At 40.3% G+C, this 144,179-nt stretch overlaps 2 protein-coding genes across 5 annotated transcripts; both read left to right on the top strand.

The window, feature by feature from the left end:
- Positions 1-17,319: 17,319 nt before the first annotated feature.
- ZNF169 (zinc finger protein 169) lies at positions 17,320-108,278 on the top strand. 4 transcript variants are annotated; one of them, XM_044266068.1, is made up of 5 exons: positions 17,320-17,337; positions 72,217-72,303; positions 85,639-85,765; positions 86,190-86,285; positions 104,809-108,278. In XM_044266068.1, exons 2-5 carry the CDS (start codon positions 72,271-72,273, stop codon positions 106,302-106,304), a joined length of 1,752 nt encoding a protein of 583 aa, XP_044122003.1. In that variant the 5' UTR covers positions 17,320-17,337; positions 72,217-72,270; the 3' UTR covers positions 106,305-108,278. The 4 variants fall into 4 exon arrangements, with proteins under 4 accessions (XP_044122003.1, XP_044122002.1, XP_044122004.1 ...); XM_044266067.1 differs by lacking the exon at positions 17,320-17,337 and adding an exon at positions 68,674-68,704; XM_044266069.1 differs by lacking the exon at positions 17,320-17,337 and adding an exon at positions 68,674-68,704 and having other exon boundaries at positions 104,812-108,278.
- On the top strand, positions 63,301-64,563 carry LOC122917788 (BRISC and BRCA1-A complex member 2-like). Its single transcript, XM_044266072.1, is given in 2 exon segments — positions 63,301-64,365; positions 64,368-64,563. Coding segments are annotated over 2 exon segments (1,149 nt in total). The 5' UTR covers positions 63,301-63,356; the 3' UTR covers positions 64,508-64,563.
- Positions 108,279-144,179: the final 35,901 nt, after the last annotated feature.

A 144,179-nucleotide genomic window follows, 5' to 3' on the forward strand; every position in this document is an offset into this window, starting at 1 on the left:
AGACTGTGAATAACAACCAAAGCAATCTTGAGAAAGAAGAACAAAGCTAGAGGTATCACAATCCCAGGTTTCAAGATCTACTACAAAGATGTAGTATTCAAAAGAATATGGTACCAGCACAAAAGGGCACATAGCTCAATGGAACAGAATAGAGAGCCCAGCAATAAACCCATACTTACGCAGTCAATTAATCCATGACAAAGGAGGTAAAAATATACAATTGGGAAAAGGCAGTCTCTTCAGCAAATTGTTCTGGGAAAACCGAACAGCTACAGGCAAAAGAATGAAACTGGACCATTTTCTTACACCACGCACAAAAATAAACTCAAAATGGATTAAAGACCTAAATGTCCTTTCGTCTGTTGAAGGGCATCTTGGCTCTTTCCACAGTATGACAATCGTGGACATTGCTGCTATGAACGTTGGGATGCCTGTGGCCCTTCTTTTCACTCCATCTGTATCTTTGGGGTAAATAAATACCCAGTAGTGCAATTGACTCTGAGAAACAAACTGAGGGTTTTAGAGATTAGCCCAGTGATGGATATTTAGAAGGGCACATATTGCATGGAGCACTGGGGTGTTAAAACCAAACAGTGATCATGGAGCACTACTTCAAAAACTAATAATGTACTGTATGGTGACTAATGTAACATAATTTAAAAAAAAAAAAAAACAACCCTAAATGTGATACCTGAAACCATGAAACTCCTAAAAGAAAACTATAGGCAGTAACTTCTTTTTTTTTTTCCAATTTATTTATTTTCAGAAAAACAGTATTCATTATTTTTTCACCACACCCAGTGCTCCATGCAAGCTGTGCCCTCTATAATACCCACCACCTGGTACCCCAACCTCCCACCCCCTCACCACTTCAAACCCCTCAGATTGTTTTTCAGAGTCCATAGTCTCTCATGGTTCATCTCCCCTTCCAATTTACCCCAAAGCACATACCCTCCCCAATGTCCATAACCCTACCCCCCTTCTCCCAACCCCCCTCCCCCCAGCAACCCACAGTTTGTTTCGTGAGATTAAGAGTCACTTATGGTTTGTCTCCCTCCCTATCCCATCTTGGGGGCTTAAGTGGGTAGGAGAAGAATCCATGAAACAAGATGGGATAGGCAGTAACTTCTTAGACATCAGCTATAACAACGTTTTTCTAGATAGATTTCCTGAGGCAAGGGAAACAAAAGCAAAAATAAATGTGGGACTAAATCAAAATCAAAATAAATAAAAAGGGTTTGCTCAGGAAACAAAGAACAAAAAGGGAACCTACTGAATGGGCAAAGATATTTGCAAATGATATACCTTGTAAGGGGTTGATATAAAAATATATAAATATATTTCTATATATTATTTATATTTATATTTTATATATATTTATATATATAAATAATTTACATGACTGAACACCAAAAACAACAAATAATGTAGTTAAAATGGGCAGAAGACCTAAACACACATTTTTCCAAAGAAGACATACAGATGGCCACAAACACATGAAAAGATGCTCAACATTACTGATCATCATCAGGGAAATATAAAAACTGCAATGAGATATGATCTCACACCTGTCAGAAAGACTAAAGTAAAAAAGACAAGAAAAAAGAATTGGCGAGGATATAGAGAAAAGGAGCCCTTGTGAACTACTGATGGGAATGTAAATTGGTGCATCCACTGTGGGAGACAGTATCGATTTTTTTCCAAAAAATTGAAATTAGAACAACCATATGACCCAGTAATTCCACTACTGGGTATTTACCCAAGGAAAACAAAAGCACTATTTTGAAAAGATATACGCACGTCTGTGTTTATTGCAGCATTATTAACAATAGATAAGACATGGAAGTAACCCATGTGTCCATGGACAAATGAATAGATAAAGAAGATGTGGTATATATCCACAATGGGATATATGCAGCCATAAAAAATGATGAATTTTGCTGTTTGTGACAATGTGGATGCAAGTAAATAAGTCAGACTGAGTAAGATAAATACTATATGATTTTACTTGTGTGAAGAACCTGAGAAACAAATGAATAAACAAAGATCAGAAACAGATCCATAAATACAGAGCAAACTGGTGGTTTGCTCTGGGGAGGAGGGTGGAGGGCAAAATGGGTAAATGGGTAAATGGGAGTAGGAGGATCAGGTTTCCGGTTGCAGAATGAGTAATTGCAGGGATGAAAGGTACAGTGTAGGGAATATAGTCCGTGGCACTGTACTAGTGTATGGTGACAGAGGGCATCTATACTTGAGGTGAGCATACTGTAACGTTTGGAGTTGTCGGATCACTATGTTGTACACTAAAACTAGCATAACGTTGTGTGTCAACAATGGTAAAAATAAAATGACTCTTGTCAATGATCCCTCTATTTGCTCTAAGAGTTTCACGGGGACAGGTCTAGTGTCCTTTCATTTCAACTTGAAGAACTTTGAGCATTTCTTGTGGGCAGATCTAGTAGTAATGACTTCTCAGGTTGCTTGGGAATTCTGAATTTCATTCTTAGTTTTAAAGAACGGTTTTGCCAGATATAAAATTCTCGGTTGACATTTTTTCTCCTTCTCCTTCTCCTCCTCCTCCCTCTCCTCCTCCTTCCTCTTTTCTTCTTTTAAAAATATATATAATCACATTGCCTTCTGTCCTGCAGTTTCTTCTGAGAAATCTGCTAATAATCCTACTTGTGATTCCTTGTACGTGCTGAATAGCTCTGCTGTTGCAGCTTTGGAGATTCTCTTTTTGTGTTTGGCTCTTCACAATACAGCTATAATGTGTCTTGGTGTGTGTCTCTGGATTTATCCTACTCGAGCTTGCTGAACTCCTTGAATTTGTAGAGCTTTGGTTTTTTCCTCAAATTTCAGAAATTTTCTTCAAATAATCTCTCTGCCCCTTTCTCTCTCTCTCTTCTGGGATTCCTGTGGTGTATACATTGATCTTCTTGATGGTGTCTGCTAAGTCCCTCATATTCTAGTCATTTTTCTCCTTCTTCTGCTGCTGCTGCTTCCTTTTCTTTTTGCTCCTCAGCGTCAGTAATTTCAAATGACTGCCTTCAGCTTTACTGATTCTTCTGTCTGCTCAGGTCTGCAGATGAACCTGTCCAGTAAATTTTTCACTTCATTGTATTTTTCATCTCCAGAATTACTTTTTGGCTCCCTTCTACTATTCATCCCTTTGTTTAGTAGTATTTTGTTCCTATGTTATTTTCCTGATTTCCTTTAGTCTTTATCCAAGTTTCCCTTTATTCCTGAGCATATTTAAGACACTTGTTTTAAAGACATTGTCTAGTAAGTCCAGAACCTGTGTTTCTTCAAGGACAGTTTTTTGAGATTTATTTTGCAGTTTTGAATATGCCCTTAGTTTCTGTGTATGTTTTGTGATCTTTTGTTGAAAATTGGGCGTAGGGGAAAACAGCCACCTTTCCTCATCTTTGGCAGATAAACATGAAGGACCTTTGGCAATTAGCAGGGCATGTCCTTAGCCTTGAGATCTGTCTAGCACTAACTAGCACCTTCTCAGTTCTTTTTGGACATGCATCTTGCTTCAGCCATATGTATGCAATTTTTCCTTCTAGCTTTTCCAGAATAAATATTAACTTTCCAAAGAATCTCACCAAAGCTTCCTAGGGCCCTAGATGTTCTCTTGTGTTCCTTTGCCTGTAATTCTTGCTCCAGGTGCCCATGGGTCTGCATTTTTCATGTGCTGTTGTATCCTCCACTGCCTTCAGTGACTTGTGCCAATCTGAGTTCTGAGCTATGCTGTACCCTCTCTGAGCTTTGGGCAAGACAGAAACCAGTCCTTCAGGTAGCCCACAGATTAGTCCTTCCAACCTGAGGGAGGGAATGGGGAATTGGGTTACCTCCTGTCAACCATACTGTGCACCTGGGAGAAGGTGGGGTGAAGATGAATTTAAAATGCCACATTTCCTACCATTTCAATGTGGCCTTTTCTTCATTGGGCAATTGCTTGGTTGCTATAGAGTTTGGTTTCCAGAACTCCTATAAAATTACATTACTCAGTCTCTAATTGTATTTTTAATGTTTCCTTGGGAGAATGAGGGCCTCGAGCTTCCTGGTCTGCCATCTTGCTAAAACTTCTTTATTTTAGTGATTCTAACTGGTGTATAGTTATATTTTCTTGTGATTTTAATTTGCATTTCTGTAAAGATTAAAATAATGTTGAACATGTTTTCATGTGCTTATGTGCCATAATTATTTCCTGTTGGATGAAATGTCTATTCATATATTTTGCCCATTTTCTGGTTGGCTTGTTTTTCTAATGTTGAGCTTTCAGGATTTTAAATATATTGTAGATAGGAATCTTTTATTGAGTAAATCGTTAGCAAATATATTCTCCCAGCCTGTAGCTTGTCTTCTCTTCCCTTAACAGGGTCTTCCACTAATGTAGATTTTTTTATTTTGATAAATTCCAATTTATCATTTTTATTCTATTTATTTTTAGCAATGTATCTAAGAATTCTTTGCCTAGTTAGTCCTAGATCCCCAAAATTTTATCCTATATTTTTGGTAATGTTTCATAGTTCTATATTTTACATTTCAATCCATGATCCACTTTGAGTTAATTTTTGTGGAAAGTTTGAGGTTTGGGTTGATTTTTTTTTTTTTTTGTACTTATGAATATCCAGTTAGTCCAGCACCATTTGATGAAAAGACCATCTTTTCTCCATTGAATTGCTTTTTCACCTTTGCGAAATGTCAGGTTTATATGTATGGGTCTATTTATGGATTTATTATTCTGTCTCATTGAACTATGTGTGTATCTCTCTGCTAGTGCTGTCCTGTGTTAATTATGTTAGCTATATAGAAAATTTTTGTTTTATTGTATTATGGTTGTCAGCACACAGTACCATTAGTTTTCGATGTAGTGTTCCATGATTCATTGTTTGCTTATAATTTTTTAATTATAGAGAGTGGTTTCTAACTGTTCTTTTTTTGTTTCAAAATTATTTTAGCTATTATCATCCCTTTGCCTTTCTACATAGTCAATAAGAAGTTTATCTATGTCTTCAAAATATGTAGCTGGGATTTTAATAGGAATTGTGTAGATCATTCTGGAGAGAACTGATACTTCACTATGTTGGGCAACCAGAACATTAAAAAAAATCTTAATTTATTTCATGAGCACTTTGTAATTAAAAGGATATAGGTGCTTCATGTATTTTGTTACATTTATAACTAAGTATACATTTTAAATTGTATTGTGTTTTAACATTCAATTACAGTTTATTGCTAGGTGGTAGAAATGCAATTGCTTTTCATGTGTTGATCTTATATCCTGTGACATTACTGAATTCATACTAGTTTTAGGAGATTTGGGGCTGGGTGTTGGATGTGTGTGTGTGTGTGTGTGTCTTTTCAGATTCTTTGTAATTTTCTACATAGGGAATCATCTTCAAATAAAGATACTTTTATTCTTTTGAAATATCAATGTCTTTTATTGACTTTTTAACTGAGATGAAATTCACATAATGTATAATTAGCAATTTTAAAGTTAATTCTGTGGCATTTAGTACATTCATAATTGTTTTTAACTTCCTGAGGAACCTCCGTACTATTTCCCAGAGTGGCTGTATCAGCTGGCATTCCCACCAACAGTGTAAGAGTGCTCCCTTTTCTCCACATCCTCACCAACATTTGCTGTTTCCTGACTTGTTAATTTCAGCCATTCTGACTGATGTAAGGTGGTATCTCACTGTAGTTTTGTTTGTATTTCCCTCATGCCAACGGATGTGGAACATTTTTTCATGTGTCTGTTGGCCATTTGGATGTATCCTTTGCAGAAATGTCTCGTTATGTCTTCTGCCCATTTCTTGACTGGGTTGTTTTTTGGGTATTGAGTTTAATAGGTTCTTTATAGATCTTGGATACTAGCCCTTTATCTGAGGGACCTTCTGTCCCTCTCTCTCTTTCTCCTTCTGCTGCGACCCCATTAATTCTAATATTGTTTGGTTTTATGGTATCACTGATTCCTTGAAGCCTCCCCTCATGATCCATTAGCTGTTTTCCTCTCTTGTTCTCAGCTTCCTTGCTTTCCATCATTTTGTCTTCTATATTGCTCACTCTCTCTTCTGCCTCATTTACGCTAGCCTTTAGAGGATCAATTTTAGACTTCATCCCAGTTAAAGCATTTTTAATTTCAGCCTGATTAGATTTTAGTTTATTTCTTTTTTCTTTTTCGTTAAGATTTTATTTATTTATTTATTTGAGAGAGAGAGAGATCACAAGTAGGCAGAGAGGTAGCCAGTGGTGGGGTGGGGAAGCAGGCTCCCTGCTAAGCAGAGAGCCTGATGCGGGGCTCGATCCCAGGACCCTGAGATCGTGACCTGAGCCAAAGGCAGAGCCTCAACCCACTGAGCCACCCAGGCGCCCCTAGTTCTTTTATTTCTGCACTAAGGGATTTTCTAGTGTCTTTTATGCTTACAAGCCTTGCTAGTGTCTTTATAATCATTTTTCTGAAATCTAGGCCTGACATTTTGCTTATATCCATATTGATTAAATCTATGGTAATGAGTATTACCTCCAGTCCGTCCTTCGTTCCTTCCTCTCCTCCCTCTAGTCATTTTGTCCAGAGAAGAATAGATAAACAAGAGAACAAAATTAAAAATATCAACCATGACCCCAGCAAAATACACACTAGACAAATCCAAAAGACCCAAAACCAAAAAAGAAAAGAAAAAAAAAAAAAGGAAAAAAAGAATATAATCTCACCAGTGAACAAAACAGTGTGATACACTTGGTCCTGGGTGTATTTTGGTCTGTCTGTTAGAAAACACTCAATCCCAAAATTGTAAAGAAAGAAAAACTTGTATATATACAAAAATAAAATTGAACACAGTGAAAGGAAACCAAAAATGAAGAATATATCTATAGAATCTAAATGTAAAAATGAAAATTAAATAAGACTTAAAGAGTTGATAAAGTAAGACACTAGTTGAGAAGGAAAAAAAAAAAAAGAAAATTTTGAACTGAAAGACTCACGACTAATGAGAAAGAAACCCTCAAATTCTATATTCTGTTTTCTGCAGGAGTTTTTCAGTTCTGTGTGATCCATACACTTGGTATTAGCCTGATGTTCCTGCTGGTCTTCTTGGGGAGGGGTCTGTTGCACTGATTCTCAGGTATCTGTACCTGGGCGGAGTTGCGCTGCCACTTGCCAGGGGGCTGAGCTGAATGTAAGCTGTTTGGGGTTGCTCTATGTGGCTTCTTTTCTTTGAAGGCTTTCCACGTGGCTTTAGAGGATGGGAAAAAAGAACTAAAATGGCCTTGCCCCGATTTCCAGCTCGGGAGCTGAACGATCATAGCCCTGACTCCTCAGTTCACCCTCAGGGAAAAGCAGTCAGTCACATTCGTATGTGCCAAACTGTGCAAAACCTTGCAGTGTGCAACCCTGCCCATCTTCCCCGGGGAAGGAGGAGGGTTGCTACAGTTCTGCTGCTTGTTGGGCGCCTGCTTGGAGAGTGGTCGCCCAATCCTGAGACTGGGCGACCACTCCCAGGCTTGCTGATTATAACTTGCTTCCCTGCTCCAGTGCTGGGGGGCTCTGCTGCACTCAGACACCCTAGTTCTTTCTGTGACCCCAGGGATCCTGAGACCACACTGTCCCATCTGAGGTTGTGCCCTGCTTTACCACCTGAGCACCTTTCAGGCAGGACACCCTCCCTTGAGCAGACTTGTAAAAGCTCCGATTTTGCACTCTGCTGCTGTATCATTATTCGGTAGCCAGCTGACAGAGGCTCCCTCCCCCCCCATGGTTTATCTTCCTCTGTGTCTTCTCAGAGTCACGTTTCTGCACCTCCTACCTTGCAAAAAGTGGTCATTTTTCTATTTGTAGAATTACAGTAACTATTTTCTTAGATCTCAGGTTGAATTCACAGGCGTTCAGGATGATTTGATAGGTATCTCGCTGAATTCAAGGGACCAGATGAAGCAGGGTCCCTTATTCTTCCTCCATCTTCCCTCTCACAAAGCATCTAATGCCTTTTTTTTTTTTTTTAAGTACAGACGTTTTAGAGAATGTGAAGTGGTACCTCATTGTAGATTTGATTTGCATTTCCCTTAATGACTTGTGATGTTGAGGATCTTTTCATACATTTGTTGCCCATTAATAGACCTTTAGAGAAATATCTCTATAAGTCCTTTGGCATTTAAAAATTTTGTTTGTCTTTTGTTGTAAGAGTTCTTTAAATATTCTGGATATTAGTTCCTGATTAGAGATACACATTGCAAGTATTTTCTCCCATTCTGTAGGTTATCTTTTTACTTTCCAGAAAATGTTATTTGATACACAAAAGTTTTAGGTTTTGATAAAATTTAAAATTTAGCTCATGCAAGAATCCATTGCCAAATCCAAAGTGAAGAAGGTTTACCAATACATTTTAAGAGTTGTATAATTTTAGATCTTATACTTCATACTTTAATTATGTGGCTATCCAGTTGTCCCATCATGTGTTAAAGAGACTATTTTTCCTTCCATTGAATGGTTTTGGTCCCTTATCACAAATCAATTGGCCATAGATGTGTTGTTTTATTTCTAGATTTTCAGTTGTATATCACTGGTCTAAATATCTATTCTTTGCCAGTACCATGGTATTTTGACTACTCTAACTTTACAGTAGGTTTTGAAATAGGGAATGTAAGTCCTCTAAGTTTGACCAATCTTTCTACCTCCCCCCGCTCAACCTCAAGGCTCTTGGAATTTCATAAGAATTTGAGAATTGGCTTTTCCATTTCTGTGAAAGAGGGCATTCAAAACATTTTTAGGTTTTTATTTAGTTCCAGTTAACATACAGTGTAATATTCCAAATGTACTGTATAGTGGTTCAATACTTCCATAGAACACCCAGTGCTTATCACAACACCTGTCCTCCTTAATCCCCATCACCTATTTAACCCAATCTCCCACCCACCTCCCCTCTGGTAACCATCAGTGTGTTCTTTATAGTTAAGAGCCTGTTTCCTTGTTTGTGTCTCGTCCCCCCTACTTGGCTCATTTGCTTTGTTTCTTAAATTCCACATATAAGTGAAATCAAATGGTATTTGTCTTTCTCTGACTTATTTCACTTAGCATAATATTCTCTAGTGCCATCCATGTCATTGCACATGGCAAGATTTCATTCTTTTCCATTGTGTATATATACCACATCTTCTTTATCCATTCATCAGTCAGTGGACACTTGGGCTGTTTCCATAATTTGGCTACTATAGATAATGTTGCTATGAACATTAATGTGCATGTATCCCTTTGAGTTAGTATTTTTGTATCATTTGGATAAATACCTAATAGTGCAGTTACAGGATTTTGGGGTAGTTCTATTTTAATTTTTGAGGAACTCCTCCATACTATTTTCCAGAGTGGTTGCACCAGTTTGCATTCCCACCAGCACTGCAAGAGGTTTCCTTTTTCTCCTCATCTTTGCCAACACGTATTGCTTCTTGTATTGTTGACTTTAGCCATTCTGACATTCTACATTTCATTGTTGTTTTGATTTGTATTTCCCTGATGATGAGTGATATTGAGTGTCTTTTCATGTGTCTGTTGGCATCTGGATATCTTTTTTTTTTTTAAGATTTTATTTTATTGAGAGAGAGAGAGTAGGGAGGTGCAGAGGGAGAGAGAGAATGCTAAGCAGGCTCCACACTCAGCACAGAGTCTGATGCAGGGTTCAATCTCATGACCGTGCGATCATGACCTGAGCCAAAATCAAGTATCAGACACTTAACTGATTGAGCCACCCAGGCATCCCCATCTGGATGTCTTCTTTGGAGAAATATCTGTTCATGACTTCTGCCCATTTTTAATTAGATTATTTGTTTTTTAGGTATTGAATTTTATAAGCTCCTTACATATTTTGGATACTAAACCTTTATTGCATATGTCACTTGCTTATATATATTCCCATTCAGTAGGTTGCCTTTTAGTTTTGTTGATGGTTTCCTTCACTGTGCAGAAGATTTTTATTTTGATGAAGTCCCAGTAGTTTATTTTTGCTTTTATTTCCCTTGCCTTAGGAGACCTGTATAAAGAAGTTGCTACAGCTGGTGTCAAAGAAGTTACTGCCTGTGCTCTATTCTAGGATTTTTATGGTTTCAGGCTTCACATTTTGGTCTTTAATCCATTTTGAGTTTCTTTTTGTATATGGTATAAGAAGTGGTCCAGTTTAGTTCTTTTGCATGTTGCTGTCCAGTTTTGCCAACACCATTTGTTGAAGAGACTATCTTTTTTCCATTGGATGTATTGGATGTTCTTTCCTGCTTTGTCAAAGATTAGTTGACCATATAGTGTGGGTCCATTTCCGGGTTTTCTCTTATGTTCTGTTGATCTATGTGTCTATTTTTGTGCCATTACTGTCTTTAAAAAAAAAAAAAAGATTTATTTATTTATTTATTCATTCATTCATTCTAGAGTGGGATAGAGAGAGTGTGAGTTGGGGGAAGGACAGAGGGAGAGAAAGACTCCCTAAGCAGATTCCACACTGAATGCAGAGCCTGCCATGGGGCTTGAGCCCATGACCTGAGATTATGACCTGAGCTGAAATCAGGAGTCAAATGCTTGGGGCACCTCGGTGGCTCAGAGGGTTAAGCCTCTGCCTTCAGCTAAGGTCATGGTCTCGGGGTTCTAGGTTCGAGCCCCGCATAGTGCTCTCTGCTCAGCAGCGAGCATGCTTCCTGCTCTTTCTCTCTGCCTGCCTCTTTGCCTACTTGTGATCTCTCTATGTGTTAAATAAATAAAATCTTAAAAAGAAAAGAAAAGAAGAGTCAGATGCTTAACAGACTGAGGTACTCAGGCACCTCAGTATCATACTGTGTTGATCATTACCGCTTTGTAATATAACTTGAAATGCAGAATTGTGATACCTCCAAGTTTGCTTTTCTTTTTCAAGGTTGCTTTGGCTATTTGGGGTCTTTTGTGATTCCATACAAAATATGGGATTATTTGTTTTAGTTCTGTGAAAAAGGCTTTTGGTTTTTGGTAGGGATTGCATTAAATCTGTAGATTGCTTTGGGTAGTATAGACATTTTAACAATTTTTTACTTTCAATCTATGAGCATGGAATTTTTTTTTAAGGATTTGTTTATTTACTGTAGATATAGAAAGATCATGTGAGTGGGGGATGGAGGGATGGAAGGAGAGGAAGAGAGAGAATCTCAGGAAGACTCCCTGCCTGAGCCTGACAAGGGGCTCCATCTCACAGCCCTGGATCATTACCTGAGCCAAAATCCAGAGTTGGATGCTTAACTGACTGGGTCACCCAGGCACCTCTGGAATGGCTTTCCGTTTCTTTGCGTCTTTTTCAATTTCTTTCATCAGCATTTTATAGTTTTCAAAGCTCAGGTCTTTCATTTATTTGGATAGGTGTATTTCCAGATATCTTTTGTGTGTGTGTGTGTGTGTGTGTGTACGCACACACACACATCTGCAATTATAAATGGGGTTGATTCTTTGATTTCTCTTTCTGCTGCTTCATTATTGGTATTTAGAAATGCAACAGATTTCTATACATTGATTTTGTATTCTGCAACTTTACTGAATATGTGTATCAGTTCCAGCAGTTTTTGGGTGGACTTTTTGGGGTTTTCTTTTCTTTTTTTTTTTTTTAAGATTATTTATTTATTTGTTTGTTTATTTATTTATTTGCTAGAGAGAGACACAGCGAGAGAGGGAACACAAGCAGGGGCAGAGGGAGAGGGAGAAGCAGGCTTCCCACGGAGCAGGGAGCCAGAAGCGGGACTTGATCCCAGGATGCCAGGATCGTGACCTGAGCCGAAGGCAGCTGCCCAATGGCTGAGCCACCCCAGGCACCCCTGGGTTTTCTATATATAATGTCATGTCATCTGCAGATAGTTAAAGTTTTATTTTTTTCCATGTTGATTTTTATGCCTTTTATTTCTTTTTATTGTCTGATTGCTGTGGCTAGGGCTTCCAGCACTATGATGAATAACAATGGTGAAAGTGGACATCCTTATCTTGTTCCTTATCACAGAGGAAAAGCTCTCAGTTATTCTCCATTGAGAATATTAGCTGTGGGTTTTTCATATATGGTCTCTATTATGTGAGGTATGTCTTCTCTAAACCTACTTTACTGAAGGTTTTTTTAATCATGAATGGATGTTATACTTTGTCAGATGCCATTTCTTTATCTAATGAAAGGATCATGGTTCTTATCCTACCTGTTACTAATCTATTTACTAATTTACTAATGTACACAATTTACTAAATTTACTAATTTACACCTTTATGGTTTTGAGAATATTGAACCACCCTTGCAACCCAGAAATAAGTCCCCCTTGATTGTGGTGAATGATTTTTTTCAAGATTTTATTTGTTTATTTGACAGACAGATACCACAAGTAGGCAGAGAGGCAGGCAGAGAGAGAGAACAGGGGAAGCAGGCTCCCTGTGAAGCAGAGAGCCCGATGCGGGACTTGATCCCAGGACCCTGAGACCATGACCTGAGCCGAAGGCAGAGGCTCAACCCATTTAGCCACCCAGGTGCTCCTGAATGATTTTTTTAAAATATGTTGTTGGATTTGGTTTCCATCTAAAACTTTTGGATAAATTTTGCATCTGTGTTCATTAGGGATATTGGCCTGAAGTTCCTTCTCTCTCTCTCACTCTCTCTCTCTTTGTTTTTAAATACAGTTTTTGAAAGATTTCATTTGTTTCTTTGTCAGAGAGATAGAGAGAGCACAAGCAGGGGGAGAGGCAGGCAGAGGGAGAAGCGGGATCTCCCCTGAGCAAGGGGCCTGATGAGGGACTCAGTCCCAGGACCGTGAGATCATGACCTGAGCCACAGGCAGCTGCTTAACGGAATGAGCCACTCAGGCATCACGCCCTCCACCCCCCGCCTTTTTTTTTGGTTAGTGTCTTTGGATAGTTTTGGTATCAGGATAATGTTAGCCTCATAGAATGAATTTGGAAGCTTTCCTTCCTTTTCTATGTTTTGGAATAATTGGCAAATAGGTATTAACTCTTCTCTTTTAAAAAAACATTTTATTTATTTATTTGACAGAGATCACAAGTAGGCAGAGAGGCAGGGGCAGAGAGAGAGGAGGAAGCAGGCTCCCCTCAGAGCAGAGAGCCCAATTCGGGGCTCGATCCCAGACCCCTGGGATCATGACCTGAGCCTAAGGCAGAGGCTTTAACCCACTGAGCCACCCAGAAGTCCCTGTATCAACTCTTCTTTAAATGCTTGGTAGAATTCACCTATGCAGCCATCTGGTATTGGACTTTTGTTTGCTGGGAGTTTTTTGAGTACTGATTCAATTTCTTTGCTAGTTATTGATCTGTACAAGTTTTCTATTTCTTCCTGTTTCAGTGCTGGTAGTTTATATGTTTCTAGGAATTTATCCATTTTTTCCAGGTTGCCCAATTTTTTGACATACAGTTTTTCATAATATTCTGTCATAATTGTTTGTATTTTTGTGGTGGTGTTTGTTATTTCTCCTCTCTCATTTGTGATTTTGTTTATTGGATCCTTTCTTTTTTTGATAGGTCTGGCTAAAGGGTTATTAATTTTATTACTTTTTTCGAAGAACAAGCTCTTGGTTTTACTGATCTGTTCTTTTGTTTCTGTATCATTTATTTCTGCTCAGATCATTTATTATTTCCAACTTTCTGCTGGCTTTAGCAATGTTCATTCTTTTTCTAGCTCCTTTACATGTAAAGTTGTTTGTTTATTTGAGATGTTTCTTGCTTCTTGAGGAAGGCCTATATTGCTGTATACTTCCATCTTAGGACCGCTTTTGCTGCATCCCAGAGGTTTTGGATCATCGTGTTTCATTTTCATGTATTTCCCTGTCTTCTTTGATTTCTTGGTTGACCTCTTCACTGTTCAGTAGCATGCTGTTTAACCTCCTAGTAGTTGTGGTCTTTCCAGATTTTTTTCTTGTGGTTGACTTCTAGTTTTGTAACATTGTGGTCAGAACAGATGCATGGCATGACTTAGATCTTTTTGTTTCTGTTGAGGCTTGTTTTGTGTCCTAGTATGTGATCTGTTCTGGAGAATATCCCATGTACATTTTAAAATAATATGTATTCTGGGGGCACCTGCGTGGCTCAGTCAGTTAAGCATCTGCCTTCAGCTCAGGTCATGATCCCAGAGTCCCAGGACTGAGTCCCACATCGGGCTCCCTGCTCAGCAGGGAGTCTGCTTCTCCCTCTGGCCCTCCTTCATCTCATGCTCTCTCTCTCTCACTCTCTCCCTCTCAAATAAAAAAAAAATCTTTTAAAAAAGAGTGAATCAAAGGATAGCTCTACATACTCTGAAGCCACCAAAAGAATATCCATCCATAAATCTCACAACGTAGATGAAATGAACAGCTCAGTTGCCTTTTAATATTCAAACATCTAAAGTGATGGCACAAATGATGAGGAGACCGGTTTGTATGAACATTTTTTACATCACCATGTAATATTATCACCTGTCCTCATTCCTTTAGAATAATTCTGACCTCAGTCTTTAACTTTGCTTTCTTAAACAAAATCACATGCGGCGCCTGGGTGGCTCAGTGGGTTAAGTCTCTGCCTTCGGCTCAGGTCATGATCTCAGGGTCCTGGGATCGAGCCCCGTGTTGGGCTCCCTGCTCAGCGGGGAGCCTGCTTCCTCCTCTCTCTCTGCCTGCCTCTCTGCCTACTTGTGATCTCTCTCTCTCTGTCAAATAAATAAATAAAATCTTTAAAAAAGCAACAACAACAGAGTCACAGACTTCAAATCCACCTGGAAAATAAATCAAATATACATAGCAAAAAGTAGGATTGAGCTTCAATTAATGGAGCTTTAACAGAAACCTGGTCAGAGGAATCGCTGCCTATCAAAGAACAAACAAGTCATGACAACTACTTACCGAACCCAACTATCAGATCGGTCCCTTTCCCTATTTCACAAAGTATAAATATCAAATACAAAACACAGCCTTCTTCAGTCTTGCTGGTAAAATTTTCATTTCAATTATTGTAATTTTTCATCTCAGAATTTCCACTGTGTTTTTTAAAAATAATTTTTTCTTAATGATATTCTCTACTTGAATACTGTCATTATTTATTCCTTTAATAATTTAGTTGTTGTTTCCTTTATTTCTTTGAAATATATATATTTAAAATAGTTTTCTTAAAAAAATAAAATAGTTTTCTTGTATATCTTTGCCAATTCCGTTGTCTGAGATTAGTCAGAAATAGTTCAATTGACTGCTTTATTTCCTAAGTATGAGTCACACTATTTCTTTACATGTCTCATAATTTTTTTTGCCCGAAAGTTTACCTTTTAGACAACTGCAGGAACTCTGAATTTTTGTTCTTTCCCCCGAGGATTATTGTCATTGCTGGTTTTTTGTTTTGTTTTGTTTTGTTTTTAGTAAACTAGTCTGGACTAATTCTGTGATATTTGTCTTCCTGACAATGTATGGCTACTGGTGTCTAACCCCCACCCCCACTTTTTTTTTTTTTTTTGTAAGCCTGGATTTCTAGAAGTTGCTTCTGCTTCAGCATATCTTAGTTGTGAGCCAAAGATTAGTCAGAGGTTCTGTTCAAACACCTTGAACCATTAAGGTTCCCACTCATTGGGGATATATCTGTGCATAGTTTGGGGGAATGTATTCAGATTTGCAAGTTGCAAGTCTCCTTTAACTTTTATTTCTCTTGGGCCATCTCATGTCTCCACATGGATGGACACTCTTACGGTCATCCAAGAATGTACAGATGGCTTGAATCCCCTCTGGTCTCCCCGGCACATGTTGCAGGCTTCCAGTAAGCCTCAGACATGTGGAGAGCTTATTAAAGTTCTCCTTTTGTTTCCTTGTTCAATTTCTGGCTAGTCTTCTGGTCCTTTGCTTTTCTTGGCCAGGACTGAAACTCTCGAGTAGTTGGTTCACTGGTATTCCTCTCCTTCCCCACCTTTTTTTGCTACCTAGGTGCTCGATGCTCCTCTTCCTGATAACGTTGTTGGTTGTAGGGGTGTTTGTTCTTGCATTCTGCTCCAAAGAAGGGAAGTCTCCCCTCACAGTGAATCTTTCGGTTTTCAGGGTTTGGCCCATTATAAAACTGAAACTGACCCAGCTGGGTGGGGGAGTGGGAGCAGTCCCAGTAATAATGCCGCATATTTTTCATTCAGTAGTTTTTCATGACTAAATTATTTTTTAAACAATTTTACTTATTTATTTGACAGAAAGAGTGAGAGTGAGCACAAGGAGGCAGAACAGTAGAGTGAGAGGACTCGGTCCCAGGACACTGGGATCATGACCTAAGTCGAAGGCAGTTGCTTAACCCACTGAGCCACCCAGGTTCCCCCTCATGGTTAAATTATAAGTTTGTTGGGGCGCCTGGGTGGCTCAGTGGGTTGAGCCGCTGCCTTCGGCTCAGGTCGTGATCTCAGGGTCCTGGGATCGAGCCCCGCATCGGGCTCTCTGCTCAGCGGGGAGCCTGCTTCCTCCTCTCTCTCTGCCTGCCTCTCTGCCTACTTGTGATCTCTGTCTGTCAAATAAATAAATAAAAAATCTTTAAAAAAATTATAAGTTTGTTGTCTTTTTGTCAATTTTCAGAGTCCTGAAATCATTCTTTTTGACAGTTTTTATCCAGCTTTATTGTTTTATTTTTGGAGAAGAAAATTTACTGAGCTCCTAACTTTCCCATGTTGAAATCCCCATATTCTTAAGAACCTCAGTTCTTATTTTTTTAAAATCATTTTTATTTATTTATTTGACATAGAGAGAGAGATCACAAGTAGGCAGAGAGAGGGGGGGAAGCAGGCTCCCTGCCAAGCAGAGAGCCTGATGTGGGGCTCCATCCCAGGACCCTGAGACTATGACTCCAGCCGAAGGCAGAGGCTTAACCTACACTGAGCCACCCAGGTGCCCCAAGAACCTCAATTCTTAGCACTGTAAAAGATGTTCTTTTGGAGAAAAAATGTTTTAATTCAAACTAGCATTGTACCAGTCAGTTCTGGAAACATGCTCAAGGGTGGCTCTATGTCGGCTCCAAATAGCTGTCTTGATTAACTGAACACTTTTGTCTTGAAAATGCCAGTTTCCTTTTACATGGATCTGCTGGAATACGCCAGGCCTTTCTCTCATCAACATAGTAAATAAGTCCTTTCCCTTCTCAACACTGTTGAGATGTTACTTTCACTTGTCCAACATTTTACTAGTCACAAAGTCATTCCCTCACTTCCCTCCTTTTACATGCAGCACCTTAGCCCTAGCAAGGCCATTATTAACACTGCTCCTCTGTTTTAGATGCAGAAGATACAGCTCAAACCTCAGGCCTTGGAACAGCCTGGATGGAGTTCAGTTTAAATTCAGAGCCAGCGACTAAGAACTTTGTGATCTCAGGTGAGCTACTTTGCCTTCCTAACATTGAGCATCATGATGACAATATGCCCCTCAAATGCGGTCATGTAGATGATGGAAAATTATGCATGTAACACTCTTAGCATTTTGTTCAATAAGTGGTAGGCATCATTACAGATGAAGAATCAGTCCCAGAGGGATGAGATGATTTATATGAGGTCATATAACAGTTAGAGGCAGAGATTTGTGTGCTTTACACACAAATATTTTGGGCTGGGCAGGTAACCCATTTTACAGAAGAGGTAAAGTGAGGCGGAAGAAGCCACTTGTTCTTTCTGTCCTGTAATTCTGGAATGTACCATAACCTCTTGAGACTGAAACTCTGCTGTTTTGCATCCATGTGCACATTTGCAGAATGGTGCCCAAGGAAAAAGCAATGATACGGAAGTGATTTTTTTTTTAAGATTTTATTTATTTATTTGACAGACAGAGATCACAAGTAGGCAGAGAGGCAGGCAGAGAGAGAGGAGGAAGCAGGATCCCCACTGAGCAGAGAACCAGATTCAGGGCTCGAACCCAGGCCCCTGGGATCAGGATCTGAACCGAAGGCAGAGAATTTAACCCACTGAGCCACCCAGGCACCCCAATATGGAAGTGATCTTACAAATAAAGAGTGCATTTTGACCTTGTCACAGATTAGGTGAATTCCCAAGAAAGCCAACTCTGAGGTGGAGACTAGTTTGCAGAACACTTATTATACTATGTTCTCAAGATCAACATTTTAGAAGAGGGGAAGGAAGCAGGCAGGACTGGGCAGAGACATTCAGTAGGAAGCTTAACAGTAACTACAGCCAGCCACATACATTAGGGTCTGTGGAACTCAGATGGCCTTTCAGAGTTGTCCTGACTTGGGATAAGAGAGTCTGGTTCTAGACGCATATGCTGATAAGTTATTGGACACTGGTGATACACCTTGTGTGCACCGACTCTCTGCAGCCAAGGCAATCTCCAGAGTGGTCTGGGACTGAGGGTTGCCTGCCAGTTGTGCCTCCAGCAGCTGGGATAATGATTCTTCATTTCTGAAGAGGGATCTAGGTGGCACATTCTCGCATCCACCCCAGACCTGAAGTCAAGAAGAGCAGAGGAAGGTTATGTGTGGGTAGAGACCATGTGCACAGGGTGATCATCCGGTGGCTGTTAAGGTGGCCAGCAGGGCGTCAGAGATGGAATGGCAGCTTTGACTTGATCTCAGGAGATTCACGTGTACCCTGGCCTTTCATTGTATGAGTTGTTCATGAACTGTGGCTAGGAAAGATGATGAATTGGAAGTACCAAGCACCATGGGAGATGGGCGAGCAATGAGGAAGGATTGTTTAAATCTGAACACAGTGTAGTCCAGTCCAGGGTTTCTTTATTCCAGCCACGCAGACAGGTGAAATTTCCAGGGGTGTCTTCTATGGAGAAATTGAACCAGAGAAGTCTGGCTTCCAGGTATGAGGTAGGAGTAATATGCTGGAGTGTTGGGTGAGAACTTGAACATTGAACATGAGATCCTTTATTTTCATGGAACTCCTGTTGCTGGCGAATTCTCAACTCATTCCTATTCCTTAGAGGCAGGGGATTGTAGAAAACACCTGTCCCAGAGAAAAAGATCTCCAAATACTGGCATTTGGGAGAACCATAACTAAGAAGATGGCACATTACCTGATCACTTGACAAACAGCAGTTTTCAAAGCACGGTCCATGGACCTCCTAGGGGGCCCCCAAATTCTTTAGAGGATCCAAAGATTAAGTGATTTTTATATTTTACTATTTTTATAGCATATTTCAGACGCTGTTTGCCTTTATAAATGTGTTAACCTTCACATAGATGGTACAAAGCAATAAATAAAACTGTTGGTCCTTTTAGCATGAATTAAGGTAATGGCACTAAACTATACTAGTAGTCATTCTTCACTGCCACACACTGAAAGGTTTTTTTCTAAAAACCTAAGATTTTCCTCAATGAAGTAAACTTATTAATTTTATTAAAATCTTTTTTTCTAAATGAATTATATTCAAATATTCTTTTTTTCTAAATTCTATTCAAATCGTTTCCCCCTAAAAACCTAAGATTTCCCTCAATAAAGTAAATTTATTAATTCTATTCAAATCTTGACCCTTGAACACATGACTTTTTAATACTCTATGTGACAAAATGGGAAGTAGCAGAAAGCATTTTTGAGCAGTTATTTCTGTTTGTGACTGATTTTTTTTCCCATGGGAAAACTATTTCTTCCTTGAAAGAACTACTGACAGATAAAATATGAATATGCAGATATGGGTATTTGGCAGACATTTTCTCAAAAATGAATAAGATGAGCCTGTCATTTCTTTTTTTTTTTTTAAAGATTTTATTTATTTGTTTGACAGAGAAAGATCACAAGTAGGCAGAGAGACAGGCTGAGAGAGAGAGAGAGAGAGGGAAGCAGGCTCCCTGCTGAGCAGAGAGCCCGATGCGGGACTGAGATCATGACCTGAGCCGAAGGCAGTGGCTTAATCCACTGAGCCACCCAGGCAGCCCGAGCCTGTCATTTCTGATGCTATCTGTTGCTAATGATAAAATTTGAGCTTTCAAGTGAAATTTAGAATTACAGAAATTAAAAAAGAGAATTGTGGAAGTTTGTAAAAGTGTGAGAGTTTAGCACTTTCCCAATATTTAGATATGTTTCTTACTAGATCATTAGGATATTAATGATATTTTTGATATTATATAATGAAATGTGTTAACATTTGAAAGTCTTGCAAATCTCAGTAAATCAGTATTTTCCAAATAACCAATGAGTGATGTAACAAAATCATGTATGAGTAAAATATCTATTCAGTGTGCAAAAAAACGCTAATGGATTTTATTGAAGTATAATTGACAAACAGTATTGTATTAGTTTCAGGTGTAAAACATACTGACTTGACAATTTATATGTTACTCAATCCTTACCACGATTGATGTAGTCACCATTGGTCACCTTACAAGGTTATTACAGTATTATTGTCTATGTTCTCTTTGGTGTACTTTTCATCTCTGTGACTTTTCATCTCTGTATTTTATAATTAGAAGTATTATCTCTCAATCCCCTTCATCTACTTGACTTTCCCTGCCCTCCTCTCTTGCAAACACCAGTTTCTTCTCTGCATTTAAAAGTTTGTGTATTTGTTCATTTGTTTTGGTTTTTAGATTTCATGTATTAGTGAAATCCTATGGTATTTGTCTTTTTCTGTCTGATTTATTTCACTTAGCATAATACCCTCTAGGTCCATCCATGTTATTGAAAATGGCAACATCTCATTCTTTTTTATGGCTGGGTAATAATCCATTGTACATATGTCACATTTTCTTTACCAATTCACCTACCAATGGACACTGGGGTTGCTTCTTTTTCTTGGCTATTGTAAATGAGGTTGCAATAAACATACAGATGCATATATTTTTCAGATCAGTCTCTTCATTTTCTTCAGTAAATACACAGTGGTGGAATTACTAGGTTGTATGACATTTCTATTTTTAATTTTTTGAGGAATTTACATACTGTTTTCCACAGTGGCTGCCTCAGTTTGCATTCCCATCAACAGTGCATGTAAGTTCCTTTTCCTCCACATCCTTACCAAAGGAAAGGTTCTCTTTCCTCCACATTCTTGCTGTTTTTTGTCTTTTTTTTATTTTAGCCATTATGACAAGTGTGAGGTGACAGCTCATTGCAGTTTTCGTTTGCATTTCCCTGATGGTGAGTGATGTTGAGCATCTTATCCTGTGTCTGTTGGCCTTCTGTATGTCTTCTACAGGAGAAATGTCACTTTAGATCTTCTGCCCATTTTAAGATTGGATTATTTATGGGTTTTGTTTGTTTGTTTTTTGTTGTTGAGTTATATGAACTTCAAAATACATTTTAGGTATTAACCCCTTTTAGATATATCATTTGAAAATATCTTCTCCTGTTTAGTAGATTGTCTTTTTGATTTGTTGATAGTTTCCTTTTCTGTGCAAAAATGTTTTATTTTGGTGTATTCTCAATAGTTAATTTTGGTTTTGTTTCCCTTGCCTGAGGAGACATATCCATAAATACGTTGCTAAGGCTGATGTTCAAGATATTACCATCTATATATCTATGTCTTGAGTTTCTCCCTGGTATCCTTTCTTTTTTACCCTAAAGGACTTTTCACATTTTGTATAGGTCTGGTGTACTAGAAGCAAAATCTTTAAGCCTTTGCCTGATAGCATCTAGTTTTGCCTTCATTTTTATCTTTATTTCTATTTTTTTAATATTTTATTTATTCATTTGAGAGAGAGACAGAGAGAGGCAAGCAGGCAGTGGGGGGCAAAGGGAGAGGGAGAAGCAGGCTCTCTGATGAGCTGGGAGCCCAACATGGGGCCCAGTCCCAGGACCTGGAGATCGTGACCTGAGCTGAAGGCAGGTACTTAACCAACTGAGCTACCCAGGAGCCCCTTGCCTTCATTTTTAAAAGAATATTTTCACTGGATATGGAATCGTAAGCTGACAAACTCTGTCTTCCACTTTTTTAAAGGTGTGCTTCCATTGTCTTCTGGCTGTCATTGGTTCTGATGAGATGTCAGTCATCTTTCTTCTCACTGTTCCTATACATGCATTGTCTTCCCCCACCAACCACCCCCCACCTCTGGCTGCTTTCACAATTTTGTTACCTTTTATTTTAGGAGTTTTTTTGTTTTCAGGTCTCATGTCTATGTCTTTAATCCATTTTGAGTTCATTTTTGTGTGTGATGTAAGAAAGTAGTCCAGTTTCATTCTTTGGTGTGCAGCTGTCCAGTTTTCCCAGCACCATTTGTTGAAGAGACTTTTTTCCTATTGCATATTCTAACCTCTTTTGTCTAGACTAATTGACCATGTACGTGTGAGTTTATTTCTGGGTTTTCTATTCTATTCCATTGGTTTATGTGTCCATTTTTGTGCCAGTAGCACACTGTTTTGATTACTATTAGGTTAATGGATTTTAACGTAAACAATATGAGAATTTATTTGTAGGTATTCAGATTCCACATTGCGTTCCTTTAAGAAACTACCAGTTGTTGAATTTCAGCATATTATCAAAGTAGAATACCCATAATTATCTTTAAAAACTATTAAAACAACTCCCACATTCCAACTATATATTGGTATGAGGCTAGATTTTGATCATATTGTTCAACAAAAAAAGTGCTAGTACCACCAACTGAAGAAGTAGATATGAGAATGAACTTGCCTTCTATTAAGTCAGACATTAAAGAGAGATTTGCAAATGTAAAATAATGCCAGTCTTTCACCATTTTTTTGGTTTTGAAAAATAGTTATTTTCCATAAAATTTAATTTAACATGTAATGTGCTTATTACTTTACATAAGTATTTTAAAATTTTCTTAGTCTTAATTTTTAATGTGTAAATACTGATAAACTTAACCCATTTAAACAGAAATTCTTTCATGTCTTTGATAATTTTTAAGTGTCTAAAGGAGGGGGCGCCTGGGTGGCTCAGTGGGTTAAGCCGCTGCCTTCGGCTCAGGTCATGATCTCAGGGTCCTGGGATCGAGTCCCGCATCGGGCTCTCTGCTCAGCAGGGAGCCTGCTTCTCTCTCTCTCTCTGCCTGCCTCTCCATCTGTGATTTCTCTCTGTCAAATAAATAAATAAAATCTTTAAAAAAAAAAAGTGTCTAAAGGAGTCCTGAAACAAAAAAATTTGGACCCATTGCTCTGAAGATTACCATATACATATGTAACTTGTCACTGTCTACCTTTAAAATATAATATGTTGCTTCATGGGTGATATAAGAGCTTTATACAGGGTATGTCCAATTGTCACCTTCGCATATGCTGTGCTTTTGTTGTCATATATGTTACTTCACTATAGACTAAAATTCCCATGTTATGCTGCTATTTTCACTTGACACAGTTTAGGAATCCATAGACTAGGTGTGCTGCTCAGATCTGCCTTTAAGAAAACACTCCCTGTTCAGCTGTGAGAAGTGCAGTTACTTGAGAGCCTCCGATTACAGATCCTCCAGGACCTGCCTCAGCTTTAGAACTGAGGTCATGGTTCATTAGACAGCCTGCAGCTAATGAATAAGCATGGGGGGCTGGCCAGGAATTCACCATTCCTGCACAGTACATAGCTTCTTCAGTGCATTTGCTTTGCTGTGGCGCTCCCTATGATAGTGGCTAAAGTTTCAAGAGATCCTCCTGCCAAATCCTGCTCTCTCTCCTTTCCTTTCTCAGGTGTTGAATTTACATTGTGGTCTGAAGGCTTTCCCTGCCACATTCTGACCCCTCTTCTTATCTTTCAAAGACATCACCCTCAATAAAACTCCTGCATTCCAAACTCTATCTTGTCATTTGCTTTCTGGAAGATCCAACTGACACAATGGTATGTCTTTCAAAAAGGTATTACTCTGTCTGGTGTTTTATTTCTCTCTGAAGAATTGGATTTCTCCCTGGTATCCATTCTCTTTAACCCTAAAGGACTTTTCACATTTTTTATAGGTCTGGTGTACTAGAGACAAAATCTTTCAGTCTTTGTCTGATAGTATCTTTATTTTGCCTTCATTTTAGAAGACTATTTTCACTGGATATGGAATTGTAAACTGAAGTCTTTGTCTTTCATCTCTTTAAAGATGTATTTCCATTGTCTTCTGACTGCCATTGCTTCTGATGAGGTGTGTTAGTCATTCTTTTTCTTACTGGTCCTCTATATGTATTGTCTTTTTTTTTTTCTGACTGCTTTCACAATTTTGTTATCATTTGTTTTTAGCAGTTTGACCTAAATGTGACCATAAGTGGACTTATTTGCATTCATCTTCTTGTGGTTCATAGATCATGTTGGACTTGTGGGTGGCTATATTTTATTAATTTTGTTACATCTTGGCCATGGTATCTTCAAATACTTCATCTGTCCCATTCTTTTTGTTGTACTCCAATAAAATATAGGTTAGAATGATATTGTGTCACATGCTTCAAAGGCTTTATTCCATTTTTAAAAAACAGCTTTATTGAAAAATAATTGACATGTACTAAATGACACATATTTTAAATTTTTATTTAAATTCAATTTAATTAACATATAATGTATTATTAGTTTCAGAGGTAGAATTTAGTGATTCAGCAGTGGATTACAACACCCAGTGCTCATTACATCAAATGTCTTTCTTTCTTTCTTTTTTTTTTTTCAAAGATTTCACCCATTTATTTGACAGAGAAAGATCACAAGTAGGCACAGAGGCAGGCAGAGAGAGAGAGAGAGAGAGGAGGAAGCAGGCTCCCTGCTGAGCAGAGTGCCCGATGCGGGACTCGATCCCAGGACCCTGAGATCACGACCTGAGCCGAAGGCAGTGGCTTAACCCACTGAGCCACCCAGGTGCCCCATCAAGTGTCTTTCTTAATGCCCATCACCCAGTTGCTCCATCACCCCCCACCCCCCGCAGCCACAACCCTTCCAGCAACCTTCAGTTTGTTTCCTAGAGTTAAGAATCTCTTATGGTTGTCTCCCTATCTGTTTTCATCTTATTTTTCCTTCCCTTCCCCATGTTCATCTGTTTTGTTTCTTGAATTCCCCATGAGTGAAATCATATGATATTTGTCTTTCTCTGACTGACTTTTTTCACTTAGCATAAATGACACATATTTAAAATGTACATTTAACATTTGATAAAGTATACATTAAAATTTGATATAAAATTTAAAATTTAGTAAGTTTTGACATATATATGCATAAAACCATCACTCCATCATCTCCAAACATTTCCTCAGCCCCTTTAATTTTAGCCATTCCAGTAGGTGTTTGGTGGTATTTTATTATGGTTTTCATTTGTATTTCCCTAATGACTAACGATGTTGAGCTTCTGATTCATGTACTTATTTGCTATCTGTATATCTTTAGTGGAATTTCTGTTCACACTTTTGAGCATTTCAAGAAATGAGTCATGTGAGACTTTGTTAATTGAGTTTTGAGTGCTCTTTATACATTTGGATATGAGTTCTTTTTCAGATATTTGATTTGAAAGTACATTTTTTTCCAAGCCCGTGATTTCTTTCCCATTCTTCTTAACAAGTTCTTTCAAAGATCAGGCATTTTTAATTTTGATGAAGATCAGTTTATTAATTGGTTTTCTTATGGACATGCTTTTGATGTTGTATCTAAGAAATCTTTGCCTAACCTAAATAACCTTTGTTGAACCTAAAGTCATAAAGATTTTCTCTTGTGTTTTATTTATAAGGTGTTGTTGTTGTTGTTCCTTAACGTTTTGTTTTGAGATAATTATAGTTGCACATGCAACTAAAAAAATAATACAGAGGAGGGGTGCCTGGGTGGCTCAGTGGGTTAAAGCCTCTGCCTTCAGCTCAGGTCATGATCCCAGGGTCCTGGGATCCAGCCCCACATTGGGCTCTCTGTTTGGCAGGGAGCCTGCTTCCCCCTCTCTCTCTTCTACTTGCCTCTCTGCCTACTTGTGATCTCTGTCTTTCAAATAAATAACTAAAAAATCTTTAAAAAAAAAAAGAAATAATACAGATTAATACAGAGGAATGACATATACTCTTTACCCATTTCCCCCCATGGTAACATCTTACATAATTGCATTACAATGTCACAGCCAAGAAATTGACCTCAGTACAATCCATCAGCCTTGTTTAGATTTCATGGTTATTGGGCCCTCATTTGTGTGTGTGTTTGTGCATGTATGTGTAGTTTTATGTGATTTTATCACAGGTATAGATTCATGTGACTAGCACCACAATCAAAATACAAAACAGGGACACCTGGGTAGCTCAGTGGGTTAAGCCTCTGCCTTCAGCTCAGGTCATGATCTCAGGGTCCAGGGATCGAGCCCCGCATTGGGCTCTCTGCTCAGCAGGGAGCCTGCTTCCCACCCCGCCACCTGCCTCTCTGCCTACTTATAATCTGTCAAATAAATAAATATAATCTTTAAAAAAAACACAAAGCAGATTCATCATAAGGATCACTGTCCTTTTATAGTCACAGCTACCTTTCTTCTTCCTCCTTCCTCATCCCTGATAACCATTAATGTGATCTCCATTTCTCTAATTTTAACATTTCCATAGTGTTATGGAAGTGAAATTTTTATAATATTAAAATAAAATAAAATATTTAATTAGTTCAGAGAGAGAGAGAGAGAGAGAGAAAGCACAAGTAGAGGAAGGGGAAAAGGGAGAGAGAGGGGGGAAGCACAGTCCCCACTGAATGTGGAGCCCATCACAGGGCTCAATCTCATTGAGACTGAGCTGAAACTGAGAGTTGGATGCTCAACTGACTGAGCTACATTGGTGCCCCTAAGTGAAATTATTTGTATGTTACGATTTGAGGTTGGCTTTTTTTCACTTAGCATAATTCCCTTGAATCCATTCAAGCTGCTGTGCTCCTGTTGATGGCTGAGCAACATTCACTCATTGTTCCTAGTTTTTGGCCATTAGGAATAAAGCTGCTATGAACATTTATGCACATGTTTTTGTGTGAGTGCAAGTTTTTGTTTCTCTGTGATAAATTCTACTGAGCATAATTTCTGGGACATATGGTAGAGACATACTTACCTTTATAAGAAACTGCCATATTCTTTTCCAGAGTAATTGTATCATTTTACATTCCCAATAGCAATGTGTGAGCAATCCAGTTTTTTCACATCTTCACCAGCATTTGGTATTAACACTGCTTTTATTTTGCTCATTTTGATAAGTGTGTAGTCATACCTCATTTTAGTTTGAATTTGTATTTCCCTAATGGCTAATGATATTGATCATCTTTTCATGTGCTTATATAATGTCATCTGTATATATTCTCCAGTGAAAATTTCTTTTTCTTTTTTTTTTGACCTTTCAAAAATTGGGTTAATTTTTCTACTTTTGAGTTTTGAGATATTCTAGATACAAGTCTTTTGTTGGATTTGTGGTTTGAAATTATTTTCTCCCACCTGATAGTTTGCCTTTTTGTTCTCTTTTACAGAGTGAAAGTTTAAAATTTCGATTGTGTTCAATTTATTAATGTTCCTTTTTATGAATCATGCTTTTTATGTCAAGGATAAGAATTCTCAGCCTAATTCTACTTGTCTTAGGTCTCAAAACCTTTTCTCCTTTTTTTTTTGTTTCAAATGTAGAATTTAGTGACTCATCACCTACATACAACACCCAGCGCTCTCACAAGTGCCCTCCTCAATACCTGTCACTCACCTAGCCCATCCCCCACCCAGCTTCCTCCATCAACCCCCTGTTTGTTCTCCACAGTCAAGAGTTTCCTATGGTTTGCCTACCCCCCACCTTTCTCTCTCTCTCTCTCTCTCTCCCTCTTTTGGTAGAAGTTTTTTGTATTACATCTAAGAATGTGATCCATTTTGAGTTAGTTTTTATATAAGGTGGGGGGTTAGTTTGAGATTCATTCCCTTCTCCCCCCTGGAATGTCCAATTGCTCCAGCACTATTTGCCAAAAAAGCTAATCTTCTAGCACAATACTTTTGCATCTTTCTCAAAAATCATTTTGGTGGGCACCTGGGTGGCTCAGTGGGTTAAGCCTTTGCCTTTGGCTTGGGTCATGATCTCAGGGTCCTGGGATCGAGGCCCACTCGGGCTCTCTGCTCAGCAGGGAGCCTGCTTCCCCCTGTCTCTCTGCCTCTCTGCCTACTTGTGATCACTCTCTGTGTCAAATAAATAAAATCTTTAAAAAAATCAGTTGGGTATTGTAAGTAGATCTATTTTGGGATCTCTATTCTATTATATGCATCTGACCTGCTGCCAGCATCACACTGTTTTGATTACTGTAACTGTATAGTAAGTTCCCACTTTCTTATTCTTCTTTTTAATTATTTTAGCTGTTTAGGTCCTGTGCCTTTCCATTTAACTTTAGAATAAATTCACAAAAACTTGCTGGGGTTTTGGTAGGAATTGCATTGAACCTAACAATCAATTTAGGTAAAATTGACATTTTTATTGTGTTGTTTTCCAGTTCATGGTCACACTGTATCTCTTCACTTATAGGAGTGTTGTGATTCTTTATATCAGCATTTTATAATTTTCATCATACAAATCCTATACCTGTTTAATCAGACTTATATCTAATTATTTCAGTTTCTTTGGAAAAACTGTAAATGGTATCGTGGTTTTAAATTTGGTTTCCAAATGTTTGTTGTTAGTATATAGAAATGCAATTCATTTTTGTATTTGATTTTGTATACTATTACTGTGCTGAATTCCTGCTGTACATTTTATAGTTTTGGGTTTTCTGATTAGGTCTGTAATCTATTCTGAATTAATATTCAATATGGTAGGAGTTATGGATTGAAGTTCCTTTTTTTGTTTTGCATCTAGGTATATAATTATTCCAGCTCTATTTCTTGAAAAGATTATCCTTTATCCACTGAGTTGCCTTCATATTTCTGTCAAAACCCATACGTGGACCTATTTCTGGACTCTCAGCTCTGTTCCATTTACTATTTGTCTATCTTGTCAACACCATACTGTCTTGATTGCTGTGGCTTTCTAGTAAGTAATGAACTTAGACTTTCTTATTATTCAAATTACAACTTCGTTCTTTTTTTTTAAAAGTAGTTTAGATTCTTACAGATTTTTGCATTTTCACATGAATTTTAGAATCACCTTGTCAATTCCTAAAAAAATATCTTCTGGTATTTTGGTTGGAGTTTTAGTGAATCAGGAGATCAATTTAGGGAGAATTAACATCTTAATAACATTGCATTTTCCTATATATGGACAAAGTATTCTTAAAATGTCTTTTTTTATTATGTTATGTTAGTCACCATACAGTACATCATTATTTTTGATGTAGTGTTCCATGATTCATTGTTTGTGTATAACACCCAGTGCTCCATGTAGTACATGAGTCCTTAATACCCATCACCAGGCTAACTCATTCCCCTATGCCCCTCCCCTCTAAAACCCTCAGTTGTTTCTCAGAGTTTATAGTCTCTCCTGGTTTGTCTCCCCCTCTGATTCCCCTGCTTCATTTTCCCCTTCCTTCTCCTAATGTCCTCCATGCTATTCCTTATGTTCCACAAATAAGTGAAACCATATGATAATTGACTTTTCTGATTGACTCATTTCACTCAGTATAATCTCCTCCAGTTTCATCCATATTGATTCAAAAGTTGGGTATTCATCCTTTTTGATGGCTGAGTATATTCCATTGCATATATGGACCACATCTTCTTCTTCTTTTCCTCCTCCTCCTCCTCCTTTTTCTTCTTCTTCTTTTTCTTTTTTAAGGTTTTACTTATTTGACAGAGATCACAAGTAGGTAGAGAGGCAAGCAGAGAGAGAGGAAGGGAAGCAGGCTCCCTGCTGAGCAGAGAGCCCGATGCGGGGCTCAATCCCAGGACCCTGGGATCAGGACCTGAGCCGAAGGCAGAGGCTTTAACCCACTGAGCCACCAGGCACCCCTAGACCACATCTTCTTTATCCATTCATCTGTTGAAGGGCATCTCAGCTCTTTACACATTTTGGCTATTGTGGACATTGCTGCTATGAACATTGGGGTGCATGTGACCCTTCTTTTCACTACATCTGTACCTTTGGGATAAATCCCAGTAGTGTAGTTGCCAGGTCATAGGGCAGCTCTATTTTTGACTTTTTGAGGAACCTCCACACTGTTTTCCAAAGTGGCTGTATCGATTTGCATTCCCACTAACAGTGTAAGAGGGTTCCCTTTCTCCACATCCTCTCCAACATTTGTTGTTTCTTGCCTTGTCAAGTCTTGCCACTCTAACTGGTATAAGGTGATATCTCAATGTGGTTTTGATTTGAATTTCCCTGATAGCCAAAAAAATAAATATCTTTCTTTTTAGAGAGGGAGGTGGGGGGAGAGGCAAAGGGAGAGGAAGAGAGAATCTTAAGGAGACTGCATGCCCAACACAGGGCTTGATCTCACAACCAAGATCATGACTTAGAGCTGAAATCAAGATTGGATGCTTAACTGACAGAGCAACCCAGGTGCCCCTTAAAACGTCTTTTAAAAGCAATGTTTTATAGTTTTAGATCTTTCAAATATTTTGTCATATTTATCTATCAGCATTTTGTTTTTGATTATAAATATTGTAATAAAATTTAATTTCTGGTCATTCTTTATAAAAATGTTCATTAAGGAAACACATTTAAAAAAATCTTTTTTGTAAGTTGCTGAACTTGTTAGTTTCCTTGGAACTAATCATTGAATTGTCTACATGGATGGTCATGCCATTTGTGAACAAAGACATTTTTACTTTTTCCGTTCCATTTTGGATGCCTTTTATTTATTGTTTTGCACTTATTCCACTGTCCTCCAATTCAGTGTTGAATAGAAGTGGTGAGAATGGACATCCTAGACATCCTAGACATCCTTTTAGGATGTTTTAGGAGACAAAGATTTTATTCAGTATGATATCAAATATAGGTTTCACAGGTTGAGAAAGTTTCCTTCTGTTCATAGTTTGCTGACAGCTTTCACACATTATGAATGGATTGGATTTTGTCAGTTAATGTTTCTGTGTCTGTTTAAATGATGTTTTTTCTGTTTCAGCTTATTAAAATATTAATATTTTACGTTGAGTTTCAAATGTTAAGTGAACTGCATTTCTGGGATAAACCACTTGTTTTTGATGTATTATTCATTAAAAAATCTTAACACTATTTTTCAATCTTTACTTTTTGTGTTTCAATTTGAATACTTCCTGTTGACTTATCTTGAGTCTATCTATTCTTTCCTCTACTGTATCATGCTAGTAGGTCCATTGAAAGATTTTTTTTTTTCTTCTCTGATGTATCTTTTATTTCTAGCATTTCTTTTTGGAGAAAAAAAAAAGTTTAGAGCTGTATGTTAAAATTCCCTACTGTTCATGTTGTCCTCTTTCCACTAGATTCCTTAAAATAATCATCATAGTTATTTGAGTTTTTGTTTGTTCCACTATTGGGGCCAATTCTGGGTCAAGAGTCTTTCCTGTGTTGAAGCTGACAGCTGTCGAGATCACTGCCTCCCATTTCTTATAAGACCCTGAGTGTCTTAGAGTCCCTTCAGTTCCTCCCACTGTCCCTCAGAGTCCAGCAAACACTGCCTCCCCACTTGGCCGATTCTCTTGGTTCCCTGACCTGTCCCCATTCTGTGGACCACCACTGCCCCATACCCCATGTAATGGCCAGAGTTTCTGTGGAGTTCTGTTTTCCTTTCCTTTCTTGTCCCCATTTTTCCCCCCAGCAGTCTGTGAGTGTCTGTGCCTCAGAGGGAGTCTCTTTTAGCCCTATTCTTCTGTCCCCGGTCTTTCCTGCGAGCACTCAGTGAAAGCCCGTGAAACAGCTGTATGGTGTCTGTACACTCCCTTTACTTCTGGGGCAACTGAAGATTCTAAATTGTCAAACTAGCCCCTGTTTGGCCTTCAGAAAGTCTTCCTACACGTATCTGGCACCCTCCTCCTCTTCCTGCTGCTCTTGCAGTGGTAGAAGAACTGCGGTGCCTTTTCTTTCAAGAGGACTCTGTCACTTTCTGTATTTTAGCTTAGTAAGTTTCTTGGTGACCTCAGCTTTTTGATGGGCTAAACCATCATTTTGTTGTTGTTGTTTCAAATTTTTGTTTAAATTCTAGTTAGTTAACATATAGCATAATATTGGTTTCAGGAGTAGAATTTCGTGATTCATCACTTACATACAACACCCCGCACTCACCACAAGTGCCCTCCTTAATCTCTGTGGCCCTCTAGCCCCTCCCCCACCCACCTCCCTCCATCAACCCTCAGTTTGTTCTCTATAATTAAGAGCCTCCTATGGTTTGCTTCCCCCTCTCTCTCTCTTTCTTTTTTTTCCCCTATCAGTTTTTTAAACCTATGATTTTGTAGAGTATCTGATTCTTGTTGTTGTTATTGATCTTAAAGGTAAGATAAATAGTTTCCTCATGACTTTATGTCCTAAACAGAAATGGAAGCTCTTGGTGTCTCCTTAGTCCCAGTCCCCTTGATGCTGAGGTCCAGGGACATTGTCACCCCATCATCCTGCCATCCTTCCCTTTTGCTTAAGCTGAGGAGGGTCTGGTTGACCTCACTGCAACCCTACAGGCCCTGACTAATAGCAGCAAGAAAGGCACTGTGGAATGTTGTGGAGGATGGCACTGCCCTCTACCAGAAATGCCTCTGTTTCTCTTCTTGCAAAGTAGGGAATTTAAGTTCTGCTCACAAATCTCTCGGGAAATTCTTCTAGAATGTACATACAAATATTACTGCTAATGATAAAGTGCTTTTCCCCTGAAGCTTCAAGATCTGTGGAATCCCAGTCTTCCCTCCATTGGTACTTCCACGTTTTGGTTCAGGGCCATCGCTTGAAGTTTAGTATCTGATAGGTGTCCTGGATGAACACTTTAGGCATCTGTGCCTGGGCTATTCTTTTTTTTTTTTTTTTTAAGATTTTATTTATTTATTTGGCAAACAGAGATCACAAGTAGGCAGAGAGGCAGGCAGGCAGAGAGGAGGAAGCAGGCTCCCTGCCGAGCAGAGCGCCAAATGCGGCTCGATCCCAGGACCCTGGGATCATGACCTGAGCCGAAGGCAGAGGCTTTAACCCACTGAGCCACCCAGGCGCCCCTGCCTAGGCTATTCTTATTAGAGATGTGGTCTATGGATTCCTGCTACAACTCTTACCAGCTGTGTGGTGTTCGAGAAATAGTATAACATCCAAAAGCCCCATTTTCTTTATTTGTAAGAGATAAAAATAGCACATAATCCCAGAGTAATTGTAAGAATTAAATATCATGTTTGTGATGTGTGTTTGTCACACCAGAACTGACCTGCCCAAGACCGTGTGGTTGGTTTGCATCAGGTCTTGGCTGGAACCCTGTCAGGGATACCTACAGCATTGTTTGGAGTCACTGAGTTCTGTGGTCTCTGAATAGCTTCCCTGGGCTCTCTGCCTCGCCTTGCCCTCATATTCCAAAAGACCATGCTTTTAAGGTCTCTCCCCTGCACCCCGACCTTTGCTTGTTCTTTTATGTTTAGCTCACGCATTCTCTGGCTGTGCCTTAAGCAGTGGGCAAGCTAAGGACAGGCAAAGACAGAGACGGCTGTTGCAGGTTGTGTGGGAGAGAGCATTTCTGGTCGGAAAACAATGGGAGCAGAGGCCATGGGACAGGTAAGCAGGGTAGTGTGTATACGAAGCAGGGCACAGGCTGCTGGGGTGCATGAAAGATGTATATTGTGGAAGGTGCTAGAGTAGCATCTACAGCTGGACTGTTTGAACCGTAAGCAGATCTAGGACCCCTGGCTCTTATTAGTAGCTGAAGAGGAGTCCACCAAAGTGGTTCAAAAGGAAAAGACATGAGCATCTGCATTTCCTGCTGGATGTCTTCCTCCTGGTTTGCTCCAACCATGTCAGAGGTCACTCAGTCGGAGTAGATTCTAATGTTTCCCTCCCTCTTCATTCCCATTGTGGGCTCTGCAAGACCCAGCCCCATCTACCATCAGAAAGATTATATCTACACACTTACACTGCTGAGACTGAAGACCCGAGAAAGACAGACTGTGACCACAAGGTCTCAGCTTCTCCTGCTTGTCCACATAGATCTCTCTGTGCCTTAGTTTCCTCAACTGTGAATTGGGTTAATAGCACCTACTTTAGGGGGGTCCTATGCGGATTAAAGGAGATAATATAAGACAAGTGCATAGCACAGGGTCTGGCATGAAGCCAGCCTCCAGGAAAGACTTCCGCTCTGGGCCTCCCTTGGCCAGTCTTCCCTCTAGCATGTCCCACTCACAGACACTGTGGTCTGAGGACACAAACCAGCTCTTCTCTCCCCTTGTTCAGTAAATGGGCATCGCCCGAGAGGTAAGCGGCTCCATTTCTGCCTTCAGGAAATCACAGGTGACCCATGAGCAGCACAGAACTGAAAAGACTGGCAGTCCAGGTTTCTAGCTCAATCAGGGGTGTGTGGAAGGATAGTCCCTTACTTCCTCTGTGACCCTGGTGGGTTTGCTAGGATAGCCGTGTGATGCAGAGGAAGACACAGTCAGCATCTAGTGACATCTTGTGACAGCTCTGTGAGTCACTGTGGGAGAACTTGGGCAAACTTCTCCACGTCTCCCCTCCTGTGTCTTCACTGAAGTTGGGCTGAAGGGGGGCGGTCAGAGAGAGAATACAGGAAAAGCGCTGCTCACTGGCTGGCCCTGCCTGTGCCCAGTGGGGATGGCCTCCTCGCACTTGGATTCCCCATGAGACTTGACTGAGGGAAGGAACAGTCAGGACAGTCAGAGGCTCCTTGCTGATCTGGGGCCTTGTGATCTGGACCTCTGTGATGGGGAAGGAGTTCTGTGACATCCCCATGCCATGTCTCTATCCATCTTGGGGCAGCTCCTTGGCTCTGTGTGAGAGAGGTTCTACACAGAGTCTAAACCCAGCACTGTCCAGTAGAAATATAATGTGAATCACACGTGTAAGTTCAGGTTTCCTAGTAGCCACATTAAAAAAAGTAAAAAGAAAAAAAGTGGAAATTTTAATGTATTTTATGTAAACCAGTATATCTAAAATACTGTTTCAGTATGTAACCAATATAAAAGTATTATTGAGATACTTTATGTTCTTTTTTCATATACAGTCTTCAAAATCCCATGAGTATTTTCTTGTAAAACAATCTCCATTAGGATTAGCCACATGTCAAGTGCTCAAGAGCCATTATGCAGCTAGTGGCTACCATATTGGACAGATTTCAGCATCTAAGACCTGGCCTCCAGGAACAGAGCCATGCTGCCACCTGGTGGTTACACCATCAAATGGCAGCCTGAGCACCCAACCTAGGCGAGATCCTGCAGGGCGCCCAAGAAAAGTTACTGCTTCCCACCCTGGGATGCCCTCAACCTAGTGTGACAAAAAAGGCGGCAGAAAGAACCAAACTTCAGAGGCTACCCTGGGATTTTGAAAGACTGAGGATGATATTCAGCCAGAGAGGAGAGAAGGCCCTAGAAACAAGGAGTCATTTCACAGATACGGAGATTAAGGGGAAAGACCTGCTTAGGGTCATAAATAGGTTATAAATAAGCAGCTGCCCTGAGGGGAGGAAATCCTCACCAGGACACCAGCGCCTCTCACCTGGACCAGGAAAATTGCTTTAAAAAATTCTCTTTCTTTCCTTCTTTTCTCTAAAATTTTATTTTATTTTTTCAGTGTTCCAAGATTCATTGTTTCATGCACCAAACCCAGTGTTCCATGCAATAAATGCCCTTCTTAATACCCACCACCAGGCTCATCCAACCCCGTACCAAAACCCTCAATTTGTTTCTCAGAGTCCACAGTCTCTCATGGTTCTTTTCCCCCTCCATTTCCCCCAATTCACTTTTCCTCTCCATCTCCCCATGTCCTCCATGTTATTTCTTATCCTCCACAAGTAATTGAAACCATATGATAATTGACTTTCTCTGCTTGACTTGTTTCACTCAGCATAATCCCCTCCAGTCCCGTCCATGTTGATACAAAAGCTGGGTGTTCATCCTTCCTGATGGAGGCATAATACTCCATAGTGTATATGGACCACATCTTCCTTATCCATTTGTCTGTTGAAGGGCATCTTGGCTCTTTCCACAGTTGCCATTGCTTTTATGAACATTGGGGTACATGTGGCCCTTCTTTTCACTACATCTGTGTCTTTGGGGTAAATACCCAGTAGTGCAATTGGTGGGTCATAGGGAAACTCTATTTTTAATTTCTTAAGGAATATCCACACTGTTTTCCAAAGTGGCTGCACCAACATACCTTCCCACCAACAGGTATAAGAGGGTTCTCCTTTCTTCACATCCTCTCTAACACTTGTTGTTTCTTGTCTTGTTAATTTTGGCCGTTCTAACAATTTTGGCCGTTCTAACTGGTGTAAGGTGGTATCTCAATGTGGTTTTGATTTGAATCTCCCTGATGGCTAATGATGATGAACACTTTTTCATGTGCCTATTAGCCATTTGTATGTCTTCTTTGGAGAAGTATCTGCTCATGTCTTCTGCCCATTTTTTACTTGATTATCTGTTTTGGGGGTGTTGAGTTTGAAGAGTTCCTTGGATATTAGCCCTTTGTCTGTAGTGTCATTGGCGAATATCTTCTCCCATTCCATGGTTGCCTCTTTTTTAAAAAAATATTTTATTTATTCATTTGAGAGAGAGAGAGAGAGAGCGAGCATGAGAGGGGAGAAGGTCAGAGGGAGAAGCAGACTCCCCGTGGAGCTGGGAGCCCGATGTGGGGCTTGATCCTGGGACTCCAGGATCATGACCTGAGCCAAAGGCAGTTGATTAACCAACTGAGCCACCCAGGCACCCATTTGCCTCTTTTTTGTTGTTGTTGTTGTTGACTGTTTCCTTTGCTGTGCAGAAAATTTTTATCTTGATGAAGTCCCAATCTTTCATTTTCGTTTTTGTTTCCTTTGCCTTTGGAGACATGTCTTGGAAGAAGTTGCTGTGGCTGATGTTGAAGAGGTTACTGCCTATGTTCCCCTCTAGGATTTTGATAGATTCCTGCCTCATGTTGAAGTCTTTTATCCATTTCGAGTTTATCTCTGTGTATGGTGTAAGAGAATGGTCAAGTTTCATTCCTCTACACGTAGCTGCCCAATTTTCCCAGCACTATTTACTGAAGAAACTCTTTTTCCCATTGGATATTTTTTCCTGCTTTGTTAAAGTTTATTTGACCATAGAGTTGTGGGTCCCTATCTGGGCTCTCTACTCTGTTCCACTGGTGTATGTGTCTGTATTTGTGCCAGTTCCATGCTGTCTTGGTAATCACAGCTTTGTAGTAAAGCTTGAAATCAGGCAACATGATGCCCCTAGTTTTGTTTTCCTTTTTCAACGTTTTCTTAGCAATTCGGGGTCTTTTCTGGTTCCATACAAATTTTAGGATTTGAACTCTAGTTCTAATATCCTACTAATGTCCATGTTGATTAGCTCCTGGAGGTCAGTACTGTCTCTTGTTCTTTTTTTTTTTTTTCATTTTGTCCAGAGAAGAATAGATAAATGAGAGAACAAAACACTAAAAGGGTAACAGCAACCTAGAAAAATATACACTAAACAAATCAGAAGAAACCCAAAACTGAGGAGAAAAGAAGAAAAAAATGGAGAATATGATCAGGTTGGTGAAGAGAATAGAGCCACACTCTAGATTTTGGGTGTATTTTGGTGTGTTAGAAGAAACTGCCTCCCAAAATTTTATTTAATTAATTAATTTATTTTTTAATTTTTAATTTTTTTATAAACATATAATATATTTTTATCCCCAGGGGTACACGTCTGTGAATCGCCAGGTTTACACACTTCACAACACTCACCATAGCACATACCGTCCCAAATGTTCATAACCCCACCCCCCTTCTCCCAACCCCCCTCCCCCCAGCAACCCTGTTTGTTTTGTGAGATTAAGAGTCACTTATGGTTTGTCTCCCTCCCAATCCCATCTTGTTTCATTTATTCTTCTCCTACCCCCTTAACCCCCCACCCCCCATGTTGCATCACCGCTTCCTCTTATCAAGGAGATCATATGATAGTTGTCTTTCTCCGATTGACTTATTTCGCTAAGCATGATACCCTCTAGTTCCATCCACGTTGTCGCAAATGGCGAGATTTCATTTCTTTTGATGGCTGCATAGTATTCCATTGTGTATATATACCACATCTTCTTTATGCATTCATCTGTGGATGGACATCTAGGTTCTTTCCATAGTTTGGCTATTGTGGACATTGCTGCTATAAACATTCGGGTGCACATGCCTCTTCGGATCACTACGTTTGTATCTTTAGGGTAAATACCCAGTAGTGCAATTGCTGGGTGATAGGGTAGTTCTATTTTCAACTTTTTGAGGAACCTCCATGCTGTTTTCCAGAGTGGTTGCACCAGCTTGCATTCCCACCAGCAGTGTAGGAGGGTTCCCCTTTCTCCGCATCCTCGCCAGCATCTGTCATTTCCTGACTTGCTAATTTTAGCCATTCTGACTGGTGTGGACTCCCAAAATTTTAAAGAAGGAAAAACATATATATACAAGAATGAGGGTAAATACAATGAAAGTAGTGAAAAGAAGGGACACGTGGACCCCAATGTTCGTAGCGGCAATGTCCACAATAGCCAAACTGTGGAAGGAGCTGAGATGTCCTTCAATAGACAAATGTCCTTCAATAGACAAATAGACAAGATGTGGTCCACATATGCAATGGAAAATTACTCAGCCATCAGAAAGGATGAATACCCAACTTTAGCATCAACTTGGGTCAGACTGGAGGAGATTATGCTGAGTGAAATAAGTCAAGCAGAGAAAGTCAGTTATCATATGGTTTCACTTATTTGTGGAATATAATAAATAACATGGAGGACATTAAGAGAAGGGAAAAATGAAGGGAAAGAAATTGGAGTGGAAGATGAACCATGAAAGACAATGGACTCTGGAAAACAAACGGAGAGTTTTAGAAGGAAGAGGTTTGGGGGGATGGTTGATCCTGGTGATGGGTATTAAGGAGGGCTGGTATTGAATGGAGCACTAGGTGTTACATGCAAACAATGAATCATGGAACACTATGTCAAAAACTAATGATTTGGAATGTCTGGAAAAAAGTGATTCCTTGGGGTGTCTTAGTATTGCTATGCCCTGTGATTAAAGTCCATGAAGAAGTACAACAGTGCAATCTGGGCAGGACTGGCATGGGCTCAAACCCTTCAGGAATGAAGGTTTGGGTCACCCCACCAGGCAAAGAACCATGACCGGCTGAGATGTTTGCTAAGGGCAAAGGGACTATGGAATACATAGTGGCAAAGGTAGTTATCAATGCCAACTACAACCATGTGAGCAGTTACAGAAATGAGGACTGTAGTTGCCCTGAATGTTTTTTCCTTATTTTGTTATGAACATGTTAGTGCGCTGTGTGGATGCATGTGTGTATGTACACATAATATAGTATACTTTGTTTTTGGCACTTTCTTATCCCCTTACCATGTAATGTAAGATGCATTGACTTTTCATTATAGCATTTAAATATTGGTTTTACATTATGGTTTTTAAGTTATAGGATATCAAGGAGAAGAGTGAACATTATTTAAGATCTTTGCATCATCTTCTGGAAAAAGGGTTAATGTCTTCATTTGTATGCAGGATAATTGTATACTGGCAGGAGGGATGACCATATTATTCCATATTTATGCATGACTGAGATATAAATTTTCTAAATATTGTTATTTTGATAACCCAAAGCTGTTTTGCTACTTTTTGTCCTCTCCAAGTTATACAGTGAAGCCCATGGAACATAGGAAGAAACTCAGTATTGGTTCCTCCCTCATAATCCTCACTTCCTCCACTCCTTCCTGAACTGTAGTTTCCTTCACCACATGGTTCCCCTGTCTATGTTCCCGCTGCCACCAAAATGTTCACTCTTCCTTGGACCATAGTTATAAGGTTGCTAGTTATATTCAAAGTCACTGTAATTTCCACTTGCATAATTTCTTCCTACGTCACTATCAAAACCACCTCTGTAGCCCCCACCCTGTTTCCACACCTAGATCTCCACCACTGTATCGTCATTCTTGTCCTTTATAAGCATGCTGCCTCCAAAAATGCCATCTCCAAATCCTATTCCATGCCCATTATAGCCATCCCTAAATCCATGTCTTCCTTCATACCCATCAGAACCTCCTCTAATCTTGCCTCCTGATCTACTGCCTCTGCATCAATCCTTTGAGGCAAAATGCCTTCCAATGCAAGTCCTAGAACTTTGGATTCTCTGCATTTCTTGTCTGCACAAAGACTTTCTTACTTCTGACCATAGATGATGGTATAGTATTTCCACAGTAAAGTTTTATCCACAGGATCATGATCATCAAAATAATAAAACCAATGCCTCTCTTCTTTCCAGACTGCCTATCAGTAATGATCTCAAATGGTACCACCTTTTCCATATTACTTGCATAGTTTCTTAGGTGATGTTCCTTAGTATCTTCTTTAATTCTACCACAAATAGCTTCTTCATGGTTACATGAGCACCAAGTCTTCCAGATTTCTCTTGCTACAGTACATTTTGTCTCAACCACTCTCCCATCAATTAAATGAGATCTTGCAGCCATGACAGCACCAAACCTCTGCCATGTATGAAAAAGTTACAAAACCCAATATTCTTGAGCTCTTGCTCAAAGGATTCCTTATTATCACAGTCTGTAAATTTTCCCCATGACTTGCAGTAGTTCCTCAAACTTTCTTTTGTGGTTTCAAAACTTAAGCCACCTTTAAAGAAGTTCCAGAAATGTCCCTTCTCTTTCTCCATGGCAGACTCAGTTCCTTTAGCTGGACTTCATCCAGAGAGATGAGAGAGACCTCTGCCTACGAGCATGAGCAGCTTGTCCTGGTGCTGCTGTCTTGAAGCCTCCTTTTCTTGTCTCTGCTTTGGTGTAATTCATACAAAAGCCTTCCATACCACAAGGTAGTTTTCAAAATCATTTATACATCATCATGTTATATCTTTGATTTCTTTTTACATTTGTTTTGTGAGCTAGCTTTAGCTTCCCACAAATAACTATTTTCTCAAGCATTTCAAACTGATTTGAAACCATTCTCTCCCACTTTTCCTCTCTCTCTTTCTACTTCTCCCTCCCTGGTTGCTTTGCTGACTTTCCCTTTAGTTCTGTTCAGCTAAATTGTACCATTATCACACTGATTATTACAGTATTAGATTAAAATGCTAATAATGCAGGAAATTTTCTCCTGGGTTTTGAGCTCTGCTCTCTTTGTGTTCCAGCTCTCCAGGATTCATTCAGCACCTGTTTTAAGGCTTCGTTTTTTTCCAGGAGGACCCATTTAGCCTTCAGTCTGACGCCTTTTCTGGAATTGGACTCTTCTTACTGGAATTATGCTGGCCTTTGGTTTGATTCCTTCTGCAGCAAGGCTGTTCCTGTTGAAACTGTGTTGTTTTGGTATTTTTCTTTATGTTCTAGAGAAAAACCTCTAAGAAATGGGACCTCAGTCACCAAAATACTTTGAGGGTCCCCTGCTACATACATACATTGGGACTCCAGCTGGTTTTATGTTTAAAAAGACTATAGTCCTTCCTTACGTGCACTGACTTAACCAAGAGTAATTTATTTTTTTTATTTGAACATAGTTGACAGACTCTGTTATATTAGTTTTAGGTGTACAACATTGTGATTTTAAAAGTTTACACATTATGCTATATTCACCACAACTGTAACTACCATCTGTCACCATACATCACTATTACAATATTATTGACTATATTCCTTATGCTGTATCTTTTATTCCCATGATTTATTCATTCCATAGTTGGAGCCTGTATGTCCAACTCCCCTTCACCCCTTTTAGCAATCAGTTCACCCTCTGTCTCTCTGGCAAGCATCAATTTCTTCTCTGTATTTATAATTCTGATTCTGCTTTTTGTTTATTCACTTTTTAAAGATTCCATATATGTGTGAGATCATATGGTATTTGTCTTCCTCAGTCTGACTATTTCTTTTAGCATAATACTCTTTTTTTTTAAAAAAGATTTTATTTATTTATTTGACAGAGAGAGATCACAAGTAGGCAGAGAGGCAGGCAGAGAGAGAGGAGGAAGCAGGCTCCCTGCCAAGCAGAGAGCCCAATGCGGGACTCGATCCCAGGACCCTGAGATCATGACCTGAGCCGAAGGCAGCGGCTTAACCCACTGAGCCACCCAGGCGCCCTAGCATAATACTCTTTAGGTCCATCCATGTTGTTGTGAATGGCACGATCTCATCCTTTTTATGACTGTATAATATTCCACTAGTTGTCTGCATGTATGTATGTATACATACCACATCTTCCTCATCCATTTGTCTATTAGTGGACTCTTAGGTTGCTTCCATAACTTGGCTATTGTTGGTAATTCTGCAATAAACATAGAGATGAATATAACTTTTCAAGTTAGTGTTTTAATTTTTGAGTGTGAATAGCCAGTAGTGGAATTATTGGATCATGGAATATATCTATTTTTAATTTTTTTATGGAACCTTTATACTGTTTTCCATAGTTGCTATACCTGTTTCTATTCCCACCAATAGTGTATGAGGGTTCCTTTTTCTCCACATCCTTGCCAGTACTTGTTATTTCTTGTTTTTGATTTTAGCATTCTGACAGATGTGAGGTGATATCTCATTATGGCTTTGATTAGCATTTCCCTGATGATTAGGGATGTTGAGCATCTTTTTATGTGTCTTTTGGCCATTTATTTGTCTTCTTTGGAAAAATGTCTATTCAGGACATTTATTTATTTATTATTTATTTAAGTGGATTGTTTTTTGGTGTTGGGTTATATAAGTTCTTTATATATTTTGGATATTAACCCATTATCATATATATCATTTACAAAATATCTTTTCCCATTCACTAGGTTACCTTTTTGTTGGTGGTTTCCTTTCCTATGCAAAACCTTTTTATTTTTATATAGTACCAATAGTTTATTTTGGCTTTTGTTTTCCTTGCCTTGGGAGACATATCTAGAAAGTACAGATTTCCCAGAACTGAAGTAGACAACATCTGACCAGACAGCTTTTTCCATAATGTCTGGACCGGGGTAGTACACCTTCTTCTTACTATTGTTTCTTCTATCTTTTATAGGAAGACAGTACCCCTTTCTGCTTTATCCAACTCTATCCAACTGAAAGGGGGGGGATATCTTCTTATTGTGTGTGTGTGTGTGTGTGTGTGTGTGTGTTTTAGAAACAATCTCATTATGATCCCAGGACAAGTAAATTTCACTTGTATTCTTCAAAGGGTTAGAAGTTTCAGAATCCACAAAAGTCTTCTTTCTTCTGAACTATTAACTGACTTTGGATCCTTATCCAAATTCATCATCTCTGAATTTACAGGATTATAAGCCTGTAAATAGCATATTTGGTCCCAAACAGTTCTTTTTCTTTTTTTAGGATTTTATTTATTTATTTGACAGACAGAGATGACAAGCAGGCAGAGAGAGAGGGGGGAAGCAGGCTCCTTGCTGAGCAGAGAGCCCGATGTGGAGCTTGATCCCAGGACCCTGGGATCATGACCTGAGCCGAAGGCAGAGGCTTTAACCCACTGAGCCACTCAGGTGCCCCCCCAAACAGTTCTTTTGAGATAATAACACTGTTAGAATATTTTTGAAGTTGCGCTGTTCTTGCAAAAAGTTCAGCTGTTTCATATTTACATCTGCATGGTATCTTCCCAAATGTACTTGGTTAATTCTTTGAGCGTGCTCTTGCAGTCCACTAAACAGCTTTTGTGGTTGCCTTTTTAAAAAAGCTTTTATTTATTTATTTGAGAGAGAGAAAGAGAAAGTATAAGCAGGGACAGCTGCAGGAAGAGGGAGAAGCAGACTCTCTGCTGAGTAAGGAGCCCAACGCAGGGTTCAATCCCAGGACCCTGGGATTATGACCTGAGCAGAAGGCTGAGGCTTAACTGACTGATCCACCTAGGCATTCCACAGTGGTTGCTTTAAGCAGAAACTTCCAGGAAGTATACATGATCCCATGTTTGTCTTTGTGAAAACCATTCTCCCCTCAGTTGGAATAAAGGCCAACAGATATTTCCTTTGGCTACTTTCAGACCTTGATTCCTGGGTTAGAACCATTGTACAATTTGGAATTGTTACCTTACTTCTGTTGTGTATAATTAGGTTTCATATTTTATTGCCTTTCATCTAACCAAAAAAGCAATGCTGGCTCACCCTTTCAAGATGATCTTCAACACTTATGATCTTGAGAAGATATGGACTTCAGGTTAGAGTACCTGAGAGTTCTCTCTCTTAACCTTCCTTGTTACTCAAATGGGGCCGTAATTGTTTTCCACCTGCTATGCATTTTCCCTCTGACGTAGGCCGTGACAACCAAGAAACATTTTTCCTGGCATCTAGGGACAAAACTACAAACATAAAAAACCTGCCACTTGATCAACAGTGCTTTTGAAGAAAAATCTTGATTGAAAGAGGGAAATGTGAAAATAAAAGGAAACCTCATTTAGAATGGAGCAAAAAAAAAAAAAAAAAAAAAAAAGAATGGAGCCAAGAGGCAGGCAGGGGGAGCTCTCAATTCCTATCATTCAGGGACCATTGCATACAGACTAGGAAAAGATACTACTTTACTACATCAGGAGGAGTTAGGTAGTTTTCCTCCTGCTCCCCACGCCCCTGCAGCAGCCCAGCCGATGAGAGAGATGGTCACAGCTCAGCCAATGAGAAGCCACTACACTTCGAACTTCTGGTTCTCTCCAATGGACTTTTAGGTTTTTGTTTTAAAGATTTTATTTATTTATTTGACGGACAAAGATCACAAGCAGGCAGAGAGGCAGGCAGAGAGATAGGGAAGCAGGCTCCCTGCTGAGCAGAGAGCCCAATGCAGGGCTCGATTTCCCAAACCTTGAGATCATGGCCTGAGCGGAAGGCAGAGGCTTGACCCACTGACCCACCCAGGCGCCTCATGGACTTTAGAACAGCCCCTCCCAAGGCCTCCTTTCTTCCTTAAAAGAGCTTCCTCTCATTTGTTCCTGGACTTGATGGTTTTGCTAAAACCTGCTTGTGTGGGATTGCAATTCTTCATTTCTCAGTGAACCCGTTTTTGCTGTTAATATGACTGGCAGTGTGTGTTGTGATGTGATGTGATGTGATGTGATGTTATTATTAGGAGGCTCCACCCCCAGCTTGGAGCCCAGCGCTGGGCTTGAACTCTCGGGCTGAGCTCAAGACCTGAGCTGAAATCCAGAGTCCCACACCTAACTGAGCCGCCCAAGTGCCCCCTGGCAGTTTTATTTTTAAAGTTAACAAGTTTTTCCTCTAATCATTTTTTTATGAACTTCAGTATCTTCTTTAAAAAGAACAATGCCAGTACGTTTGGCATTTTTTTTTTTAGGAAGTTCGTTCAGTTTGCCCTGTTATTTAAGTGTAAACGCGGCTGAATCTACAGGATGGAGGACAATTACACATCCAGGTCAGCATTTCTTTATTATTAAAAAACACAAGGGCCCTATAAATTAAAAAGATTTTCTGCTCACCGGAGTCACCCTTCTCTTGTACGGGAAAGTCTGTTTGATTTTACTTCCTGATTCTTCACAATTTCCGCAAAAGCCTAAATCAGTCCCTGGAATTGAGGGGTGCAAGGGAGTGCAGCGGGCAGCTACCACATGGGGTCGCCCGAGGACCAGGCTAGTCGTGAGGCGTCGGCGCAGGCGCGCTGTGCTCCAAGGCACTGTGGGTATTGAAGCTCTTCGCCCGGGGCACTGTGGGTACCTCAGTCCCGCGCCCCGGGGCACTCTGGGTAGTGCCGTCCCGTGCCGGCCGGCGTCGCTGCTCCACCGCGGCCGTCCTTAAGCGCCTGTGGTAAGCGAGTCAGCCGCCGGAGGGTGGGGAACGCCGGGTGAGGGCGAGCGGGGTTGGTTTTCCCGGCAGGGCGGGAGCGGCGCACCTGGGAGCGGCTGTGGGCGGGAGCTCGGGCGCGCGCAGTCCGCGGGTCTGGAGTCCCAGCGTCCTGTCCCGGAGGGGCACGCGGGCGGTGGGCGCGTGGGTCGGCGCAGCCCACCGCGGTGATGCCCGTGGCGTTTGGCCCCATGCGCCCAGGTCTTGGCGGGGAAGATCGGCCTGGGGCGAACACCCAGCTTTGCCTCGGTGTTGGGGGCAGCCGGGGCAAGAGACTCGGGTCAGTGGCCTCGGGCCCGCGGACCCCTGAGGGCGCTGGAAGGGTCCAGCGGGGTCAAATCCCCGGGTTGCGTGCTGCGCCCTGCTGTTGTCTGTGGCCCCTCCGGGAGGCTGGGGCGGCGCAAGTGGAGTGGAGTCCGCCGGCCAGGGCACTTTCCCCCAGCCCCTGGCGGGGCTCGCCCCCGGGATTACCGGAAGTGGGAGAAGCAATGGAGGTTCCGACCTCCGTACCTAAGTTCTTAGTTTTAACTTTCTTTAAGAAAATGAAATCCAAGCATACCCTGAAGTAGCTGTGAAGCTCATGGGTTCATCATCAGATTAACGGGTTGAGAACCCTGTCCTTTCTCCCTCAGTCTGCAACCCCGAGTGTGCATCTCTTTGGGCAGTGCCTCTGTCCAGGGGGCCTGTGCCAGGCTTGCCATTGGAAACCCCCCCCCCCCCCCGCCCAGAACCCCCCAGCTGTCCCGTTGGGAGAGTTCAAATCCAGGTCGGCCTCTTTTTCACGGACTCATCCTGAGCAAGTACTGAACCTCCTGGAGCTGATGTGAGTGTGGAAAGAGTTAAAACTTGTGTCTGACACATGCTAAGTGATTGATAACGTTCATGTGTGTTTTTACTGAGCCCCATGGGCATGTAGAGGATTAATATACTGGGGATCAACCTGAATTCAGAGCAGGTTTGCGCCAAAACCCACACCCTCTCTTCCCGAGCCTGTCCCATCCCTTCCCTGCCTGCTTCTGATGCTTCTGGAAAGTGGAACCCAGCTGCGGGCTTGGCAGTTTAGCCTGGTCTCTGGGCGGGGAGAGACTCCTGAGGTGGGAACCGCTTCTGGTGTGCCCAGGTGGGCCCAGGAGCAATCTGCGCTCCCCCACCACATCAGGGGTAATTAATTGCCTGTTAGGGAGGGGAGAATTCCTAAGGGCCTGGCAGTCCATCTCAGTGGGTGCCACTTCCTTGTGTTCTTGTGGTGCCACCTTTGCTGTTGTGTAATATTCCCCGTGGGGCTCAGGGCTGCAGGTGGATTCCCAAGCAGCCTGGCCTGTTCTTGACACATTTCTGGGGCACGTGTCTCTGCCTTCATTCAGGAGCTTTTCAGCATCTGCATACATTCACTGCTGTATTCTCAGGGCCTTGGCAGTGCTAGCAAAACAGAGATAGGGAGAAATGCTGTTTTGAGAACAGTAGTCTTGTATTGGCCATATTTTTATTTCCTCCGCCATCTTGCACATTAGGTGGGAAAATTTTCATTGTGTAGAACGGTAAATGGGCAGTAGAGCATTAAATAACTTTTACCTTGGAGGTAGCTGTTCTTCACTTTCAAAGTTATCGTTTAAAAAGAGAGGCTCTATTTTTAAAGACTGTCTCATACCTCTAATGCTGATTAAAAAACATTCATTCATTTTCTTCTGATCCTGGTTCTCCGCCCCTGTGGACATTAACAGGAATCAGGCCACCCCATGTTTGCAGTCCACATATCCCCAGCCTTTTAAAGTTTCATCTACTTTCCTTATTTTTTTGGAGTGTGAAGGGAGATGGAATTATTAAATTTAAAATTTATTATGGAACTTTTACAAACAGCCAAATGTAGCAAGAATATTGAAAGAGCATCTCTGCACCCCTCATTGGCTTCAGCAGTTGTTACCATTCTGCTCTTCTTCTTCCTTTTTGGTTTTCTCTGATGAAGTATTTTGCACAAATCCCAGATGTCATTTTAACTGTGAATACTTCAATATGCAACTCTTATGAATAAGGAATTTTATAAAAATTTACTAAAGTGTAATTAAGTTATATTACTTTGTGTACAACATATTCACTCAACAACTCAATGCATTACTCATGCTCACCATGATAAGTTGTTATTATCTGTCATTATACAATGTTATTACAGTATTACTGACTATTCCTTATGCTGTAATTTTCAGCTCTGTGACTTATTCATTTTATAACTGGAAGTTTGTACCTCTTAATCCCCTTTTTCTCTTTTGCGCATATCCCCACCACCTCCCCTCTGGCAACCACCATTTTGTTCTGTTTATGAGTCTGTTTTTTGTGTTTTGGTTTGTTTGTTTTGTTTGTTCTTCATTCATCCATCTATTGATGGACACTCAAGTTACTTCCATGTCTTGGCTATTGTAGATAAAGCTGTAATAAACATAGGGATGCATGTATCTTTTTGAATTAGTGTTTTCATCTTCTTTGTGTAAATACCCAGTAATAAATTACTGGATCACGTGGTAGGTTTATTTTTAAGTTTTCTAGAAAACTCCATACTGTTTTACACAGTGGTTGTACCAGTGTATCTACTTATATTCCCACCAACAGTGTGTGAAGTTTCATTTTTCATATCCTTGACAACCCTTGTTATTTCTTGTCTTTTTAATACTAGCCATTCTGAATGGTGTGAGGTGGTATTTCATTGTAGTTTTAATATGCATTTCCCTGATGATGAGTGATGTTGAGCATCTTTTCATGTGTCTGTTGGCCATCTGTATTCTTTGGAATAAGGTCAGTTCAGGTCTTCTTCCAGTTAAATGTTTTTTAGTGTTGAGTTGTATAAGTTCTTTATGTATTTTGGATATTAGCCACTTATTGGATATATCATTTGCAAATATCTTCTCCCCATTCAGTAAAAGTTGTCTTTTTGTTTTGTTGATGGTTTCCTTTACCGTCCAGAAGCTTTTTATTTTAATGTGGTCCAAATAGTTATTGCTTTTGTTTTTCTTGCTTGAGGAGGCATATTGTTTATTTATTTTAAGATTTTGTTAGAGAAGGAGAGTGAGAGAGAGCATGTGCGTGTGCACACAACCAGGGAGAGTGGCAGGCAGAGGGAGAAGAAGGGTCACTGCTGAGCAAAGAGCCCAAGGTGGGACTTGATCCCAGGATCCTGGGATCATGACCTGTGCCAAAGGCAGATGCTTAATCGACTGAACCACCCAAGCCTCCCTGAGGAGGCATATTTAGGAAAATACTGACAGCTGATGTCAAAAGAAATTACTGACTCTTGTTTTCAGTATAGTACAGCATAAAAAATATGAAAATATGTACAGCATAGGAATTTTATGGCTTCAAGTTTCACATTTAGGTGTTTAATCCATTTTGAGGGTCTTTCTCTTTTTAAAATTTCAATACGATTAACATCACTGTTATACTAGTTTCAGGTGTATATATAGGGATTCATCAATTCTCGGTGTTACTCAGTGCTCATCAGGATAAATGTATTGTTAATCCTCTTCACCTGTTTAACCCATCTCCCTATCCGCTTCTCTGGTAATCATCACTTTGTTCTCTATAGTTAAGAGTTTGCCTTTTGGTCTCTTTTTTCCTTTGTTTGTTTGTTTCTTCAATTCCACATACAAATGAAATCCTGCGGTATAAGTCTTTTTCTGACTGGCTTATTTCACTTAGCAGTATACCCTTTAGATCCATTCATGTTGTAAATGACAATATTTCATTCTTCTTTATGGTTGAGTAATTCCGTGTGTGTGTGTGTGTATCACATCTTCTTTAGTCATCTATTCATCTGTCATTGGATAATTAGGTTGCTTCCACATTTTTGCTTTTGTAAGTAATGCTGCAGTAAACATAGGTGTACATATATCTGTTTAAATTATTGTTTTCATATTCTTTGGGTAAATACCCAATAGTGAAATTACTGCATCATCTGTTCTATTTTCATTTTATTTCTTTGAGGGATCTCCATATTGTTTCCCACAGTGGCTGCACCAGTTTGCATTCCCACTAACGGTACAAGAGGGTTCCCTTTTCTCCACATCCTCCTCAACACTTGTTGTTTCCTGTATTTTTTATGTTAGCCATTCTGACAGGTGTGAGGTGGTATTTTGCTGTTGTTGTTTTTGTTTTTAATATTTTATTTATTTACTTGACACACAGAAAAAGAGAGATCAGAAGTAGGCAGGCAGAGAGAAAGGGGGAAGCAGGCTCCCTCCTCAGCGGGGAGCCAGATGTGGGACTTGATCCCAGGACCCTGAGATCATGACCCGAGCTGAAGACAGAGGCTTAACCCACTGAGTCACCCAGGCGCCTCTCATTGTGGTTTTGATTTGCATTTCCCTGATGATCCATGATGTTGAGCATCTTTTCATGTGGTGTTTTCTTTGGAGAAATGTCTGGTCTTGTCTTCTATTTGTAATTGGATTATTTGAGAGGTTTTTGTAGTGTTGTATAAGTTATATATTTTATCTACTAAACCTTCATTGCCTATGTCACTTGCCAATATATATTTCCATGCAATGGATTGTCTTCTAGGTTTGTTGGTTGTTTTCTTTGCTGTGCAGAGCTTTTTATTTTGATATAGTCCTAATAGTTTATTTCTGCTTTTGTTTCCTTTGCCTCCGGAGACAGTATCTAGAAAAATGTTGCTATTGCTGATGTCAGAGAAATTACTGCCTGTGCTCTTTTAACAAGATTTTTTTGGTTTCAAGTCTCATATTTAGGTTCTTAATCCATTTTGAATTTATTTTTTTGTGTATGGTGGAAGAAGTGGTCCTGTTTCATTCTTTCATATGTAGCTGTTGTCTTCCCAGCACTGTTTGTTGAAGAGACTTTTTCCCATTGGATATTATTTCCTGCTTTGTCAAAGATTAATTGACCATCAGTCATGGGTTTATTTTTGTGTTTTCTTTTCTGCTGTTCAGATCTATGTGTCTGCCTTTTGTTGCTAGTACAGTGCTATTTATTTATTTGACAGAGAGAGAGAGATATCACAAGTAGGTGGAGAGGCAGGCAGAGAGAGAGGAGGAAGCCGGCTCCCTGCTGAGTAGAGAGCCCAATGTGGGGCTCGATCCCAGGACCTTGGGATCATGACCTGAGCTACCCAGGCATCCCTACGTGCTGTTCTGATTATTATAGCTTTGTAGTATATCTAGAAATCTGGGATTGTGATTTTTGTTCTTTCTTAAGATTGCTTTTTCTTTCTTAAGATTGCTTTGGCTATTTCTGGGTGTTTTTTTGTTGTGTGTGTGTGTGTGTGTGTGTGTGGTGTGTATAGTTCCATACAAATTTTAGGATTATTTGTTCTAGTTCTATGAAAAAGGCTATTGGTGTTTTTGTAGGGATTGCATTAAATCTGTAAATTCCTTTGGGTAGTATGGACATTTTAACAATAAATGTTCTTCTGAACAATGAGCGTGGACTATCTTCCCATTTTTTTGCGTCACCTCCAGTTTCTTTCATCAGTGTTTTTGTTTTTTTTTTAATTTTATTTATTTATTTGAGAGAGAGACAGTGAGAGAGAGCACGAGTGAGGAGAAGGTCAGAGAGCGAAGCAGACTCCCCATGGAGCTGGGAGCCCGATGCGGGACTCGATCCCGGGACTCCAGGATCACGCCCTGAGCCGAAGGCAGTCGTCCAACCAACTGAGCCACCCAGGCGTCCCTCATCAGTGTTTTATGGTTTTCGAAGAACAGGTGTTTTACCTCCTTGGTTTAGTTTATTCCTTGGTTTTATTAATTTTTAGGCAATTGTAAATGGGATTGTTTTCTGTTTCTGCTACTTTGTTATTAGCGTGTAGAAATGCAGTGGATTTCTGTATATTGATTTTATATCCTGTGACCATACTGCATTCATTTATCAGTACTATAAGTTTTTTGTTTTTTGTTTTGTTGTTTTGGTGGAGTCTTTAGAGTTTTCTTTTTTTTTTTTCCCCAATTTATTTATTTTCAGAAAAACAGTATTCATTATTTTTTCACCACACCCAGTGCTCCATGCAAGCTGTGCCCTCTATAATACCCATCACCTGGTACCCCAACCTCCCACCCCCCCGCCACTTCAAACCCCTCAGACTGTTTTTCAGAGTCCATAGTCTCTCATGGTTCACCTCCCCTTCCAATTTACCCAAATTCCCTACTACTCTCTAACGCCCCTTGTCCTCCATGCTATTGGTTATGCTCCACAAATGAGTGAAACCATATGATAATTGACTCTCTCTGCTTGACTGATTTCACTCAGCATAATCTCTTCCAGTCCCGTCCATGTTGCTACAAAAGTTGGATATTCGTCCTTTCTGATGGAGGCATAATACTCCATAGTGTATATGGACCACATCTTCCTTATCCATTCATCCGTTGAAGGGCATCTTGGTTCTTTCCATAGTTTGGCGACTTATTGGCGACTGTGGCCATTGCTGCTATAAACATTGGGGTACAGATGGCCCTTCTTTTCACGACATCTGTATCTTTGGGGTAAATACCCAGGAGTGCAATTGCAGGGTCATAGGGAAGCTCTATTTTTAATTTCTTGAGGAATCTCCACACTGTTCTCCAAAGAGGCTGCACCAACTTGCATTCCCACCAACAGTGTAAGAGGGTTCCCCTTTCTCCACATCCTCTCCAACACATGTTGTTTCCTGTTTTGTTAATTTTGGCCATTCTAACTGGTGTAAGGTGATATCTCAATGTGGTTTTAATTTGAATCTCCCTGAGGGCTAATGATGATGAGCATTTTTTCATGTGTCTGATAGCCATTTGTATGTCTTGATTGGAGAAGTGTCTGTTCATATCTTCTGCCCATTTTTTGATGTGTTTGTCTGTTTCGTGTGGGTTGAGTTTGAGGAGTTCATTATAGATCCTGGATATCAACCTTTTGTCTGTACTGTCATTTGCAAATATCTTCTCCCATTCCGTGGGTTGCCTCTTTGTTTTTTTGACTGTTTCCTTTGCTGTGCAGAAGCTTTTGATTTTGATGAAGTCCCAGAAGTTTATTTTCGCTTTTGTTTCCTTTGCCTATGGAGACGTATCTTGAAAGAAGTTGCTGTGGCTGATATCGAAGAGATTACTGCCTATGTTCTCCTCTAAGATTCTGATAGATTCCTGTCTCACGTTGAGGTCTTTTATCCATTTTGAGTTGATCTTTGTGTACGGTGTAAGAGTATGGTCGAGTTTCATTCTTCTACATATAGCTGTCCAGTTTTCCCAGCACCATTTATTGAAGAGACTGTCTTTTTTCCACTGTATATTTTTTCCTGTTTTGTCGAAGATTAATTGACCATAGAGTTGAGGGTCCATATCAGGGCTCTCTACTCTGTTCCACTGGTCTATGTGTCTGTTTTTATGCCAGTACCATGCTGTCTTGCTGTCTTGGTGATCACAGCTTTGTAATAAAGCTTGAAATCAGGTAAGATGATGCCGCCAGCTTTATTTTTGTTTTTCAACATTTTCTTAGCGATTCGGGGTCTCTTCTGATTCCATACAAATTTTAGGATTATTTGCTCCAGCTCTTTGAAGAATGCCGGTGGAATTTTGATCGGAATGGCATTAAAAGTATAGATTGCTCTAGGCAGTATAGACATTTTAACAATGTTTATTCTTCCGATCCAAGAGCATGGAATGGTCTTCCATCTTTTTGTGTCTTCTTCAATTTCTTTCATGAGTGTTCTATAGTTCCTCAAGTATAGATCCTTTACCTCTTTAGTTAGGTTTATTCCCAGGTATCTTATGGTTCTTGGTGCTATAGTAAATGGAATCGATTCTCTAATTTCCCTTTCTGTATTTTCATTGTTAGTGTATAAGAAAGCCACTGATTTCTGCACATTGACTTTGTATCCTGCCACGCTGCTGAATTGCTGTATGAGTTCTAGTAGTTTGGGGGTGGAGTCTTTTGGGTTTTCCATATAAAGAATCATGTCATCTGCGAAGAGAGAGAGTTTGACTTCTTCATTACCAATTTGGATACCTTTTATTTCTCTCTGTTGTCTGATTGCTGTTGCTAGGACTTCTAATACTATGTTGAACAAGAGTGGTGAAAGTGGGCATCCTTGTCTTGTTCCTGATCTCAACGGGAAGGCTGCAAGCTTTTTCCCATTGAGGATGATATTTGCTGTGGGTCTTTCATAGATAGATTTGATGAGGTTCAGGAATGTTCCCTCTATCCCTATACTTTGAAGCGTTTTAATCAGGAACGGATGTTGGATTTTGTCAAATGCTTTTTCTGCATCAATTGAGAGGACCATGTGGTTCTTCTCTCTTCTCATATTAATTTGTTGTATCACATTGATTGATTTACGAATGTTGAACCATCCTTGTAGCCCAGGGATGAATCCCACCTGATCATGGTGGATAATCTTTTTAATGTGTTGTTGGATCCTGTTGGCTAGGATCTTGTTGAGAATCTTAGCATCCATATTCATCAGTGATCTTGGTCTGAAATTCTCCTTTTTGGTATGGTCCTTGCCTGGTTTGGGGATCAGGGTAATGCTGGCTTCATAGAAAGAGTCTGGAAGTTTTCCTTCTGCTTCAATTTTTTGAAACAGCTTCAGGAGAATAGGTGTTATTTCTTCTTGGAAGGTTTGGTAGAATTCCCCAGGGAATCCGTCAGGTCCTGGGCTCTTGTTTTTTGGGAGATTTTTGATCACTGCTTCAATCTCGTTATTAGATATCGGTCTATTCAGGTTGTCGATTTCTTCCTGGTTCAATTTTGGTAGTTTATATTTTTCCAGGAATGCATCCATTTCATCTAGGTTGCTAAGCTTATTGGCATATAACTGTTCGTAATAACTTCTGATGATTGTTTCTACTTCCTTGGTGTTAGTTGTGATCTCTCCCTTTTCATTCATAATTTTATGAATTTGGGATTTCTCTCTTTCGGATTAGTGTAGCCAGTGGCTTATCGATCTTATTGATTCTTTCAAAAAACCAGCTTCTAGTTTCATTGATACGTTCTACTGTATCTCTGGTTTCTCCCTCATTGATCTCAGCTCTAATCTTGATGATTTCCCTTCTTATGTGTGGAGTTGGTTTGATTTGTTGTTGATCCTCCAGTTCTTTAAGGTGTAGAGACAGCTGGTGTGTTCTGGATTTTTCAATTTTTTTGAGCAAGGCTTGGATGGCTATATATTTTCCCCTTAGGACCGCCTTTGCTGTATCCCATAGGTTTTGGACCGAAGTGTCTTCATTCTCATTGGTTTCCATGAATTGTTTCAGTTCTTCTTTGATCTCCTGGTTGATCCAAGCATTCTTAAGCAAGGTGGTCTTTAGCTTCCAGGTGTTTGAGTTCCTTCAGAACTTTTCCTTGTGATTGAGCTCCAGTTTCAAAGCATTGTGATCTGAGAATATGCAGGGAATCATCTCAGTCTTTTGGTATCGGCTGAGTCCTGATTTGTGACCCAGTATGTGGTCTATTCTGGAGAAGGTTCCGTGTGCACTTGAGAAGAATGAGTATTCTGCTGTTTTAGGGTGGAATGTTCTGTATATATCTATGAGGTCCATCTGGTCCAATGTGTCATTCAATGCTCTTGTTTCTTTGTTGAGTTTCTGCTTCGATGATCTGTCTAATTCTGAAAGAGGCGTGTTAAGATCACCTACGATTAGTGTATTCATGTCAATATGACTCTTTATCTTGATTAACAGTTTTCTTAAGTAATTGGCTGCTCCCATATTGGGAGCATAGATATTTACAATTGTTAGATCATCTTGGTGGATAGTCCCTTTAAGGATTATGTAGTGTCCTTCTGTATCTCTGACTACAGTCTTTAGTTTGAAGTCTAATTTATCTGATATGAGAATCGCTACCCCAGCCTTCTTTTGAGTCCCATTGGCATGAAAGATGCTTCTCCACCCCTTCACTTTCAGTCTGCGTGTATCTTTAGGTTCAAAATGGGTCTCTTGTAGACAGCATATGGATGGGTCCTGTCGTTTTATCCAATCTGCAACCCTGTGCCGTTTTATGGGTGCATTTAGGCCATTCACGTTGAGAGTGATTATTGATAGATGTTTTTATTGACATCGAGTTACCTTTGAAGTCTTTCTTTCTGTAGACTGTTTCTATATTTCTGTTCAATGCTATTCTTGGGATTTTTCCTCTTTTATAGAACCCCCCTTAATTCCTGCAGTATCGGCTTGGTGGTTGCATAGTCTTTTAAGCCTTGCCAGTCTTGGAAACTCTTTATCTCTCCGTCCATTTTGAATGTCAGTCTTGCTGGATAAAGTATTCTTGGCTGCATGTTCTTCTCATTTAGTGCCCTGAATATATCTTGCCAGCCTCTTCTGGCTTGCCAGGTCTCTGTGGACAGGTCTGACGTTATTCTGATGGGCTTCCCTCTGTAAGTAAGGAGCCTCTTTGCCCTGGCGGCTTTCAAGAGATTATACCTACAATTATAATTTCTCAATTTGACTATCAGGTGTCGTGATGTTTTTTTGGAGTGTATAATCTTGGGTGGAGACCGTTCAGCCTCTAGTACATGAACGCTGGTTTCATTCGCGAGATTCGGAAAGTTTTCATGAAGGACTTGTTCCACGACATCTTCTAGACTTCTTTCTTTCTCCTCCCCTTCAGGAATTCCAATAATTCTGACATTGGAACGCTTCATGGCATCATTTATTTCCCTAATTCTGCTTTCGTGGGATCTAAGCTGTTTGTTCCAGGCTTCCTCCTGATCCTTTCTCTCTATCTGTTTGTCTTCCAGATCACTAATTCTATCTTCTGTCTCAGTTACCCTAGCTTTGAGAGAGTTTAGATTGGATTGGAACTCATTGAGAGCATTGTGGACCTCCTCCCTGGTGGCTTTAAGCTCCGCCCTAACATTGTGAACATCCTGTCTGGTCGCTTTCAGTTCGGCCCTAATCAATTCTGTTTGGTCATCCATGGCTTTCTCCAACCTAGCTATTGCCTGGATAATTGTTAGCCTGAATTCTCTTTCCGACATATTGTCTATGTTGATAGCCGTTAGCTCTGTTGCAGAAGGTCCATCCTCTGTATTTTTTTTCTGTTGGGCATTCCTCCTCCTAGTCATTTTGGTGGGAGAAGACTGAACAGATGTAGCTGGATGTATCAACTCTGGTGCAGTCAAGGTGCACCCTGGAACACTTCCTGATCTCCGTCTCAGAGAGAAGCCTCAGTCTGGGTGCAGAAGCTGAATAAATTCCCCCTTGGCCGCTGGCAGTGCAGGTTCCAAGTTGCAGACCCTGGGGGCGCAGGATCTTTTGCTTGTCCCCAAAGCCAAGGCAGTGGCGGCTGTCTGGGAGCTCCTGACCGCCAGAGAGGTTCCCAGCAGCGATCGCACACTGAGATTTTGCCGCCGGCCCGGGCTGGGAGTGCCCGGCTTGCGCGCACCTCTTTTCAGAGGCGGCTGTGGGTCCGGCACGCGTCTGGGGCACTGAGAACGGGGCGCTGGTCCGTAAGCCGCAGGCTGGGCTTTTGCGCGCCTCTGTCCGGGGAAGAGTTTCGCGCGCTCTCAGCTTAGACTTTGAAACAATGGCCCGGGTCAAGAAGCGCCCCCGGGCCTTAGAAACCCAGGGGAGCTCGAGGGATGTGCGTGCGCATCTCAAGCTTTGTGGTAGGGCGAGCGCGCAGCTCCCATCCCCTCACAGGAGCCGGAACCCCCGCGCTCTGGGGCGCGCTGGCGGCTTAGGGACCAGGAGCCGGTTTCTCCGCCGCACTCTTCTCTGCCTCCGCGCCGGGGAGGCCGTCTGGGACCGGGGACTTAAGCCCCTGTCCCTAGCCGCCCCGATTCCCACAATTTGCCCCCGCGATCCTTTGCTCTTTTGGAGTGCTTTCAACCAGTCTCCGAGTTACTGCTGGTCCCCAGATGCAGGGCGCTCTCGCTCGTATCGGGGTATTACTTTCCCACCGGTCGCCTCTGGTGGCTCCCTCCCCCTTTTGTTTATCTTCCGATATCAGTCCGCCGTTCCCATGCCGCTTTACCTGCTCACTGGCGTCTTCTGCCCCTGTAGAGATCCAGACGTGTATAATTCTGATCTCAGGCTGCTTTCATGGGTGATCAGAGTTCTTTGGTAGGTAATCAGCTCACTTTGGGGTACCAGCTGAAAAGACGCCTCTTCCTAGTACCCAGCCATCTTGTCACCTCCCTAGAGTTTTCTTTATATAGCTTCATGTCATCTGCAAGTTGTGCAAGTTTTACGTCTTCCTTACCAATTTGGGTGCCTATTATTTCTTGTCTGGTGGCTAGGACTTCCAGTATCATGTTGAATAAAAGTGATGAGGATGATCATTCATATTTTTGATCTTAGGGGGAAAGCTTTCAGTTTTTCACCATTAAGTATGATGTTAGCTGTGGGTTTTTCATATATGGCTTTTATTATGTTGAGGTATGTTCCCTCTAAAACTGCATTGATCAAGGTTTTTATCATGAATGGATGTTATTCTTTGTTAAATGCTTTATTTCCATCTATTGAAATGAACATGGTTTTTGTGCTTTCTCTTATTGATGGGATATATTATGTTGAATGATTTGCAAATACTGAACCATCTTTGCAGCCCAGGAATAAATCCCACTTCATTGTTGTGAATGATTTTTATAATGTATTGTTGGATTTGGTTTGCTAATAGATTTTTTACAAAGCTGCAGAAATCATGACTGATGATCTGATATGATAATAGATGCTAAGAGCCCAGAAAAAGACCCATATAAATAGAGTTAACTGGTTTTTGTCAAAGAAACAAAGACAACACAATGAAGCAAATACTGTATTTTTTTGAGGGTTTTTGCATCTATGTTCATTAGAAATACTGGTAGTCCCTCCTCCCTTTTTTGTGGTGTCTTTATCTGGTTTTGGTATCAGGGTAATCTTGGGCTCATAAATGAATTTGGAAGCTTCCTTCCTCTATTATTTTTTGGAATAGTTTGAGAAGAATAGTTATTTACTCTCCTTTATTGTTTTATTTTTTTTTCATACATGAGCTATTTATTGGGTAGAAAATCCAAAAGAGTTGACAAAAGCACTTGTGAAAGTCATAATTTAGCAAATTTGCAAGACAAAATTTTAATATACAAAATGCAACCCTGCCCTGTGCCATCAGTGAACAGTGTAATATGAAATGGAAAACACAATATCATTTACATTAGCCCAATGGAAAAAAAAGAAAAAGGAAGAGAAAATTGTTAGGTACCAATGTAATAAGATATGTACCAGATCTTCTACATAAAATGCTAAAAAATTCAAATGAATACAGTTATAACCGAATAAATGATTTGGATGTTCCATACTCGTGGATAGAAAAACTTAATGTTGTGAAGATGTTGGTTCTACTTATTTCAACTTAGAGATTTAATGAAATGCCAATCAAAATGCCACCAAGTTATTTTGTGGATACCAACAAAGTGATTATAAAACTTATGCGGGAGAAAAAAGACCTAGATAGCCAGCACTATATTGAAAAGGAAGAAAGTTGAAAGATGGATGATCTCCAAATTCAAGATTTTTTACAAAGCTGCAGAAATCATGACTGATGGTCTGGTGTGACAGTAGATGCTGTCTAAGAGCCCAGAAAAAGACCCGTATAAATATAGTTAACTGATTTTTGTCAAAGAAACAAAGACAGCACAATGAAGCAAATACTGTATTTTTTTTTTTTTTGGTGAGGATTTAAAAAAAATTTTTTATTGTGATATGTTAATCACCAAAAAATACATCATTAGTTTTTGATGTAGTGTTCCATGATTCATTGTTTACATACAGCACCCAGTACTCCTTGCAATATGTGCCCTCCTTAATACCCGCCACCAGGTTCACCCATTTCCCCACTCCCTCCCCTCTAAAACTCTCAGTTTGTTTCTTGGAGTCTGTAGTCTCTCATGGTTCGTCTCCCCCTCTGATTTTCCCCCTTCACTTTTCCTTTCCTCCTCCTAATGTCCTCCATGTTATTCCTTATGTTCCACAAGTAAGTGAAACCATATGATAATTCACTTTCTCTGCTTGACTGACTTCACTTAGAATAATCTCCTTCAGTTTAGTCCATGTTGATGCAAAAGCTGGGTATACATCCTTTCTGATGGCTGAGTAATATTCCATTGTGTATATTGACCACATCATCTTTATCCATTTGTCTGTTGAAGGACATCCTCGGCTCTTTCCACAGTTTGGCTATTGTGGACATTGCCACTATGAACATTGCGGTACAGATGGCCCTTCTTCTCACTGCATCTGTGTCTTTGGGGTATATACCCAGTACAATTGCTGGATCAAGGGTAGCTCTAGTTTTAACTTTTTGAGGAATCTCCACACTGTTTTCCAAAGTGGCTGCACCAACTTACATTCCCACCAACAGTGTAAGAGGGTTCTCCTTTCTTCACATCCTCTCCAACATTTGTTGTTATTTGTTGTTTCTTGTTAATTTTGGCTGTTCTAACTGGTATAAGGGGGTATCTCAATGTGGGTTTTTTTTTTTTTTTAAGATTTTATTTGACAGACAGAGATCACAAGTAGGTAGAGAGGCAGGCAGAAAGAGAGGGGGAAGCAGGCTCCCTGCAGAGCAAAGAGCCCAATGCAGGGCTCCATCCCAGGGCCCTGGGATCGTGACCTGAGCCGAAGGCAGAGGCTTAACCCACTGAGCCACCCAGGTGCCCCCTCAATGTGGTTTTGATTTGAATTTCCCTGATGGCTAATGATGATGAACATTTTTTCATGTGTCTGTTAGCCATTTGCATGTCTTCATTGGAGAAGTGTCTGTTTACGTCTTCTCATTTTTTGACTTGATTATCTGTTTTGGGGGTGTTGAGTTTGAGAAGTTCTTTATAGATCTTGGATATCAGCCCTTTGTAGTGCCATTTGCGAATATCTTCTCCCATTCTGTGGGTTGCCTTTTTGTTTTGTTGACTGTTTCCTTTGCTGTGCAAAAGCTTTTTATCTTGATGAAGTCCCAACAGTTCATTTTTGCTTTTGTTTCCCTTGTCTTTGGAGATGCATCTTGAAAGAGGTTGCTGTAGCTGATGTCAAAGAGGTTACTGCCTATTCTCTAGGATTTTGACGGATTCCTGTCTCACGAGGTCTTTCATCCATTTAGAGTTGATCTTTGTGTGTGGTGTAAAAGAGTGGTCGAGTTTCATTCTTCTACACATCGCTGTCCAGTTTTCCCAGCACCATTTATTGAAGAGACTGTCTTTTTCACACTGGATACTTTCTCTTGCTTTATCGAAGATTATTTGACCATAGAATTGAGGGTCCAAATCTGGGCTCTCTCCTCTGTTCTGTTGGTCTGTGTGTCTGTTTTTGTGACAATACCATCCTGTCTTCGTGATCACAGCTTTGTAATATAGCTGGAAATCAGGCAATGTGATGCCCCTAGTTTTGTTTCTCTTTTACAACATTTCCTTGGCGATTGAGGGTCTTTTCTGGTTCCATACACGTGTTAGGATTGTTTGTTCCAGCACTTTGAAAAATGCTGGTGGCGTTTTGATCAGGATGGTGTTTAAAGTATAGATTGCACTGGGCAGCATAGGCATTTTTATCAATGTTTATTCTTCCAATCCTTGAGCATGGAATGCTTTTCCATCTTTATGTGTCTTCTTCAGTTTCTTTCATGAGTGTTCTGTAGTTTCTTGAATATAGATCCTTTACCTCTTTGGTTAGGTTTATTCCAAGGTATCATGATTCTTGGTGCTATTGTAAGTGGAATCGGTTCTCTGATTTCCCTTTCTACAGTTTCATTGTTAATATATAAGGATTTCTGTGCATTGTTTTTATATCCTGCTACATTACTGAATTGCTGTATAAGTTCTAGTAATTTGGGGGTGGAGTCTTGGGTTTTCCACATAATATATCATGTCATCTGTAAAGAGAAAGAGTTTGACTTCTTTGCCAATCTGAATACCTTTTATTTCTCTTTGTTGTCTGATTGCTGTTGTATGACTTCCTGTGTTATGTTGAACTATAGTGGCGAGAGTGGGCATCCTTGTCGTGTTCTTGATCTCAATGGGAGAAGGCTGAGAGCCTTCCCCACTGAGAATGATATTTGCTGTGGGTTTTTCATAGATAGATTTTATGAAGTTGAGGAATGTTCCCTCTATCCCTATACTCTGAAGAGTTTTAATCAGAAAAACATGCTGTATTTTGTCAAATGCTTTTTCTGCATCAATTGAGAGGACCATATGGTTCTTCTCTGTTCTCTTATTGATTTGTTCTATCACATTTATTTGTGAAAGTTGAACCACACTTGCATCCCAGGGATAAATCCCATCTGGTCATGGTGGATAATCATTTTAATGTACTGTTAGATCCTGTTAGCTAGGATCTTGTTGAGAATCTTGGCATCCATATTCCTCAGGGTTATTGGTCTGAAATTATCCTTTTTGATAGGGTGTTTGCCTGGTTTGGGGATCGGGGTAATGCTGGCTTCATAGAAAGAGTCTGGAAGTTTTCCTTCTGTTTCCAGTTTTTGAAACAGTTTCAGGAGAAGAGGTTTTATTTCTTCTTTGAATGTTTGATAGAATTCCCCCAGGGAATCCATCAGGTCTTGGACTCTTGTTTTTTGGGAGGCTTTTTTGTTTTTGTTTTTAAATCACTGCTTCAATCTCATTACTGGTTAATGGTCTATTCAGGTTGCCAATTTCTTCCCGTTTCAGTCTTGGAGGTTTATAGGTTTCCAGGAATGCATCCATTTCTTCCAGTTTGCTTAACTTATTGGCATACAGTTGTTGATAATAATTTCTAATTATTGTTTCTGTTCCCTTGTTCCCAGTCATGATCTCTCCCCTTTCATTCGTAATTTCATTAATTTGGGTCCTTTCTCTTTTCTTTTGGATTAGTCTGGGCAGTGGTTTATCAATCTTATTAATTCTTTGAAAGAATTAGCTTCTAGTTTTGTTGATGCATTCTTCTGTACTCTGGTTTCTAACTCACTAATCTCTCCTCCCCTCTTAATTATGTCCCTTCTCGTGCATGGGGCTGACTTAATTTGTTGTTGATTCTCCAGTTCTTTAAGGTGTAAAGAGAGTTTGTGTATTCAGGAATTTTTTTTTTTTTTTTTGAGTGAGGCTTGAGGCTTGGATGGCTATGTATTTCCCCCATAGGCTCACCTTTGCCATATTCCATAGGTTTTGGACCGATGTGTCTTCATCTCATTGGTTTCCACGAATTGTTCAAGTTCTTTGATTTCCTGGCTGACCCAAACATTCTTGAGCGGGATGGTCTTTAGCTTCCAAGTGTTTGAATTTCTTCCAAACTTTTTCTTGTGATTGAGTCTCAGTTTCAAAGCATTGTGGTCTGAGAATATTCAGGGAATAATCTGAATCTTTTGGTATTGGTGGAGACCAGATTTGTGACCCCGTATGTGGTCTGTTCTGGAGAAAGTTCCATGTGTGCTTGAGAAGAATGACTATTATATTGTTTTAGGGTGGAATGTTCTGTATATATTTATGAGGTCCATCTGGTCCAATGTGTCATCCAAAGCTCTTGGGGGTTTTTTGTTGACTTTGTGCTTAGGTGATCTGTCTGTTGCTGAGAGTGGTGTGTTAAGATCTCCTACAATTAATGTATTCTTATCAATATGTTTCTTCTTATTTTGATGAACAGTTGGCTTATGTAGTTGGCTGCTTCCATGTTTGGGGCATAAATATTCACAACTGTTGGATCTTCTTGGTGGATAGACCCTTTAAGAATTATGTAGTGTCGACGTAGTTGCCGGTTACCGATTGGACTAAGTTCCAGTGTGATTTGCAAATCAAGCCAAAATGTCCCCAGAAGTAGCCTTGAACCGAATTTCTCCAATGCTGTCCCCATTCATATCTAGTGTGGTCTGCAATGGAAAAGTGGGACTGGATGCTACGAACTGTTTGAGGATAACTGACTTGAAGTCTGGCTGCACATCATTGACTCCTGGACCCAACTGTGACCGATTTAAACTGCACATACCGTATGCTGGAGAGACATTAAAATGGGATATCATTTTCAATGCCCAATACCCAGAGCTGCCCCCCCATTTCATCTTTGGAGAAGATGCTGAATTCCTGCCAGATCCCTCGGCCCTGCATAACCTCGCCTCCTGGAATCCTTCAAATCCTGAATGTCTGTTGCTTGTGGTGAAGGAACTCGTGCAGCAATATCACCAATTCCAATGCAGCCGCCTCCGGGAGAGCTCCCGCCTCATGTTTGAGTACCAGACGTTACTGGAAGAGCCACAGTATGGAGAGAACATGGAGATTTATGCTGGGAAGAAAAACAACTGGACTGGTGAATTTTCAGCTCGTTTCCTTTTGAAGTTGCCAGTGGATTTCAACAATATTCCCACATACCTTCTCAAGGATGTAAATGAAGACCCTGGAGAAGACGTGGCCCTCCTTTCTGTCAGTTTCGAGGACACCGAAGCCACTCAGGTGTATCCCAAGCTATACTTGTCACCCCGAATTGAACAAGCACTTGGAGGCTCCTCAGCTCTTCATATCCCAGCTTTTCCAGGAGGAGGATGTCTCACTGATTATGTGCCTCAAGTATGCCACCTACTCACCAACAAGGTGCAGTATGTGATTCAAGGGTACCACAAAGGAAGGGAGTACATCGCTGCTTTCCTCAGTCACTTCGGCACAGGCGTCGTGGAATATGATGCAGAAGGCTTTACAAAACTCACTCTGCTGCTGATGTGGAAAGATTTCGGTTTTCTTGTACACATCGACCTGCCCCTGTTTTTCCCTCGAGACCAGCCAACGCTCGCATTCCAGTCTGTCTATCACTTCACCAACAGTGGATGCTTTATTCCCAGGCCCAGAAGAATTATCCGTATAGCCCCAGATGGGATGGAAATGAGATGGCCAAAAGGGCAAAGGCTTATTTCAAAACCTTTGTCCCTCAGTTCCAGGAGGCAGCGTTTGCCAATGGAAAGCTCTAGGAAACACCAGCGTTGAGAGGTGGCCAGCAAGACTGCTCTGTCCACATGCGTGTCAGCACCTATGGCCGCTTCCTGGAAGCCGTGTGGAATGCCTTCACGGTAGCGTCTTGCTCGCGCAGCAGCTTTGCACGCCCTGCCCGGAACCCAGACCGAAGCCAGCTGGCGCTAACCTGGGCCCTCGGGCCCCCACCTCCGGCCACTCCCTCTTTGTTTCCTTCGGTATACTTCGTAGTTGGAAGAAATAAAATCACAGATTCTGACAACAACAACAACAACAAAGAATTATGTAGTGTCTTTCTATATCTCTGACTACAATCTTTAGCTTAAAATCTAATTTGTCTGATATGAGAATTGCTATCCCAACTTTCTTTTGAGGCCTGTTGGCATGAAAGATGGTTCTCCATTCTTTCAATTTCAGTCTGGATGTATCTTTAGGTTCAAAATGCATCTCTTTAGATAGCATATGGATCGGTCCTGTTTTTTAATCCAGTCTCCAGTCCTGTGCTGGTTTAAGGGGGCATTTAGGCAGTTCATGTTGAGAGTGATTATTGAAAGATATGTTTTTATTGTCATCATGTTGCTTGTGAAGTCCTTTTTTCTATAAATTGTCTCTGTAAATTTCTGTTCTTTATCACTCTTGGGGTTTTTCTTCTTTTATAGAACCCCCCTTAATATTTCTTGTAGTGTTGGCTTGGTGGTCTCATGATCTTTTAGTCTTTGCCGGTCTTGAAATCTCTATAGCTCTCCTTGCCAGAGAATGTATTCTGAATGTCAGCCATGCCAGATAAATTATTCTTGGCTGAATGTTCTTCTCATTTAGTCCCCTGTGTCTTGCCGGCCCTTTCTGGCTTGCCAGGTTTCTGTGGACAGGTCTGACATTATTCTGATGTTTCTCCCACTATCCATAAGAAACCTCTTCCCCCTAGCTGCCCTTAAGACATTTTCTCTGAATTTACGATTCATGAATTTCATAATCACATGTCTGGAGGTCTTTCTACCCTTGTTGATCTTGGGGGTGTCCTCTCTGCCTCGGGGACACGAACACTTGTTCCATTCCCCAGATTAGGGAAATTCCCATCTAGGATTTGCTCAACTATATCTTCTAGTTCTGTCTCTCTTCACGCCTTCAGGGATCCCAATAATTCTGACATTGGAATGTTTCATGGCATCATTTCTCTGATTCTGTTCTCATAGCCTCTAAGCGGTTTGTTCCAGGCCTCTTCCGGATCCTTCTTTTCTATCAGTTTGTCTTCTAGATCATTAAATTGACCTTCTGCCTCATTTACCCTAGCTATTAGAGTATTTAATTAGATTGGATCTATTGATAAAATTTTTTAAGTTCTGCCAGATCAGCTCTCACTGTTGCCACTAGTGGTTTTCTCCAACCTAGCCATTGTCTGGATAATTATTACCCTGAATTCTATTTCGGACATCTCACTTATGTCCGTATCCCATAGCTCTGTGGCAGAGGTCACAGTCTCTGAGTTTTTCCTATGTTGGGGTCCTCCTCTTAGTCATTCTGTTGAGGGATGGTTGAGGGAATATACAGAGTCCAAAGTATTGACTAGAGTCCAAGCAAAATGTACCTGCTTTATAGGGACTTTAGGGTTTCTGGCCTCTTGTTCTTTCAGCCTGTCTTCTGGAGGGAGGGGCCTGCCATGCTGTTAGGCAACCCTGTTTGGGCAGAATTGCCTTGCCCCCTGTGGGGGGAATGGGCTCAGTGAAAACCAGTTTGGGGGTGGGGGGGCTCTTGTTCTCTGGTGGGTTTCTGTGTCCCTTCCAAGAGTCAGAGCAGAAGTGACTGTGTCCAAACTTCTTTCTCAGACAGAGAGATCACAGACTGTTCTCCAGAAAGCCCTCCACGTCACACTGCCTCCATTTTTGTCTGTGCTGCTAAAAACAGCAGCAGCCTGGGTTGTGTGCCCCACAGCAGCACACCCATCCCTGCTTCTAGGTCCAGGCATATCTTGTCCCTTTGTGCTTCTAAAACCACCAGCCACTCCCAGGTCATATGCACACCCTGGCAGCTCCAGGTTTCAGCCTGGGGGGCGCTGCCCTAAAGTCCTTTCCCAGTGGCTACCAGTCTGAGTCTGTGCCCAGGCCCCAGTGCAGGATCTTTTAAGCTCCTGTGTTACTTCAGCTTCCCAGTGCCAGTGCTTATGGCAGCTCCCTCTCCCTTCCGTTTATCTTCCAATATCTGTCCACAGAATCGTGGCTCCTCGTTTCATACCTCAGAACCTGCTGCCAGAGATACTCTGTTGGTATAGATCCCGATATATCTTCTTACATCTCGGGCTGATTTCATGGGTGTTCAGAGTTGTCTGGCAGATATCCAGGTCAGTTGGTTGAAATAGGGCCCCCTACTCCTCCACCATGTTGTTGTTTTTTGAAAATCATACTCTCCTTTAAATGTTTGGTAGAATTCACCTGTGAAGCTGTCTGGTCCTGGACTTTTGTTGATTGGGAGGCTTTTATTAGTGATTAAATTTCACTGCTGGTAATCAGTCTGTTTAAATTTTCTATTTCTTCCTGCTTCAGTTTCAGTAAGCTATGTTTTTTTCTTTCTTTTTTTTAAAGATTTTATTTTATTTGACAGACGGAGATTACAAGTAGAGAGGCAGGCAGAGAGAGGAAGGGAAACAGGCTCCCCACTGAGCAGAGAGCCCAATGTGGGGCTCAATCCCAAGACCCTGGGATCATGACCTGAGCCAAAGGCAGAGGCTTTAACCCACTGAGCCACCCAGACACCCAAGCTATATGTTTCTAGGAATTTGTCCAGTTCTTCTGGGTTGTCCAGTTTGTTGGCAAATGATTTTTCATAATTTTGTATTTCTGTATTGTCAGTTGTGCTTTCTCTCCTCTCTCATTTCTGATTATGTTTGAGTCTGCTCTTTTTTTTTGACCAGTCTACTTTTTATCAATTTTATTTTTTTCTCCCCAAAGGAACCAGATGCCGATTTCATTGATCTGTCCTATCGAGTTTTTATTTGGCTTGGTTTTGTAGCTTCTGTTTTATTTATTTCTGTTGTAATTTTTATTTCTTTCCTTCTACTGGCTTTGGGTTTTGTTTGTTCTTTTTCTATCTCCTTTAGGTGTAAGTTTAGGTTATTCATTTGAGATTTTTCTTGTTTCTTGGGGTTGGCCTATACTGCTGTATAATTCCCTCTGAGAGCCACCTTTGGGCCATTGTATTTTTTCCATTTGTTTTTTTACTTCCTCTTTGATTTCCTGGTGGACCCATTCATTATTTAGCAGCATGTTATTTAACTCACATATATTTATACTCTTTCCAGATTTTCTTCTTGTGGCTGATTTCTAGTTTCATAGCATTGTGGTCCTAAAAGATGCATGGTATGATTTTGATCTTCTTGAATTTGTTGCAGGTTGTTTTGTGGCCTAACATGTGATCTCTTTTAGAGACTGTTCTATGTGTACTTGAAAAGAATTTGTATTGTTTTAGGATGAAATGTTCTGAATATATCTGTTAGATCCATCTGGCCAAATGTGTCATTCAAAGCCACTGATTACTTGTTGATTTCTGTTTGGTTGATCTATCTATTGATGTAGGTGGGCTGTTAAGGTCCTGTACTATTATTACTATTATTTCCTTTATGTTTATCATTAGGTGTTTTATGTATTTGGGTGTTCCTGTATTGGGTCACAAATATTTACAATTGTTATATCTTTGTGTTGGATTGTTCCTTTTATGATTATATAGTGTCCTTTTTTGTGTCTTGATATATAGTCTGTTTTACAGTCTATTTTGTCCAATTTATATATTGCTACTCTGGCTCTCTTATCACTTCCATTTGCAAGATAAGTGCCTTTCCATCCCTTAACTTTCACTCTGCATGTGTCTTTGGGTCTGAAATGAGGCTTTTGTGGACAATATATAGATGGGTTTTGCTTTTTTATCCATAATGCCATCATGTGTCTTTTTTTAAAAAATATTTTATTTATTTATTTGAGAGGCAGAGAGAGACCATGAAAGAGAGAGAGCATGAGAGAAGAGAAGTCAGCGGGAGAAGCAGACTCCTGGTGAGCAGGGAGCCCGATGTGGGACTCGATCCCGGGACTCCAGGATCATGACCCGAGCCGAAGGCAGTCGTCCAACCAACTGAGCCACCCAGGCACCCCTACCATGTGTCTTTTGATTGTTACATTCGGTCCATTTACATTCAAGGTGTTTAGCACTAGGTATGTGTTTATTACTGTTTTGTACTTCTTTTCCAGTTGTTTTTGTAGTTCTTGTCTGTTCCTTTTTTCTTTTTGTCTCTTACAGTTTGCTGGCTTTCTTTAGAGATAAACTTGGATTACTCTTTGTTTTTTTGCTTATCTGTTATTGGCTCTTCATTTGTGATTACCATTAGGTTTATATGTAATATCTTATGTATATAGCAGTTTTATTATGTTGATGGTCACTTAAGTTTGAACTGATTCTTTTTTCCTCTCCCTGCCATGTTTTAGATATATGGTGACATACTTTACATCTTTTTATTTTGTGAATTCCTTGACTAATCTTTTTTAAAGAATTTATTTTTTTTTTATTTGAGAGAGAGTGTATCAGTGTGGGGAGGAGCAGAGGGAGAGGAACAGGCAGATTCTGCATTGAGTGCCTAATCATAGTCATAATCTCATGACCCTGAGAGACCCATCTCATGACCCATAGTCCAAATCAAGAGTTGGTCACTCAACTGAGTCACCCAGGCCCCTCTCCCTTGACTGATATTTATAAATATACCTAATTTTACTGCTTTTATGCTTCCTACTTTTCTCACTCATGCTTATGGTCTTTTGTTTCCACTCATAAAGTCCCCTTCAATGTTTCTTGTGGGGCCAGTTTAGTGGTCATGAATTTCTTTAACTTTTGTCTGGTAAACTCTTTATTGCTCCTTTTATTCTGAATGATAGTCTTGCCAGATAAAATATTCTTAGTTGCACATTTTTTCCTTTTAGCACTTTGAACATATCATGTCACTGTCTCTGGCCTGCAGAGTTTCTGCTGAAAAATCAGCTGATAGCCCGATGGGGTTTCCTTATGTGTAACTGTTTTCTTTTCTCTTGATGCTTTTTTTTTTTTTTTAAGGTTTTATTTATTTATTTGACAGACAGAGATCACAAGTAGGCAGAGAAGCAGGCAGAGAGAGAGGAGGAAGCAGTCTCCCTGCTGAGCAGAGAGCCTGATTCGGGGCTCGATCCCAGGACTCTGGGATCATGACCTGATCCGAAGGCAGAGGCTTTAACCCACTGAGCCACCCAGGCGCCCCTCTCTTGATGCTTTTAAAATTCCCTCGTATTCACTTCTTTTTGCTATTTTAATTACTATGTGTTTTAGTGTGGATCTCCTTACATTTATTTTGTGGGAGACTCTCTGTATCTCCTGGGTCTGGATTTCTTTCATCCCCCAGATTCAGGAAGTTCTTAGCCATTGTTTCTTCAAATAAATTTTATGCTCCCTTTTCTCTTTTCTCTTTTCTCTTCTGGGATCCCTATAATGCAATACTCTTGATGGTGTTCCTGAGTTTTCTAAGTCTGTTTTCACTTTTCATTACTATTTTTTCTCCTTTCTATTGAGCTTGCTTTCCATTCCTGTCCTCCAGGTCATTGATTTATTCTTCTTCTTGTTCTAGTCTACTATTTATTCTCTCTGGTGTATTTTTAATTTTAGTTATTAAGTTCTTCATCTCTAATTAGTTCTTTTTTATGTTTTCTATATCTTTGTCAAGGGTCTCACTGAAGTCCTCCACTCCTTTCTCAAGTTCAGTATCTTTATGACCATTACTTTAAATTATTTCTGAGGGGTATTATCACTGCTTTGTTAGCTCTTTTGCTGTGATTTTGTTCTGTTCTTTCATGTGGGATATATTCCTCTGATTCTTCATTTTGTCTAATTCTGTGTCTGTTTTTGTGTGTTGGGAAAGTCAGCTATGTTTTCTGCTCTTGAAAGTCATGGCCTTATCTCTTTTTTAAAGATTTTATATGTTTGACACAGAGAGAGAGAGAGAGAGAGAGCGCACACACACAAGCAGGGGGAACAACAGAGGGAGAGGGAGAAGCAAGCTGTCCACTGAGCAGGGGGCCTAATGCAGGGCTTGATCCCAGGACACTGGGATCATGACCTGAGCTGGTCAGACACCGACTGAGGCACTGAGGTACCCCAGCAATTGATTTTTGTATATTAATCTTGTATCTGCAGCCTTGATTTACTCACTTGTTAGTGCCAGAAATTTATTGATTCTTTGGTATTTTCTAAATAATTAGGTCATTTGCAAAGTTATTATTGCTTCTTCCTACCCAGTGTGTGTACCTTTTATTTCTTCTTATATTAACTAGTACTTCCAGTGTGAAATTTGTAGGAGAGGTGAGAGGGGGACATCCTTGCTTTGTTCCTGTTCTTCAGGGACAGCATCTGCTTTCTCAGCACTAAGCAGTGTATATGAGTGGTGGCTTTTCCACTCTTTTTTAAAGCCTACCCACAGTTACCTGCTGAGGCCATCAGCACAGCCTGTTCTTAACCTGAGCCTGAAAAAATTAATGTCACTTCTTTACTGGTCTCTAACATCCAAACAGTGTTCATATTTCCTGGATTGCTCAAAACTGCTAAAACACATTGCCTTTGGTTGCTGGGTCTCGAAAGTCCTTTCTATAAGAGCTCTCTCTCTTTTTATGCTGTTAACTTGTTAAAAGCTTCACATTTTGAAAAGATTACACACATGTCAATTCACCCGTCCAGTACTTCACCATTTTTAAAAAAAGATTTTATTTATTTGAGAGAGAGAGAAAGCACGAGAAGGGGGAAGACAGAGGGAGAAGCAGACTCCCTACTCAACCCCAAGACTCCAGGATCATGACCTGAGCCAAAGGCAGTCGCTTAACCAACTGAGCCACCCAGGTGCCCACTTCACTATTTCTTAATAATGACTTGTTTTCCCCATATGCTGAATATCATGATCACAGCTAACAGTGTTCACAGTACTTCTCTAATGCCCAGTTCATTTTAAATTGTCCTTTGTAATCCCCAAAATGCTTTCGGTTCATTTGTGTGAAGCGTATAATCACATCTGAAGAATGATTATCTAGTCTTTTCATTAAGGAAAGTCTCCCCTCTTAATAATTTCTTTGTGACATTGGCTTGTTGAAGTCCTGGGCCATTTGCTGACTGCCCCTTCTTAAATCTCAAGTCGCATTTAAAATCTTGGGAACTCAATCTTGGACATAAAAATGGGGGGGGCAGCCAGAATGATGGCACCCACCCTGCCTAACCTACCCCCCCGGTCTACATTCTGTGGAGACCTGTAGCACTCCTTCTGTTTGGATTTCCTGGGACTTGTCCTTTGGCTTCAGGGCAGATGTGGATGGTGAGTTTCTGTTTTCCCTATGATAAGTGATTTTGGCTGTCGTGTGAGTGCTCTCCTATGGGTACTCTGAGGCCCTTTCCTTCTTAACAGAATCCCCACAGTGAGAAAAGTCTTATCTACCTGCAGGGGGCTGAAGGCTTCAATTCTCAACTGGGGATTGGGACAGCCTATTGCTGATCTGGCTCTAGGATCTCCCCCCCATCCCCCTTTTTTGGATACTGGTTAAGAATGAGCAGCTCTGATAACCCCTGCAACCTGCCTTCCTTATCTTTACTCACCCCTGCTGAACTGGGAGGCTAATGGAAGGGTACTTCTCCCAAGCGCCCCTTCACCTCTGTTCTCTTTCCTCAGCTCTGCTTTGGAACTTGACTCTTCTCTAGGAAGAGCACTAAGCTGACCAGGAATATGGCCCCAGGGCTTCTGACAACCAGGGATGAGGTGAGTCCTGAAATTTTTTCCTAGCTCTTGCAGGATGGACTCATTGTCTTTGCTTGTTCTGGAGCTGCCCTGGTGGTGTTAGGTCGTATCTAGCCTGATTTTGGAGGTGTGGTACATCTTATCCAGAGCCTTTTCTCAGACTCCTCTGTTCCATTCATGACTTAGGCATTCACCAAGTAGTGAGCTGTAATCAACACAGTTAAAATACAAATACAGGATATTCATGCTTATGTGCCCAGTGATTCCCAAAGCCTAAACAAGTGAAGGAAGGCTTTCAGGACAAAGCTCTTTGCAGAGCTGCCTGAGCTGCCCCTGATGGACTTGGCAAATTGAAGAACTTCCAGTGGGAGTGTGACAAGAAGTCTAGTGCATCTCAGAAACCAGGTGACTGGCAGGCTGTCCCTGACCATTTGGAAAAACGGAGTAGCCAGTGGCCTTTGGTCACATCAGTTTTCTCTGTGTAGTGGTGAGGGTGTCTGCTTGTTACTTGGGGATACATTTAGTTTGGCTAGTCCTACACTTGATTGATATATATCTCTCTCTATATATATATAAATTATATATATATATATATATAATTTTATTTTTTTTTTTAAAGATTTTATTTTACTTGAGAGGGAATGTGAGCAAGAGAAAGCATAGAAGAAAGGGAGAAGCAGACTCCCTGCTGAGCATAGAGCCCAACACAGGGCTTGCAGGCAGATGTTTAACCAAATGAGCCACCCAGGAGACCCTGTACTTTATATTTAAATGAGTTTTCCACACTTAAAAATTGGAAGATTGTATCTGAAGGTCTGGATTGCCAGCTTCCCTGAGAATAGGTCATTCATCACTCTCCAGAATCCACACTCTTAGCAAATGATAAGTAGTTGAACCCAAACAGTGTCACTACAGTGTAGTCATACTCCCTTCCACCCCCTGGCTCCAAGGCCGAGGAGTCTAATTCACTCACTCATTACTGTTCTGGACTCTGAATTCTTTGCCTTCACCTGCTCTGAGCCTGGATGGACAGTTCAGCCAGAATCTGGAAAGCTAGGCTGAGGGTTGTGGGCTTGAACTTAGAGTAAGCTGGATTTTGAAGGATTTTGAGATGGATTTCGCCATGTTGAAATCAAGGATTGGGAAATAAAGAGTATAGTTGATCCTTGAACTATAGTATAGTTGGTTCTTGAACTATAGTTGAATAGTATAGTTGATCCTGGATTTGAACTGTGTAGGTTCATTTATATGTGGATTTTTTTTAGTAAATACAGTGCAGTATTATAAATGTATTTTTTCTTTCTCATAAGTTTCTTAATAACTTTTTTCTCTAGCTTACTTTATTTTATGAATATAATATATCATACACATAACACAAAATGTATGTTCACTGTTTATGTTATTAGTGAGGCTTTCAGTTAATTGTAGGCTATTAGTTCAGTTTTGCGGGGAGTCAGAAGTTATACACAGAATTTTGAATGTATGGTGGTTTGGCGCCCCTCACCCCTGTGCTGATCAAAGATCAACTGTAACTGAATAAATACTATGTCTTAAAGGTTTTCTCTAAGATTAGGCAGTATGTGAAATTGGCATAATTGGATAAAATTAACATTTATCAACCACCTAAATAGACAGCAGATGAGATTCTTTTGTCTTGGTTTTATCAATTACACAAAGTACTGTCAGTTGTATTCAGTTTTTCATTGCCTTTTGTATCAGGTGTAGAATTTTTTGCAAAAGATCTGAATTTAATCTTAAATACTCGGCTCATACAGTGAATAGTTGCCTGTTACTGTACAAGTTAAAAATAAATGATTGGTTATCAGAACCATTGAGAGCTGCTTGCCCCTCCGTTGTCAAATATTTTATACCTTTGAGGGAAAAAGTTTATGTAGCACATGCAATTCAGAATATTACTTAAGGTAAGTGAGAAAACTTCTGATGTTTCACTTTATCGTTTATGATGTTAATAGAGAAGCATTCTTGGCCAAAATGGAATGTGGCACTTGCTCACTTTTTCCATCCCTACTCTGCCACTTCCTGTGGGATCCTTTGCACACCCTAAATCTCATCCTGTCTGTGACCAGTATCACTCAATATACATTTTTTTCTTTTATTTTTTTCCTTATGAGAAATTGATGTGAGGGCTTAAGTGTCTGAAATGCTGAGTTTTTTAAGATGAAATTTCCATACCTGGAAGAGTGTCAGGCATGCAAACCTACTTGTTTCAGAAAGGGACCACAGTCCAAACTTTTTTTTTTTTTTTTTTTAAGAGGAGGGGCAGAGGGCAAGAGAGAATCTTAAGTGATTCCATGCCCAGCATGAAGCCCGATGTGGAGCTCAATGCCACAACCCTGACATGACCTGAGCTGAAATCAAGAGTTGGATGCTTAACCAGCTGAGCCACCCAGGCACCCACAACAATCTTAACTTTTTTTCGGGGGGAAAAAATAAAGCATAAAGGGATTTGTTTTTCTGTTTGAGGCATAGAAATGAATTCTTTAAATTGCATTTCCATGTACTTTGGTATGTATCTGATCTGAATTACATAAAATCTTTTGACCTGTATTCTAAATGTGGCTGTATTCTAAATGAATATATTGTTGGCCATATATACACATGGTATTTGGCCATGTCTAAGGAGTTTGGCCTGATAGAAGAAATTGGAATATGCTTTAGGGTTGTGACATAGATCAGGGCTGGACCTACAGGTTGTTAACTAGTAAGAAATTAGCACTCTTTCATTGAATCTTAAGAAATTGTTTTGAATGTCTGCTGTGTGAGGGAGCCTTTAGTCAACAAACAGTGATATCCACAGCACAGCCTCCATTCTTATAAAACTCCTAACTTGGGTGCCTGGGTGGCTCAGTGGGTTAAGCCGCTGCCTTGGGCTCAGGTCATGATCTCAGGGTCCTGGGTTCGAGTCCCACATCGGGCTCTCTGCTCAGCAGGGGGCCTGCTTCCCTTCCCCTCTCTCTACCTGCCTCTCTGCTACTGTGATCTCTCTCTGTCAAATAAATAAATAAAATCTTTAAAAAAAAAAAACAACTCCTAACTTATTTAGGTGTTTGTCACTGGAGTAAAACATTTAGAAGTTCCTTTATTGAGGTATAATTCACATCCAATAAAATTCACTATTTCAAAATCTAAAGTTTGTAGATTTTAGTATATTCACAAAAGTTGTGCAACCCTCACCACTAATTCCATAATGTTTTCGTAACCCCCAAAGAAAGTGAACACCCATTAGGAGTCAATCCCTTTTCTTCCCTTTCCTAACCACTGGCAAGTGCTCATCTATTTTCTTTCTCTATAAATTTGTTTTTTCTGGGTACTTCATATAAATGAAACCATATAATACGTGGTTTTTGTATTTGTTTTCTTTCACTTAGCATAATATTTTCAAGGTCCATTCATGTTGTAGCCCATATCAATAATATTTCATTTCTCTTCATGGTTGAATAACAGTCTATTGTTTTTTCATTCATCATTCATCAGTTGATGTATATTTCATTTATTCTTGTCATTGGAAATTAGGATCTTTGGTCTATGCACATATTTGAGATTTTAATCATAAAATTGATCTAGTGACTACCCCAGTGTCAGATCTTTAAAGGTGAAGAAACCCAAGAATCCATCAAACTCCTAGAGGAGAACATAGGCAGTAACCTCTTCAACATCAGCCACAGCAATTTCTTTCAAAACAAGTCTCTAAAGGCAAGGGAAACAAAAGCAAAAATGAACTTTTGGGACTTCATCAAGATAAAAAGCTTCTGCACAGCAAAGGAAATAGTCAACAAAACTAAGAGGCAACCCACGGAATGAGAGAATATATTTGCAAATGACGTTTCAGATAAAGGGTTGATAACCAAGATCTATAAAGAACTTCTTAAACTCAACAACCAAAAAAAATAAAGAATCCAGTCAAGAAATGGGCAGAAGACATACAAATGGCTAACAGACATGAAAAAATGTTCAGCATCACTACCCATCTGGGAAATACAGATCAAAACCACATTGAGATACCACCTTACACCACTTCAGATGGCTAAAATCAACAAAACAGGAAATAACAAATGTTGGTGAGGATGTAGTGAAAGGGGAACCCTCTTACATTATTAGTGGGAATGCCAGCTGGTACAGCTACTCTGGAAAACAGTATGGAGTTTCCTCAAGAAGTTAACAATAGAGCTACCCTGTGACCCAGCAATTGCACTACTAGATATTTATCCCAAAGATACAGAGGTAGTAGAGAAGAAGGGGCATATGTACCCCAATGTTCATAGCAATAGTCCACAATAGCCAAACTGTGGAAGGAGCTGAGATGTCCTTCAACAGATGAATGGGAAAAGATGTGGTTCATATATATAATGGAATATTACTCAGCCACCAGAAAGGATGAATACCTACTGTTTGCATTGACGTGGTTGGGGCTGGAGGGAATTATGCTTAAGTGAAATAAGTCAACCAGAGAAAGACAATTATAATATGGTGTCACTTCTGTGTGGAACATAAGGAGTAGCATGGAGAACCACAGGGGAAGGGAGGGAAAACTGGGAAGAAATCAGAGAGGGAGACAAGTCATGAGCTACTCTTGACTCTGGGAAACAAACTGAGGGTTGTGGAAAGGGAGGTGGGGGGGGATGGGGTATCTGGGTGATGGGTATTAAGGAGGCAGGTTAAGTTATGATAAGCACTGGGTGTTATACACAGCTAATGAATTGTTGGACACTACATCAAAAACTAATTATCGGGGTGCCTGGGTGGCTCAGTGGGTTAAGCCTCTGCCTTTGGCTCAGGTCATGATCTCAGGATCCTGGGATCAAGCCCGCATCGGGCTTTCTGCTCAGCAGGGAGCCTGCTTCCCCTCTCACTCTCTGCCTACTTGTGATCTCTCTCTGTCAAAAAAAACCCCCAAAACTAATTACTGTATATTGGCTAACTGAACATAATAAGAAGAAGAAGAAGAAAGAAACATTCACATTCAAATATATGACTCTTTACAGGTTAAAAACATTCACAGGTTTTCACTATCCCATCCCACTGTTTCTCAGTGATTGCAAAATTTAACTTTTTCCAATGTTTGAAAAACTTTTTTTTTCTTAAGATTTATTTATGTGGAGGGGGGAGAGAGCATGCAAGTAGGGCAAGGGACAGTGGGAGAGGGAGACTCTTAAGCAGACTCTCCACTGAGTGCAGAACCTGATGTGAGGCTCGATCCCACAATCCTCAGATCATGATCTGAGCTGAAATCAAGAGTGGGATGCCCAACTGACTGAGCCACCCTGGTGCCCCTTGGTAACCTATGGTGGGAAATTTTGTTCATGAAATCAATTGTAGTCTGACAGTTCTTCTCACCAGAAAATATGCCAAATGAGAAGATAAAAGTAATTTAAATTGTATGAGCTACAACTGTGTAGTAGAATGTGTTCTTTTGTCTGCTTTCAAAACGATCCGCAGGATACTACAACACCTCTGCTTTCTCTTCTACCACTAGCTGCCTTTCTCTCCTGTCAGGTGCTTCTCCTTACCTACATCATGGACTTTTTTCTTCTCTTCCTCTGTTCATGGCATCTCCTACATGCACCTCCCTACATGCTTCATTTAGATTCTTAGCCCCCTACTCTTTTCTTGACTGTTCTGAATTTTAGCCATCTTTCAAATTTTAATTTTTTTGAGATATAATTCACAGACCATAATTCAGCCTATGGAGGAAATGATTAGATAAGAACTTTAAAGTCTCTTTTAACTATGCTCAATGTGGAAAAGGAAATTGTAGCAAATAAGATAAAATCAACTTTAAGACAAAGGGAAAGAAAACCATTTCTGAATGATAAGAGTCACTTTAGCAGGAAGACATACCAGTATGTATGCATGTGTCGAATAACAAAGCTTTAAAATACTTGACAGAATTAAAGGGAAAAAGGCAACTGTACTATTACAGGGCATTTAATCCCCAGTGAGCAGTTGATAAAACAAGTAGGTAAAAAAGTCAGTAGAGACATATATGATCTAAAGAAAACTAGCAACTACATCATCTTGATCAATAGTTACAGAACACTACACTGTGCAACTGCAGAATACACATTTTTTTCAAATAGGTTTGGTATGCTCAGCAAGATAGACCTAGTGAATTTGAAGGGATTTATAGAATACAACTTATATTCTGTAACTCCAATTGAATTAGAAACCAATAATAAGATACCTAAGTAAATCTCAAGTATTTAGAAACTAACCAACACATTTCTTCACTGCTCCTTACATCAAAGAAGAGATTGCACTGTGACATCAAAAGGGAAAGGAAATACGTGGCTCTGCGCCTGCCGCAAAGCAACTGATGAGCTGCTGAAATCTGCCAGAATTACGTTTTGTCAAACTTGGGAACCTAGTCAAAAGTGGAAAATTTGGTGAAGAAAGAGGCTCCTACTTTGTGGCAGAAGAGTGCGGCAGCATTTTGTTTTATTTTATTTTATTTATTTATTTTTTAAAAGGTTTTATTTATTTATTTGACAGAGAGAGATCACAGTAGGCAGAAAGGCAGAGAGAGAGAGAGAGGAGGAAGCAGGCTCCCCGCTGAGCAGAGAGCCCGATGCGGGACTCGATCCTGGGACCCCGAGATCATGACCCGAGCCCAAGGCAGCGGCTTAACCCACTGAGCCACCCAGGCGCCCCGAGTGCGGCAGCATTTTAAACTGCCTGCCTGTTAACTATATCAAATATACACAAAGAGCTAAAGGAAGCCATAAACATGGAACTAAAAGGAATTGGGCCAACAGTGTTTGAAGAGACAGAATATCAATGAAGAAATTATAAAAAGGAGCCATACAGAACTTCTGGAGCTGCAAAGTACAACTGAAGTGAAAAACTTGTTTTGGGAGTTTAACAGCATATTAGGCAGGCAAAATAGAGTCAGTGAATTTGAAAATACCTAAACTGAGATTATCCGCTCTGAGGAGCAGGAAAAAAAAAGAACATTGAAAAATGCACAGAACTTAAGAGACCTGTGAGACACCAACAGATGTACTTACATATACATAGTGGGAACTGCAGAGGGAAAGGAGAGGGATAGAAAACTTTAAGAAATATCCAGACACTCCCCAAACTTGCTTTAAAACACAGCCATAAAGCTATATATCCAAGAAGCTTAGTAAACTCCAAGTAGGATAAACTCAGATCCACACCCAGACATGTAGTCAAAATATCAAAATCCATACACCAAGATAGGATTTTGAAAGCAGCAAGAAGATATCTGTTACCTACTAGGAAGGGTTTTTCAGTAAGATTAAGAGCTGATTTCTCATTAGAAATCATGGAGACCACCAGTCAGTAGGATAACCTATTGAAGGTCTTGGAAGAAAGACTGTCAACTAAGATTTCTATATCCAGCAAATTATCCTTCAAGAATGAAGGAGAGGGGTGCCTGGGTGGCTCAGTGGTTTAAAGCCTCTGCCTTCAACTCAGGTCATGCTCTCAGGGTCCTGGGATCAAGCCCCACATCAGGCTCTCTGCTTAGCAGGGAGCCTACTCCCCCCTACCCCCAATGCTGCCTGCCTCTCTGCCTACTTGTGATCTCTGTCAAATAAATAAATCTTAAAAAAAAAAAAAAAAAGAATGCAGGAGAAATAAGAGGTTTCCAGATTTCAAAACAAAACAAAAAACCAGAGAGAGCTCATTAACAGTAGGCCTGCTCTACAAAAAATGCTTCAGGCAAAATGGAAGGACACAAGACAGTAACTAAACCATTAGAAAGAAAATTTAACACTGGAGCACTCAACAGGGAGTCTGCTTGAGGCTCACTCTCTCCCTTTTCCCATCCCTCCACTTACATGCATGCTCTAATATAAATCTTAAAACAAAACAAAAACCTTAATGAGGTTTTGCACCAGATTGGGTTTTGCCAGAAATAACAAGTGTCATGCACTGTTGGTGGTAATGAAAGGCACCATTGTGGAAGACGTCTGGAGACACCTCAAAAACATGAAAAGAGAACCACCAAATGATCTATTACTATGATAGTAGATCTATCCTGGAAGAAAGGAATTGTCAACCCCAAGTTCTATAACAAATAAAATATCTTTCAGAAATGAAGGGAAAATCAGGACATTTTTCAGATGGAGGAAAACAGAATTTGTCTCTAGGAGCATGGACAGATGCAATTTTAGAAACAAAAAGGAAACAATAAAAGAGGGAAACTTGGAGCATCTGTGTACAGTAAACAGTTAACATAACAGGCTTCAGACTGTTATTCTTAAGAGATCCTGCTTGCAAGATTATCCTTTGGCTGGCATTGGGATCTTGCATTTCTGGGAGTTAGCACCATTCTCAGAATTGGTAAGAATGGTTGACTACAGTTGCATAGTTTGCAAAAACTATGCAAACTGTTGAGTTTATGCTGAAAGAGCCTGTGACCAGTCCCTACTAAAAAAGTTGGGCAGTGAGCCTCTAATGAGCTTCCTTATTAGACAGTGTTTAACACATGTTGTCACAGGTCCTTGGTGGTGGAGTTAAGTGGGTCATGTATTACTCCACTGGGAGAGTATTCTCGGATGCTTGTTCCTGGTTTCCTTTAGACGTTGTCCTTTGTACCATTTCTCTCTGGTGATTTTGCTTTGTATCCCTTTGTTTGTAGCCATGTGTACAACCATATGATGAGTCTTGCAAGTCCTAGTGAACATCAAACTTGGGGGTGGTCTTGGGGACCCCTCACACCATCAGGAAGAAAGAAAACACAGGAAAAATATAGGTAAATATAGGAGGCACTCCCCTTGCACATGAATTTTCTAAACTAATTTTGATGGTTGATGCAAAAATTATTACACAGTCTGATGTCATTCTAAAGATAGAGAGGAAATATTTAAGATTACCAGAAGGGCAAGAGGATGTAATGGAAGGTAAAAGTTTCTGTACTTCCTTAAACTGGAAAATGAAGATACCAGTAGACTGATTAGTTATATGTATATAATGTAGCTCCTAGAATAGCTACTAAAAATGTTATATAAAAAATACACAGCACTGGAGAAATCAAAATAGAATTCTTTAAAAAAAAAAAAAAAGTCCAAGTAACCCAAAAGAAGTCAGTAAAAAGAAAAGCAAAAAGAATAAAATGATCTAAATACACCAGCCAAGGGACGCCTGGGTGGCTCAGTTGGTTGGACGACTGCCTTCGGCTCAGGGCGTGATCCTGGAGTCCCGGGATCAAGTCCCACATTGGGCTCCCAGCTCCATGGGGAGTCTGCTTCTCTCTCTGACCTTCTCCTCGCTCATGCTTTCTCTCACTGTCTCTCTCTCTCAAATAAATAAATAAAATCTTTTAAATAAATAAATAAATAAATACACCAGCCAAAAGAGGGACTGGCATAGTAGAGTAAGAAATAGCAGCAATGACAACAACAAACCCTATATTTTGTCTAAATGAAACTTCAAACATTATAACATAAGCAAGTTAAAAGGATAAAAAAAAATCATGCAAACATTAACCAAAGGAAAGCTGGAGTGCCTGTATATTAAATCAAGTAAGGTAGACTTCAGAGCAAGGAAAGTTACCAGATACAGGGTGATAAATGGTCAATTCTAGGAAGACCATGATCCTTAATATGTCTGCATCACATAACAGTTCACCATATTTGAAGAGAAAACTGAAAGAAGAAATAGACAAATCAACGATTGGGAGACTTTAACACCCTTCTCTCAATGATGGAAATAGTGGACCCCAAATCAGTGAAGAGTTTTTGTCAATACCATCAACCAAGAGAATGTGATCTTTACAGAACACGTCACCCAACAATAGTAGAATACATATTCTTTTCAGATGCCCACAAAAACATACTAAGGTAGACATATCCTGAGCCATAAAACAACACATAAAACACAAGTATTTGTTTATCTTAACAAAAGTAGAGAACTGATAACAGACAAGGTGTGTTTTCTGACAACAGAATCAAACTTGAAATCAGTAAGAGAAAGATGACAGAAAAGCCTCTAAGCACTTACAGAATAAACTACACACTTCTAAGTTATCCATGCATCAAAAATGAAATTTCAGGGCGCCTGGGTGGCTCAGTCGGTTCAAGCCACTGCCTTCGGCTCAGGTCATGATCTCAGGGTCCTGGGATCGAGTCCCGCATCGGGCTCTCTGCTCAGCAGGAAGCCTGCTTCCCCCCGCCCCTCTCTGCCTGCCTCTCTGCCTACTTGTGATCTCTCTCTGTCAAATAAATAAATAAAATCTTTAAAAAAAAAAAAGAAATTTCAAGAGAAATAAAAATATACATGGAAGAGAATGGAAAAGAAAATACAATTTTAAAGTATCTGGAATACAGCACTGAATATGTATGTTAGAAAAGAGTAAGAGTCTCAAGTCAATAAGCTTCTACCTCAGGAACCTAGAAAAATAATAGCAAAGTACACTCAGAGGAAAACAAATAGAAGGAAATAATAACGTTAAAGGCAGAAATCAGCTGCTCTTCTGAAAACAGTAACATTGAAACAACCTCTAGCAAGACTAAGAAGAAAAAAAAAAGAAGTAGACACAAATCACCATATCAAGAGTGAAACAAAGGGGCGCCTGGGTGGCTGTCAGTTAAGCATCTGCCTTTGGCTCAGGTCATGATCTCCGAGTCCCAGGATCTAGTCCCACATTGGGCTCCTGGCTCAACAGGGAGTCTCCCCTAGCCCTCCAAATCTCATGCGCACAGGCGCGTTCTCTCTCTTCCTCTCTCTAATAAAATCTTTTAAAAAAAAGAAAAGAAACAAAGTTTATCTCTACATACTCTGAAGCCACTCTGAAGCCACCAAAAGAATATCGACCTATATACTTCACAACTTAGCTGAAATGAACTGCTCCCATGAAAAACAAACTACCAAAACCCACCCAATATGGAGTAATTTGAACAGCTTTGTAACTATTAAGGAAGTCTAATTTGCAATGTAAAAATTCCTACAGAAGAACTCTACGGCCCAGATGTTTTTACTGTGGAATTCTGCCAGATCTTTAAAGAACATTTAACACAAGTGCTATATGACTTCTTCCAGAAAATCGAAGAGGAAACACTTAACAATTCACTCTACGGAGCACATATTACATTGATACCAAAATAATTACATGCTATTACCAATTACACTTTACTTTAGGAATGTAAGACTAGTTTCATATTTGAAACTTAGTGTAATCCACCATATTAATAAACTAAAAAGAAAAACCACATGATTGTATCAGTTGATGCAGTAAAGGCATTTATTTGACAGAATTCAACAATAACAATAGTGGGGGAAAAATTCTTGTAACAAAAGGAATGCAGGGGAACTCCTCTACTTGAGTAGGGACATCTACCAAAAAACCTATATCTAACTTTTTTCTTTCCTCAGTGAGGCTTTTCTTGGCCATGTACCTAAACTTTTTTTTTTTTTAAATTTGCTGAGGTATACATAATATAAAATTTACTGTTTTAACCAATTTTAAATGTACAGTTCAGTGGTATTAAGTATATTCACACTGTTGTAAAGCCATTCCCATTCTCCAGGTCCAGTACTGCTTCATCTTCCCAAACTGAAATTCAGTTCATTAGAAACGGACTCATTCCTCATTCCTCCCAGCTCTTGGTAGCCTCTTTTTTACTTTGTTGCTAAGGTTTGCCCATTCTGTGTACCTGCTGTAAGTGAAATCAAACACTTTTTGTCCTGTGACTGGCATATATCATTTAGCATAATGTTTTCAAGGCTAATCCTTGATGTTGAATGTATCAGAATTTCCTTGCTTCTTAGGAAGAGAAATAAAAATATACATGGAAGAGAATGGAGAAGAAAATACAATTTTAAAGTATCTGGAATACAGCACTGAATATGTATGTTAGAAAAGAGTTAAGAGTCTCAATGGCTGAATATATGCCATTGTATGCATATACCACATTTTGTTTATCTGTTGATGGACATTTGAGCTATTGTGAATAATGCCATTAGAGACTTTGGTATATAAATATAGAGCGGTAGATAGCTAAGAGTGGAATTGCTGGATCATAGGGTCCATTGTACATTTACTGTATGAGGAACTGCTGGACTTTTCCACAGAAACCACACCATTTTACATTTCCTACAAGAAATGCACAAAGGTTCCATTGTCTCCCCACACTCTGCCAGAACTTATTCTTTCCCTTTTCTTTGGTAATAGCTATCCCAGTGAGTATGGCATGGTATCTCATTGTGGAATAGTATTCTTTTTTTTTTTAAAGATTTTATTTATTTATTTGACAGAGAGAAATCACAAGTAGATGGAGAGGCAGGCAGAGAGAGAGAGGGAAGCAGGCTTCCTGCTGAGCAGAGAGCCCGATGCGGGCCTCGATCCCAGGACCCTGAGATCATGACCTGAGCCGAAGGCAGCGGCTTAACCCACTGAGCCACCCAGGCGCCCGTGGAATAGTATTCTTAATGCTGTGAGACGTAACACTTTCCTCCTTATGTCAAGAATAAGGCAAAGATGTCTGCTTTCACCACTCTTTATTATGCTATTAGTACTGTAATAAAGCAAGAAGAGGAAAGAAAATGCATACAGATTTATATAAGGGAAGAAATAAATCTGGCCCTATATGCAGATGCCATGCTTGTCTATGTAGAAAATCTGAAGGAATGTAGGAGGAAAAAAAAAATCATAGAACTAAGTGAGTTCAGTCATGCTGCAGGATTTAAGGTAAACAGAAAACTGTACTTCTATATCCTAGCAATGAACATAAGTGTCACTGAAATTAAAAATATAATAGCATTAGAAGTTTTTAGATATCAATTTAACAAAAAATACATGAATTGGTATGCTGAAAACCACAAAATGCTGATGAAAGAAATTAAAGAACATCTCAGTAAATGGAGAGACATACCATATTCATGGATTTGAAGAGCAATGTAGTAAAGATGTTAGGTCTCCTCAAATTAATATAAAGGCTCATGCAAATCTTGTCAAAATTCCAACAAGGTTTTTGTTTTGTAGATACAGATCAAGATTCTAACATTTATATGGAAAGGATATGTCTTAGAATAGCTAAAATAACCTTTAAAATGAAGAATAAGGTGGGAGGAATGAGGCTAGCTGATTTCAAGACTTAAACTATAGCCAATCAAAGCTGTGTTTTTGACAGCATCATAGACATAAGATCAAGAGAAGAAAGGAGAGGACCCCTAACTAGACCTATGAGCAATGTGAGAAGGTTAATAGTCTTGAACACATGGCACTAAGAGTTTGGGTTAAAAGCCGGATCTGTGAAACTCACCAGAGTGCCCCACATCAGCATTCTTTCTGATTTGGCCCTGGTTAGTGGCTTAGGTTGACTAGTGCATGTGGCTGGCTTCTGGGTGAGCAGGAATGTGTTTGTGTTACAGGCATTAATGGCCTTCAGGGATGTGGCTGTGGCCTTCACCCAGAAGGAGTGGAAGTTACTGAGTCCTGCTCAGAGGACCCTGTACCGGGATGTAATGCTGGAGAACTACAGTCACTTGGTATCACTGGGTAAGGACAGCTTGTCTCAGGCCTCGGACTGCCTGTGGGCATCTTAAGATTTTAGGTAACAGCTGCCGTGCTTTTGGCTCAGAAAGGAAAATAGTATTTTCCCTGTACCCCCAGAGAATGTCTGGGGGTATATGGTCTGACACTGAATTGCCAGGCCTCTTCCAAGGCTGGGCCCCTCCTCCACAGTGATTTTTCCTTCAGATCTGGGAATACCATTATTCACTTAACCACAGTGTACTGCCTTTAGATCCAGGATCCCCCCCTCCCTTCACTCATCCTTTCTCAGTGCTCAGAGAGCCTTTGCACACCTCCCCGCGCTTCCCTGGCTTCTTTTGGGTTATTGCATTTGCTTGTTGACTGAGTTCTGTCATAGCCTCTTAAGCCTCTAACCTAGGGTCACCTTGGTTTCTTTCCCTGTGAGTAGGAATTGCCTTTTCCAAACCCAGACTCATCACACAGCTGGAACAAGGGGAGGAGCCCTGGAGAGAGGAGAGCGAATGTCTTTTGGACCTTTGTCCAGGTGAGTGGGAAGCTGTGGGCAGACGAGGAGACTGGGCAGTGAGGCACTCAGCAGATAAGGAAGGAGGGCACCTGGATTTCTGGGGAGGGCTCTTCTTCGGGCCCCGCTCCATGCTGTCCTGCTCACCCAGAGAGGGCTTCCCTGGCATCCGCTTTTCCCCCAGGCAGTCTCATTCCCTCATGTGGCATCTCTTTTCCAGCACCTTTTCTAGTTTGCTGATCTCCGCGTTCTTGGCTTTTGTTGGTTGACTCTTCATAGCCTTTGGCCTCTGACACTGAGTCTTCTGCCCCTGGGAGACACTGTTGTTTCTGTTCTTAACCTGGTAACTTCTTAGTGCATCAGTTCTACTCCATAAACCCCCATAACCTTGTTTCTTTTATGATGGATTATTTAAGATTACAACAGGGTGTATAGAATTGTATGATGAGTGCCTGTGTGCCTTCCCTGTGGTCTAAGAGACAGACGTTAAAGACCAGAAAACAGTCCCTGCACCTTCCCTGGTTTGTCTTGCTCTCCACCCGCCCTGAGAATCCATTTTCCACATGAGCATTCTCATGTGCCTTGATCCTTTTTATCCCATCTGATGGGTCCTTCAACCACATAGTGTTTGCATGTTCATAAATGTCTCTACACATAGTATTGCAATGTACACATCCTTCTGGAACATGCCTTTTTACTGTCTTTATGTGAGAATCATGTTAAAATGTGATTTAGTTTATACTTTTAAAAACTGTTACATTGATTCCATTATAATGAATATTGCTATTTTAATGCTGTTGAATTATCAGTTCCCTTCTTTTGAACATGTATTTCCAATATTTGGCTATTAAATAATGCTATATATTCTTGTTATTTCCGTGGAAACAAGGGAAAGAGTTTCTCCAGGATGTATTATCTAGGAGCATAGTAGCTGGTTCTTAGGCATGGGTAGCCTAGAGGTTCTTGTTACACATCCTCACCAATACTAGGTATTGTCAGACCTCATTTTCCAGTCATCTCTTCCTTTTGCAGTGAAACCTTAGAGGGGCTTTGCTTTTTCAGGGAGCAGGAGTATCTTTTCCTATGTTGTTGGAGCAGGAGTACCTTTTCCTATGTTTGGTGATTTGTCTGCTCAGAGAGTTTTCCTGCTTATCATTTGGGCTGTTTCTGTTATGATTATATAAATTCCATATAAATCAGGGAACATTCAGGTCTCTAATGCAGTGGGAATTAATTTTATGTGAATGTCTGGAGCTAAGAATAATTTTTTTAACTGATTTAGCTTTTTTATTCTTTTTTTAAATTTTTAAAAAATATTTTATTTGTTTATTTGACAGCTAGAGAGAGAACACAAGCAAGCAGAGTGGCAGGGAGAGGGGCAGAGAGAGAAGCAGGCTTTCTGCTGAGAGTCTGATGCGGGGCTCGATCCCAGGACCCTGGAATCATGACCCAAGCCGAAGGCAGCTGCTTAACCAACTGAGCCACCGGGGCGCCCCGCTTTTTTATTCTTTTAATAGTCCTGGCATTTTATTTTGTTTCTAAATACAACCATATATCTGGACTTGTACTTCATAGCGAACTCAGTGCTTTTTTAAGGAGAACTATTATATAAGCTATAATTATGGCATAACAAAAATATGGTATAAGGTGTTACAGTATAATAGTTAAGAGATGATTATGAGGTATATTGTCAAAATATATTAGACACACATATTTATTTAAGACTGTATTTGAGAGAAAAAGCAAGTGAGCATGAGCAGGGGTGAAGGGCAGAGAGAGAAGCAGACTCCCCGACACAGGGCTTGATCCCAGGACCCCGGGATCATGACCTAAGCCAAAGGTAGTTGCTTAACTGACTGAGCCACCTGGGGGCCCCTAGACTACACATATTTAAAGCACAAAATTTATTGTTTTGACATATGTATGTAACTATGAAAACATTGCCACAATCCAAATGCCAAGCATACCTGTCACCCCAAAGTTTCCTTGTGCCTTATTATAATCCCTATCTCCTATCCCTCCCTGTCTTACCCTTCTTTTCTCCTCCTCCCCATACCCAGGTAACCACTGATCTGCTTTCTATCATTTTAGATGTGTTTACATTTTCTATAATTAATATAAATTGAGTAATACAGAATATATACCAGATTCTTTCACTCAACAGTTATTTTGAAGTTCATCCATAATGTTGTGTGAATTATAGTTCACTTCTTACTGCTGAATAGTGTTCCATTATACAATATCACTATTTATTCATTTATTTATAACATCTTAATTATTTTCCAGTTTTTCTCACAATTTATTTAACCATTCACCTATTGAAAAACATTTGAGTAGTCTCCAGTTTTGATGAATACAAGTAAAATAAGTGTGAACATTCATTTCAAGTCTTTCATTTCTTTCAGATAAATAACCTGGGACTGGAAAGCCTGGGTCGTAGGATACAGTATCTATTTAGTTTTTTACAGAACTCAAAAACTGTTTTCCAGAGGGGCTATACCATTCACATTCCCCCCAGCAGGGTATGAGGGGTCCAGATGCTCCACATCTTTGTCAACTTCGTATTGTTATTTTAATTTTGGGCTTTCACAGAGCTATGTAGTGGCATTTGTGTTTTACTTGACGTTTACCTAGTGACTGATGATGTTGAGAATCTTCTCGTGCTTATTTGCCATCTGTATATATATCTCTTGTGAAATGTCTTCTCAAATCTTTTGCCCATTTAAAAACTTGGTTTCTATTGGCACCCCAATAATCAGATATTTAACCAAGCCTTAACTGAGCCACCCAGGAGTCCCTGGACTCTTCTCTAGCGCCCCCCCCCCCCCGCCCAGCCTTTCGTGTCTCTCTTGATGCCAATACCAAATAATCTTGATTAATGTAGTCTGATAAGTTTGGAGCTCAGACAGTATAATTCTCCAACATTTTTTCCCTTTCCATTTTGTCTTAATTATTCTAGATTCTTTGCATTACCATATGGATTTCAGAATCAGCAGTTTTCACCAAAAATCCTGCTGCGATTTTGATTTGTATTGAGTTAAATCTACCTCATTTTACAAATAATTTTGTTTACATGTGATTAATATTTCATCACCCTATATGAGAATACAGTATATGTCCCCATTTTTAGTGGGACTTAATTTTTGTGAGCCTTGTTTTATGATTTTTAGTACACAGGTCCTATATATCTCTTGTCAGATTTGTTCCTCTATATTTCATATTTTTGATACTATTAATTAATCTATGTTAAAACTCAGCTTTTAGGGGCACCTGGGTGACTCAGTGGGTCAAGCCTCTGCCTTCGGCTCAGGTATTGATCCCAGGGTCCTGGGATTGAGCCCCACATTGGGCTCTCTGCTCAGCAGGGAGCCTGCTCCCCCACTCTCTCTGCCTGCTTGTGATCTCTGTCTCTCAAATAAATAAATAAAACCTTAAGGAAAAAAAACTTTTTAATTGTTGAAAGTACAGAGAAATACAATTCACTTATAGATAATGATCTTATATCTAGTAAATTTGCAAAACTTACTTTTTAGCCCTCGTAGCTTTTTTTGGTAAATCCTATAGCATCTTCTACATAGATGATCATATTATTTGTGAATAAGTTTTACTTCTTTACATTCTTTACACGTAAAGAAGTAAAATGTGCCTCATTGCACAGGCGAGACCATCCAGTGCAATGATGAATTTAAATAGTGAGCCTGGACACCCTTTCCTTGTTCCTGATCTTTTGGGGAATGCTTTCTCCTAAGTGTAAGTTTCACAGCTGCCCTTTATGAGCACAGAAAATTTCTATTCCTGGTTTGCTGAGAGTTTTTATTGGGAATGGATGTTGGATTTTGTGCATTGGGCATTGTTTGAGGTGATGGTATATGTGTTTTTTCAGTCTTTCAATTTTTAAAGTTTTTAATTTTAGTTAACGTACAGTATTATGTTAGTTTCAGGTGTACAATGTAGTGATTCAGCAATTCCCTACAACACCCTGTATTCATCTCAGTAAGTGCAGACATTTTTTTTTTAAAGATTTTATTTATTCATTTGTCAGACAGAGATCACAAGTAGGCAGAGAGGCAGGCAGAGAGAGGAGGAAGCAGGCCCCCTGCTGAGCAGAGAGCCCGATGCGGGACTCGATCCCAGGACCCTGAGATCATGACCTGAGCCGAAGGCAGCGGCTTTAACCCACTGAGCCACCCAGGCGCCCCCAGACATTTTTTTAATGGTTCAAATTTTATTTAAATTCTAGCTAGTTAACATAGAGTGTTAATATTGGTTTCATCACTAACATGTAACACCCAGTGCTCATCACAAGTGCCCGCCTTAATCCCCACCGCCCATTTAGCCCATTTCCCACCCTCTTCCCCACTAGCGACCCTCAGTTTGTTCTCTATAATCGAGAGTCTCCTATGGTTTGCTTCCCTTTTTTTCCCCTTCCTCTCCTATGTCTGTCTATTTTGATTCTCAAATTCCATATATGGAATGACATTTTTTTTTCTTATTAAACCAGCCTTTTGCTTTTTTTTTTTTTTAAAGATTTTATTTATTTATTTGACAGACAGAGATCACAAGTAGATGGAGAGGCAGGCGGAGAGAGAGAGGAGGAAGCAGGCTCCCTGCCGAGCAGAGAGCCCGACACGGGACTCGATCCCAGGACCCTGAGATCATGACCCGAGCCGAAGGCAGCGGCTTAACCCACTGAGCCACCCAGGCGCCCCCAGCCTTTTGCTTTTAACACAATGCACTGACCTTATTCAGATCTCACCAGTTGTTTGTTTTTTTTAAAATTTTATTTATTTGACAGAGATCACAAGTAGGCAGAGAGGCAGGCAGAGAGACGGGGAAGCAGGCTCCCCGCTGAGCAGAGAGCCCGATGAAGGGCTTGATTCCAGGGCTCCAAGATCATGACCCGAGCCGAAGGCAGAGGCTTAACCCACTGAGCCACACAGGCGCTCAGATTTCACCGGTTTTATCTTCACTTTTTTGTATGTGTGTGGGGGATGTATGTTTCTTTAGTTCTATGAAATTTTATTGCATGTACTTTACTGTAACTGCCACTGTATTCAGAGATACAGAACAGCTGCGACACCGGGAAGCCTTGTGCTGCTCCTGTGTAGTCACAGTCAACCCACCCCCCCACCCCTACCATCTCTCTCTTGCAACCACTAATCTGTTTTCCATCTCTATAATTTTTGTCACTTCAAGAATGTTCGTAAAAGAAGTCTACACTTGGGATTGCCTTTTCAGTGTAGTTCCCTTGATATCGGTCCAAACTAAGCCTGTACCAATACTCATTCCTTTTCCTGCTGAGCAGTATTCCATAGTATGAATGGACTCTGTTTGTTAAACCATTCAGCCACTGAAGGGCATTTGGATTGTTTAGTTTTTGGCTATTAAAGATGAAGGTGCTTTGAACATTTCTATACAGGTTTGTGTGTGAACACAGGTCTGATTTCTGGGATAAATGCTCAAGAGTTCAGTTGCTGAGTCATATGGTAAATGTTTAGTTTTATTAAAAAAAAAAAAGTGTAATACTCATGGGTACACCATTTAAGTTCCCACTAGCAATGTCTGAGTAATCATTTCTCCCCCTTCCTGCCTGCATCTGGTATCAGCACTACTTTTTATTTTGGCCATTCTGACAGCTTTCTAGCAATATCTCCGTGGTTAGTACCGTGATACGTTTAGTGTCAGCAGTTTCTCTCAGGGACAGCTGGACAGCTGAGCATATCTGAGTAAGAGCTCTGTATCAAGGCTTTACTCTTCTTGGAAAAGAGACTGGTATTTTCCCCACGGGTAGGTAAAGAGAGCATAAGGCCCTGGTCATAGGTGGCTATGGCTGTCAGTTTGGGAGGTCTTTCTGGCATGTCCTTGCATCTCTGTTCATTCTCCTTAGACACCCTTTATGCCTCAAGAGCGGGTGACAGGTGTGACGTGTCTGATCTGACGTGACCACTCATTGAACCTGGCAAAGACAGTCTAACAAGTGAGAGGAATGGGACAGTCTCCTGGGTTGGCTCATGTGGGTGGTTGGCAGGCAGGGACCCAGGGACTCAGGTCTCAGATGTCCACCTAAGCATCTTCAGACACTACCTTTTAAGAGGCAGTCCCTAGCGGCTCCTCTCAGCGAGTCAGGGCCGCGAAAGGTGGTTGACCCCAGGAGCAATGGGCAGATGGGTATCACTGCCTAGAGTACAAGCAGAATTTACTTACAGGAAATGTGAAAGTTTGCATGAGTTGGACATGTCTACAACCTAAATTTTATCAAAAAAGAGATTACTACCATCCCATATACTCCCTTTTGGCCGATCCCAGGAAACCCTCACTCTATCCCTCAGAGGTGTCACTGGTCTTGATTTTACCATAAATCAATTTTTCCCACTGTATAGTTTTGCATGAATGGAATCATAATACTCTTTACTGTAGGCTTCTTCCAGTACAGAGTTTCTGAGCTTCATCCATGCTGTTGCATACATCAGTATTCTGTTCATTTTTAAAGCTCAGTGGCATCCTGTCAGATAAATATACAACTGTTTATCCGTTCCCCTTGGTAGATACCTTAATGGATTCTAGTCCTTAGTTATTGTGAAAAAGCTGTTATTAGTATTTTTTTTTTAAGATTTTTTTCTTTATTTATCTGACAGAGATCACAAGTAGGCAGAGAGGCAGGCAGAGAGAAAGAGGGAAGCAGGCTCCCCGCTGAGCAGAGAGCCCGATGCCCGGCCCGATCCCAGGACCCTGAGATCATGACCTGAGCCGAAGGCAGAGGCTTAACTCACTGAGCCACCCAGGCGCCCCTGTTATTAGTATTCTTATGCTAGGTATTTTGTTTTGGAAACCCATGTTTTCATTTCCTTTGGATAAATACCTAGAGTAAGGTTGGGTATTTTAGTTTCCTAGCATTGTTGTAACATATTACAACAAACTGAGAGACTTAAAGAAATCTGTTCTCACAGTTCAAAAACTGTAAGTTCAAAATCAACCTGTTGGCAGGGTTGATTTATTCTGGAGGTTTTGAGGGAGATCTGTTCCTCACCTGTCTCCAGTTTCTGGTGGTTGCTGGCGATCCTTAGCATTTCTTGGCTTGTTGCTGTGTCATTCCAATCTGTGCCTTTGTGATCACAGAGCCTTCTTCCTTCTATGTATCTGTCTCTTTGTAAGGATGCATTTGTTGAATTAAGACTCACCCTAACTTGGTATGACCTCATCTTAACTTGATCATATCTCTGAAGACCTGGTATCAAAGTAAGTCCACGTTCACGTGTTCATATAGACGTGAATTTTGGTGGGATACCATTCAACCTAATATACTGGGTCACAAAGCTACAGTATATGCAGCTTTATGAGTGACCATTTTCCAAAGTGGCTGTACCATTTTTTACTTCCATGAACATATGAGAAGAGAATTCCCATTGTCTCACATCCTCCAGACAGTTTTCATCATATCTGTGATGGGTGTGTAGTGCTATCTCATGGGGGCTTTAATTTATATTTCGCTAATGGTTAAATGTTGAGCACTTTATGCTTTTTGATCATTCAAATATATATCATATACTTTACTTTGTAAAGTATCCATTCAGATCTTCTTCCAGTTGCCAGTTTATTACATTTTTTAAATTGTTGAGCTCTGGGAGTTCTTTATTAATTCTGGACACCAGTCCTTTGCCATATGTACATTTTGCAAAAATTTTCTTAGACCGAAGCTTTTCTGTTCTTTCCTTAACAGTTACTTTTGATTGGCAGATGTTTGGAGGAAGTCGGATTTTTCTTTTAAATTTAAAAATTTTTAATGTCATGAAGATAATCTGAATTTTCTAAATGCTGTACAGTTTTAGCTTTTACATTTAAGTTTATGGTCCATCTTGAAGTAACTTTTGTGTATGGTGTGAGGCAGGGATCAAGGTTTTCTCATTCATATGGATACCCAGTGGTTCTAGTATCATTTGTTAAAAAGACTTACCTTCCCCTCCTTGAACTGTTTTGTTGAAAATCCAATGACTGGCTAAGTGTGAGTCTGTTTTACACTTTCAGTTATATTTGTTCCATTAACAGGCCTGTCCTTAACCACACTGTCTATATTACTGTAGGACCATCAGAAGTCAGGGGCACCTGGGTGGCTCAGTGGGTTAAGCCGCTGCCTTCAGCTCAGGTCATGATCTCAGGGTCCTGGGATTGAGTCCCACATCGGGCTCTCTGCTCAGCAGGGGGCCTGCTTCCCTTCCTCTCTCTCTGCCTGTCTCTCTGCCTACTTGTGATCTCTGTCAAATAAATAAATAAAATCTTTGAAAAAAATAAAAAGAAGTCTTGAAGTCAGGTAGTATATCTCCTCCCTAAGTCAGGTAGTGTAAGCTTTTCTTTTCTTTCTTATTTATTTATTTATTTGACAGACAGAGATCACAAGTAGGCAGGCCGGCAAAGAGGGGGGAAGCAGGCTCCCTGTTGAGTAGAGAGCCCAACACGGGGCTTGATGCCAGGACCCCGGAATCCTGGGATAATGACCTGAGTCGAAGGCAGAGGCTTAACCCACTGAGCCACCTAGGTGCCCTAAGTCTTTCTTTTTAAAGATTGCTTTGGGGGCACCTGGGTGGCTCAGTGGGTTAAGCCTCTGACTTTGGCTCAGGTCATGATCTCAGAGTCCTGGGATCAAGTCCCACATCGGGCTCTCTGCTCAGCAGAGAGCATGCTTCCCCCCCACCCCGCCCCAGCCTGCCTCTCTGCCTACTTGTGATCTCTGTCTGTCAAATAAATAAATAAAATCTTTAAAAAAAAAAAAAAAAGGTTGCTTTGGGTAGTGTAGGTTCTCTGCATTTACACTTAAATTTTAGGATCACCTTCTCAAAAAAAAAGGGGGGGGAATGGAAAGAGGGGGAAAGGAGGGAGGGAGGAAGGGAGGAAGGAAAGAAGGAGAAAGAAAGAACCCCTGGATAGTCTTTACTATTAAAATTTTAGTGTACCTATAGATCACTTAAATCTTATGAAGTCTTATAACCCACTCTGTAGATCTTTCAAAATTCTTTTCTAGCAAAATAAAAATGTGTGTACTAACAAGGGGCATTTATAGCCTGAAGTGCTTATATTAGAAGAGAAGAAACCTCTAGGATCAGTGACTTAAGCTTTTTACTTAAGAAGTCATGGAGATGGCATATTATGAAAGTTGTCCGATTTCCAGGGATTAATTATGATTAACGTTGAAAATCTCCCTTTTACTTGTGGACCAATGTCTCAGAATTCTGAAACTTTTTTAAAAACAGTGAATGCCTGGCATGCATTCTTTCAAGGGCCAATGTCTAAGACCATTCACTTAGCCCACAGCTATATTTTTCATTCCTTGACTGTAGCTGCAGAAGGAAATTTTTCTTTAAGGACCCATTAGGCATTGATTTTTCTCTTTCCTGTGTAAAGTTTTTAGTTCATTTACAATTACTAAAGTATTTACTGGTCTTAAAAGTCAACTAGCACAAGAGCAGTTGGGAGATTTTAACAGTTTAGAAACTGCTTAATTTTCTTTTACATCCTAAAAAAATTTGTGATTAACTATATTCTGTTGGTATAATTTTATTTTTTATGCTTATTTTTTAGAGAGGGAGAGCAAGAACCTTAAGGCCTGATGCAGGGCTTGATCTCAAAACCCTGAAATCATGACCTGAGTTGGCCACTTAACCAACTGAGTCACCCATTATACTCGAGGCTCCATCTGTGTCATTGCAAATGAAGACTATCCCATTGTGTGTATGTGTGTATACACATATAACATATTATATATACATATAACATCATATATATACACATAACATCATATATATAAAATATGTGTGTGTGTATATATATATAACATAATGTACACACACACACACACACATAATCATCTTCTCTATCCATTCATCTATCAGTGAACACCTGGGCTGTTTCCATAATTTTGCTATTGTAAATAATGCTGCTATATAAATGTTGAAGTACATGTATCCCTCTGAATCAGTATTTTTTTTTTTATTCTTTGGGTAAATACCTAGTGGTGCAATTGCATATGGTATTTCTGTATTTCAATTTTGAGGGGCTTCCATACTGTTTTCCACAGTGGCTGCACCAGTTTGCATTCCCACCAGACAGTGCAAGAGGGTTGTTTCCTTTTTCTCCCCATCCTTGCCAATGCCTGTTGTTTCTTGGGTTTTGATTTTAGCCATTCTGACAGGTATGAGGTGATATCTCATCATGGTTTTGATTTGCATTTCCCTGATTATCAGTGATGCTGAGCATCTTTGCAGGTCTTTTGGCCATCTGGATGTCTTCTTTGGAGAAGTGTCTATTCATGTCTTCTGCCCATTTTTAATTGGATTATTTGTTTTTTGGATTTTGAATTTTGTAAGTTCTTTATATATTTTGGATACCAACACTTTATTGCATAGATCACTTGCCAATATATATACCCATTCAGTAGGTTGCCTTTTAGTTTTTTTGATTGTTTCCTTTGCTGTGCAGAAGCTTTTTATTTTGATGTTGTCCCAATAATTTATTTTTTGTGTCCCTTGCTTCAGGAGACATATCTAGAAAAAATGTTGCTACAGCTGATGTCAGAGATGTCACTGCCTGTATGGTCTTTTAGGGTTTTTTTTTAATGGTTTGGGGTTTCACATTTAGGTCTTTAATCCATTCTGGGTTTATTTTTATGTATGGTGTAAGAAAGTCATCTAGTTTCATTCTTTTGCATGTAGCTGACCAGTTTTCCCCACTGTTTGTTAAGAGAATAGTCTCTTGTATAGTCTTCCCTGCTTTATCAAAGATTAACCAGCCATATAATTGTGGGTTTATTTCTGGGTTCTGTGTTCAGTTTCATTGATCTATGTGTCTGTTTCTGTGCCAGTACCACACTGTTTTGATTACCACAACTTTTGTATATATATATGTGCATGTAATATGTATACATATACATATACATATACATACATAATATTATGTATGTATACATATTACATGCACATATATATATACGTGTGTGTGTGTGTAATAAAACTTCAAGTCTGGAATTGTGATAACTCCAACTTTTTCTTTTTCAAAACTGCTTTGTCAGTTTGGGGTCTCTTGTGGTGCCATATAAATTTTAGGATTATTCTAGTTCTGTGAAAAATGCTGTTGGTATTTGATAGGGATTGCCTTAAATGTATAGACATTTTAACAATATTTGTTTTTTTTTCTCTTTCTTTTTTTTTTATTTTATTTTTTCAATTTATTTATTTTCAGAAAAACATTATTCATTATTTTTTCACCACACCCAGGCTCCATGCAAGCCGTGCCCTCTCTAATACCCACCACCTGGTACCCCAGCCTCCCACCCCCCCCGCCACTTCAAACCCCTCAGATTGTTTTTCAGAGTCCATAGTCTCTCATGGTTCACCTCCCCTTCCAATTTACCCCAATTCCCTACTCCTCTCTAACGCCCCTTGTCCTCCATGCTATTCGTTATGCTCCACAAATAAGTGAAACCATATGATAATTGACTCTCTCTGCTTGACTTATTTCACTCAGCATAATCTCTTCCAGTCCCGTCCATGTTGCTGCAAAAGTTGGGTATTCCTCCTTTCTGATGGAGGCATAATACTCCATAGTGTATATGGACCACATCTTCCTTATCCATTCATCCGTTGAAGGGCATCTTGGTTCTTTCCATAGTTTGGCGACTGTGGCCATTGCTGCTATAAACATTGGGGTACAGATGGCCCTTCTTTTCACGACATCTGTGTCTTTGGGGTAAATACCCAGGAGTGCAATTGCAGGGTCATAGGGAAGCTCTATTTTTAATTTCTTGAGGAATTGTTCTTTTTTTTTTAAATAAATTTTATTATTAAGGAAGTAGTTTGAGGGATTTTTTTCCTTTATGTCATTTAAAAATGATAATATGTTTCTATAAATTTGACTAAAATATAAGAATTTTTTAAAAAGTTTTTATTTAAATTCCAGTTAGCTAACATACAGTGTAATATTAGCTTCAGGTGTGCAATACAGTGATTCAACACTTCCATACAAAACCCACTGTTCATCACAAGTGCACTCCTTAATCCCCATTACCAATTTAACCCACACCACCTCCCCCTCCCTTCATGGCAACCATCAGTTTGTTCTCCATGGTTAAGAGTCTGTTTCTTGGCTTGTGCCTCTCACTCTTTTTTTCTTTTCCTTTTGTTCATTTGTTTTGTCTCCTAAATCCCACATACGAGTGAAATCATGGTATTTGCCTTTCTCTGACTTACTTTACTTAGCCTAATATCCTCTAGCTCCATCCACATTGTCACATATGGCAAGATATCATTCCTTTTCATGGTTGAGTAATATCCCATTGTATGTGTGTGTGTGTGTGTGTGTGTGTGTGTATACACCAAAATTTTCTTGTCCATTCATCAATCAGTGGACATGGGCTGTTTCCATAATTTGGTTATTGTAGATAATGTTGCTGTAAACATAAGGGGGCATGTTTCCCTTTGAATTAGTATGTTTTCATTTTTTTAAAGATTTTTATTTAGTTGAAAGAGAGATACCACACAAGCAGGGAGGGGCAGAGCAGGAGGGAGAAAGAATCTGACATACACTCCGCACTGAGCATGGAACCAAACGTCGGGCTCGATCCCATGACCATGAGATCATCACCTGAGCTGAAGCCAAGAGTCTGATGTTTAACCAACTGAACCACCCAGGTGCTCCTGTATTTCTTTATTCTTTGGGTAAATATCCGCTAGTGCACTTACTGGGTCATAGAGTAATTCTATTTTTAACTTTTTGAGGAAACTCCATACTGTTTTCCAGAGTGGCTGCAACAGATTTCATTCCCATCAACAGTGAAAGAGGTTTTCTTTTTTCCACATCCTGCCCAACACATGCTATTTCTTGTATTGTTGACTTTAACCATTCTGACACATGTGTGGTGATATCTCATTGTAATTTTGATTTGCTTTTCCCTGATGACCAGTGATGTTGAGTATCTTTTCATGTGTCCATTGGTCATTTGTATCTCTTCTTTAGAATAAGGTCTATTCATGTCTTCTGCTCATTTTTAAATTGGATTATTCATTTTTGGGGTGTTAAGTTTTAAAAGTTCTTTATATACTTTGGATACTAAACCTTTATCATATATATTATATATAAATATCTCCTTACGTTCATAGTTCAATAATCCTTAGAATGACAATCCTTCTATGAAAAATATCATTTTAAAATTCCTCTACCTAAAATAATATTTGTTCTTCTGATCTAGGAGCACAGAAATGTTTTCCGATTTCCTTGTATTGTCTTCATTATCTTTCATTGGTATTTTAAAGTTTTCACAGTACAGGCCTTTCATCTCTTTGGTTAGGTTTATTTCTAGATATCTTATTATTTTGGGAGCAATTATAAATGGAATTTTCTTAATTTCTCTTTCTGCTGCCTTATTATTGGCATATAGGAATGCAACAGATTTCTCCACACTGATACTGTATCCTGCAACTTTACTGAATTTGTTTATCAGTTCTAGTAGCTTACTAGTAGAGTCCTTAAGATTTTCTATTAACCAATTTGGATTCCTTTTATTTCTATATATTGTCTATTTGCTGTGGCAATTAGAGTGGACATCCTTGTCTTATTCCGTCTTAGGGGGAAAGCAGTCCCAGGACTCTGGGATCATGACCTGAGCCGAAGAGAGATGCTTAACTGAGCCACCCAGGCACCCCAAGGTTAATTATTCTTTAAATCTTGGGTAGAGGGGTACCTGGGTGGCTGAGTTGGCTAAGCATCTTCCTTCAGCTCAGGTCTTGATCTCAGGGTCCTGGGATCAAGCCCCACATAAGGCTCCCTGCTCAGCAGGGAGTCTGCTTTTCCCTCTCCCTCTGTGCTCTCTGTCTCAAATAATCTTTTCTTTTTATTAAAGATTTTATTTATTTATTTGACAGAGATCACAAGTAGGCAGAGAGGCAGGCAGAGAGAGGAGGAAGCAGGCTCCCCTCGGAGCAGAGAGCCCAATTCGGGGCTCGATCCCAGGCCCCTGGGATCATGACCTGAGCGGAGGGCAGAGGCTTTAATCCACTGCACCATCCAGGCGCCGCTAAATTAAATAATTTTAAAATCTTTGGTAGAATTCACCAGTGAAGCTGTCTGATCCTGGACTCTTGTTTGTTGGAAGTTTTTTTGGTTACTGATTCAATCTTGCTGCTAATTGGTTTCTTCAAATTTTCTATTTCTTCCTGCCTCAGTTTTGGTAGGTTTTATGTTCCTAAGTATTTACCCATTTCTTCTAGATTGTCTAATTTGTTGGCATATAGTTTTTCATAATATTCTCTTAACAACTGTATTTCTCTGATGTTGGTTGTTATTTCTCATGTTTCATTTCTAATTTTGAGTTTGTTTTTTGAGGAGTCTGACAAGGAGTTTGTCAATTTTCTTGATGTTTTCAAGGAACCAGCTCCTGGTTTCATTGGTGTGTGTGTGTGTGTGTTGTTTTTTTGTTTCTGTTTCGCTTACTTCTGTTCTAACTTTTATTTCCTTCCCTCTGCTGGTTTTGGGTGGCATTTTGTTCTTTTTCTAGCTCTAGTAAGGTTAGGTTGTTTGAGATTTTTCTTACTTCTTCAAGTGGGCCTGTATCGCATATACTTCTCTCTTACAACAGTTTTTGCTGCATTCCCAAAGGTTTTGGACCATTGTGTTTTCATTTGTTTCCATGTACTTTTTGATTTATTCTTTGATTTCTCAGTTGACCCACTCATTGTTTAGTAGCATGTTATTTAACCTCATGTAATTATGGTCTTTCCAGATTTTTTCTTATGGTGGATTTCTAGTTTCATAGTGTTATGGTCAGAAAAGATGCATGGTATGCATCAGTCTTTAATTTCTTGAGGCTTGTTTTGTGGCCTAATATGTGATCTGTTCTGGAGAACGTTCCATGTGCACTTGAAAGGAATGTGTATTCTGTTTTAGAATGGAGTGTTCTGAATAGATCTGTTAAATCCCTCTGTTCCCATGTGCCAATGAAAGCCACTCTTGTTGCTTTTGTTTGATCTGTCCATTGATGTAAATGGTGTGTTTAAGTCCCCTATGATTATTGTATTACTATCAAATAGTTCCTTTATGTTTGTTCCTAACCGTATTACATATTACAGTGCTGCCATGTTGGGGTACATAACCATTTATAGTTGTCCTATCTTCTTGTTGGACTGCCTCCTTTATTATTATATAGTATTCTTCTTTGTCTCTTTTTATAGACTTTTATAATCTATTTTGTCTGACATAAGTACTGCTACCCCAGCTTTCTTTTGACGTCCATTTGCATGATCTCCTTCCCCTCACTTTCAATCTTCATGTGTCTTTCTGATTTTTTTTTTTTAAGATTTTATTTGTTTAACAGATCACAAGTAGGCAGAGAGGTGGGGGGAGCAGGCTCCCTGCCGAGCAGAAGGCCTGATGCAGGGCTTGATCCCAGGACCCTGGGCTCATGACCTGAGCCAAAGGCAGAGATTTTAACCCACTGAGACACCCAGGCACCCCTGATTCTTTTTTTTTTTTTCACGGTTTGTTGGTTTTCTTTAGCAATGTGGTTAGATTCTTTATCTATTACTGTTTTTTGATTCGTGTTTACCATAACATGTTCTGCACACAGCAGTCTATTTTAAGCTGATGGTCACTCAGTGTCGCCTTCATTCTTTACTCCTCCCCTCCCCTCCATGTTTTAGGTATATGGTGTCCTAGTTTACATCTTTTTATTTTATGAATCCCTTGACCAACTCTTACAGAAATACTTTTACTGCTTCTGTTTTTGGCTTTTCACTCTTATTATCTTTCCATTCCACTGAAAGTGTTCCCTTCTACAGCTGGTTTAGTGGTTATAGACTACTGTAGTTTTTGTCTGCGAAACTCTCTCACGTATTCTAAATGATGGCTTTGCTGGATATAAAGTATTCTTGGCTGCATATGTTTTTCCCTTTCAGCACTTTGAATATCATGCCACTCCCTTCTGGCCTGCAAAATCTGCTAGCCTTACGGGGTTTCCCTTTGTATGTAGGTGGTCTTTTTTTTTTTAAAGATTTTATTTATTTATTTGACAGAGATTACAAGTAGGCAGAGAGGCAGGTAGAGAGAGAAGGAGGAGGAAGCAGGCTCCCTGCTGAGCAGAGAGCCCGATGCGGGACTCGATCCCAGGACCCCGAGATCATGACCTGAGCCGAAGGCAGCGGCTCAACCCACTGAGCCACCCAGGTGGTCTTTTCTTTTGAAGCGGCCTTATAATTCTTTACTACTGTGTCTTGTCATTTTAATTACTTATGTGTCTTGATGTTAATTTTTATTTTGTTGGGGATCTCTGTGCCTCCTGAATCTGAATTTCTTTTTCCCTTCCCAGATTTGGGAAATTCTTAGCTGTAATTTCTTCTCTTCCCCCCTTTGTCATCTTCTGGGATCCCTATATAGATGCAAATGTTACTATGTTTTTGTTTTTAAGATTTTATTTGACAGAGATCACAAGTAAGTAGCAGGCAGAGAGAGAGAGGAGGTAGCAGGCTCCCCACTGAGCATTGAGCCCAATGTGGGGCTCAGTCCCAGGACCCTTGGATCATGACCTGAGCTGAAGGCAGAGGCTTAACCCACTAAGCCACCCATGTGTCCAAATGTTACTATGCTTGATGGAGTCACTGAGGTCCCTCGTCTGTTCTCTGTGCAGTGTTTCTCATCTGCTTAGTCGGACTGCTTTATATTACTCCATCCTCCAGGTCACTGATACATCTTCTCCTTCCTGTAGCCTAGTTATTCCATCCGCTGCATTTCTAGTTTCACTTATTGAGTTCTCATCTCTGATATGTTATCTCTGTGTGAAGGGTCTCACTGGTCTCTTTCTTCTCGAGTCCACTGAGTATCTTTATAATCATTACTTCGAACTGTCTTTCAGGCTACCACTTCTGTTTTACTTAGCTCTCCTGCTATGTTTCTGTCATGGTCTTGCATTTGGGACATAGTCCTCAGCCTCATTTTGTCTAACTCTGTTTCAGCACCCCTGTTTCAGCTGTATCTCCTCTAGAAAGTAGTGGTTCTATGAAGAAGAGGTCCTGTAGTGCCCATGCAGTGTTCCCTGTTCACCAGGACCTGGGGCTTTAGAAGTATCTCCTATGTGTGTTGCCTGCATCTTGCTATTGTCTCAGTAACTTTTCCTTTCTGTCTTCTGCACTGACTCTGCCTGTTGTGGGCTGTGCTTGCTATCTGTGGTGTGAGGGAGACCTAGGCAGATCGGCTCTGAAGGAGAGTGACCATAGGAGGGCTCAGTAGTAGGGTGATGGTGTTAACAAAATCTTCATTGAGTTGCTAGGCCAGATTCCCCAAAGGGTGGTAACTGGCCAGGGACACGGCGTACAGTAGCAGCCGTGGCCAACAATGGGCTTTTGGCAGCTGGGGGCCTATGGTGCCTGGACATGGCAATGCACAGTGGCAGCAGAATTTGCACTGGGCCACTAGTCCTAGGCCAGTCCCCCCCAAAATGCAGCAGCTTGGCGTGTGCAGCCACGGGGCAGGGCATGCATGAACTGCTAATCCTAATCCAGATTCCTTTGAAGGTATGCAGTGGCCACAGAAGCACAGCACACAGGACGTTAACAGAATGTTTGCTGAGGCCAGCAGGCTTGGCATGGGCAAATCCTCAGGAGAATACCTGGGTGTGGTATACTGCTAGCAGGTTAGGTTAGGTAGCATGTGTCTCTGCAGCCCTCCTTCCCACAGGTTGCCCTCTCTTTATGCTGGGGAATGGGGGAGGAAAATGGCACCTGTCCGCTTCTTTGGTCCCAGAAAGCCCCCCCGCCGCCACCCCCCTCGCTCTGAAATCAGTTTAAACAGATCTCCCTCTTGTGCAAGCTTTCACTTCTATGTTGCCTCTCCTTGGGCTTCTGTCACTTTAGGGTTAAGCCCTGGCTATCCCTGGCCTAGCACTGAAGTGGCTGACTTTTAAAGCTCCGGGCTCCAAATGCAGCGCTTATACAAACTCACTGAATTCAGCCTCTCTGGTTTTCAAGGCCAGACGTTCTGGGGATTTGCTTGCTCTCTGTGGGCTCCATGGTGCTTTTGCCTTTCCATGACCACAGCTTCATCCTTCAGGCAGCTTCCAGCCACTGTTTCTGTCCTCCATAACCTCTGTCTTCAGGTCATTCTCGTTTACGGACTCGGTATGAGTGACAGCAGTTGTAACCGTGGGACCGGGTGAGCTCAGGGTCCTCTCACTCGGCCATCTTGCACTGCTGCCCCCGAGTCACATGGTTTCTCAGTGGAAGCATATATTTGTGGATAATGTTTGCATCAGCTTTGATGACTCACTGGCTTGGAGAACCGTATTGGAGGGAAATGTGTAACTCTAATGGCGGCAGTTCGTAGTGGGGAGGCTGCCTTGATGCTTTCTCACTGGGCTGGTGTTTGGAGCTGGCTCATCATGTGTGTCTTCTGTGTTGCGATAAGGAATGTGGCAGCGAGGGATGGAATGTAGGTGGGCAGAGGAAGCCTTGGTTGTGGGAACACGAGGAATGAACGTTGGCACCTGTGGTGATTCTGACCAACATTTTCTCTCCAGCAGAACCAGGGATTGAATGCCAGCCCTATGGCCATTCCTGCCCGCTGACCTTCTCCAGCCCACAGTTCCTCGAACAGTATGTGCTGTGCGGCCACCTTCCTCCGATCGTCCGCCGCTCATACGCAGGGAGCCCCATCCCAACGGAAGCTCGAGCCTGCTCAAGTGAACAAGCAGACGATGGAGACACAGAAGGGAGACTTCACCTGAGTGGGGTTTCCAGGGTGCTCTTCAGACCCTCTCAGGGTCAGCCGGCAGACTGGGTAGAAGGCAGCAGAGCGGGGCATCCTGAGGAGGCAGGCCTTTCAGCATCTGAAGCAGCCACGTGTGGAAAATACAGACTGGGGCTTGGTACCAAATCTACCTTCTTGAGCCTCCAAAAGCACCATGTCTGCCCTGACTGTGGCAGAAGCTTCTGTCAGAAGTCCGACCTCACCAAGCACCAGAGGACACACTCAGGGGAGAAGCCTTACAGCTGTGGGGAGTGTGGGCGAGGTTTTGGCCGCAAATCCTCCCTCACCATCCACCAGAGGAAACACTCAGGGGAGAAGCCTTACGTGTGCCGGGAGTGTGGGCGCCACTTCAGGTACACATCCTCACTCACCAACCACAAAAGGATACACTCTGGGGAGAGGCCCTTCGAATGTCAGGAATGCGGGCGAGGCTTTCGCCAGAAGATCGCCCTCATCCTGCATCAGAGGACACACTTGGAGGAGAAGCCCTTTGTGTGTCCTGAATGTGGCAGAGGCTTCTGCCAGAAGGCGTCGCTCCTCCAACACCGCAGCTCGCATTCGGGCGAAAGGCCCTTCTTGTGCCTCGAGTGTGGGCGAGGCTTCAGGCAGCAGGCGCTGCTCCTCAGTCACCAAGTCACACACTCAGGGGAGAAGCCTTATGTCTGTGCTGAGTGTGGCCACAGCTTTCGCCAGAAGGTCACCCTTGTCAGACACCAGAGGACGCACACGGGGGAGAAGCCTTACCTGTGTCCGGAGTGTGGGCGTGGCTTTAGCCAGAAGGTCTCCCTCCTGGGACACCAGAGGACGCACACAGGGGAGAGGCCTTACCTGTGCCCAGAGTGCGGCCGTGGCTTTGGTCAGAAGGTCACCCTCATCAGACACCAGAGGACACACACAGGGGAGAGGCCTTACCTGTGCCCAGAGTGTGGGCGCACCTTTGGCTTCAAGTCACTCCTCACCAGACACCAGAGGACGCACTTAGAGGAGGCAGCTGATGCGTATGGAGTGTGTGAGCAAGGACTTGGCCAGAAGTCCCACTTCACCTCTGACCCGAGGTCACGCTCGGGGAAGCCATGTGTGTGCAGTGAGTGTGGACGAGGCTTCGGCTTCAGGTCGGCCCTCATCAGACACCAGCGCACTCACTCGGGAGAGAAGCCGTATGTGTGTAGAGAGTGTGGCCGAGGCTTTAGCCAGAAGTCTCACCTTCACAGACACAGGAGGACCAAGTCTGGCCATCGCCTCCCACCTCCAGGGCTCCTCTCCTGACCTTCTCTTTCCTTAGGAGTGGCAGAAACACCAGGAAATGTTCCTCAAATGCAGTGGAGGAAAAAAATGTGTTCTTTCAGTGATTGGAAGATACCTGATTTATGGTTTATTTTCCATGCTAGCCATGTTTTAATTTGCTAGGGCTGCCATAACAAAACACCACAAACTTGTTGGCTAAAGAACAATTTTCTCACAGTTCTTGGGACTGAAATCCAAGATCAGAGGATGCACTTTGGTTTCCACTGAAGCCTCGCTCCTCAGCTGGCAGATGCCTGCATCCTTACAGTGTCCTCTCCTGCCCTTTGTACGTGCGCTTCTTCTATGAACCACAGCCTTACTGGGTTAGGGCCCCACTCTATCACCAAATAAGGTCACACTTAGGGTTCTGGCTTCAACATATGAATTTGGAACATTTTGGCCCATAGGTCAGCTTCCCGAACCCCCAAAACTCATGTTCTTAACATGTTGACCAATTCCAGTAATGAGTCTGTCCAAAATCTCATGTAAATCAAATGTGGGTGAGGCAAGGGGTACATTTCATCCTGAGGCAATGTTCCTCTCCAGCCGTGAACCAGACAAGTTACCAGAGATGTAGAACTGCATTTCCTTAACACGGGGGAAACAAGATTGATGGGTCCTAAGCAGGTCTGTGACCAGCAAGCAAACTCTATTAGGTTTTAAGGCTTGAGAATAATGGCTGGTAGGATACTTCGCCCTCTAGTCCTGCTGGGGTGGCGGCAGCAGTGCGCAGCGCCCTGAGACCTTGCAGGCGTTCACCCTCCGGGTCCACCATGGGAATGGCAGACCAACTGCTTTCTTTCACCGTTGGGGTCACCATTTCCTCCTCTTGGTGGGTAGCACCACAGAAGTCTGACAGCTGGCCTTTGCTCTGTCCTGTCTGTACCATTCTTAATTCAACTGAGCATCAAATGACTGTCCATTGGTGTTCTCTCCAGAGCAGGCTTTCTCATTTTCACAATATGGATAGGCTAAGAATTCTCTAAATCTTCAAGTTGTGGCTTCTGTTTGCTAAACAGTTCCTTCAGTTTACCTCCCTCCTCATGTATTTCTATGAGGAGCAATGAGAAACAGGTATACCTTTCAACACCTGCTTAGAAATACCCTCAGCCAAGCCATATAAGATTTCAACCCTCCACTGAACACTGGAACACAATCCATCGATATTCTTTGGTGCTTTATAATCAGGATTCCCTTTAGTTTCTAGTAATGTTCCACATTTCTGTCTGAGGCCACAGCAGAATCCCTTCTAATTCCTCTGTTCCGACCATAGTCTTCTTGAAGCAACCCTGGCTTTCTCCAGCAAGCACATCAAAACACTTCCTCTATCCATGACCCAGTTCCAAAACCACCTCCGCAGTTTTTCACATGTATAACAGCACACCACTCAGTACCAAAACTGTGTTCTTTTGCCAGGGCTGCCGTAACAAAACCAGAGACTGGAATTCCAAGACCACTTCGACCTACGGAACCTTGCCCACTGGCTGGCAGGTGGTGCCTTCTCATGTGGCTGTTCCCTTGCATGTGTGCCAGAGAGCACGTGAGCTCTGGTGTCCCTTACTCCACCCCTACAACATCATTTAACTTTCGGTACTTCCTTAGGTCCTGTACTCAAATACTATCACATTAGGAAAGGGCTTCATCATGGACTTTTGGGGGAAAAGTCCATTCATAACACCTGCCCTCTGGACATCCCCCAAATTCCTGCCTGGCCCTCGACCCCTGCCATAAATAGGATCTTTCCTTTCCCAGGAGTGTGAAGCTAGCAGGAAGCACTGGGAAGTGCTGCACTTCCCTAAAGTGGAACGCAAGCAGCATGCTGGTTCTCTCAGGGGCCAGGGGTATGTGTGTGTTTGGTGGGGGTGGAGGGGTTGGGGGGGAGCTGGGCATACCTGCTTTCTAAGCCCTCCTCCACACCCAGGTCTGTTTAATAAACTGCTTCCGTATAAAGCTAAACCCCGATCAAACACCTCATTCAGCTATCAAGAATTCCATGGTCCTGAACCTCAGGAGACATGGAAGGTCACGTCTGTTTGTTCTGGACTCTGACCCTGTGTGTGGGGAGGGCCTTCATCATCACCCTTCCTTAGGTCCTCCAACAGTGCCATCGAGGGCCTCTTCCTGCACCCCCAGTCCTGCATCCTGTTAGCCACACCCATGTACCAGTCCTCCAGCCTGAGGACTTGGGGCCTTTCTTCCATGATCCTGCCTCGTCCTCCAGTCAGGGACTAAAGGAGCCAGAGCACCTGTCTTTATATCCAGCCCAAGGTACTGTCCCTTTAGCCTGCCTCTTGCTCTTGAATCCCCAGAGCCTGACAAGTGCCCAGCCCAGGACAGGCCTTGCCTCTTTGCTTTGGGCACAGAATGGTCCCCACAAAGTCCTTCTTCCCAGGCCCAGAGGCTTTACTGGCTTAAAATCCAGAGGCAAGAAAAGATACACAAAAAATAAAAACCCCCAAATCTTACATGTCAAAAAATTAGTAGTATCAAAAGACAAATGTCTGGAAGGAAAATCTATCAACATCTTTCATAAAGGATTAATATCTCCTTTTTCTAAGAACTCCCCCAAATCAAAAGACCAGAAATGCCACAGAAAGTAGACAAAAGACACGATCACTATTATGTATACAAATAAGCACAGTCTGCTGCTTACAGCAAAATGCCAAAGGCCAACTGGTAACTACATTTTTTTTTTTCCTAGTAACATCTTATTACTATGGTGTTTTTCTCAAAGCTAAGAAATTAGTACAGCACTGTTAGGAACTCTTCAGTTTTCCACTATTATCTTTTTTGTGATCTCGGATCCCATACTGCATTTGTTCTCATGTCTCTCTAGTCTCCTCCATCTGGGATAGTTCCTCTGTCAGTCTTTGTCATCCATGAACTTGACTCTAGAGTTGGTCAGATATTTTACAGAACCTCAGTTTGGAATTGTCTGATATTTTCTCATTATTATATTTGCATTATAGACTTTCTAGAATACCACAGAAGTGAAAAATCCTTACTATATCATATCAAAGGGTAATGATACCAACAAGGTTTATTCCAAGTAATGTAACCTTGATCACTTGGTAAAAGTGGTGGCTGCCACGACTTTCTACTGTAGACTTCCCATTTTTCTCCTTCCATGCTCCGTTCATTAGAAGTAATCAGTAAGTCCAGTCCATACTCCAAGAGAAGGGAATTAAGCTCTAGCTCCCAGAGAATGCACCTTATGATTTGTGCTTCTTGCATCCACCACCCCACAGAACAAAGTGGCCCAGTGTGTTCTGGCTCCCAAACTAGCAAAAGACACCCCGGGGAGGTCCATTCCTCGCTGGATGGAACGAAAGTCCTGCTGACAAGACCAGGTGAGTCCAGCAGCACCAGCAGGTGGAAATGATTATTTTCTCACAGGGTTGAGACTCTGCCTCACCTAGACCCAATACAGCCAGGGAGAGTCAGTCCTGCCACAGAAACACCTGTTCCAGGAAGTACTCTTTGGCTCCAGAGACCTGAGATTGCCATCTAGATGCAAGACACTTAGGAAGGTGGCACCAGCAAGGACATTCCTGCTAAACTGCCCAGCCCAAGCTCCATCTCCCTTCCTGGTAGACAACAGGTCACCAAGAGGCACTGGACATGAGGATCCTGACACATTAGCAGCTCAGCCTGTGAAGCTTTTGCTTCCCTTCTTGGCCAGAGCATCCCTTCCCCATCTGGAGACACCAGGCATCCTGTTTTGGGGCAACTCTTTCCACACTCCCAACACCAGCAGGAGAAAGTGGAAGAAACAGTGGTACCAAATAAGCCAAGTAGACCTAAATAGCACTGCAAGAGCTCTGAAAGCTACACTGTCATTGGATCAAACAGAACCCACAAAATAGGCTCTGATTTGGGAACAAACCTTAAAAATAGAGTGACTGCCTGCTAAAGTCAACGGTTTAAGTAAGACCCAGAGTCTCTTAACAGCTAAATGTGCAAAATGCAATAGAAAGTTACTCATCATAACAAGAACCAGGATATCACAACTTAAAATTTATGAGAAAAGACAATCAACTGACACCAGCACTGAGAGAAGTATGATATTGGAACTGACAAGGATTTTATTTTTTTTTAAGATTTTATTTATTTGACAGATCATAAGTAGGCCGAGAGGCAGGCAGAGAGAGAGAGGAGGAAGCAGGCTCCCTGCTGAGCAGAGAGCCTGATGTGGGGCTTGATCCCAGCACCCTGGGATAATGACCTGAGCTGAAGGCAGAGGCTTTAACCCACTGAGCCACCCAGGCGCCCCAGAACTGACAAGGATTTTAAAGCAGCCAGCATAAAAGTGCTTCAAACAATCACAAATTCTCTTGAAACAAATGAAAAAAGTACAAGATCTCAAGAACAAAAAAACAAAAAAAACCCAGAAGTTACACAAAAGTTCAACTGGAAATTGTAGAACTAAAAAACAAAACAAACAAACAAACAAACAAAAAAAACAAATTTAAAAGCTTATTGGATGGGCTTAATGGTAGAGTTGATCTGCCAGAAAATGGAACTGGAGAACAGAGGGTAGATTAATAGAATTTAGTAAATCCGAAAAATGGAGAAAGAAGACTGAAAAAAAAAAAATCTTTGGGACAAGAACAAAAAACCTACCTTTTATGTTGAGTCCCAGAAAATGAGAAAGGAAGTGGGACTGAGAAAATATTTGAAGAAATATTTCGAAGAAATGACCAGAAACATACTGTATTTGGCAAGAAACAGAAATATGCATATCAAGAAGCCAAGTGAACACCAAATTCAAAGATGTCCACACTAAGACATCATTAAAATTCTGAAATCTAAAGACAAAAACAAATCTTGAAAGCAGCCCCAGAGATATGTCTCATTACCCACAGGGGGGGACACCAATTCAAATGGCAGCAGATTTCTCATGAAATTATGGAGGTCACAAGAAGGTGGCACATTTTTCTTCCATTGCTGAAAGAAGACTGTTAACTGCAGACCGAGTATCCGCCAAAGCCATCCTTCAAAAATGAAGGCAGAGGGGCACCTGGGTGGCTCAGTGGGTTAAGCCTCTGCCTTCGGCTCGGGTCATGATCTCAGGGTCCTGGGATCGAGTCCCGTGTCGGGCTCTCTGCTCGTCGGGGAGCCTGCTTCCCTCTCTCTCTCTCTGCCTGCCTCTCAATCTACTTGTGATTTCTTTCTGTCAAATAAATAAATAAAATCTTTTTTAAAAAAATGAAGCCAGAATTAACAAACACATTTCCAGATGAAAGAGAACTGTAAGAATTTGTTGCTAGCAGACCTGATTTTAAAAAATGGCTAAAAGGAAGTTCTTCAAACAGAGAAAATAATAAAGAATGGAGCATCAGGAAAAAAGAAAAAAAACATGAAAAGAGCATAAATATGACACATAAAACAGGCCATCCTTCTACCCCAAGCTTTTAAAATTAGATGTGACGACTGAAGCAAAAGTTATAGTATCACCTGATGCTCTAGACAATGATGTTTAAGAGTGGGGAAAAGTAAAGGGCCCTGAATAAAAATAACATTTTCACACTTCACTCCAAGTAGTAATATACTGATAGACTGTGATAAGGACTTATGTGTATTGCAATACCCAGAGCAACCACTAAGAGAACTATACAAAGAGATGCACTAAAAAACAAAGAATTAATCCAAAGAGAATCTTAACAACCCACAGAAGAGAGAAACAGAAAAATTAGACTTAGAGGAAACAAATTTAAATTCGGTAATAAAATGGCCAACTTAAGCCCTAACAGATCAACAACGAAGGGTCTATCTTTTCAGTCTGTGCAGGAAGATTCTGGTTTCCTCAGCGAACCACTACTTACTCACTCTTGGGTCTCCTGGAAGGGACAGGGTTTTGCAATCAGCACCATCCCCTCTCGGGTCTCCTGGCTCCATTCCAGAAGGAACCAGACTGAAATGTGATGAGAACTCTCAGAATAATCAGTCCGAGAAGAGAAGAGGATCACAAATGGACATGACTCAGGAAATCAGCAGCCCCGTTTTCTGCGTACATGCCTGAAAGCCAAGCATGTCACTCATTTATTCTGTCCATAGGACAGATATTTGTCATCCTTGAAACTGGTAATAATATAATATCTACCATTTGGTTTTTTTGTTTTTGTTGTTGTTGTTTTAGAAATAAGTGACACAACATGTAGAATGTTCAGGGTACGAGATAATCAAATATTAGAAACTCTGCATTCCCAACTTCAGCTCTTCTAGAACAACTTCTAAAGTAAAAACATTAGGGGTTTTTACCCCCTTTCATAAAACATCAAGATCCCTGAAATAAGACACTCTGTACTAACATATATGCCCACTCCCCAACACAGGGATTCTAGAAAATCATACAATTTTAATACATAGCTTGCCTTGAAAAAATGGAAATAATCAAAAGATGAACAAAACACAAAACAAAAATCTAGGGGCTGATGTTAGCATTTTCTTAGACCAAAATACAATAAAATTACAAATAAGAAAAACCATAAGAAAAAGCCTCATATTTAGAAAACTAAAACAAAATTCTATTAATTCACGTGTTAAGAATTGAAGTCATAGAAACCTATGTTTGTAACTGAATAATACTGAACTCAATATATATCATAAATAGAGAACAATTAAAATGTTAAAGGAAAATCAATAGCCAAGATGCCATTATTTGACACTAATATTGGATGTAAATGAGCATTTCACTCAGAAAGTTGGAGAAAAAACAGGTAAATACTCAAGGAAAAAGAAAATAAAAAACAAGAAAGTGTTTAGTAGCAGAAACTAAATGAAACAGGAAGAAAAAAAACTTCAGTGTATTCAGGTTATCCAGAAAAACAGAACCAATAGATGGGGGTGGGGTGTGTGTGTATATGTGTGTGTTTATTAAGGAATTGGGTCATATGCTAAAGGGGCTGACAGGTCTGAATCTGCAGGACAAGTCAGCAGGCTGAGAACCCAGTGAAAAGTATGTTTTGGAGCACAAATAAACAACAAAATACAGAGATAAACTCAGACACAAAGAACCAACTCATTCTCAGAGGGGAGAATAGGTTAAAAAAAAAAAAAAGGTAGCAAGCATCCTTATGGCATAATTTCTTATCTGGAAAACCTCCGTTTTTGTTTTTATGGCCTTGAACTCACTGGATAAGGCTTAACCACACTTTTAAAAGTCATCTCTACTTAAAGTCTACCAGTGGTAGGTGCTAATTATACCTATGAAATACCTTTACAGAAGTATCTAGATTTGTGTTTGATTAAATAAGTAGGTACTATAGTCTAGCCAACTTAACACATAGAATTATCCATCAGAGCCCACCTTTGTCAGCTTGACACATACATATACCTCCTTAAACCATACTTAACCTCCAAATAAAGTAACAACAAAGTTACTTCTGCCTAAAGTGATACAACTCTGTAGGGAAGTGGCAGTTCATTTTTGGTCCTACAGAGTTCACTGGACATGTAGGTGTAGTTGGTTTATGTCTACATTCTTCCACTACCCATTCTGTATTCTCTTTGCCCTCAGTAAGCCCCTCAACTCATGGTTCTTTGCCAGATGAAGTGTCTCAAACTTTCATTTCTTTTTTTTAAATTTTATTTATTTATTTGACAGAGATCACAGTAGGCAGAGAGGCAGGCAGAGAGAGAGGGGGAAGCAGGCTCCCTGCCGAGCAGAGAGCCCGATGCGGGACTCGATCCCAGGACCCCGAGATCATGACGCGAGCCGAAGGCAGAGGCCTAACCCACTGAGCCACCCAGATGCCCTCAAACTTTCATTTCTGAATGGGCCATTAGTGGTTCTACCTGAATTATAATTTTCCATTTACTTTTTAATTCTTTTTTTCTTAACAGATTTTTATTTATTTATTTATTTGATGGAGAGAGAGAGAGAGAGAGAGAGATCACAAGTAGGCAGAGAGGCAGGCAGAGAGAGAGGGCTGAAGCAGGCTTCCTGCTGAGCTGAGAGCCTGGTGTGGCGCTTGATTCCAGGACCCTGAGATCATGCCCTTAAGCCAAAGGCAGAGGCTTAACCACTGAGCCACCCAGGTGCCCCTTCCACTGATTTTAATCCCAGGACCTGAGTGATGTCCTAGGGTATTTCCTGTGTTGTAGACATTCTCTTCCTTAACTCCACTGTGTAGTGGCAGCCCAGTTTCTCCCAAATAATTAGGACCAGTCATCCCAGCCACTACAGTGACTTTTTTTGCCTATTGAGAGGCATGAGGATATGAAAGTGGCTGGGGGAGAAGGAGTCTCAATTTCCAGGTCAACAGAATTACTGCTGTCTCCTGGTGGAAGCAAAATTTTTGCTAGGGATCTCTATGGCTAATAGTGAGTAGAGCTGCTCCCTTTTCCACCCCTTGATTCCTTCCTGACTGTGGGGAAAACACTATATACTGAAGGCAGATTTAGAGCATATACCACTGCTTGGAGTATACTTCACAAACCATGCAAAGTGCTGCCACCTAGGCTGGCACTGGAAATGAATTTGCAAAAGGCCAATTCACTTAAGGCAATTATTCAGGATTGTGGGGAAATGGTAAGACTAATGAATTTCATGTGTTAACCCATTCACACTCACTTGCTGTGAAGTGAGTTCTTTGACCAGAAGCAATGCTGTATGGAACACCATGAGGGTAGGTAAGACATTCTGTAAATCCACATATTATAGTTTTGGTGAAAGCAATGCCTGCAGTGAAGACAAAACCCAATCTAATAGACTAAGCGTCTATTCTAGTAGAAACAAGCTCCAATCCCTCCACGACGGGAGACAGGTTTCGCAGTCCTTTGTATTCCACAGGACTCTGTGGGCTCTCAGGGAACTGAAACCTACTTCTCATGAATATGGCACCACACCTAGTCTCTGATAAGGAGGGTTGACAAAACAGTATAGAGAACTTGCCAATATGCCACTTGAGGTCCTGATGGCTTCAAATATCAAAGCACATAATCCTGGATTTTATTCAAAGAAATTATGGCTAAAAACTTCCCAAATCTAGGGAAGGAAATGGACAACCAAATCCCGTAAGCTTAACAGAATCAAGTTAGAGGAATCCAAAGAAGTTCACACCAAGAAGCATTATAATCACACTGTCAAAAGCTGAAGACAAAGAATTATAAAAGCAACAAGAAAATAATGACTTCATGTATAGGGTCCCCCATAAGATTTTGAGCAGATTTCTCAGTGGAAACCTTGCAGGCCAGACGGTAGTAGGACAATATATTCAATGTACTAAAAGAAAAAAACCTGACAACCCAGAACACTGTATGTGGCAAAACTACCCTTCAAAAGGAAAGGAGAGAGAAGCATTTTCCCAAATAAACAAAAGCTGAAGTTGTTCATTCACCACTAGACCTTTCTTATAAGAAATGCTAAAGGGAATTCTTCAGGTTGAAATGAAAGCATATGAAACAGCAACAGGAGAGCAAATGAAATATACTCGCTTGTTGAGATAAATATGCAGAAAAATACAGACTACTGAAAATATTGTAATGGTGAGAAAATAAATTCTAATGTAGAATAGATAAAATATATAAATATGTTAAGCAATTCACAGCATAAATAAAAAGATTGTAAATTTTAACATCAATAACATGAACTATGTAGGAAGAGAAGTAAAGGTGTAAAGCTTTTCTATACAACTCCTTTCTATCACAGCTAAACCTAGAGGTTAAGATGGTAGAGTGGAGGAACCCTGAGCTTGCCTTGTCCCTCAAACACAGCTAGATCAACAGGCAACTATTCTGAAAAAATAGGAATACAATCAGGATTAAGAAAACAACCAGCACAACTGGAGGGAGATAACAGGGAAGATGAGGTTCAAGGAGTGGTGAAATGGGGGAGAGAAAAACTACAAGACAGCGAAAGAGAGGGAACTTTTTTTGTGGAGAAAATCAGGGAGAGAGGAGGAGAGAGTGAAGCACATAGGATTTGCACAATAAGCCATAGTGAGGGGATCATCTGGGTCACAGGGGAGAAGCTCCCCTTCCTGGAGTACATTTGGAAGAGTATAATGTGCTGCTCCAAAAACAAAAGGTCAGCTGGGAGCCACCGAGTGGAGTTTAATAGCAGGGAAAGAGGTGCGCAGACATCCAATACCTGAGCTGCAGCTTTTCGCTATGAGCCCAACAGATTTAAGCCACCATTTGCACGCCAAGTGGCTGCTTTTCTGGGACAGAACTGAATAGAGAGCAATGACATGCAGACTGCAGATAACCTGGCTGCAGCGTTTCACTGTGTGCCACAATAGACTCAAGATGCTGCATGACTGCTCTTCTGGGACAGAACAGAGTAGGGGACGGAGGTGCATGGCAGATAACCTGGTTGCAGCTTTTTGCTGTGCATCATAATAGACAGTAGCCACCATGTGCACACTGTGCAACCACTTTTCTGGGACAGGATGGTGCTGGGTGTGTTGCAAGCCTCTCCAGAGGAAGAGGGGAGTGGATCAATACTTTGCCAGGCACTTTAAAATTTGGAGTTTTGAATCCTAGCCACTGGCCGGAGATGAAATGCAGCAGATCCATGGCTCCAGATATGCTGATGGCCCAGGCACAGACAGGTTAAGGGCAGACATCTGACAAAAGCCCAGGACACAAGAGACTATTTGCTTTTCTCTGAGGGCCTCGAATTGCCCTCCCAGGGACAAGAAGGCAGGGGTGACATCATCTTCCTCCTTTACCACCTCTCCTTCCACCTGCCCACCAGCACAGACTTCCAGGGGAGGCTGGACTCGCTTAACCCAAGCCCCCCCTCCCCTGGCAGGGTCATCTTTACCAGGGCAAGACTGTTTGTGAGCCAGCCCAGAAGAACTCTCCCTCAGAAGACCAACACAGGCCCCTGGCATGTACCAAGTCTACTGATGAAAGAGTGCTACAAAGCATCAGCTTCAATTTTAGTGGAAATAAGACCAGGCTTTCTTTATTTTTCTTAAATTTTTCATTTTTTAAGAATCTTTTCTTTTATATAAATATTTTTTCTTTTTTCCTCTTTTTTTGGGTATCAGGCTTATAATTTCTTGTTCACTTCTTGACTTGTTTCCTTCTTTTATTATTTGAACAGGCTTTGGATTTTTCTTCTTTCCTTACTCATTCACCTTCTTTCTTATTCTTTAGAATCAGGCTTATAGTTTTTTTTCTTTGCTTTTTTGTTCCTTTCCCTTTTCCCTTGTCTTGGATCATGCTTTTTTTCTTTTTTCTTTTCCAAGCTTAACAAATAAAGCAAACCTAGTTAAAGGTCTAAACACTCCCCAGGGAAGGAGGAACTCTGTAGAGGATGGACCAGTGGGAAAGAGTAGCCAAAATCCATCAGCCAACTGTTTCTGGCACCAAAAACAGTTCCTGAAGTGCCAGGCCCTGGACAGTGCATGATATATATATATCTATATTATATATCTCTATCTATATTATATAATATATATTTTTAATATAGCATACTTTCAGGTGCAGGAACCATAATAAGCTTTCATAACATGCAAAATATGGAAACTTAGCCAAAATGACAGGAAGGAGGAATTCTCCCCAAAACAAAGGTCAGAAAGCTATCACAGCCATGGACTTTCTCAAAGCAGGTATAAGCAATATATCTGGGAAAAAACTTAGATCAGCAGCTAAAAGACTACTAACTAGACTCAAAAAAAAAAAAGCATAGAAGACAGCAGAGAAACACTTGCTGCAGAGATAAATGACCTAAAAACTACTCAGGCTGAAGTAAAAACTGCTATAACTAAGGTGTAAAGCAAACTGTTTATAATTACTATGAAGACTGGAGAAGCAGAGGAGACGACAGATGATATAGAAGAAAAAACTATGGAAAATAATGAAGCTGAAAAGAGGAGGGAAATAAAACTCTTAGATCCCTAAGGTAGACTTAGGGAACTCAGCAATTCCATAAACCAAAATGGTATCTGTATCATAGGAGTCCCAGAAGAGGAAGAATGGGAAAAGGGGCAGAAGGTTTACTTGAACAAATTATAGCTGAGAACTTCCCTAATCCAGGGAAGGAAATAAGCATTCAAATCTAAGAGGCACAGAGAACTCCCTCAAAGTCAACAAAACAGGCTAACACCATGACATATTGTAGTGAAACTTGCAAAATGCAGTGTATTTCAGAGAATCCTGAAAGCAGCTTAGGAGAAAAAAAAATTCTTAACCTACAAGAGCAGGCACAAAAGGCTGGAAGGAGATCTGTCCTCAGAGACCTGGCAGGTCAGAAAGGACTGGCACGATATATCCACCATGCTAAGTGGGAAAAATATATAGCCATCAATACTGTATCCATAAGGCTGTCATTCACAACAGAAGGAGAGATAAGAGTTTCCAGGAAAAACAAAAACTAAAGGAATTTGTGAACAGTAAACGAGCCCGCTAGAATATTAAAAGGCACCCTCTGAGCAGCAAGAGAGATGAAAAATAACAAAGACTAGAAAGGAATGGAGACAATATACAGGACATTAAATTCATACAGTGGCACTAAATTCATATCTTTCAGTAATCACTCTGAATGTTAATGGACTAACTGATACAATCAAAAGTACCAGAATGGATTAAAAGAAAAAAGACCCATAGGTAATTTGCCAATGAGAGACTCACTTTAGATACTTAAGACACCTCCAGGGATGCCTGGGTGGCTCAGTTGGTTAAGCAGCTGTCTTCAGCTCGGGTCATGATCCCAGTGTCCTGGGATCGAGTCCCACATCGGGCTCCTTGCTCGGCAGGGAGCCTGCTTCTCCCTCTGCCTCTGCCTGCCATTCTGTCTGCCTGTGCTCACTCTCTCCCCTCTCTCTCTCTGATAAATAAATAAAATCTTTTAAAAAAAAAAAGACACCTCGAGATTGAAAGTGAGGGGGTGGAGAAACATTAATCATTTCAATGGATATCAAAAGAAAGCTGGAGTGCTCATCCTTATCTCAGACAAATTAGATTTTAAACTAAGGACTGGGTAAGAGATGAAAAAGGACACGATATCATATTAAAAGGGTCTATCCCTTTTAATAAGACCTAACAATTGTATATACTTAAGCCCCTCACTTGGGAGCAGCCTAATGTGTAAACTACTAATATAAAATTAAAGAAACTCATTGATGATAATAATACAATAATAATAGGGGGACTTTAATACCCCGCTCACAGTAATGGACAGATCATTGAAGCAGAAGATCAATAAGGAAACAAAGGTTTTGAAGGACACACTGGACGAGATGGACTTCACAGACATATAGAGGGCATTTCATCTTAAAACACCAGAATACACATTCTTCTTGAGTGCACATGGAACATTCTCCAGAATAGATCACACACTACGTCACAAATAAGGTCTCAGTACAAAAAGACTGAGATTATACCGTGCATATTTTCAGACCACAATTTATTAAGTTTTGAAGTCAACCACAAGAAAAAATTTGGAAGGGCCACAACTACATGGAGGTTAAAGAGTACCTTACTAAATGAATGGGTCAATCAGGAAATTAAAGAATAATTTAAAAACATACTATGGAAAATAGTGTGGTGGTTCCTCAAAAAATTAAAAATAGATTTTCCACATTATCCCTTAATTCTACTTCCCATTGTATACCCCAAATTATCCCTTAATTCTACTTCCCATTGTATACCCCCAAATAACTCAAATTAGAGACTTGAAGAATCACTTGTTCACTCATGTTCACAGCAGAAATTACTTGCTACAGCCAAAAGGCAGAAGAAACCCAAATGCCCATTGATAGATGAATTGATAAATAAACTATGGTATGCACATAGAATGAATTAATATTCTTTAAAAAATAGTGTCATATTTAATTCTAATATTCAAAAATAAAAATACTACATGTATTAATCTTGAGGCGTTAGATTAAGTAAAGTAAGCCTTTTGCAAAAGGACATATACTATTACTATTCCACTTAATATAAAGTACATAGAGTAATTAAAGTCATAGAAACAAAAAAAAGGGTAAATTTGGTGATCCCAGAATCTTGGGACAGAGTCCCACATCAGGCTCCTTGCTCAATGGGGAGCCTGCTTCTCCCTCTGCCTCTGCCTGCCACTCTGTCTGCCTGTACTCACTCTCTCTGACAAATAAATAAATAAATAATCTTAAATTTAAAAAAATAGGATAAATTCATAGAGACAAAAACCAGGCAAAATTGGGGGTGGGAAAAATGTGGAATTACTGTTTAATAATTACAGATTTTCAGTTTTGCAAGAAAAAGTTCTGTGGATGATGGTGGTAATAGTACTTAATACCACTGACTTGGCTTTTTTTTTTTAAGATTTTATTTATTTATTTGAGGGAGAATGAGTGAGAGAGAGCATGAGAGAGGAGAAGGTCAGAGGGAGAAGCAGACTCCCTAAGGAACTGGAAGCCCAAAGCCGGACCCGATCCTGGAAGTCCGCCATCATGACCTGAGCCGAAGGCAGTTGCTCAACCAACTGAGCCACCCAGGCGCCCTGACTTGTGCTTTTAAAAACAGTTAAAATGGTAAGTTTTATGTATATTTTTACCAGATTTTTTTAAGACATATACACATAAAGAAAAACTAAAGAAGTTCATCACTAGTAGGTCTGCTCAACACGAAATGTTATAAAAGATAAACAGAATTGGCAATCCTTTAACTAGATGGACCAAGCAAAAGAGACAGGGCTCAAATTAATAAATTCAGATATGAATGTGGAGACATTATCTTTCCATAAAGAAAAAGAATCATAGGAGAATCCTATGAACAGTTTTATGCCAATAAGCTGTAAAACCTAGATGAAATCAACATCTTCCTAGAAACAGAATACTAAAACTGACTCAAAGAAATAAAAATCTGAACAGACCTACATCAAGTAAAGGGATGCAATCTGTAGTAAAAAAACAAACAAACAAACAAAAAAAAAACCCAAAAAACCCAATGAAGAAAAGCTCAGAAGTAAATGGCTTTACTAATAATTCTACCAAACATTTAAAGAATTATCACCAATCCTCAAACTCTTCCAAAAAATACAAGAAGGAACATTCCATAATATCAATATTACACTGGCATCAAAGCCACATAAAGATACCACAAGAAACAAATATTATTTCCCTATCCCTCATAAACAGATGCAAATATAAAGACAGTCTCTTTAATAAATGGTGCTGGGAAAACTGGACAGCTATATGTAGAAGAATGAAACTCGACCATTCTCTTGCACCGTACACAAAGATAAACTCAAAATGGATAAAGACCTCAACGTGAGACAGGAATCCATCAGACGCCTAGAGGAGAACATAGGCAGTAATCTCTTCGATATCAGCCACAGCAACTTCTTTCAAGATATGTCTCCAAAGGCAAAGGAAACAAAAGCGAAAATAAACTTTTGGGACTTCATCAAAATCAACACCTTCTGCACAGCAAAGGAAACAGTCAAGAAACCAAAGAGGCAACCCACGGAATGGGAGAAGATATTTGCAAATGACAGTACAGACAAAAGGTTGATATCCAAGATCTATAATGAACACCTCAAACTCAACACACATGAAACAGGGAAACATATAAAAAAATGGGCAGAAGATATGAACAGACACTTCTCCAATCAAGACATACAAATGGCCATCAGACTCATCATCACTAGCCCTCAGGGAGATTCAAATTAAAACCACATTGAGGTATCACCTTACACCAGTTAGAATGGCCAAAATTAACAAAACAGGAAACAACATGTGTTGGAGAGGATGTGGAGAAAGGGGAACCCTCTTACACTATTGGTGGGAATGCAAGTTGGTGCAGCCTCTTTGGAGAACAGTGTGGAGATTCCTCAAGAAATTTAAAATAGAACTTCCCTATGACCCTGCAATTGCACTCCTGGGTATTTACCCCAAAGATACAGATGTCGTGAAAAGAAGGGCCATCTGTACCCCAATGTTTATAGCAGCAATGGCCACGGTCGCCAAACTATGGAAAGAACCAAGATGCCCTACGATGGACAAATGGATAAGGAAGATGTGGTCCATATACACTATGGAGTATTATTCCTCCTCAGAAAGGATGAATACCCAACTTTTGTAGCAACATGGACGGGACCGGAAGAGATTATGCTGAGTGAAATAAGTCAAGCAGAGAGAGTCAATTATCATATGGTTTCACTTATTTGTGAAGCACAACAAATATCATGGAGGACAAGGGGTGTTAGAGAGGAGAAGGGTGAAGCCCACATGGGGTCAGCATGGCCCCAGGTCCCATGGGGTCACAGAAGGATTGGGGGTGTCTAAGTGTCACAGAGGTCATAGGTATTAGAGTGGGGAAGCCAGCTACAGAGACAGAGCCGAGGAGTGAGCTCTCAGCTCAGGGTTACCTTGAACCATAATCCATGACACAGGCCACTGTTCTGGGGGTGGGGTCCTCACAAGATCCAGGGAGACACCCCCTGGAAGAGCTCAGGGATCTGCTTGGTTCAGAGACTCCACACAGAGCTGTGAACCAGAGACAGAGACGCTTGGTCACAGGCTGGGTGAGCTCGGAGCGCGGCTGGAGGCCAGGGAGACAGGAGCAATTGAGCAATTTCTCTGACGACGCACAGAAGGAGGAGGTCTCAGCTCCTCCAGGCCAGAAGTTGGGAGGCTGCCATTTTCATTCCCGTCCTCCAGACCTCTATCAAAAGCGTTCAGGGAACAAAAGCTCCCCAAAGCTAACCCAAGCTGATTACTTAGCCTGGCCCCTGGTAAGGGTGGTACAATTCCACCTCGGGCAAAGATACTTGAGAATCACTACAACAGGCCCCTCCCCCAGAAGATCAATGAGAAATCCAGCCAAGACCAAGTTCACTTACCAAGGAGAACGGCGGAATTCCAAAGGAGAAGAAAGCAAAGCATGGAATTCATGGCTTTCTCCCCATGATTCTTTAGTCTTGCAGTTATTTTTTTTCTTCTTCTAAATTTTTTTTAACTTTTACCCTTCTTCTTTTAACATTTTTTAACTAGTTTATCTTAACAATAACCTTTCATTAAAAAAAAACTTTTTTGAACCTTCATTATCATAGTCATATTTTATCCTTCATTGTATCTAACTCTATTTTGTGTATACACATAGGGTTCTTCTAAAAAATTTGGTGTACAACTTCTTCTAATAGACCAAAATATACTCTAAATCTAGCTCCTGGCTTGTTCTAGTCTACAGCCCGAGCAAATTCTTTCCACTTCTTTTTCTTTATTCTCCCAACCAACTTACTTTATCAACTCCTTTTTTAGAAATTAAAAAAATTTTTTTTCAGCTTTATACGCATATTCCATCCCTTCATTGTGCCTAGCTTATATATGCTTTTCATTCTTTAAAATTTTGGAAGGTAGTTTCTTCTAAGAGACCAAAATACTCCTGAAATTAAGTGGGTGACCCTGTTCTAGTCACCAGTCTAATATATATATATATATATTCTTCTTTTTTCCTTTTTAATTTGTTTTCCTTTTTAAATTCTTTTTTCCTGAACTTCTTTCTCCCCCCCGCCCTAATGATTTGGGGTCTTTTCTGATGTGGTTAAACCACATTTTCCGGGGTCTTTGCCACCATTTTAGTATTTTATTTGCTCCTTCATATATTCTTATCTGGACAAAATGACAAGGTGAAAAAACTGACCACACAAAAAACAAGAGGCAGTACTGAAGGCTAGGGACCTAATCAATATGGACATTGGTAATATGTCAGATCTAGCGTTCAGAATGACAATGATTTGGGGTCTTTTCTGATTTGGTTAAACCACATTTTCCTGGGGTCTTTGCCACCATTTTAGTATTTTATTTGCTCCTTCATATATTCTTATCTGGACAAAATGACAAGGTGAAAAAACTCACCACACAAAAAACAAGAGGCAGTACTGAAGGCTAGGGACCTAATCAATATGGACATTGGTAATATGTCAGATCTAGCGTTCAGAATGACGATTCTCAAGGTTCTAGTCAGGCTTGAAAAAGGCATGGAAGATATCAGAGAAACGCTCTCCGGAGAAATAAAAGCCCTTTCTAGAGAAATAAAAGAACTAAAATCTAACCAAGTTGAAATTAAAAAAGCTATTAATAAGGTGCAATTAAAAAACTGGAGGCTCTTACTGCTAGGATAAATGAGGCAGAAGAAAGAATTAGTGATATAGAAGACAAAATGACAGAGAATAAAGAAGCTGAGCAAAAGAGACTCAGACAAATACTGGACCACAAGGGGACAATTTGAGAGATGAGTGACACTATAAGACGAAACAACATTAGAATAAGTGGAATTCCAGAAGAAGAAGAAAGAGAGAAGGGAGCAGAAGGTATACTGGAGAGAATTATTGGAGAATTTCCCTAATATGGCAAAGGGAACAAACATCAAAATCCAGGAAGTGCAGAGAATCCCCCTCAAAATCAGTGACAATAGGTCCACACCACGTCACCTAATAGTAAGATTTACAAGTCTTAGTGACAAAGAAAATCCTGACAACTGCCCAGGAAAAGAAGTCTGTAACATATAGTGGTAAAGATATTAGATTGGCAGCGGACTTATCCACAGAGACCTGGTAGGTCAGAAAGAACTGGCATGATATATTCAGAGCACTAAACAAGAAAAATGTGCAGCCAAGAAAATGATATCCAGCTAGGCATTCACTGAAAATAGAAGGAGAGATAAAAATATTCCAGGACAAACAAAAAACTGAAAGAATTTGCAAACACCAAACCAGCTCTACAGGAAGTATTAAAAGGGGTCCTCTAAGCAAAGAGAGACCCTAAAAGTAGTAGATCAAAAAGGAACAGAGACAATATACAGTAACAGTCACCTAACAGGCAATACAATGGCACTAAGTTCATATCTCTCAATAGTTACCCTGAATGTAAATGGGCTAAAAGACCCAATCAAAAGACACTGGGTATCAGAATGGATAAAAAAAAGAAAACCCATCAATATGATGCCTGCAAGAAACTCATTTTAGACCTAAAGACACTTCCAGATTTAAAGTGAGGGGGTAGAAAACAATTTACCCTGCTAATGGACATCAAAAGAAAGCTGGGGTGGCAATCCTTTTATCAGATCAGTTAGATTTTAAGCCAAAGTCTATAATAAGAGATGAGGAAGGACACTACTATATCATACTCAAAGGGTCCGTCCAGCAAGAAGATCTAACAATTTTAAATATCTATACCCCTAACATGGGAGCAGTCAAAAATATAAACCAATTAATACCAAAATCAAAGAAACACATCGACAATAATACAATAATAATAGGGAACTTTAACCCTCCCCTCACTGAAATGGACAGATCATCAAAGCAAAAGATCAACAAGGAAATGAAGGCCTTAAATGACACACTGGACCAGATGGACATCACAGATATATTCAGAACATTCCATCCCAAAGCAACAGAATACACAACTCTTCTCTAGTGCACAAGGCACATTCTACAGAATAGACCACATCCTGGGTCATAAATCAGGTCTCAATCAGTATCAAAAGATTGGGATCATTCCCTGCATATTTTCAGACCACAGTGCTCTGAAGCTAGAACTCAATCACAAGAGGAAATTTGCAAAGAACCCAAATACAGGGAGACTAAACAGCACCCTTCTAAAGCACGAATGGGTCAACCAGGAAATTAAAGAAGAATTGAAAAAATTCCTGGAAACAAATGATAATGAAAACACAATAGTTCAAAATCTGTGGGACACAGCAAAGGCAGTCCTGGGAGGAAAATATATAGTGATACAAACCTTTCTCAAGAAAGACTCCACACAGCTCTGTGTGGAGTCTCTGAACCAAGCAGATCCCTGAGCTCTTCCAGGGGGTGTCTCCCTGGATCTTCTTCTTCTGGAATTCTTCAGGAAGAAATATAAAGGATATAAAATCAATGCACGTTCAAGTGCACAAGAACATTCTCCAGAAGAGACCACTTGTTAGGCCACAAAACAAGCCCTGATACAAACAAGAGAATAAATCAATTGTAAAATATATAGTGATACAAACAATTCAGAACATAACCCTATACCTAAAGGAGCTGGAGAAAGAACAACAAAGAAAGCCTAAACCCAACAGGAGAAGAGAAATCATAAAGGTCAGAGCAGAAATCAATGAAACAGAAACAAAACAAAACAAAAAAACCAATAGAACAAATCAACAAAACAAGGAGCTAGTTCTTTGAAAGAATTAATAAGATTGATAAATCCCTGGCCAGTCTTACCAGGAAGAAAAGATAGAGGACCCAAATAAATAAAATCATGAATGAAGGAGGAGAGATCACAACCAACACCAAAGAAATACAAACAATTATAAGAACATATCATGAGCAACTCTACGCCAACAAAGTTGACAATCTGGAAGAAGTGGATGCATTCCGAGAGACATATAAACTACCACAACTGACCCAGGAAGAAATATAAAGGATATAAAATCAATGCACAGAAATCAGTGGCATCTCTTTACACCAACAACAAGACAGAAGAAAGGGAAATTAAGGAGTCAGTCCCAATTACAATTGCACCCAAAATCACAAGATACCTAGGAATAAACCTAGCCAAAGAGACAAAGAATCTATACTCCGAAAACTATAAAGTACTCATGAAAGAAATTGAGGAAGACACAAAGAAATGGAAAAAATGTTCCATGCTCCTGGATTGGAAGAACAAATATTGTGAAAATGTCTATGCTACATAAAGAAATCTACACATGTAATGCAATTCCTGTCAAAATCTCATCCATTTTTTTTCCAAAGAAAAAAAAACTGTTGCCTTTGCTGTGCAAAAGCTTTTGATCTTGACAAGTCCCAATAGTTAATTTTTGCCCTTGCTTCCCTTGCCTTTGGTGATGTTCCTAGGAAGAAGTTGCTGCAGCTGAGGTCAAAGAGGTTGCTGCCTGTGTTCTCTTCAAGGATTTTGATGGATTCCTTTCTCACATTGAGGTCCGTCATCCATTTTGAGTCTATATTCGTGTGTGGTTAAGGAAGTGGTCCAAAGGCTCCCTACTGAGCAGAGAGCCCGATGCGGGGCTCGATCCCAGGACCCTGAGATCATGACCTGAGCTGAAGGCAGAGGTTTTAAACCACTGAGCCACCCAGGCACCCCAAACAGACTTTATTTTTTAAAAACACTTTTAAAAAAAGGATTTTACTTATTTATTTGAAAGAGAGAGAGAATGAGAAGGGTTGGGGTCAGAGGGAGGAGACTCCCCACCAAGCAGGGAGCCCAATGCAGGACTCGATCCCAGGACTCCAGGATCATGACCCGAGCCAAAGGCAGTCACTCAACCCACTGAGCCACCCAGGCACCCCAACAAAACAGACAATAAAACAAAGACTCTAACAAGAGACAAAGAAGGGTATTACATATAATGATAAAGGGATGACACCAACAAGAGAATAAATCAATTGTAAATATCTATGCACCCAAGACTGCAACACTTATATATATGAAGCAAATATTAAAGAGAGAAACTGATGGTAATACAATAATACTAGGTGACTTAACACCCCACTTAACACTAATGGATAGATCATCCATGTGGAAAAAACAAGAAAACAGTGTCTCTGAATGACATAATAGGCCTGATTGGACATAAAACATATACATAGAACATTTCCTCCAAAAAACAACAGAATACACGTTCAAGTGCACAAGAACATTCTCCAGAAGAGACCACTTGTTAGGCCACAAAACAAGCCCTGATAAATTTGAGACTGGAAGCATACCATGCATCCTTTCCAACCACAACAATGTAAAACTACAAACAAATTACAAGGAAAAAAGCTGGAAAAAAAAAAAACCAAACATGTGGAGGATAAACAATCTGCTACTATACAGCCATCGAGTCAGTGAAGCAATCAAATAAATTTTAAAAATTCATGGATGGGTTAGAAGATGGCAAGATGCCAGAGCAGTAGGAGGACTCTAGGCCTGCCTCTCCCACAAACCCAACTATACCCCAGAAATAGACCTGAAGACTGGCAGAACAAACTCAGATAAAACAAAAAAGAGAGACAAGAGGCCGCATCAAAGAAGGTAGGAAGTGTGGAGAGGCAGGCAATTCAGGAGACAGACTGTGGTCACTGTGGTGGGGAGGGAGCCACAGTCAAGGAGAGGGCAAGAGACAGATGAACACACCGGAGCTCACGAGCAAAACCTAATTCCCATAGCAACTAGCTTAGAAAGCAAGATGGGCCAAAGTCCATGACTTCTGGCAACCAGTGGGGCTTAAAGCCTGAAGTTTTAAAGGTCAGTGGGCCTGGCTGGGAATAGAGCCTAGAGGGCACAGTGCTGCTCTTGGAGTGAAGGCAGGCAAACAACTGGGGGACATATTGTGTGAAAACAGGGATGGGATGAGCACCTGCGGCACACAGTGAGGAAGTCATGTGCTTATCTGACAGCACATCCCAGAGAGGCAGCATTCATGGAGAGACCCTCCTGGGAACAAAAGAACTGTCTGGAGCCATTTCCCTCCTCTACCCCCAGCATAAGCACAGGTCAAACTACAGGACCCAGTGTAGCATCAACACTCACTACCTAATAACTTGCTTACACCAAGCTCCACCCTGACACACTCTGGTGGAACCACCCTTCCCAGTTACCAGCCTCAGTCCCAGTGTGGCAGGCCCTCTCCTCCAGACCTGCCCAAACTGCTCACACCCGTCCTCCAAATGGGAGGTTTGTGGAGTCTTGGTTCCTATGGCAGTGGCAAGAGGTTTCTTTCCACGAGCAGATCAGAGTACACCTAGTTAAAATGTACCACATTCAGGCCAGGGACCAAACACTGCCCATAGCACACCAAGAGAACCTCTGCAGATGACTGGCCTAAAGGACAAAGCAGCCATCCAGTACTCAACAGCAGAGCACACGCATCACACACCTGGGAAGGACACTAAGGTAGCGCCCTGCACCCTGGGAAGAGTGGAACTGGGTGCGTGCATGAGCAGTCACAAAGACACAAAACACAAAGATGCTCAAGGGTCCCCAAAACTCCCCTGGGAGAGTGGCCGTGGGCATAAACCTCAGGATTCAGGGGTTTGGCACACACAGAGGCTGCATCCATGACTGGACAACACCTCTCAGGGCAGTGTCTTTGCCAAAAGGACACTGGGATGGTACCCAGCCATGAGCTGGGAGCCCTGGAAGAGGGCACATACATTAGCCCATGGCTGTTCACAATTGCAAAGGCAAAAACCACAGAGATGCTGGCGGGTGAAGGAAGTTATCCCCAGAACTCCCCTGGGAGAGTTGCAAATAGCGTGAGTCTGTGGAGTTTGGTACACACAGAAGTAGAGATGGTTTGACCTGGAGGGTTTATTGAAGAATGAGGACCACGACTTTGTGGCTCTGGGCCAGAGATTACTGTACAGCCCTATTTGCTCTGATCCTCTAAAGAGATGTGGAAAGCCTCCATGGAACTAAAGCCAAATAGACAACCAACTTACATTAAGCCCATCCCCCTGACAAGGGGCAAGGCAACTCCACCCAGGCAAAGACACCTGAGAAGCCAAGCAGCAGTTCCCTCCCCAAAAGACAGACTAGAGGAACAGGTGAATGACAAGCTCCAGCATCAGGGGAAAATAATATATTGAGCTCCAGGTGTTCCATCATGATTCATTTATATTTCAAGCTAAAACTTCACATTTTTTAAAGATTTTATTTATTTATTTGAGAGAGAGACAGTGAGAGAGAGCACAAGCGAGGAGAAGGTCAGAGGGAGAAGCGGACTCCCCATGGAGCTGGGAGCCTGATGCAGGACTGGATCCCGGGACTCTGGGATCATGACCTGAGCCGAAGGCAGTTGTCCAACCAACTGAGCCACCCAGGCGTCCCTAAAACTTCACATTTTTTTAAAACCCTGTTCCCATTTAAAATAGATTTCCCAACTTATGTTAAGTTGCTTTTTTAACTTTTCCCCCACATCTATGTTTTATAGATTTATGCCCCATACTAGTCCATTTTTCACTCTGTTCAACATTATCTTGATATACATATAGGAGTTTTGATTTCTTTGCAATTTTGAGATATAGCATCTTCTAACACAGAGACCAAAAAGCAATCAGGAACAGATAGATTACCCTGCTTTGTCTACCCTGAGAGATTATAGTCTCCCCCTTCTTTTTATTGTTTTGGATCATTGTGGCTTTGTTTGCCTATCTGTAGTAGCTCCCGACCACTACGGATTTTTTTCTAGGGTACATTTTGTTTGGGTCGTGGTCGATATCTTAAACTCTGTCCGTTCACTCAACCATCCTTTGGCAGAAGAGGAGGAGGAACTCACAACAAAGAAAAGAACCAGAGACGATATCCTCTGCTACAGAACTAATGGATATGGATATACACAAGATGTCAGAGATAGAATTCAAGACAGCAATTATAAAGCTAATAGCCAGGACTGACAATACAGAATCACTAAGGGCAGAAATGAGATCTAATCAGGATGAACTTAAAAATGCTATGAATGAGATGCAGTCTAAACTGGATGCTCTAAAAGCCAGGGTAAATGAGGCAGAAAAGAGAATAAGTGATTTAGAAGGTTGGCTGATGCAAAGGAAGGAAATTGAAGAAAAGAGAGAACAATTCATAGCACATGAAGAGAGAGAAGAGAATTTAAATGATTCATTGAAAAGAACCAGTATCAGAATCAGTGGGATAAAAGACAGGTGGAGAGAGAGAGAAAGAGAGGGCTAGAAGGTATATTTGAGCAAATCATGGCTGAGAACTTCCCTAATCTGGGGACGGAAACACACATTCACATCCAAGAGGCAGAAAGGACCCCTCCCCAAATCAATAAAAACAGATCAACAACCCGACATACAAAGGTGAAGCTTGTGAATCTTAAAGCCAAGGAAGCTATCCTGAGAGTAGCTAGGGGTAAGATATTTCTTGTGTATGGAGGGAGGAACATCAGAATAACATCAGACCTATCAAGAGAAACCTGGGAGGCCAGAAAGGAGTGGCAAGATATACTAGGTAAAAGAAAATGCAGCCAAGAATACTTTATCCAGCAAGGCTGTCATTCAGAATGGAAGGAGAGATAAACAGGTTCCAGGACAGACAGAAGCTTAAAGAATATATGACCACCAAGCCAGCACTGCAAAAAATATTAAGGAGGATCCTGTAAGTCGAGACCCCAAGGGTAACACAGACCAGAAAGTAATAGAGACAATCTACAGAAACAGGGACTTAACAAATAACACAAAGGCACTAAATTCTTATCTTTCAATAGTTATTCTAAGTGTAAATGGGCTGAATGCTCCAATAAAAAGACACAGAATATCAGACTGGATAAAAAATCAGGACCCATCCATATCCTGTCTACAAGAGAATCATTTTGAAGCTAAGACACCTCCAGATTGAAGGTGGGGACTACTTACCATACCAACAGATCTGAAAAGGAAGCTGGGGAAGTTATCCTCATATCAAACAAATTAGATTTTAAACCAAGGACCACAGTAAGAGATGCAGAATGACATTATATCATACTTAAAGGTCTATTCAACAAAAAGATCTAACAATTATAAACATCTATGTCCTCAACATGGGAGCAGCCAATTATAGAAACCAATTAACTAAAGTAAAGAAACATATTGATAATAATGCATTAATAGTAGGAGACTTCAACACTAAGCAGAAGATCAACAAAGGACTCTGAATGACACATTGGACCAGATGGACTTCACAGACATATAGAACATTCTATTCCTAAAACAACAGAATACTCATTCTTCTCAAGTGTACAAGGAACTTCCTCCAGAATAGGTCACGTAGTGGGTCACAAATCAGGTCTCAACTGATACTTAAAGACTGAGATTATCCCCTACATATTTTCAGACCACAATGCTTTGAAACTGGAACTCAATCACAAGAAGAAATTTAGAAGGAACTCAAACACCTGGAGGATAAAGAGTATCCTGCTAAAGAATGAATGGGTCAGGGGCACCTGGGTGGCTCAGTCTGTTAAGTGTCTGCCTTTGCTCAGGTCAGGATCCCAGAATCCTGGGATTGAGCCCCGCATTGGGCTCCCTGCTTGGTACGGGGGGCGGGGCTGCTTCTCCCTCTTCCACTCTCCCTGCTGTGTTCCCTCTCTCGCTGTGTCTCTCTCTGTCAAAAAAATAAAATCTTAAAAAATAAAAAAATAAAATGTTTTTTAAAAAAAGAATGAATGGGTCAGCCAGGAAATTAAAGAAGACCTTAAACAATTCACTGAAACTAATGAGAATGAAAACAAATCAGTTCAAAACTTACGGGAAACAGCAAAGGCAGTTCTAAGAGGAAAGCACATAGCCATCCAAGCCTCTCTCAATAAATTAGAAAAATCCCAAATCCAAAAGCTAACCTTACACCTAAAGGAGGAGAAAGAAGAGCAAATAAAGCCTAAACCCAGTAGGGGAAGAGAATTAATAAGATTAGAGCAGAAATCAATGAAAAAGAAACCACAAAAACAGTAGAACAGACCAATGAAACTAGGAGCTGGTTCATTGAAAGAATTAATAAGATCAACAAATACTTAGCTAACAGAAAAAAGACCCAAATAAGTAAAATCATGAATGAAAGAGGAAACATCAACCAACACCAAAGAAATATAAACAATGATGAGAACATCTGAGCAACTATATGCCAACAAATTAGGCCATTTGGAAGAAATGGACACACTCCTGGAAACTTATAAATTACCAAAAACTGAAACAGGAAGAAAAAGAAAACCTGAGCAGACCCAAAACCAGGAAGGAAACTGAAGCAGTAATCAAAAACATCCCCAAAATACAAGACTCAAGGGATAAAGGGCTTCCCAGGGCAATTCTATCAAATATTTAAGGAAGAAATAACACCTATTCTACTGAAGCTGTTTCAAAAAATAAAAATGGAAGCAAACTTCCAAATGCATTCTATGAGGCCAGCATTATGGCCTCACACAATATGGTTTCACTCATAGTTGGAATATAAAGAATAGTACAAAGTACAATGTCGGGGGTGGTGGTGGTGGTGGAATGGAATGGGAAGAAATCAGAGAGGGAGACAAACCACGAGAGATTCTTGACTCTGAGAAGCAAACTGAAGGTTGTGGAAAGGGAAGTCTTGGGGGGGAAGGGGCAACTTGATGATGGGAATTAAAGGGGGCATGTGATGCTCCACAAATAAGCATGGAGGGCAAGGGGCATTAGAGAGGAGAAGGGAATTTGGGTAAATTGGAAGGGGAGATGAACCATGAGAGACTATGGATTCTGAAAAACAATCTGAGGGGTTTAAAGTGGCGGGGGGTGGGAGGTTGGGGTACCAGGTGGTGGGTATTATAGAGGGCATGGCTTGCATGGAGCACTGGGTGTGGTGAAAAAATAATGAATAATGTTTTCCTGAAAATAAATAAATTGGAAAAAAAAGAGGGCATGCGATATGGTGAGCACTAGGTGTCATACTGAACTAATGAATCATTGAACATTATATCAAAAAATCAATGATACACTATAACTTACCTAACTGAATTTTTAAAAAATTTCAAAGGAATAAATAAATAATAGTTGGAGATTTTAACACCCCTCTCATAGTAATGTATAAAAGCATTAAATAGAACATAAGGATACAGACAACATTATAAACCAACTGTATCTGTCATATACAGAGCACTCCACCCAATAACAAATTCATACACATTTTTCCTCAAGTGCACATTTTTCCTCTGGGATAGGCCCTACGTTAGGAAAGAAGCGAAGTCTGTAGATTTAAATAAATAGACGTCATACAAAGTATCTACTCTAACCATGGTGGGATGAAGATAGAAATCAGTAACATAAAAAAAATGGAAAATTCACAACATTGTGGAAATTAAGCAACAGTTTTAAACAACTAGTGGATAAAAGAAGAAATCATAAGAGAAATTGGATAATACTTAATTGAGAATTAAACGATGATATAACAATTTGTGTCACACAATGAAAACAGTGCTAAGGGGTAAATCTGTAACTATAAACACATTAAAAAACAAGAAAGATCTCAAATCAACAACCTGAATTTACAACTTAATGAACCAGAAAAAACAACTAAACCAAACCCAAACTAGCAGAAGGAAGTAAATAATAAAGGAACTAGATAAGTGAAATAGAGAACAGAAAAATAGAGATAGTCAATGAAAAATTAGTTCTTTGAAAAGATCAACAAAATTGACAGTTTTAGCTAGATGGACTAAGGAAAAGGGAAGACTCAAATTGATATCAGAAATGAATGTGGGGACAATACTACTGATCTTAAAGAAATAAAAAGGATTATAAGAGAATAACAAACAACTGTACACCAAAACACTGCTTAACCTACATGAAAGAGACAAATTCCTAGAAACACAAAACCTATCAACATCAAAGCCATGAAGAAAACAATATGAATAGAGCTATAATTAGTAAGGAAATTGAATAAGTTATTAAAAATTGCCCAACAAAGAAAACAAAGTAAGGAAACATATTGATAATATGTTTCTTACGGACCTGATGGCTTCAATGGTGAATTTTACCAGACATTTTTTTTAAAGGTTTTACTTATTTATTTGACAGAGAGAAAGATCACAAGTGGGCAGAGAGGCAGGAAGAGAGAGAGAGAGAAGGAGAAGCACTCCCTGCCAAGCAGAGAGCCTTGATCCCAGGACCCTGAGATCATGACCTGAGCTGAAGGCAGAGGCTTAACCCACTGAGTCACCCAGGCGCCCTTACCAGACATTTTAAAATGCAGTATTAACCCTTCTCATACTTTTCCATATTAATTGAAGAGATCAGTTCCTAATTCATTCTATGAGGTCAACACAACTAGGATACCAAAGCCATGCGAAGACAGCAGAAGAAACTAGAGACTGATATCCTTCATAAACACTTACGTAAAAATCCTCAACATAAAAGCAAACAGAATTTAGCAGCATATTAAAAGGATTGTATAGCATGACCAAATGGGATTCCTAGAATGTAAGGAAGGCTCAACAAAGAAAACTCAAATCACTATACCACATTAACAGAATGAAGGATAAAAAACCCCACATGATAATCTGAATTGATGCAGAAAATGCATTTGACCAAATTCAACATTCTTTCAAAATAAAAACACTTTACAAGACACGAATAGAAGAAAATTAATACTACATAATAAAAGCCATGTAGGAGCACAGCAAACAGTCCTCAAAGGTGAAAGACTGAAAACTTTCCCTCTAAGATCAGAAACAAGGCTGCGGTGCCTGGGGTGGCTCAGTCAGTTAAGCGTTCAACTCTTGATTTTGGCTCAGGTTATGATCTCAGGATCCTGAGATCAAGCCTCAAACTGGGCTCCATACTGAGCATGTTAGCCCCCCTCCATGGCTCATGCTCGCACATGTGCTCTTGTTCCCTCAAAGAAAAAAGAAAAAAAAGAAAAGAAACAAGGCAAGGATCCTCATTTTCACAATTTCTGTTCAACAGAGAATAGGAGGTCCTAGCCAGAGCATAAGCAAGAAAAACAAAATTATCTTTGTTTGCAGATGATATATGTAGAAAACTTTAAAGGTTCCACAAAAGAAATGTTAGAATGAATTCAGCTATGCAATAGGATATAAAGTCAGCACACAAAAATCAGTTTCATTTCTATACACAAAAATGAACAATTTGAAAAGGAAACATAAAAACCGATTCCATTTACAATAGCATCAAAAAGAATAAAGTACTTAGGAATTAATCAAGGAGGTGAAAGACACAATGAAAACTCCAAGACACTGCTGAAAGAAATTAGGAAGACAAAAAATGAATGGAAACGTATCCCATACTCATGGATTATAAGACAATATTGCTAAAATGTCAATATTACCCAAAGATTCAATGCAATACCTACCAAAGTTTCGATGGAATTTTTGCCAAAATACAAATAGAAAAACCTACTCTGAAATTTATATGGAATCTCAAGGGACCCTGAATAGGCAAATAATACTGAAAAAGAACAAAATTTACACTTACTGACTTCAAACCTACTACAAAGCTACATTAATCCATAGAATGTGGTACTGGCATAAAGAAACCACATATGGACCAATGGAACAGAACAGAGAGACCACAAGTAAACCCCTGCATACAGTCAAATGATTTTTGACAAGAGTGCCCACACTTTTCAATGGAGAAAAGTCAGCCTTTTCAACAGACGGGTTATGCATGTGCAAAATAATGAAACTGGACCCTTACCTAACACCACATAACTAAAATTAACTTAAAATGGATCAAGAACTTAAATTTAAATGTGAGACCTAAAACATAAAGTTCTTAGAAAAAACAGAGGACCAAAGGTTCATGCCACAGGATTTGGCAACAATTTTTTCCTTCCTTCTTTTTTTTTTTTTAATTATGTTCAGTTAGCCACCTTATAGTACATCAATAGTTTTTGATGTAGTGGTTCAACAATTCATTACTTGCATATAACACCCAGGGCTCATCACAACATGTACCCTCCTTAATATGACACCAAAGGCACAGGCAATATAAAATAGAAAATTAGACATTATGAAAATTTTCAAAAAATTTTTAAAAATTTAAGTTCAACTTAATTAACATGCTGTATTATTAGTTTCAGAGATAATTTAGTGACTTATCAGTTGCATAAAACACTCATTCCATCAAGTGACTTTCTTAATGCTTATCACTCAATTACCCCATTCCTCCACCTCCCCTCCAGCAACTCTCTCGGTTTATTTCCTATAGTAAAGAGTCTCTTATGGTTTGCCTCCCTGTTTTCTTATTTTATTTTTCCCTCCCTTACCCTATATTCATCTGTTTTTTTTTTCTTAAACTCCACATATGAGGGGCGCCTGGGTGGCTCAGTTGGTTAAGCCACTGCCTTCAGCTTGGGTAATGATCTCAGGGTCCTGAGATCGAGCCCCGTGTCGGGCTCTTCGCTCAGTGGGGAGCCTGCTTCTCTCTCTCTCTCTCTGCCTGCCTTCTGCCTGCTTGTGATCTCTGTCTGTCAAATAAATAAATACAATCTTAAAAAAAACTCCACATATGAGTGAAATCAAATTTTGACATCAAGAGACACTATACACAAAGTAAAAAGGCAGCATACAAAATGGGAGAAAACATATGTAAATCATGTATCTGATAATGGATCCCTATCCAGAATAGAGAGTTCCTAAAACTCAACAACAAAAAACTGATTCAACAATGGGCAGTTGTTGTATAAAAAAAAGATATACAAATGGTCAATAAGCACATAAAAAGATGCTCAACATCACTTACCATTAGGGATAGGCTAAGCAAAACCCAATGAGATATTACCTCACACCTATCAAGATGGTTACTATAAGGAAAAAAAAGTGTTGGCAAGGACTTAGTGCACTGTGGGAATGTAAAATGGTAAAAAGCTATGGCTACTGTGGAAAACAGTATGAATGCTCCTCAATCAATTAAAAATAAAATTACTATGGGACCCAGCACTTACATTTCTGAGAACATACCCCTCAAAAATAGGGTCCTGAAGAAACAGTTGTACACTCGTGTTCATAGCAGCATTGGTCACATTATTTAAAACAGCCCAAGGGTCCACCAACCAATGAACAGATAGGCAAAATGTGCTATATACAGAGAAAATAAAACATTATTTAGCCTTAAAAAGGATGTAATGTAGTACAATATGGATAAACTTTAAGGACATGCTATATGAAATAAGCCAATCATAAAAAATAGAAAAATACTGTGAAATTTCACTTAAATGATATATACCCAAAGTAGTCAAAAATCCCAAAGATAGAAAAAATAAATGGTTGCCGACTGTAGGGGAAAGAAGAGAATGAGAAGTTAACAGGAATAGATTTCTGGATTTAAACTATGGAAAGATCTTCAGCAAATGGTGTTGGGAAAATTGAATGGCTACATACAAAAGATGACTCTGGACTATTTTCTTACACCATACACAAAAATAAACTCAAAATGGACTGAAAGAGCTAAATATGAGCTCTGGGGCCCCTGAGTGGCTCAGTGGGTTAAACCTCTGCCTTCAGCTCAGGTCATGATCTCAGGGTCCTTGGATCGAGTCCCGCATTGGGCTCTCTGCTCAGCAGGGAGGCTGCTACCTCCTTCTCTCTCTCTCTCTGCTTGCCTCTCTGCCTACTTGTGATCTCTGTCAAATAAATAAATAAAATCTTAAATAAATAAATAAATAAATAGATCTGAAACCAAGAAGTCATAGAGAAGAGCACAGGCTGTAATTACTCTGATACTGGCCATAACATTTTTTCTATATATATATATATCTCTGAGTCAAGGGAAATAAATGCAAAAATAAAATACTGGGACTACATCAAAGTAAAAATCTTATATGCAGTAAAGGAAAGAATCAACAAAAGTAAATGACAACCTACTGAATGGAAGAAGATATCTGTAAATGACATATCTGATAGGGGCTTAATATCCAAAATACATAAAGGACTTATACAGGTCAACACCAAAGAAACAAAAAATACAATTTAAAAATAGGAAGAAGACATGAAGAGACATTTCTCCAAAGACATACAGATGGCCAAAAGACACATGAAAAGACACTCAACGTCACTCATCATTAAATGCAGATCAAAAACACATGACACATCACCTCATACCTGTCAGAATGGCTAAAATCAAAACAAGACAAAACAAGTGTTGGCAGTGATATGGAAAAAAAGGAACCCTCGTGTACTTTTGAAGAAATACAAACCGGTGAAGCCACTGGAGATTCCTCAAAAAATTAAAATATAATTACCCTAGGTGGCTGCCATGTCTATTCTCACCCCAGCAGAAGTCTGGGGTTTTATTCTCTGAAGAAGTTTCTGTACTATAGGATACCAGGCACATACCCTAACTCCAAAATTAACCCTAACCCTAACATCTGGAGAGGTCTCTGAACGGCAAAATATAAGACACATATCCTAACCCTAACCTGAATTTGACACTAATCCTAATCCATAAAAGCTAAACCTAACCCTACCCATAACCCATAAACAATAATCTCTAATCCCTAACACTAAACCCTAACTTAAACACTAAGCCTAACATTCTGGAGAGGTCTCTGAACTTCAGGATACCAGGCACATACCCTAAATCCTAACTTCTAACCAATAACCCCTAATGGCTAACCCTGAAGCAAGCACTAATCATAACCTCAGCAGAAGTCTAGGATTTTATTCTCTAGAACATTCTATTCTCTAGAATATTCTATTCTCTAGAAGGCCACATTCTCTGTGGAAGGGCCACAACTACATGGAGGTTAAAAAGTATCCTACTAAATGAATGGGTCAATCAGGAAATTAAAGAATAATTTAAAAACATACTATGGAAAATAGTGTGGTGGTTCCTCAAAAAATTAAAAATAGATTTTCCACATTATCCCTTAATTCTACTTCCCATTGTATACCCCAAATTATCCCTTAATTCTACTTCCCATTGTATACCCCCAAATAACTCAAATTAGAGACTTGAAGAATCACTTGTTCACTCATGTTCACAGCAGAAATTACTTGCTACAGCCAAAAGGCAGAAGAAACCCAAATGCCCATTGATAGATGAATTGATAAATAAACTATGGTATGCACATAGAATGAATTAATATTCTTTAAAAAATAGTGTCATATTTAATTCTAATATTCAAAAATAAAAATACTACATGTATTAATCTTGAGGCGTTAGATTAAGTAAAGTAAGCCTTTTGCAAAAGGACATATACTATTACTATTCCACTTAATATAAAGTACATAGAGTAATTAAAGTCATAGAAACAAAAAAAAGGGTAAATTTGGTGATCCCAGAATCTTGGGACAGAGTCCCACATCAGGCTCCTTGCTCAATGGGGAGCCTGCTTCTCCCTCTGCCTCTGCCTGCCACTCTGTCTGCCTGTACTCACTCTCTCTGACAAATAAATAAATAAATAATCTTAAATTTAAAAAAATAGGATAAATTCATAGAGACAAAAACCAGGCAAAATTGGGGGTGGGAAAAATGTGGAATTACTGTTTAATAATTACAGATTTTCAGTTTTGCAAGAAAAAGTTCTGTGGATGATGGTGGTAATAGTACTTAATACCACTGACTTGGCTTTTTTTTTTTAAGATTTTATTTATTTATTTGAGGGAGAATGAGTGAGAGAGAGCATGAGAGAGGAGAAGGTCAGAGGGAGAAGCAGACTCCCTAAGGAACTGGAAGCCCAAAGCCGGACCCGATCCTGGAAGTCCGCCATCATGACCTGAGCCGAAGGCAGTTGCTCAACCAACTGAGCCACCCAGGCGCCCTGACTTGTGCTTTTAAAAACAGTTAAAATGGTAAGTTTTATGTATATTTTTACCAGATTTTTTTAAGACATATACACATAAAGAAAAACTAAAGAAGTTCATCACTAGTAGGTCTGCTCAACACGAAATGTTATAAAAGATAAACAGAATTGGCAATCCTTTAACTAGATGGACCAAGCAAAAGAGACAGGGCTCAAATTAATAAATTCAGATATGAATGTGGAGACATTATCTTTCCATAAAGAAAAAGAATCATAGGAGAATCCTATGAACAGTTTTATGCCAATAAGCTGTAAAACCTAGATGAAATCAACATCTTCCTAGAAACAGAATACTAAAACTGACTCAAAGAAATAAAAATCTGAACAGACCTACATCAAGTAAAGGGATGCAATCTGTAGTAAAAAAACAAACAAACAAACAAAAAAAAACCCCAAAAAACCCAATGAAGAAAAGCTCAGAAGTAAATGGCTTTACTAATAATTCTACCAAACATTTAAAGAATTATCACCAATCCTCAAACTCTTCCAAAAAATACAAGAAGGAACATTCCATAATATCAATATTACACTGGCATCAAAGCCACATAAAGATACCACAAGAAACAAATATTATTTCCCTATCCCTCATAAACAGATGCAAATATAAAGACAGTCTCTTTAATAAATGGTGCTGGGAAAACTGGACAGCTATATGTAGAAGAATGAAACTCGACCATTCTCTTGCACCGTACACAAAGATAAACTCAAAATGGATAAAGACCTCAACGTGAGACAGGAATCCATCAGACGCCTAGAGGAGAACATAGGCAGTAATCTCTTCGATATCAGCCACAGCAACTTCTTTCAAGATATGTCTCCAAAGGCAAAGGAAACAAAAGCGAAAATAAACTTTTGGGACTTCATCAAAATCAACACCTTCTGCACAGCAAAGGAAACAGTCAAGAAACCAAAGAGGCAACCCACGGAATGGGAGAAGATATTTGCAAATGACAGTACAGACAAAAGGTTGATATCCAAGATCTATAATGAACACCTCAAACTCAACACACATGAAACAGGGAAACATATAAAAAAATGGGCAGAAGATATGAACAGACACTTCTCCAATCAAGACATACAAATGGCTATCAGACTCATCATCACTAGCCCTCAGGGAGATTCAAATTAAAACCACATTGAGGTATCACCTTACACCAGTTAGAATGGCCAAAATTAACAAAACAGGAAACAACATGTGTTGGAGAGGATGTGGAGAAAGGGGAACCCTCTTACACTATTGGTGGGAATGCAAGTTGGTGCAGCCTCTTTGGAGAACAGTGTGGAGATTCCTCAAGAAATTTAAAATAGAACTTCCCTATGACCCTGCAATTGCACTCCTGGGTATTTACCCCAAAGATACAGATGTCGTGAAAAGAAGGGCCATCTGTACCCCAATGTTTATAGCAGCAATGGCCACGGTCGCCAAACTATGGAAAGAACCAAGATGCCCTACGATGGACAAATGGATAAGGAAGATGTGGTCCATATACACTATGGAGTATTATTCCTCCTCAGAAAGGATGAATACCCAACTTTTGTAGCAACATGGACGGGACCGGAAGAGATTATGCTGAGTGAAATAAGTCAAGCAGAGAGAGTCAATTATCATATGGTTTCACTTATTTGTGAAGCACAACAAATATCATGGAGGACAAGGGGTGTTAGAGAGGAGAAGGGTGAAGCCCACATGGGGTCAGCATGGCCCCAGGTCCCATGGGGTCACAGAAGGATTGGGGGTGTCTAAGTGTCACAGAGGTCATAGGTATTAGAGTGGGGAAGCCAGCTACAGAGACAGAGCCGAGGAGTGAGCTCTCAGCTCAGGGTTACCTTGAACCATAATCCATGACACAGGCCACTGTTCTGGGGGTGGGGTCCTCACAAGATCCAGGGAGACACCCCCTGGAAGAGCTCAGGGATCTGCTTGGTTCAGAGACTCCACACAGAGCTGTGAACCAGAGACAGAGACGCTTGGTCACAGGCTGGGTGAGCTCGGAGCGCGGCTGGAGGCCAGGGAGACAGGAGCAATTGAGCAATTTCTCTGACGACGCACAGAAGGAGGAGGTCTCAGCTCCTCCAGGCCAGAAGTTGGGAGGCTGCCATTTTCATTCCCGTCCTCCAGACCTCTATCAAAAGCGTTCAGGGAACAAAAGCTCCCCAAAGCTAACCCAAGCTGATTACTTAGCCTGGCCCCTGGTAAGGGTGGTACAATTCCACCTCGGGCAAAGATACTTGAGAATCACTACAACAGGCCCCTCCCCCAGAAGATCAACGAGAAATCCAGCCAAGACCAAGTTCACTTACCAAGGAGAACGGCGGAATTCCAAAGGAGAAGAAAGCAAAGCATGGAATTCATGGCTTTCTCCCCATGATTCTTTAGTCTTGCAGTTATTTTTTTTCTTCTTCTAAATTTTTTTTAACTTTTACCCTTCTTCTTTTAACATTTTTTAACTAGTTTATCTTAACAATAACCTTTCATTAAAAAAAAACTTTTTTGAACCTTCATTATCATAGTCATATTTTATCCTTCATTGTATCTAACTCTATTTTGTGTATACACATAGGGTTCTTCTAAAAAATTTGGTATACAACTTCTTCTAATAGACCAAAATATACTCTAAATCTAGCTCCTGGCTTGTTCTAGTCTACAGCCCGAGCAAATTCTTTCCACTTCTTTTTCTTTATTCTCCCAACCAACTTACTTTATCAACTCCTTTTTTAGAAATTAAAAAAATTTTTTTTCAGCTTTATACGCATATTCCATCCCTTCATTGTGCCTAGCTTATATATGCTTTTCATTCTTTAAAATTTTGGAAGGTAGTTTCTTCTAAGAGACCAAAATACTCCTGAAATTAAGTGGGTGACCCTGTTCTAGTCACCAGTCTAATATATATATATATATATTCTTCTTTTTTCCTTTTTAATTTGTTTTCCTTTTTAAATTCTTTTTTCCTGAACTTCTTTCTCCCCCCCGCCCTAATGATTTGGGGTCTTTTCTGATGTGGTTAAACCACATTTTCCGGGGTCTTTGCCACCATTTTAGTATTTTATTTGCTCCTTCATATATTCTTATCTGGACAAAATGACAAGGTGAAAAAACTGACCACACAAAAAACAAGAGGCAGTACTGAAGGCTAGGGACCTAATCAATATGGACATTGGTAATATGTCAGATCTAGCGTTCAGAATGACAATGATTTGGGGTCTTTTCTGATTTGGTTAAACCACATTTTCCTGGGGTCTTTGCCACCATTTTAGTATTTTATTTGCTCCTTCATATATTCTTATCTGGACAAAATGACAAGGTGAAAAAACTCACCACACAAAAAACAAGAGGCAGTACTGAAGGCTAGGGACCTAATCAATATGGACATTGGTAATATGTCAGATCTAGCGTTCAGAATGACGATTCTCAAGGTTCTAGTCAGGCTTGAAAAAGGCATGGAAGATATCAGAGAAACGCTCTCCGGAGAAATAAAAGCCCTTTCTAGAGAAATAAAAGAACTAAAATCTAACCAAGTTGAAATTAAAAAAGCTATTAATAAGGTGCAATTAAAAAACTGGAGGCTCTTACTGCTAGGATAAATGAGGCAGAAGAAAGAATTAGTGATATAGAAGACAAAATGACAGAGAATAAAGAAGCTGAGCA

Source organism: Neovison vison, chromosome 9 (genome assembly GCF_020171115.1).
Source record: "Neovison vison isolate M4711 chromosome 9, ASM_NN_V1, whole genome shotgun sequence".
In the NCBI taxonomy this organism is placed as follows: Eukaryota; Metazoa; Chordata; class Mammalia; order Carnivora; family Mustelidae; genus Neogale; species Neogale vison.

Excerpts from the sequence above, each read along its gene's own strand:
- ZNF169 (XM_044266068.1), top strand. The coding sequence starts at position 72,271 with ATGGCCCCAGGGCTTCTGACAACCAGGGATGAG. Across the intron at positions 72,304-85,638 it reads TTCTGACAACCAGGGATGAG|GCATTAATGGCCTTCAGGGA; the intron begins GTGAGTCCTGAA and ends TTTGTGTTACAG. Across the intron at positions 85,766-86,189 it reads CAGTCACTTGGTATCACTGG|GAATTGCCTTTTCCAAACCC; the intron begins GTAAGGACAGCT and ends CCCTGTGAGTAG.